At 38.2% G+C, this 144179-nt stretch overlaps 1 protein-coding gene across 4 annotated transcripts; it reads right to left on the reverse strand.

The window, feature by feature from the left end:
- Positions 1 to 25801: 25801 nt before the first annotated feature.
- Positions 25802 to 105227, reverse strand: LOC104587468 (kinesin-like protein KIN-7K, chloroplastic). 4 transcript variants are annotated; one of them, XM_010245093.3, is made up of 24 exons: positions 104951 to 105227; positions 104508 to 104834; positions 104321 to 104418; positions 100974 to 101063; positions 100760 to 100812; positions 99203 to 99268; positions 99051 to 99104; positions 72032 to 72091; positions 70382 to 70460; positions 69248 to 69315; positions 62170 to 62232; positions 61885 to 61989; positions 42352 to 42456; positions 41990 to 42097; positions 41768 to 41914; positions 38448 to 38630; positions 37714 to 37872; positions 37331 to 37564; positions 30531 to 30671; positions 30309 to 30434; positions 30170 to 30220; positions 29916 to 29963; positions 28504 to 28707; positions 25802 to 26534 (listed from the first exon to the last, which is right to left on the reverse strand). In XM_010245093.3, the coding sequence occupies exons 2-24, from the start codon at positions 104753 to 104755 to the stop codon at positions 25980 to 25982; spliced, it is 3045 nt and encodes a 1014-aa protein (XP_010243395.1). In that variant the 5' UTR covers positions 104756 to 104834; positions 104951 to 105227; the 3' UTR covers positions 25802 to 25979. The 4 variants fall into 4 exon arrangements, with proteins under 4 accessions (XP_010243395.1, XP_010243397.1, XP_010243398.1 ...); XM_010245095.3 differs by having other exon boundaries at positions 37331 to 37561; positions 104951 to 105172; XM_010245096.3 differs by lacking the exon at positions 62170 to 62232 and having other exon boundaries at positions 104951 to 105172.
- Positions 105228 to 144179: the final 38952 nt, after the last annotated feature.

Consider the following 144179-nt stretch of genomic DNA (forward strand, 5'->3'; position numbering starts at 1 on the left):
TCAGTAACAATATGTGTATATTATCCCACCTAGTTTGGCTTAGATGTTGTAAAAGTGACAAGGATATCACATTTGAAAATATAACTAATTAATTGAAGACATCACATCATTTACTTACTTTTAATTAGTTCATGTTTCATAAGGTATACTTACTATCATGTTTCAACTGCAAAATGTCGTTTTATCATTAGTTCACAGCTTTTTGCTTTATGATGTAGTTCATGCATCATAGTTGTCTACATTTAGGGGCGTTCATTTTTTGGATTTGGAGAGGGGAGAATGTTGGTCAATGGGATTTTTGTTCCCATTGACCAAGAATCTGACCAAGAATCCCATGTTCTTTTTTCAACCTTATGTGGGGACATGGAAAGTTTATTTTCTTGGGTATCACTTACCCAGGAAAGTGATACCCATCTCCTAGGTGGGTAAATAACTTTCCCACATATGGGAAAACTTGCCAACACTTAAATGGGACAAAAATGCCCCTTTTAATAATGGATTTCTATGGTTAAAATGGTCATTGCCTTATTTACCTGAGAAATAAAAGAACATGGGTAAATGCACTTACCTAAGTAAGTGTTTCTCAGGAAAAACTTACCTAGGTAATTGCATTTACCCAGATAAGTAACTTACCAAAAAGCGAACAGGGCCTTAAAACAACATTCCTCTCCACCAGCAAAATCCATGCTTGTGAAAAAAAGGTTTAACAACAAGATGAAATGTGTCCATCTATAGTTTTAAACTTGTTTAAAAATTTAGGGGGTGCTATAGAACATGAATATTCTTTCATTTATTTTTTAAAGCAAAAAATTGAAGCATGTTTTAGAACTATGTTTTGTCTTAAGAAACAAAAAAACAAGTCAGTGTTGTTTCAAAAAAAAACACCAATGTTTTTAAAACATCAAAATAATAGTTTTAAATTAAAAAACAAATTCTAGAGTACAGATATTCATCATAACAATCATTAGATGAAAAAATACCTCTAAATTTAAATCGGTTAAAAACAAGAAACATATATACGACTTAGAATACAGTCTTCTCTGTTTATTTTTTAAGAACCAATCTGTTTTCAAACCACAAAATTTTGATTTGGTTTTGCTACTCACAACAAGAAAAATGGTTCATATTGGATAACACCCCCTTCATCTGTAGTTCCGAGATGTTATTAATATTGTGTAGTTTTCTTTTTGTTTTTTTTGTTTTTTTTTTTTTTTAATTTCTTGTTTCAGTTCTGAATATAATACTTTGCAATGATAAGAGTGTTTCCCCAAACATTCCATTGAAATATTTTTGGTGGATGAAAGTTTGCTTTTAAATTATTTTAAACAGATAGATTGTTGCTAGCAATTTTCATATTATTTATGCTAAATCAAAATAATGAAGTTCTGAGGTTGGAAACTTGTATGGGCCCAAATCCATTCTGAAGTGTGAATAAAACTCAAAAAGCAAAAGTTGGGCCTAGTCCGATCTTAGGGGACAATGCAATGAGCATGTCCAAGCCGGTGTTCACTTGGGTTGGGCCGTTTTGAGGACTTCATTAGTCCATTTCCTACTTGGCATTAATCAGTGCTTCTAGTCCTAGATGAGATGATGTTCCATTTTGCTCGCATGAATTCAGATGATTACTGATTACTGATTGAATTAGCATATGGGCTAAGCTACGCACAGGTAGGGTGTCAATTGGACTGGATTTCGTCCAATGCGGTCCAGTCAAGTGTTAATCCATTACAAATGATCAGGTCCAACCTAATCCAATGAATATTTTGGATGGGTCCAGTTTGATGTTTAGACCATCCAATCTGTTCAGATTTATTTTAATTTAGATTAATTTTAACTCAAACCAGGTCCATTGACACCTATATTCCTATCTTTTTATTAATGGACCAGATATTGGTTCAATCCAACCCAATCCAATATAAATTCATTATGGATGGATCGGGTCCATACTATGAACCATTTAAGTATGGACTGGCCGAATTCAATATGTCTTGTTGGTCTGTCCAATATATGCAGGGGTATGGAGCATAGTCCTAAACTTTAAGACCATGGAGTTAGAAGTCAAAAAATTACAAGAATATAAAATATATATGCAGGGATAGCATGACCTGGTGGGGAAGGTCAGCCAAAACCCAAACTTGAACCAAACCCAACTTAGGTCAAAGAATCAGAACCTCATTCAACCCTAAAGTTGAAAATAACTGACCCTAACCCAACCCTATAGGGTCAGGTCAGCCCAGGTTTACTGTTTAATTTGACCCATTTTCATATCCCTAATTAATAGGCCTCTGGTTTCCCAAACTTGAACTACAGTGATTGTAGTTGACCTAATATGCAACCATAGGCTGTATTTAAGGTTCAAAGTATCAATACGCTGGTAGGGGCAAATCGGCCTGTATTGAAGCTCATTTCTCCTATTTTTTTAACCTGGTTCAGAGGGATCGGTTTAAGGCCTGTCTACCCCTTGAACCAGGTTAAACCCCAAAATACCTCCTGTAGGGGCATATTGTGAAGCCCACGATATGGCCTGATACGTATTAAAATTTTGAACCTTGGCTGTATTGCCATCCTTAATTACTCCTACTTGCACTCTAACGCTGTGTTTGGTTTGAACGAAAAAGTAGGGAAAGATAAGGAAATCTATACAAGTTTTGTAAAGGTTTTTTTACCTTTTCCTTCCTTTCCCAATCTTTTCCTTCAAACCAAATATAGCCTTTTAAGGGAAGCAAATCATAGTTCACATAGGCCACGACTACATGTCTGATCAATATACTTTTGTTCAAAGAAAACCCTTTTCTGAAGAGGATTAGGGAAAATATGAAAAGGTAATTTGAATGTTTTGAGAAAATTGATAAGTGGTGCATATTTGACCATTTTCTTGATGGAAGGAAATGTTTTGTTTTTTTGGGCGGGCGGGGGGTGGGTATTTTAAACTTTTCATAGTTCAGATAGTTAAATAAATAAAGTGACAAACCTCCATGGTTCAATGGGTTTTTGTAGTTTACCCAAAAAATTATGGGTTAAAAAAATCACAGGGAAATACTTAAAAAAAAAGGTATTTTGGGAAGCAGAACCAAAAAGAAACATGTCATGGGCTTGGAGGAACTCTAGAATCTATAGAGGTTCTAAAGCTAGGTATAGGTTGGAGAATAGGAAACAGGGAAAAAATAAACTTCTGGACAGATCAATGGACGGGAAGTAGCAAGAAATGGGATAAAGAGAACATAATAAAATTAATCCCCACTGATATTTGGAATAAAATTAAAGCAATTCCTATTCCCTCAAAGAAAAAAAAATTATGAATTAGTTTAGAAAGTGGACCCAAAAGGCATATTCACAATCAGATGAGCCTATGTTCTTAAAAAAAAATTATTTTAAGAACTTGTCTCTTTTTGGAAGTTAAAGTAATCCTATAAATACTGAATTTTTAACTGCAAAAAGAAGATACATCCTTCAAATAAGGAATGCCAAATGCATCCTAAAAAGGATTTAGAAACCGAAGATCCCCTTAAGATAATCCATTTTTTTTTCCTCATAACTAAAAAACTAACAACTAAAGAAAGACTACACAGATGGGGGTTGAGTCAAAACCCAGAGTGTCCCTTCTGCGAGAGGCAATAGGATGTGGAACATATTTTCTTGCAATGTGATGCTTTGAAGCAGATATGGAGGGAGGGAGTTCAAATCAGCGCCCCACAAGATTGCCTCCCACAACTTCTCACAACACATTCCTGCCATGTATTGGGAATATTTTATGATGATAGCATTATCATTTATGATATTATCATTGGGAGATGTTCTTAATACACGACGGGGTGTGCTGTGGGACTTTGTGGGGGGCTGATTTGATCTCGGAGGGAGGGGGGTCAAAAGGAATGCAATAATTAGAGAATAATGGACTGGTGGAAAACTAAGGATGATAAGCCTAGCAAAAACAAATTAAAATGAACATCTATTGTAACTCTTAAATGTGATCCTATGGCATATTTGGAAGAACCAGGAACTATATCTGTGAAAATAAATGCCTCCCTCCAAAAACCCTACTAGAAAAAGGCGAGAGCATAATGCAAAGTGTTATGTGCCTTAGGAGAACTCACCCCTAAAAGCTAGTTGTTACATGGAGGGAACCCAAGAACATATATACCCCACAACAGCATTCCATTCTACTGATGTGGGATACCTCATATTAGCATCCCATACTACCAATGTGGGACAAAATGGATCATAACATTCCACCATGCTATGCAGTCCCGACGCCCATGCAGTCTGGCTTTGCACTAGTCCACCTAGTCTTGACCGAACACTGCAATACTGACGTCACCACCTGCGTTGCACAATTGCAACTGAGAGGCATAGTGTAGGTTTTGATACCATTTGTTATGTGCCTTAGGAGAACTCACCCCTAAAAGCTAACTATTAGAGGGAGGGAGCCCAAGCACATATATACCCCACAACTGCATCCCATTCTATCGATGGGAGATACCTCACATTAGCATCCCATACTACCAATATGGGACAAATGGATCATAACACAGAGATTACATCTGACTCAATGTATACCACGGCAATCAATCAAACTAGACCTCAAGAAGATAATCCATTCCATCAGCGAACCGGAAGCCTTGGCAGGTCTTGAAGCTAGGGGTGTCAATTGGACTGGATTTGGTCCAATCCGATCCAGTCCAATGTGAATCCATTACAAATGGATCGGGTCCAATCCAATCCAATAGATATTTTGACCCATTTTGAACTGGTCCAATTCAATGTTTGGGCCGTTTAATCTATTCAAATTTGTTTCAATTTAAATTGATTTCCAGTCCATTGACACCTATATTCTTATCTTATATCAATGGACCAGACTTAATTCTACATAGATTTATTATGGATGGACCAGGTCAATCCAATCTAATAAATATTTTGAACCCAATTAATCCAATCTAATATTTCTTGTTGGTCCGTTCAATCCATTCAAATTGATTTAAACCAGTTCATTGACACCCTTACTTGAAGCTAAATTCAAGAATAGAAGAATCATTACTGAGGGAGATTCAAAAATCGTCGTTACGTACAAGCATGCTCTTCGAGAAGCAAACTTCGCAGCAAGTTGGCTTGCATTGGTCCGACCATGATAATTCGGTTTCAGCCCTGGCTTGGCCTGTTGGTCCTTCTCTTATATTTCTTTTGCTGATGCGTGGGGTGTAGCAACCCCGAGGGGTTTGTGATTGTGAGTCCTTTCCAATCTACCAAAAATAAAAAGGTAGAAGTAGGGAATCTTAAAAGGGGCCCACCCCGAGGGGTCTGTGAGTCCTTGCCAAATTCCAACCTACCAAAAAAAAAACAGAGGTAGAAGTAGGGAATCATAAAAGGGGCCCACCCAGGACTGGTTCAGTGGAAGACCTAGAAGGCTAGAGCACCAAATTTGAAGGCTAGATGAGTCTGGGACCCATTTTTCCAATATTGGAGTCCACCATCAGATGGGTCCTATTTGGAAATATCAGTTCATACAAATTCTGATGTTATTTATTTAAAAGGACGATGGGGAAAAAAGAAAAAAAACGTAACAAAAGTTTCTAAATTAAAAAAGTTGTTCTACACGTGATGCCCAAACTGATGATGGGTCATGGGTAGCAGTTTATGGGGGCCCATGGTCTGTGTACCAGCACCCAGGACGTTCCAAGTTTGGCTTCTCTGCAGTGCTGTAGCTTGATTACATTGGCCAATCAGATAATGACACGTATACCATATGGTCTACGTGGGTTACTCCAGCAACTACTGTTCCATGCACAATGCATCTCATTAGCTCATTAGCTCATTAGCTCAGGCACAGCAGCTACTGTAGCTTTTGCAAAAGCTGCGACAAGTGACAAAAGATCGTCCTCCGAATCATAAAAAGCAATCAAAAAGTTTCTCCACTACAAAAGAACAGATCCTCCTGAACTTTTCTATCCTTCACAAATCACAGATTCACAGTAGTTATCGTCGATAGATCACTTCAGTGGGTAGGACACCCACCAAAACCAAGAACAAGATCAACTAAATGTAGATTTGGTTATGATTAGGGGTGTTTACGGTTCAATTTGGTTTGGCTTGGAGAAGATTTCAGATCAAACCAATAAATTATGGTTTGTTCAGGTCAAAATGAAACCATTTTATTATGGAAACCAAATTAGACCAAACCAGTCGATCTGATTCCTAATATGATTTTGGGCCATTTTATTGGGTTTACCTAATTAGAAAGCCAAATAACATGTATACCTATATAAATAATAAATATAATTCAAATATCAAATTGAGATGTTAATAAGTACATTATTATTATATAAATATAAACCACATTTGCATCATGGTTTTCGAATCGCCATTGACCTGGATGATTGGACCATTCGGCCCAAAAATCATTCAGGCAACCAATTCTATTTTACCCCAAACCTGGTCCCTGGTCAAAAACCGTTGAATCGGTCAATGACCTATTGACCCGGGTGATCGAACCATCAATCCATTTAACAGTTTTGACCGTTTTTTATTTTAATTATTTTTTATTTCTTTAATTTTTTGTTACTAGAACAGGCTGTTCATTCGAATCGGACGTTCGAACTGTCAACCCAAAAACCGATGGCCAGAACGATTCCATTTCCAGGTCATTTTTTAAAACCATGATCAACACTTCTTAAATATATAACAGCTCCTCGAGCATCAAATTATAAGTTAAAAATTGAAACAAACAACTGTTAAATATGTATATTATATATATTACTAATAATTTAGTTTAATATGACTTGTGGTTTGCTCTGATTACAAAAATTTAAAAATCCAGATCAAACAAAAAAAATTACAGTTTGAGGAATTCTTAGATAAATAAGGCTATGTTTGGTTTAAAGGAAAAAGTAGGGAAAAGAAAGGAAAGGTAGGAAACCTACTTTTTCCTTTAAACCAAACATAACTTTAAGGCTAAACTACAAACCGTTAATTGTGATCGATACACATAATTAGGATAAACTATAGCTGATGTGATTTCCCATGTGGGTCTCGCCAATTGAACTGCCTTTCCTACACAGAGCACAACTGTACCGTATTGAATCTGATCATCACTGAAATAGTTCGGTACTCTCAGTCTCAGATGCATCTTTTCATTCCTATTCTGCCTAATTATCAGTAATTTTCGTTTCAGATTCATTTAACTGCTTAAATTTGGGTAGGAAGGAACAAAGATTGTCTGAAATGGATCATTCTAATTGCATTTAACATTACAAAGTAGACACATCAAGCCAGAATCTGGATAAGTCTAAGAGGTTTCTAAAGCTTCCATAGAAGAACGATCATGATATCATTGTCATTCAGTTCGTCGCTTACCTTCATTATTTTCTTAGCAGAGGAAACCAACGCCCATGGAAGTAAGACTGGTAAGAGATCATGAACATGAGAAAAACCAGAAGAGCTGCTACACCCCAAGGAGTGCCCCCAGCTCTGTGAAGTGACTCCTTCTCCGGCAACGGAATGAAAAACGGAACCCGCTTTCGCTCGCCGTCGGATAACCAGTGCACCACAAGTACGAATAATAGGGGAGAAACCATTAATGCCAGCTTCACTTGATCTATCAAGTTCTCGAGCATCAACTCGTAGTTGATGTACCAGGTGAGAGCCATGAATAAAAGCAGTACACCAAAAAAGAAACAGAGGTGGAGAGGAGGAAACTGATGATTGTAAGAAGAGTAGTAACCAGAAGACATAATTGTCTGAAAGGGCTGGAGAGGTAAGGGTGTTCAGAGGGGCTTATGAATTAATGAATGGGCTTGTCTTTAAAATAGAGGGGGGATATTGATTATATGTGGCAGGAATATTAGGTTTGCTTAATTGAATTTGTCAAGGGAAGAGGAAATAAAAGTAGAATTGTCAATGGGCCGGGTCTATTGATAGCACGGAAACATCTCAACTGATTATGTCGGTTCTGGTTTCATGATTTTTGTCTTAATTAATATTGGACCGATTTTGGTTCGAATCGATTATATAATTGATAATAATGTTTTAGAAAATGATCCGGAATTGGAATCGTTCAAAAATGATTGAACGGATCGATAGTTCAACCGCTCAAATCAATAGTTCATTGATCGATTCAACGGTTTTTTACCAAAGATCAGAATTGGAATAAAATGGAGCCGGTTACCTAAATGGTTCCTAGATCAAACGGTCCAACCATTAGGATCAACAGCGGTTCAAAAACTATGATTAATAAATATAAAGGTCTGCTGATTTTCTTGTGTTTTTTGTTATCTTTTATTATAAATGTCAAATATAATCAAAATTTATACAGTTATCCTAAAAAATAATTGGATCAGTTCTTGGTCTTATTTTATAAAATCAATTAATAATTAATTTGGTCCATTCCAAGCTTTAAATAAGAGAAGGGTTGTGAAGGTTCATTTGACGATCCGTTGGGATATTGCTGAGGACTAACAGTTTTTCATGGTTTGCTATTCAGATTCGACCAATGAGGTCATGCCACGTACGACCAATCACGGGCCAGGTCGTGGGGACGGAGAATCACAAAAGAAAGGAGATAGGGTTAGCAAGATTAGACATTCTTTTTTGATGTGCCATTGTGGTCCATGTCAGCACTTCAGAATTTTTTTTATATTCTTTAATCTTTATTTGGAAGGAGTACAAATATAAATATATAAAAAATAATATAAAATACAAGGTTTTGCATTCTATAAAATACAATGAATTAAGGACGTTTGGATGACTTCAGTGTTGATTGAGTCGATTAAGCCGCTCTGGATAAGTTATACCAGAAGTAGTTTTATCCAAAAGTCGATTTTTTAGCTCTTAAATATGGGTTTATTTGACTGTCTTTCTGCGTAGTCTTTCAGTTATTTACAAACTGAGAAGATTGATTTTGGATCTGTTTCTGTTTAGTGCACGGAAGAGCTAATCGTCAAATGATGGAATTCTGAAAAGACACGAGAAACCCATTTTGGGCTGACTTCGGGAAGCTTCAAATGAAGCTTTTTACATCTTTCACGTCACACGGAAAGGTCTTTGGGCTGCCTAGATCTTATGTAAAAGTTCAATGCATCTTTTGACTGTCAGAATTACAAGAAGATCTTCTCAAAAAGACTCACCAAACAGGCCCTATATATTTTTGTCTTGATGGGCTATTCACCCGACATGACTGAAGGGCTTTCTATGTGAGGCCTACCTTGTAATGCCAAAAGCTGTTTCGTGAAAACCCTCCGCATTAGTTAGCCATTTTCAACTTTACGCCATTAGTATTGATAATAATTCTAAATTGTGGGTAATACGATGAATATATAATATATAATATCAGTTGCCCATTTTATATACTTTTTAAAATATTTTTTTTTCTGTTTATTTACTTTTTATTTTTATTATTTTTTTTATTGAGTCATATGTTGATATCTTTAATTAACTTGAATGGTTTAAATTCTGACTCCCTTCCAAAGGGAAGGGAGGATCATTTTTAAAAGGAAAAGTTTATGCTGCCTGAAAGACATAATACCGAAAGGGCTTTGACCAATCCAACCCCCATGAATTTGATAAATAATCACCCTATTGATTACCATTTTCAAAATACCGGTTAATGTTGGATTTCATTCTCGTAGAATGGTCCTCACACCCACATCACAACATGTGATTGCACATTGGAAATATCTTTCATATTTATATGTTTTCCTTCATGAGGAGAGGTTCCAAGTGGCATGGTTGCAAATGCCGTGAGATGGGTGTGTATGAGGACTATTATGTGAGGAGGAAATCCGGATTCTTGATTGATTGATTACAGCTTATAAGTTTTTCTGATATCATAGTCCAACCCTTTTTTAAAAAATTGTTTTGATGATACCTTGTGTCAAAAACAGGATTGAGATTGAACAGTTTAGATTATTCAATCAGGGATGAGTAGTGTTGAAATATATCCCATAAAAGGGGTGGATCCTGATCAATATCTAGTGGTCTAGGATATATGAATGGCTTTTGCTTAGCCTCCTTTTTAAATTAGTTCTATTTTGAAAGTAAGTTTATAAAAAGTAGCGCTCAATTTGGCCATAGGCATTGAGTTTGGATCATGTCATGTGGGTAGCTGTGGATAAGATTCTTATGGGTAAGAGATCTGAATTGTTATGCATTTGATCTCTCTTTTGTATTTTTCATTACACCTGGGCTGTGTTTGGTTTGATAGAAAAAAAAAATAGAAAGTTGAGAAAAAATTCTTAAAAAATAAAATTACTATAAAAACTTTCAATTTTGATAGAAATTCCCTGTGAATTTTGCTTAAATAAATCCACCCAAAAATGATTGTGATTTCATGGATATTTTAAATACTAGCTAAGAAACTGAGTGCATATATATGTTTGAGCGAGAGGGCTTTTATGCAGCAGCGTTGTAAGTTAAAAGCCCCACATGAAAAGCCTTATTTGGTGAAAAACCTGGAATTGAAAGCCAAAAGTGTGTATATATGAACCGGGAAATTAGCTTTCCCATGAAATTATTTTTGGTGCATTATAGAAAGTAATTCACTCGATGTAGCTCAATCATTGCTGAATCCGTCCCAAACGGGCCCTGAGTGTTCTAATATCATATGGCCATGTGGTCGTGAATTATAACTTACAGTTGGTACGCCTGCTTTATTGAGATGATAACTTGGACGTACTCCTTATTTCCCCTTGAATAAAGACTAAAGAGTAGATGGGCTCCACAATGATCCAGAGGTATCTTTGCATGCACAAATGGGCCCCACAATTTCAATGAAATCAAGCCGATAAAAAGGGCAAATTACAAAGACCCTCTGTAGATCTGTTTGTGGGCCAGGCCGGGCTGGGCTTTTTATACGTATAAACAGTCTGTCCGAGTCTGGAAATTTGAAAACAGAAATTTTTTCTTTTTCTATTCAATACAAAGTGTTTTATTTATATTAAAAATCTCCAAAACTTAAAAATAATAAACATCTCACTATTGTTTAGAAAAAAAAGAAGAATAAAGAAAAAATATTGTATATATTTTTTATTAAATAAAATATATTTTTATTATTTAATATATAGTATTAAGTTGGGCTCGAGCCAAGCTTTTTTGAGGAAGCTTAAGCCCAGCTCAAAAACAATTCGGGCCTGGTGCTTTAGGTCCGAGCCCAAGTCTGTAGGCCTAAAATTATGACCAAGTCCAACTTATAACGGGCCAGTCCATCAGGCTATCCAGCCCATGAATCTAGTGGCAATTACCTCTGGACTTTCACTTAAGATAAAGGTCCACTTGATTATTTTACTTTGCAATAAGTACCCTTGGCCATTAAATTAAATGATGGAATGCATTAAATTACCAAAGTACCCATATGATATTTTCTCATCCTTTTCTCTTAAATCCAAATTGATCCAATAATACCTCCATTTTCTCTAAATGAGACCAGTTAAAATAACAATAATCATTTCACTAACATAGAAAAACAAGTTTCTTTATATTCTTATTCTATTTCACTGTTATGAATGTCTTTTTTTATCTTAAAATATAAAAATTATCCATTCATTTCTCCAATAAACAAAGAAAAGCCAAATAAAACCTTAAATTTATATCTATCAGTAAGAAGCCTCTACCATTTTATCTAAATACCGAATCCAGTCAAAAAATCTGTAAGGATCTATTAGAGTAACTTGAGATGACTTCAATATTATATTTAAAAAATTAATCCGATCATAAGTCGTTCAAATAAATAAAAAAGGGTAATTTAGGGATCTAAAAAATTTTAAAAAGCTGAATGGAAATCTTTTTCTAAGTTAACTGGCAAAACTCTAACAGATGGGGCATTTGTCGCATAGTGAAATTTTGGGACGACTAGGGTCTCTGTAAGTTACTAAAAAGTTTTGTTTTTTATTTTTGCTTCTAAGCATGGTTCAAAATATCGATACACTTCTATGTAACAATAGAAACGTATCGGTACTTAGATACATGCAGAAATACTTTTTTTTCTCAAAATTTAGTTTTGAGAAAGATATTTAAATAATTGAACTCTTTTGGTCCAAAGTTACGTCATTTTTAAGCCCATATTGTATTTTCAGTAACTGGGCCAGGACTGGCCTCATTTTCATGAACGGAACCATCAACCAATACCGATTTTCCTGACCCCCAATTCAAGAGATTTGATTTTTTTTTTTTTTTATGGATTTAATTGACGCTAATTAAGAGATTCGTTAAAAAATTTCCACTCAACTTTCTGTTCTTTTTTTCATTGTTTTCTGATAAACCAAATACAGCATATAGTTGCAGAGTAGAAAAATGGAGTTTTAACAAGGAAATGGTGAGGCCGAGGACGGTTTTGTTAGTTCCAGACTGCTACTTTTGTGGACTTTTCTGACTTTATCTTTAACCGTTTCATTTTTTTTCCTCCTTGGTGGAAAGCCGGTTGGTTTGGAGCTGGGAAAGGTTCTGCATTTTTCACGTGTGTGATGGGTTTGGATTATAAAAATTCAACCCGCAGTACATCTCCACCGTGTATTGTGAATATTTCTTGATGATGACATCACCATTTCTGATATATCATTGGGAGATGTTCCCAATACATGACAGGAATGTGTTGTGGGACATTGTGGGGCACCCCCTTGTGGGATGCAAATGTAAACTCCATCGTACAGGGGAGATGAATCCTGACCATGGATTGATACCAAATCTATGGACAGGATGCGGTTTATAGGGGAGGCTACTAATAGACTATGGAGGACTGTAATTCAGAATTATGTGTAGGACTGTAGTGTATTTAACCTAAAAAAACTCTCTCTCTCTCTCTCATACTTCTATTAATCTAACCTAACTAGAACATGAAATTAAGCTTATGTCTGAGGTTCACTTGTCCCATAACCATATTTAGCAGGTTTGGATCATTACGATGGAAAGATGTTTCAAAATGAGTCCAACTACATAGATTAATAGATATAGCTAGGCAAAAGTTGGGCTGGATTTGGATATTGTCATGTATGTATTTCCTGAGATCTGGCCCAAGTGTGCATATATGAACAGAAATAAATATTCTACCGCATAAATATCTTTATTCAGATTGAGCTTGGAATCTAATGCGATCAAATGAGAGTTTTTCCCATTCAGGTTTAGACCCGGATCAAACTGAATCTACTTACCTCCAACAGTTCACCACATGATTCAAAACTACCATCCAAACATACAGAGAATTTCAAATCAATTTAATTTAATTTCATTGAATTCTTTTTTTTACAAGATCCATTGAATCCTAAATGCTAATACCAAGGCCACGGACCTCATTATTAAAAATAACCTTGCCTTGGAGGTGCTCTATTTGCTTGAATTATATTGAATAGATATCCTTTGAAGTGATCTAATCATCTACATTCATATTGAAATCTCTATATGCTGCTCCATCAATGGTGTCATGGGACCACTAACAAAGGAAAAAGAGAACTTATCATCATAATCATCATCTCCATCACCCTAAGTCCTATCCTAACCAAATGGGGTCAGCTATATGAATCCTAATTTGTTGTGATCAGCTTCTTAATGTGAATTTATTATTAAATTATTGACACTTATAATTTCTTACTACTTTTACCCATGTTCTTTTTGACCTATCCATAGCCTTCTAACCCCTTGCTAAAAAAAACACTTCTATTTAAGGGTATAGTCTCTTTTAGATGTGACCAAACCATTTAAGTGCAACTCTAAAATTTCCCAAAATAGCGGACCCAAATATTCCCATAAAAATGTTAGGAGAAGAAAAATACAACGAGTCTCTTAGAAGTGATTCCCTTTGGTTTAAATTAAGGGGGCATTCTTTTTTTTTGGATTTTGAAGGGGGGAAAGTTGGTCAATGGGATTTGGTTCACATTGACCAAGAATTTCATGTTCTTTTCTCAGATTAATGTGGGACCAGGAAAAGTTTATTTTCCTAGGTAGATACCCATCTCTTAAGTAGGAAAATAATTTTCCCACCTGGGGGGAAAGATTCCAACACTTGAACGGGGCAAAAATACCCCATTTAATAATAGATTTTTATGGATAAAATGGTCCTTTCCTTTTTTACTTGGGAAATAAAAGAACATAGGTAAATACACTTACCTGGGTAAGTGTTTTTCAAGAAAAACTTACCCAAATAATTGCATTTACCTGGATAAGTAACTTACCAAAAAGCAAACAGGGCCTAAATGTTGATGATGCTAGCTGTGGGAACCCAGGTGACAGTGGAAGGGCCATATTGTTATAAATTCTTCCAATGCTCTTTGTTTGGCATTTTATAATTTCTGTGGCCATGCAACCTCTTTGCAAGCTTAGTTTTGTTTTATTTTTTTTATTGTCTTCTCTTATGCATCAACTATGGTATTGATGAAATATAAGTGGAGAGTGATAATGAGGATTTATTTCAAATCATGAAGGAAAAATCTCGCAGTAGCTTACTCTTAGAAAAAAAAAATCAAGCACATTCTAATTAGAAACATGACATTTGAGATATATGGCTCCTTGAGAGAAGGAAATAAATGTGCTGATCTCTTACCTAATGCTGGTATTGATGCTAGAATTCATAGTCTTTGAAACCAACTCCATGTCTCCAACATTCCAACTGGTCTTAACCAGCTGATTCCTGAGGATTATATAAATATTCCTATTCTATGTATAGACCGGAGTCTCTTTGTTTTGTTTTAATGCTTTATAATCAAGGTAGTCTTTCTTTTTGGATGGGTTTTGAGTGGTTTAGTTTGAGAGATTTTTATATATTCTGGGATATTTTTTTGGTATTTAACACAATATACTAACTTTTCAACATAGGTGGAAATAGCGGGACTCAAATCCGTGTCTTTGCTGGGACTATCTAGCTAATATGCCAACCAAGCCACCACTCAATTGGCTTTTATTCTGGGATTGGGGCAAGTTGAGCTATGTCTTCCCTTGTTATCTTAATTTTCCTTCTTGATAATGGTTAATCAAATATAAAGATGGCCAACCCTCCACCTGGAGTAAATTTTGGATTAAAAAAATATGACCAAACCAGTGGTATAGTTTCATTCATTTTATTACCTATTGTAGCTACTCCTAAGTTCCTTCAAATGACTTCATTTATGATGCTATACTTCCTGTTTTTTCCACTCGTCTATCCCAACATATGCATTTCTATAACATTTATTTTTTAGACATATTGTTTCTTGATTGCTTAGTGTACTCTACCACATAAAAAAAGAGTTGGCTTTACAATTATTTTATAGAATGTTCTTTTTAATCTAAGTGGTATATGTTTATGGCATAAATATTTTAGAAGCACCCTTCCATTTTGCCCATCTTTATCTAGTTTTATGGGCAACATCCTCCAATCCCAAGCATACACTAATTTGTACTCTGATTGTTATTATATTTACATATCATATATTCTGTTTGGTCCTAGTTATTCTAAAACCTCTTGTTTCTAAGGTGTTTGTCCATATATATTCCAAAAAAAAAAAGTCAAACTCAAACATAACCTTTTTTAACAACCAAAAGTTTACTCCAGGTGGAGGGACAGCCACCTACAAATTTTATTAACCATTATCAAAAGGAAAATTAAATATAACAAAGGATGACATAGTCAATTCTTAACCACTCACCTTAACCTCTCACCTTAACCACTCAAAACCCACCCAAAATAAACAAGTAAACCACATTACAATTCAACTAGTCAATTCACAAAAGAGGGATATTAATATAATCCTCAAGCATAAGCTTTCTAAATCAGTCAGAAGATTTGAAATGGTATCAAAAGCTACATGGTATCTAGCATCAATACTGCATCCCTAAGAAAATCAATGCATCTGTTTCCTTCTCTCAAGGTGTGAAAAACCACAATGCTACTAAGGATATGATTGATTCTTTTGTAGGAGTAAGCCAATACCTTTGATGATTTGAACAAGAACTTCATTATTACTCTCCACTTATATTTCAACAATTCCATGAGTGATGCATAAAAGAAGCCCATCAAGTGGCTGCAACACCATAGTAATTGTAGAAAGTAGAACAAAATTCCACTTTCACATGGATTCCTACGATTAGCACAATCAACATTTAGGGAGTGTTCTATTTTTGGATTTTGAGAGGGGGTAAGTTGGTCAGTAGGATTTTGGTTTCCATTGACCAAGAATCCCATGTTCTTTTTTCAGCTTCATATGGGGACCAGGGAAAGTTTATTTTCCTAGGTATCATTTACCCAGAAATGTGATACCCAGAAGATGGGTAAGTAACTTTCCCACATAGGGGGGAAGTTACCAACACTTGAATGGGGCAAAACTGCCCCTTTTAATAATGGATTTCTATGACTAAAATGGTCAGTGCCTTATTTAACTGGGAAATAAAAGAACATGGACAAATGCATTTACCCGGATAAGTGTTTCCTGGGAAAAACTTACCCAGATAATTGCATTTACCCAGATAAATAACTTACCGAAAAGCAAATAGGGCCTTAATTTAAATCCAAAGTGTGAAGGAAACTTCCATGAGACACATCTTATTTTCCTTCTCATGGTTTTAATTGGGATATTAAGCACTTGAAGCAGCACAAATTTGTTTGGGTATTCATTTTGGGGGACTTTTTATATAGCACTTAACTTGACAACCATTTTTTCACTATATTTATAAGAGCTTGAGATGACACACCCACTCCAATATTGAACATCCTGTTACATCTCTCCTTCCAAATTATCCACAAAATAATGGCTAATGCACTTGAGAATCATTTTCATTGGTTTTGTCTCCACCAACTTCTAACCCGATCAATAATGTGTTGAGAGGAGTTTATGGTCCACAACAATGGCATTTAGATACCATAGAGATACCCCTTCTCATTCATCAGTTAGAAGGCGCCATGAAGGAACCTCAACTCAAACACAGAAACTTTGGTGGGCAAGCCTCTTTCCAAATATAGTCATTCCTAGGGGTGAGCATTCGGTTAAAAATCGAACTGAATAAATTGAAATTTTAAAAACCGAAATAAACAAATAAAAACTGAATCAAAACCGAATTACAAAAAGACTGAAATAACCGAAACCAAATTTTTTGGATATTTCGGTTAAAAACTAAATTTAATTAATATATAAAATATTATATATTATAACCTATAATATATATATTATATTATAATATATTAATATATAAATATATAGTATATTATATATTACATACTATATAATGAATTTCATTTAATTTGATTTTTTTAATTAACCAAATTTCTAACTCTGAAAATCGAAATTAAAAACCGAAATTCTTAAAAGCCAAACTAACCGAACCAAATTACCCAAAACCAAAACCGAAATTTTCGATTAATTATTTCGGTTTTAACCCAATAATGCTTACTCCTAATCATTCCAATCTTTTAAAGCTTTATGGTCCTAACCACATCCCAAGCCGACGTAAGTGAGAACTTTCCATAATTCCAAATTAATCGATCTTCTCCACTGTCAATATAGCTTTTGGCGTCTTGGATCCTATTTTTAATAAATTCTGGAACTTTCTTCATCATCTCAAAGTTCCAGCTACCATCATGATTGACAACTTCACAGAGCTTGAATAAAATCAGCAATTCCAAGCATGACCTGATTCATTTTATGCCCTAGTTACTTTCCATGAGGGGTTCTATTTCATACAGATGGCTAGCCTCCATTTAGGAAAAATGGTAAATAAATTTCAATTTAAAATAAAATATATGTAAAGTGGCATTTCCCACTCTAATTAAAATGGTATTGTTTTTATCTCCAATTAGAAAGTTAGCTCATATCCTTTAGAAAAAGAAAACAAAATCTAATTTTAGTTTCCTAAAATAGAAACATGATATTCTACCAAAAAAACAAAATAGAAATCTAGTACAAAGGCTTTTTCAAGATATCACATTGATGTGGCTCCGATTCTTATAGGCAAAGTGGATTATTTACATGGTGTTTGGAAGTGTGGGCGTTTTTTGGGACTGATTTTCAAGAAAAAACGTCCATGCTTCTAAGACCCGTTTTTTACAAAAAAACGCTTCTGTCATGTAGGCAGGGAGCAACACTATGCTGTTTGGTAAGGTGATTTTCATCGTCGTTTTTCATGTATGTGCTGACAGGTAAGTACCACATAGGATACACATCAATCAACCGTTTGGCGTTTCATGCATCAGTGGGATCCCGATTTTCGAGGCATGCCCGATTTTTTAATAATCGGATGAACCAAACAATGAGATACATAGGCGTTTGTTGAAACGCCTACGTGGATCTGATGTGGCACCATTTTTTTGAAAAATGGCCACGGTTCCAAACATCCCCTTAATCATAAATCAATCAGGTTTGGTCTATGGGAGTGGACATAAGCAAGAGAAGCGACCAAAATTTGTCCATATAATGTCTGTACAGGGGTATTTTGGTCAATTTCATATGCATTAGGGCATCAACAATAATAAACCCTAATTAAATAGTATGAGTAGCAGATTCCTGTTAGTCCTGTAACGATTGATTAAAAATAGTGGAATTTTGCATAGACCCTCAATGACATAGGCTCAATATTTTCTTTGGAAATAAAAAATGTTATTAAAAGATAAAAAAAAAAGTGACATATACAAGGGAGAGATGAAGAATTAACCATGTAAAATTTGTGTGTTCTCTTATTGATTTTGTTATTAACTTATTATTTGTTCTTTTTCACAACACAAATAGAACATTCAACAAAGATAATTAAGATAACCTCAGAATTAATCATAATCTAGAAAATCTAATTACATGAGACGCCTCCCACTAGTTACGTGCAGCTATTTATTTATTTATTTTTTCAATTTCAACCTTTTTGTATAATTAAGGAACTTTTTGCTAAATTTATATATGGTGATTGACTTAATTTTATTTGAGGGTCCCATAGCACAAAATGTTTGTGTGGGACATCAAATGTTGTATGAAGATGAAGATATAAAAAGGGAAGGAGTGCTCTTTTTTTTTTTTTTCTTTTCTAATTCTTACATTTTTTTTCCTGTTAACCATTGTGATTTTTCCTCACCATATCCAACATTGTTAATAAGAAAAGTCAGGATGCAAGAAAAATAGAACTCAAGAAGGATGAAAGGAGAGGTTGAAAAAGAAATTAATAATTGATAAAAAAGATATATACTTCAGTGTTTTCTTGTCGAATATTTGTTGTTGTTTTTTTTAAGTCAAAACATCATATTTCATCCAATTATGAAACTTGTACGAATACAGAAATAGTGGTCACAGTATCAAGCAAGAAAGTACAGAAATATTGTATGAAAAACAGAGAAATGATAATAATACCAAGAAAGAATACAAGTATCTAGATAGAATAAAATATTCACAGTAGATAAAAGAAAAAAAAAAAAAAAAAACTTCTTCAACAGACAAAAAGGCGATGAGGCAGAATCAGACAAATGAAAAAACTTCTACTCGAATATTTCTTGAACTTTCTTTTTAAAACTTAATTGATAGAATTAACTAACTTAAGGATAAATTTGTTTGTTTGAAAATATAATGATATTTTATTATTTTGATAAATATGGGGCTTGAATGTCTGTACCTATTTTTAGCCCCTAAAAGTCAATATTTAATAAGTTCAGCGCTTAAAGAGCAAAATATTAAATAAGGCTGATCTTGAAGATAAAACTTTATGTCATCATGGCCTCTTACTATAAATTTTCCCTTCTAAGATTTACTTCTCATACTTCTGAGTAGTTATATGAAAAAACAGTTACCCAAATCCGTTACAACTCCGTTAGTGCCATAACCGCATAACGGCTATAATTCTGTAATACACTGCTAATAGATTGTTGTTACCGTCTGTAAGATATCTATATTAAAAGCGTTTTGGAATATTATCACAACGTGGGAAAAGAAGTTATGGGATTTATTAAATGCAATGGCTTGAGTTCATACGAGTTTGCTCTCTTCACTCTTATATCTTACTTATCCAATGGGGTCTCTTCTTGTTCATGGAGTTCAAAACCAGAGAAAAAGGGGGAGAATCGTCCACTTGGATGCCTGCTATGCTCTGTGTCACTTCAAATTAAGTTAAAAGTTCTCTTCATCTCATTACAGAGTTTCTATATAGCCAAGTTAATTCCAAGTGTTGAGATGAGTCAGTTCATTCTTAACTAAAAAATATTCTTTTCCTCGAGGTGTTATTACACAATTAATACATCATTAGCCAAAGAACTATATCTTCTAGACTTCCATCTCTGGAACAGCTTCTACTCAGTCACAAGTAGCTACAGCTAGTACATAAATTCAAAATAGAAGCAAAGTCACAAGTAGCTAGAGCACATATGATTTATATTTAATGGAGACAAATTAAATGTATTTTAATTAGTTTGTTTGTAAAAACTAATTATATTAAATCTATGCTTTATCAAGTTGCAGTGGCTTGTAAAAACTAATTAAGCAATATTGTTCATTCCTATCGATCGCTAGAGTAGTTTTAATTATTTTAATAAAAATTATTGTTCCTTTGTTCATTTGGTTCTAATTAATAAATCCGTTTCACCATATTTGGACAATTTTCTGAAAGCAGGAGAGTAGTGGGGAATTGTCCAAAATTAATTAACTGTATACGATTCGAAATGATAAACCCCCGAGGCTTTTCATGATCAAATTAATGCTTCTTTGAAACTCTCTACGACCCAAGTGAGATTTTGATCTGACTTACCCCAGTTGTCTGTTCTCTGTTCATCATCATACACATGCAATCCTAATTAACAAATCACACTACTCCTCATTCTCACACGTTTAACCAAACCCTGGCCACTACAAACCCTACTTCACGAGAATCGCTAGTTAAGCAAGACATAAAAATACAAAATGTTGGGTTCATGAATCGTATGGGGTGGTTGATAGATTTCTCATTTTCTCAACAATCTGAATAAAGAAGAAAAGAAAAAGGAAAGATGGGAACTTATTACTAGATTCTGACCGAAACAAACCTTACTTCTATAAATAGCTAGCTCTCACTGAGAACTGAGAAGACCTTCATTTTTTTTTTTTTTTCTTTTCCTCTTCTCTCAACCCACCACCCTGCTTTCTCCCTAGCTTAGTTGTTGTTGCATTTTGCTTTAATAATTCAATTCTTTTCCTCTTCTTTCTTTCTTTCTTGTTCATCACCATGCAGGAGGAGAAGGGGTCGCCCACCTCCTCCACGTCAAGCAACCACGAGGTGATTTCAGATAATTCAGAGAAGAAGAATGATCAGAATGGTGATCAAGTGTGTTGGAAGGAGCAAGAGCAAGAGCAAGGTGATGAAGAGGGGCCAGTGGTGAAGTGGCTAAAGTGTCCCTACTGCCCGAAAATGTTTCCGAATGCACAGGCTCTGGGGGGGCATCAGAACGCACATCGAGGGCTACGACATGAGGCGAAGAGGGGGAACCACGCCCTCTCGCGGAGCAGAAGGAGGATGTCCGCCCGCATTCGTGCCTCACTTAATTTCGACCCACAGACACAGAAGAGTGTTGTACGTGCTGCGTGTGGGTCAGCAACAGCAAGCCAGGAGGGTGCGCCCCAGCTCAAACCAGGATTCACTACGTATGGACCTCCAACAACTATGGTCCAACCAAGGTTCGGCTCTGAACCTGGATATGGGTCGGTACCAGCAGCAGGGATTAATGGACATGGTGCTCTATGCTACAGACCCTCTAACATTGAGTCTGGGCTCGCACATGGACATGGTTTCATGGCTGCTGCTGCGGCTGAGACTCAAAAGCTACCTGCTGCGCTGGGTAATGAGGCCATGCACGAGACTGCTGGGATAGGTCGGGGTTCTGGTGCTGCTTCTGATCATCAACCCCAGATATCTGGAGGGGGAAGTTATTATTATTATCATTCTTATAATCCAATGTTGCCGATTGGGGGGAGAAGCTACTATGATGATCCCCATCATCAGGTTCCCATTGTGGACAATGACCCTACTCCGTGTGAGTTGAATCTGCTAAGACCTCGGGAGGTTAGCCTAGCAATGTCTCAAAATGGTCGCCTCTTGGGGTCTTGGGACGAGGAAGCTGAAGCCAAGTCCAAAGGGTTGGACCTGAAATTGAGTCTCTGAAAACAATCTCTCTTTCTATCTCTTGTTTGCTCTTGTTTGGGTTCCTGTGGTTGTAACTGTGTTTTCTGTAATGTTTAAACATGCCAATAATATGACAGAGAATTTCTATATATGTGATATTGAAAGCTTCTTTTCAATTGATTTTTAACATATTCATGAAAGGACTAAATGCTTGGCCATGTTTAGTTACTGGTTCGATCTCCTTAATAATTGTATTTTGTTCATGATACTAGACTGACAAAGTTAGAACTGCAAGAAAATTAAGTTGCAGCATGAAATCAATACTTGATAATTTGATTAACCTTTGTGCATGCAGTCCAACTAAGACCTGTTAAGCTCTGGTAACATCTGGGCCCGGGTAATTGAGAAAATAGGGCCGATTTTTTAATTTTTTTTTTGGTGTTGTTAATTAGTTTTCAATTGGGAACTCCCATTAGCATGAAATTACTGCTTAAATTGCTATGTATATTTTGCAAGCTCCATGGCCTGAAAATAATATGCTTAAATTAATTGAGACCATGAAAATTGAAACGGTAAAATGGCAGAAAGGACTAAATTAAAAGTAGTAAAGGCCAAATTGGACTTATTCTATATTCAAAATAATGTCTATTGGAGAACAGTGATGTTCTTTATATATATAAGGTTAAAAAAGAACTTGAAGGTCTTGCCAAGAGGAATCATCATCATCTAAACCTTGTCTCAACCAAATGAGGTTGGTTACATCATTAATCCTGTTTTGCCATTCATATTAAATTATGGGTTTTTAAATTATTTTTAACTATTTTCATACAAGTCCTTTTTGTTCTGCACCTGATTCTTTTAATCCCTTCAACTTATAACAGATCATTTCTTTTGACGAGTGTTGTAGATGATCTTCTATGCATGTGACTAAACCATCTCAGTCTAATTTCTTTCAAATATTTATATATTAACTAAAACCTGACAATATGTACTCCAATACAATGTTTTAAGGTTACAACCTTGTTAGCCAATTAATGCCAACTGCATGCATTTTTTTTTGGCCGATTTGGTCAAACTACAAGTCATTCAAAAAATTATTAACTTCCTTAGCCATTAGCATTTAAGGATCTTGTTACCACCACCGACAAATTTCAAAATCTTAACAAAACATAACCAACTTCATAAAACTCAATTCTAATGACAAATACAGAGATATTGCATGAGACATGTCAAGAAAGCCATAGGCAAGGTTCTAAATATCGACACGGGCCAATATGCCTACTGTGTCAGTACATTTTTTTTAGTTTTTTTTTAAACTGGTTCAGAGGGGTCGGTTTAAGGCCTGGCTACCTTTTGAACCAGTGGCTGACCCAATACAACCCCTGGAGGGACGTATCGTTAAACCATCGGCATAATATATTGGCCAATACGGGTCGATACGTATCGATACTTTGAACCTTGGCCATAGGTAGTGAGTGTTCCATCTAGTTTCAGGCCTAAGTAAAGAAAGTGGATTAACAAAACGAAATAAACTTCATGCTTACTACTAGGTGATTAAAGCAACTGCTTAAATGACTGTTTGCTCTAAGGAAGGGAATTATGTTGATTATGCATAATAAGTTATTAGGTCTTGGGTGTTGATTTGTGTTTTAATTATATACTAATTCGGTTATTTTAGATTGTATTTTTGGTAATTTGTATTTTGTTATATATCATTCATTTAATTGTTCCTTTTTTGTTGTTATAATACATGACTTTTTTGATGATTGAGTAGATCGTGTTAATTATTAGACCTGAGTAGTGAAGACTTCTGCAAATCATTTCTATCCACTTGAAAGCCTGAGAGCTTGTACTCAATGTTTATGTGGAATTTGTAATATATTTTTTTTTTCCTTTTACCTTCTATAAGATCCTTGTATTTTTATTATATAAATGAGGCAAAACAGGTGCTTCTTGTGTCATAGGTTGTTTTGTCTCGGCTTCCATCGATCTTTTCTTTTAGTATTTTGTAACTTCTTGATGTTATAGTTTATGCTCATTTAGTTTCTTGTGTTTGTGTATATTATTCATTTGTAGACTTTTGTCAATGCTATATAATGTGGTTTATTTGATTTTTATGGTGTTAATTTGCTATATGTTAACATGTTGATGAAAATGTTCTTATGGTTCTATATATTTGAGTTTTTGGTATATATCTTCTCTTCTTAGGCTTGTTTTTATGGTTGTCTGAGTTTTGGTTATCTGATGATTTGAGTGAATTTGTGGGTTTCTACCATCATAGTTCAATTGCTTATGTATAGAAATTGCTAATTGTTTCATAGTTGTGTCTTTATTTGGTTCCATGTATAAAAAAAATGGAAGGACCTTTTTTTAATGTTCAATTTCATATAGAAGAACATGGAAAATAAATTATTTCTATTCCTCTTCATTTCTAGTAGGTCTTATTGTTATCCATGCCTTTGATATTCTTCATTTGGTCTAATTGTAATCTAATTTTTTCTTGAACTGTGCCAACCACCATGAAATATGGTTATTCTCACCTTTTTCACCATTACCGGCAGACAAGACTGCCCGCATAGGACAAATTTGTACTGTCGGTATTGTACCTTTTTTGGTATACTGGTGTACAACCGCCGGCATAAGCCGGCGGTCCCAGCGATTTTTGACACAACCCTTAAAAAATCGATTAACTTTTTGTGATATATACATAACCCCATGATTACATACTTGTTCTTCTATAATTCTATAAATGCATTAAGAGTTTGTTTCAATCTTCACCTTTCAAAAAGTCATTCTCAAGTTATAAAACAAGACATATTCTACCACCAAACTTCTCCCTTTGACATGTTTGGTAATTGCTAATATAAACCTACAATTTGAATTACTAGGCTTTTTTATACTTCATCTCAATCAAATTAAAATTTATTTCTTCATTTTCAGAAAACTAAGTTCTTAAAGAAAACTACACTTAATATGAAACCATTTCTAACTAAAGAACCATTAAAGGTGAATAAAGAAAATGGAATCAGAATCTCTTGTAAATAAGTTGTCTCTCTAGCTTCTAAACTCTATAAACAATAGAAGATTTCAAATGAACAATAGTTTTTAATTAAAGAAACTTTTTCAAGTTCAAATTCTGAGTTGCTTAAGCATTATGCAAATGATCTTACCATTCTCTAGGAAGGTCTTACAGATTTTTTTTTTCGTTTCTACTTTCCTTCCTAGTTTTTATTCATTTATTTTTGTTCTTTCTTCTTACTTTTGTTTGGAGATTTTACCACAATTCAATCGATTATTCCCAAAATACAATATTAATAATGTAAATCTGTAGGCAATGACTATGCACTTACTTTTTATCATTTTCAATATTATCGTCTTATATCAACAGCTATGAAGACTAATTGACCACCATAGGGATGTTGATGCAAGGCAAAACTTCAGATAAAGCAACAATATATGTGTGCCAAACTGCCAATCAGTACCCTGCGATGAATCAAAACATTATCAGGCTCACCATTTTCTCATGGAATTTCTCCGACAAATTTCTGGCATTGAAGCCAAACCATGAAGATGTTGCTCTAACGTGTCCAAAAGCAATTTTAAACAAAATATCTCCAGTAAAATTTCCTTCAAAAAATGAATTCAATTCGAGGAAGATGGTTTGTTAATTTGTAAGGTTCTCACTTTTCAGTGGCAGCCAAATTAGTGATTTCTTTATTTTAGATTTTTCGTTTGCTTTCTTTGATTTTCTTCGCAACCAAACACAGCTACTGTTCTGGTACCAAGTTCTATAGAAGGATGAGAGCGAAAGAATCACCTTAAAAATAGAGCCGCCCAACATTACAAAAATAGCTGGAGAGATGTATTAAAACGGAATAACCACAATTTGCAATCAGAGAAACTTTCTAGTTTTTCCCTTTTCTTTTTCTCTTTTTCTCTTTTTCTTCTTCACTTACACATGGTACTGAAACAATCTTTTATTTTAATCTTGTCGGAGCTGTTGAATCATTCAAAGATGTATGCTCATCATTCTCCACTCCATAGGATTTTTTCAGCTTTGCCACCATAACCCACATGTTTGCAAGTTCATTTTCGAGATAAGCTTCTCTTTGTTTGGACTCCTCTACCTTCTTCTGAAGCTCTGCCTCTTTTCGATCCTTTTCCATTAGAGCAGCTTCATATGACAATTCTCTCTCTCGACTCATGGCAAGTTCTCTCTTGATGTCAGCGGTTGATCCCCCTTGATCATGTCTCTTGATATGCACATTCCTTTTTCCATTTTGAGCCGCGCCAGTGGATTTCCGCTGGGCAGGGGAATTTTTCAGTGCAGTCAAGTCAGCAGTTAGTCTTTCATTATGGTTCATGAGCTTGGCAACTTCTTCTGTTAACGCCTTTAGCTCCACGGCTGCAGCAGATGCCAACCCTTTGGCATAGGAGCTCTCTTCTGCCAGCTTCTGGTTTCTGATTTCAAGTTGTTCCTTCGTTTCTGTTAATTCAGCCACTTTCTTCTTCAGTTCTTCAGCTTCGTTTGCCTAATTGAGAAAAGAGAAAGCACTAACAATGTTAACAGGAAATGCTGTTTCACCTGCAAACTAGATATCTTTAGTACAATATCTATCAACTTGATGCATCAAATAAAAAAAAAATAAGAAAAAAGAAAAATATCATAACAAAGGCACTTCCTTCTGCAACTCAAAAAGAAAAAAAGGTCATTATGTACCCCTCTCACTCTATACTAAATATCTCCCTAAGATGGATACCGCCTTTCAGTGATTTGGCTCAAAGTAAAACTAAGCTTATGCGCAGTAACAGGTAAAATTCACTATGGTATGGTGGTTGTGTATGTTAAGAGAGTAATGGGCTATGAAACAGTAAAATGCATAATCTTGTGTATTATGAAGGTTTAGGTGTGGTTAACTATCTTTGGTCTTTCAGTATCTTGAGTTGACATACCTTTGGTCTTTCAGTATCTTCAGAGTTACATGAATGGTTAACTAAAACTAATACAGCTCCAGGGTTCACGTCAATATCAAAATATAGTTCGAGTGCATTAAATTCTGTAGTTACATACTTCTAATCTAGAGGATTTTAATATGCTTTTTTATTTGGCTGAGTTGTGCAATGTCAGTTGTACAAAAACTATAAATGCAAAAGAGGGCAGATCACCTAGATGCAACATGATTTGAGATTGAAAATCAACATTTAAGTTTTTTCCTGGACTCCTCTTCCTTCACATTTTAGTGACTAAACATTATGTATACATGTAATGACCTGTAGTTCTGTAATCTTTGCAGTTATCTCCATTTGTTTCTAACCTCACACTCATCATCAATTGCAGGTTGGTACATTTTTTACATTTGGAATTCGCATAGTACTAACATCCTCGGTAATATAATAGGGTAGTGGGACATCTATCATATTAATTTTTCAACATCAATGCATACCATAGCATAGACATCAATGGCAGAAAAAGAAACGACAGTTAATATTTTTTAAGGGGCGAGGGGGGTAAGAACACAGTAGGACGAACTTTCAAGTTCCATTCCATGTGTGATAGATAAGGACCAACTGGTTTCCAATTGGAATAGCATATTTTCCTGACCTAAAATACAGAATTAGCTATTGAGTGTGTTTTACAACTGCAATAAAATATATTTTCATAACCAAAAATACAGAATTACCTTTTAAATATGATTATAGGAACTAACCATGATGGAGCATAATTTTCAAGGTGCCAAGGCAAAGCTAAGTGACAGGGTGGCACCTTGTTGCATAGCTGCCTAGGTGTTGCCTTGCCGATGAGTTTTTTAAAATTAAAAATATAAGTCCTAAGGTAGTTTCCTAGGTTTCATAGCTACTAGTAGTTATCTTTAACTAGCAATTGCCAAATAATCCTCATGAAAGAAGGAGTGGAAATAAAATATTAAAAAAAATCTTTGGAAAATAAAATGGAGAAGGGGTGGAGTCCTTAATTTTGTGCTTGAAAAAAGAAGAAAAGAAAATAGTGGAAAAAGTAGAAGATTGCCTTGGTTGTTCAGGTGTTTTTATTGGATAAAATCTTCAAGTTATTCCTTACCAAATGGTTCAGGTTTTGAAGTCTTGAAAAGGTTCAAGACAACGTCCACCAACTTGTGTGTTGATTGAACCAAAACAAACAAGAAAAATAATAAAAAGAAACTAGTAATACAAATTATAAAAAAAAAACATATATCATAAACCCACAAAATTAATAATTGAGTTTAATAATGCCTATTGTAATTTTTTAATATCATAAAATAAAAATATTATGTGACCCCTTGCAAAAAGGCATGTAAGCGTTTGGGCAAGGCAACCCTCCAAGGGCACCTTGTCACCTAGGCACTGCCTTGACAACTATGAGGTGGAGATTTGGTTACAAATCCAGATCATTATAACCTCTGTATGAAAATTGCATGGAAATGATATAGTTTGGCTTCAAATAGCTAAGACTAAAAACCAATAATCAGATTATATAACTAAAACCTGTGACTGTAGCAGCAAGTCTTCTTTAGCATCTCTCAAAACTGCATTTATTTTTTTTAGACCAAATTCTTCTTGGAAGCTTCTCCCTTCAGCATAATGTTGTGAATGTGCTGTCACTGGACTGGAATTCCTTGGCTCCAATGCTTCAGACAGCTGTTGTCTCAAGGAAGCAATTGTTTCCTGTAATCCTTCACACTCACAGATCTGAAAGAAAAGGATATGTGATAGCAAAATCAGTTAGTACTGCCAAGCTTTCTCATGACCAGGGATACATCTCCAAAGTATCATCAATATTTTAGGCAACAGTGATAAATTTTGCCAATTTTTTGAATATTTAGGAGATGTTGCCAAAATTAAATCTTCACGAGAGAAGTGACTTTAACTAAGAAAGAAACCCTTTGTCTATTTATTATTTGGAAATATTTGAAATTGTATTATAGGGACCATTACTTGGTGCAATGATAAAATCTTGGGCCGGAAAGCATAGGTGGTGACTCCCTAAGAGCTTAAGTGCTAGCCCTCTTACAAGGGCTGAGTTGGCAAATACAATTGCACCTTCAACAAATTAAAGAGGAAGGAGACTCCAAATTGATTATAGGGTGGCTTCAAACAGGCAGCTTAGGGATTTGGACCCGCAGGAAAACTATGAAGGAAATTAGATGTCTTTCAAGGGAATTGAGTGTTTCCACTAGTTGGGTGAGAAGATCTGCAAATAGTTTGGTGGATACTTTAGCCAAACAAAGCACAGGGGTAAACTCTTTTTGGGCTGAATTGTAAATTAGAAGTCTTTTGGGGGTCAGTTTCCTTACTCTTGGGAACTGGACCAATGTACTAATTCTTCTTATCTTAATTGATGAAAATTACCATTTCCAATAAAAAAAAATGCAGGTTCAAGACTGAGGGCGGCTACTTTATCTAAAAAAAGGACAAAGATTAGGAGTATATCTAGTCTACCCCACCCATGACCCAGATAGCTAGGACCAACATTGGGTAATGGCCTTTTCTATTCTAAACCAAAACGGACAATTTCCTTGATTCCCAGTGAAAGATAACACAAAGACTTGTAAAAAAGTTTGCATCCAAAATCAATTAGGCATTAATTTAACAATGGTTTGTTCATCTATTTTTATTTTTTGTGTTTCTTGCCAAATACTGTATTCTCCTCATATATTTTCTTGCCAAATACAGTATTTTCCTCAAATATTGTATTTCTTCTTCAATACCACTGATTATTACTGACTTACATTTCCAATTCCCTCTTCCCTGGCATGACATACCCATTGATAATGGAATTCTAATCCTTGGGAATGATTTTTCTTTTTCTTTTTTTTTTTTGAACCAAGAAAACTCTGGATGCGCTTTTTTTTTTTATCAGCAAGATCTAGATGCACTATTTCTAATGGTTTTAGTACCTTCTGATTAAGCTGCTCTTGAATTATCCTGTTATCTGCAACCTTCACCTGAAATAAACAGTGCAGTAAAGTTCTTCAAATGTCACAGATTCTTGAAAGAAGAATGACAAATACTCAAGGCTACAGAACATAGAACACACAACATAGATAGGGATAGAAAAATATGTAAAGAAGGAAAATTAATTTGTTCAACTTGTAGTTTGAATGTTTACAATGCCATATTCACAGTTTGATAGAATTCAAATCAAAGTCACCTCAAGTTCAAAGGACTTCTCATTCAATTGAGCCACCACTTCAGCAAAAGACTGCAGCATAAAATGATAACCAGCTGAACAATAAGTTCATTATCACATATAAACAGTCTACTTGACTTAGGAGTTCACTATCTTTTACCTGTGACAGCTCCAAGGTGTCCATCTTGTTTTGAGATGCCATGATGGAAACAGCTATCTGCTTTTCAAGGGAAGCTATTTGTTGGTTCTTCACCTTGATTTCATCATTTAGCTTTTGCATATCCACCTTAAATTCAAAAGACCATCAAATGTGCTTTCCATGCAAATCAACATGACAAAGCCATGCAGAAAGATAAAAATTAGAAAAAAATGAGGTTATTACATGGATCTGTTCCTTCTTAGGGTTGTTAGAAGCCTCTTCTGATAAGCGTTTTAAGGCACTTTGGTGAAGTGCCACCTCTCCAGACAAGATCTTTTGTTGTTCTCTTAATAGATCAATCTGGTCCATTGTTTTTATGCTGGTCTGACATCAAATAAGAAAAAAAATTAAATAAAATTTACAGAGTAGTAGGATAACATTCACATAAATCTTATGGCTAACTTGTAAGTTGTAACCTATAAGCACCACTAGCTTCAAAAGACAGCAACATTACAGGAACACACCAAAATAGTGCTGCAAATGAAATTCATTGGAAGGGGGAAATTTCAGTGATCTAGAAACTTGAGACCTAAACTGGCCTTAGAATTTTTGTACATAATCCATCACACTACTCAGCAAAACCTTGTAACACATATGAGTCAATGGCAACTATAAAAAATTATGAGAAAAGAACATGTGATTCAAAAAGAAATATAATTAGATTATCTGCCATCTACCAACACCAAATACAGAGTTTATTAAGTTTAAAGCATAATATCAAGTTGATTCAATGATTTTATTGCACAGGAAGGTCTCCTATGAAAACACTTTAGTACAATGGAGATAAGAGAATAGATGAAACCAGGGTTTCTTGGCAAAAAAGAAAGAAAAAAAAAAGAAAAGAAGAAAAATAGAAAAGAAATGTTTGATCCAAAGTGACTAATTCCAATTGTTTGTTAACGTAAATGAAATTATGAAGCCAACTAAAACACCCATAGAGAAACAAAAGTACATAGTTAGGGCATCCAACACCCTTTCTGCAATAGAACTTCAAAATCTAAGTAGCAATATACAAAATTACTATGAAATATTGCCAAACCAAAACGCATTTCTACCAGTATATGCACTGTAAAGAGACTGGGACGAATGGGCCCTAACAGCCTTTCATGTGCTATCCTTTATTTTATCTTTTATTTTATGTTGATGGGCCTCACTTAATGGGCCTGTTATTTGTTCTTATTTTATTTTCTTTATGTAACTACCAAGCTGGCCGTTCACTTAAGGGTATACTTGTCATCATCAATTTTTTAGAGATTAATAAAATAGGGTTAGAGGAGAAGGGTGATTAATTCGACTTCTTCTTCTCTTATCTCTTTTCTTCGCCATCTTCCTCTCTTATACAGTTATTCAGATCTGTTCTATTCCGCTAATCACTAAGTTTAATCTTGATATTAGAGGACTGATTTACATCTTGGTATCAGAGCAGGTTCAGTTCCTCTTCCTTCTTTTTTCTTTGTTCCTAAACACTCTAAAATCAAGAGAGTGTATGGAGAGATAGGTTCTCTATAGTATAGAGAATAACTTGCCTAGTTGGTAGAAGGGTTTGAAGAGTTTAGTTCTGGTCAGATTTTGCCAAGAAGTGATGCTGTTTTGCTGCTGCCCAAAACCCTAGCCAACTAGAGTTTTTCAAGGTTACCAAGAAAGGTGAAGCTTGGGTGTGGCGCTCTGTGCTTGGAAGGTGTCTTGTGACTGCTAAAGAAGGGCGGTTCAGGTTTGGAAGAGTTTGGGTTAGTCTGGTGGGTGCGGCAGAGTCTTCTCTCTTCCTCTCATTTGCTGGACGGAGCAAAACCCTAGTTTTTCAAGCACCCAAGTTCTGGTTTGACTTCAAGTAAGTTTACATAGTTAAAATTTTCTATTCTTTGATTTCCGTTTGATTAATGGAGGCATACAGAAGTGAGTTCAAGCAGGTGCCAGTTTTTGGACTTGCTTCAGTAGATTCCGTTTTGACTGGTGTTACCACAATTAAGCTAGATGAGACGAACTATCTTGCTTGGGCACAGTCTATAAAAATCTATGTTTGTAGTAGAGGAAAACTCGGGTATCTCACAGGCAGCAAGGTGAAACCCGAAGAGACAAACCCTAAATTTGAAAGATGGATGCAAGAGAACTATATTGTTATATGATGGTTAGTCAACTCTATGCAACCCCATATAAGCCAGCACTATCTCTGGATGTCTTCGGTTAAGGAGATATGGGACAGTGTAACTGAGACCTATTCACAGAAACTAAATGTAGCCAGAGCATACAAATTGAAAAGTGATGTGAAGAACCTGAGACAGGGGGAGAAGAATGTAGCAATCTACTACTCTATACTAAAATCCCTATGGTAGGAAATTGATGTTATGGAGACATTGGTATGGGAGAGTAAAAAAGATACTGAAATGCATAGAAAACTAGTGGAGAGAAATAGGGTGTTTGAGTTTCTCACTGGACTCAACCCTGAGTTTGATATTATCAGACAAAACATTTTGGCCAGGGATGAGGTTACTCTTTCACAGGCATATGCTATGATAAGTAGTGAGGAGAGTAGGCGGTAGGTGCAGTTGCAGAGTCCAACTACAGAACATTTTGCACATGCGGGAATGAAACCGAAGGGCCCTACTGAGAAAAGAGAGCAAACGTGGAATATTGCAAGAAACCACGACATACAAAGGACACCTGCTGGAAGCTTCATCCTGAACTTCTTCCTGATAGGTTTAAGAACAAACCCTAAGAAGGGCAGTCGGGTGGGAAAATCCAAGACTGCTAATGCTGCTACAATGCCTGAAGGGGGAAGTAAGGAAAGCAAAGAAAAATCAACTATTGAGCAATTGGCTACAATGAAGCTGGATTTTGAGAAGTATGGGAGGCTCCTAAATCACCTGGAAGCTACGGTTTCTTCAACTCACCCTTCCAACAGTACATCATCTTCATCGGCTTTTGCTCACTCAGGTACTCGTGCTTCTGCGAATCATGCTTCAGCTTCAGTTAATCATAAAATCCCTTGGATTATTGATTCTGGTGCATCAAACCATATGACAAGCCTATCTAACCTGTTTTGCTCATATCACCTCCTCTCTAGGAAAGAGAAAATATCCCTTGCCGATGGGTCCCTTGCCCCCATCTTTGGTAAAGGTGATATAAAGACCCTTGACACCCTGTTCTTATCTTCTGTTCTTCATGTCCCAAAGCATAACACAAATCTCTTATCTATTAGTAGCTTAACAAAGTCCATGAATTGCAGCATAACTTTCTTTCCCACTCATTGTGTTTTTCAAAACCTGCAGTTTCGGAGGATGATTGGGAGTGGCCATGAGGCGAACGGAATATACTTGCTGGACACACCAGATCAAGCTTTGGGACCACCTCATGGAGTTGCCTTAGAGTCAGTCGTGTCAGAGTCTGTTAACAAAATTTTATTATGTCATTTTCGGTTTGGTCACTTGTCCTTTTCTGCTTTGAGTCATCTGTTCCCAAATATGTTTAAAGGAGTGTCTTTATCGAGTCTTCATTATGAATCATGTGAGCTGGCAAAGCATTGTAGACATTCCTATTCAATTAGCAATAAAAGATCATTTTCTCCTTTCCATATTGTTCACTCTGATGTGTGGGGGCCATATCACATGCCAACCATGGGGGGTTACAGGTACTTTATCCTTTGATGTGTGGGGCCATTCACGTTACACTTGGATTTATCTCATGAAATCTAGGGATGAAGTACCAACTATTGTGAAAAATTTTCATGAACTCATCCTCACCCAGTTTAATACCCGTATCAAAATATTCCGCCCTGACAATACTAAGGATTATTTTGAGAGAACCCTCTCCACCTATCTTGAAACTTTTGGGGTTATTCATCAAAGTTCTTGTTCCTACACTCCACGACAAAACGGGGTGGCGGAAAGAAAGAACAGGCATGTGGTTGAGGTTGTCAGATCCCTCTTATTTGCATCCCATGTTCCTATAAAGTTTTGGGGAGATGTTGTTCTTACTACTACCTTTCTGATCAACCATATGCCCTCCCGGGTCCTTGGCTTTAAAACCCCTTTTAGTCTTCTCTTCCCGGATGAGGATCTCTTTTCTCTTCCTCTCCGTGTGTTTGGGTGTACTTGCTATATGCATATTCATAGTCACCAAAGGCACAAGTTTGAACCTAAGGCACATAAGTGCGTGTTTCTAGGATATGCTTCCACACAGAAGGGGTATTGCTGTTTTGATCCAGTTCGTGGCACCCGCTTTGTATCTAGGGATGTCACCTTTGCAGAGCTGACTCCCTTCTTTAGTATTCCTCCTGAGGGGGAGAAATTTGATGAGTACTTTGCTATGTCTCCAGCTGTTCCTCTTCCCATCCCATGTGAGTCCGATAATGGGGTGTCCACCTCTTCCACTGGGCCTACCCCTGATGTCCCTGCTCCCCCTCCTGCTTCTGTTCCTGCTCTCCAAAGGTGGTACCAAAAGCAGAGATTCAGACATGTGCAGGTTGTTTCCACTCCTTCAGAAGAGCATCTTGCCACTCCCATCATTCCTGAGGAAACAGGTCAGCCCTCTACTGACCCATCTCAGACTGTTCCAGACCTTGACCTTCCTATTGCTCTTCGCAAGAGCAAGCGAAAGTGTACAACCCATTGTATCTCCAAACACTTGTCTTACAGCCTTCTCTCCCCTTCCTACTACTCTTTTCTTGCCTCTGTTTCTTCCCATGTGATACCCAGGTCTGTACCGGAAGCTTTATCTCAAGCTGAATGGAGGGAAGCTATGATGACCGAACTTGATGCATTGCATAAGAATCATACCTAGGATATTGTGGACTTGCTGGAAGGGAAGGAACCAGTGGGTTGTAAATGGGTGTTTACTATTAAATATCACTCTGATGGCTCTGTTGAGAGGTTTAAGGCTCGGTTGGTTGCTAAGGGTTACACCCAAATGTATGGCAATGACTATCTTGAGACATTTGCTCCTATAGCTAAGATGACTTCAGTCAGGGTTTTACTTTCTCTAGCAGCTACTTTTGACTGGCCCCTACACCAATTCAATGTTAAAAATGCCTTTTTGAATGGAGAAATGCATGAAGAGGTCTATATGTCTCTACCTCCAGGAGTGTATGGGAAAGAAATGAAAGGCAAGGTGTGTAAACTACACAAATCTATTTACGGTCTTAAACAATCTCCTCGGGCTTGGTTTGAGAGATTTCGGGTTGCTCTCGTCTCTTTCGGCTATATTCAAACACAATCTGATCATACACTGTTCTTGAAGAGAAATGAGTCTCTGGTGACCTTCTTGATTGTTTATGATGATGATATTGTGGTCACTGGTAATGACATTGAAGAGGCCAGTAAACTAAAAGCATTTCTCAACTCTGAATTTGAAATCAAAGATTTGGGAGATCTTCGGTATTTCCTAGGCATTGAAGTTGCTCGATCTAAGGATGGTATATTCATATCTCAGCGCAAATATGTCCTTGATCTTCTTGCTGAAACTGGTAAACTTGGAGCTAAACCCATCTCCACTCCCATTGATCCTAATCATAAGCTTTCTGCCACAGATGGTGAACTTTTGTCTGATAAGGGAGTGTTTCAAAGACTGCTTGGGAAGCTATTATACCTTTGCATGACTCGGCCAGATATTTCCTATGTAGTCAATGTAATCAGTCAGTTTATGCATTCTCCCAGAGATACTCATCTAGCTGCTGCAGAAAGGGTTCTGTGCTACTTGAAAGGTACTCCAAGGAAAGGTATTCTATTTGCTAAGCATGGTCACATGAAGCTAGAAGCCTTTACTGATGCAGATTGGGCAGGATGTATTAATGACAGAAGGTCCACCTCTGGTTATTGTGCTCTGGTTGCTGGGAATATTGTGTCTTGGAGAAGTAAGAAACAATCAGTAGTTGCTAGATCCTCATCTGAAGCAGAATACAGGGCAATGGCTCATGGTGTGTCAGAATTACTATGGCTACGATCCAATGATGCTCTATTGTGACAACCAAGCTGCTATCAACATTGCACATAATACTACTCAACATGACAGAACTAAGCACATTGAGGTTGATAGGCATTTTCATAAGGGAAAGAGTCTCTTCAGGAGAAGTTTGTTTACCATTTATCACATCAGAAGAGCAACTGGCTGATATCTTGACCAAGGGAGTTCCTAGGGGGTAAATTGACACACTATATAAGCAAGCTGGGCATGATTGACATCTATGCTCAGCTTGAGGGGGAGTGTAAAGAGATTGGGCCGAATGGGCCCTAACAGCCTTTCGTGTGATATCCTTTATTTATCTTTTATTTTATGTTGATGGGCCTCACTTAATGGGCCTGTTATTTGTTCTTATTTTATTTTCTTTATGTAACTGCCAAGCTGGCCATTCACTTAAGGGTATACTTGTCATCATCAATTTTTTAGAGATTAATAAAATAGGGTTAGAGGAGAAGGGTGATTAATTCGACTTCTTCTTCTCTTACCACTTTTCTTCGCCATCTTCCTCTCTTATACAGTTATTCAGATCTGTTCTATTCTGCTAATCACTAAGTTTAATCTTGATATTAGAGAACTGATTTACATCTTGCACAAAATAAATAGATATTACAAATTGTGAAGATGATTTCCTCTTTTGATCATAACACTACAAAGCTATTCTTTGAGCTTTAATGTTTGAAAAAATTAAAAACATGTGAAGGTAAGAGTTCAAGGAGAATCGAAGAACAAAAGATAGGAAAGCATAGAGAGATCCAAAAATTAATATGAAAAGAAATTTTAGATTTGTATATTTCCAAGATTTCTAACTAAAGAAGTTTCTTGTCAATTTGTATATTTCCAAGATTTCCAACTAAAGAAGCTTCTTGTCAAGCCCAAGTAGCAATCCAAACTTGCATAGATTTCAATGAAAATCATTAACTTGGTAACAATTAAGTGAAGTTCCTTAACTGTTTGATGCAAATATGGTTCTATGCTATTGCCACATTAACCACTAGCTTTCTAAATGAAATTGATTTACTTAAAGGACATACCAGAAGTGTCTCTTGTCCAGAAAAAGTAACATTACAAACTTCTCTATCTTGTCCAGCCTCCAACAAAATATCAGCATGAGTACTTTCAGTAATTAAAGAATTAGAAATTCTATGTTCTGTGGGACAACTAATGCTTTCTGCCCGAGGAGTTGAAGGTGCAGTAATTGATTTCGTCCCACTTGATTTATCACCATCTGTGCTTGTCAATGTGGCGAAGCCATTATCTCGTTTCTGCTAATAGAATATTAATATTATATAAGCATCAAGTAAAGAATATTTCTGTAGCACCTGGAAAATGCCACATGCATAAATTGAAAATATTTATTTTTGTGACACTTCTAGGTTTCAGCATATCTCTTTAAATAAAAAAATTTATTCCATACCCGCAACTTGAACCAATTTAGCAGTCCATGCTTTCGGTTCTTTTTTCCCTCCTTAAAAGAATCATCCGTGGCTTCACCATTGGCTTCTGTAGAAACATACAAGTCGATGTTTTCATCATCCACGATCAAGTCTCTCCTTTTGTGGGGAAGATATGCAAGCTGTACAATTAGGTAATGCAATCAAATTAACTAGAACTAGAATAAGACCTAAACAAAATTTTACACGAGTTCTTTTCTTTCAATGTCATTCGGAAGAACCTAGGAGTAGCTCCAATAGGCAATAAAATGAGAGAAAGTATACAGACTAAAATGGTTTAGTCAAGTTCATAGAAGACCACCAACAGTAAATGAAAGAAAATTTGATCTGTTGCATGTTGAAGGGGCTAGAAGGGCTAGGGGTAGACCAAAAAGGACATGGGTCAAAGTAGTTAGAAATAATTTAAGTGCTCATAATTTAACAATGGATATGACATTTAACAGAATGGAATGGCTAAATAGGATTCATGCTTCCGACTCCATATAGTTGGGATAAGGTTTGGATGATGATGATGATGAATTCTTTTTCTTTCAGTCATTTAAAAGTGAAGTTATCTTCAAACTCAAGTGAACAGGCAAGGAGTGGGACAATATCTGTAACTATCCATCCAATAGAATGCCATATTATACACCATTTCTTACAGATTTATATCCAAATGAAAAGAATTATTAATTTGCATGAACTTCAGCCACTAAACCTCTTCTTCTCCAAAAGAATGTCTTCTCCTGGGACCAGGGCGTTGAGGGAACCTTGAAGATTGTGTAGCCTTTGTGGAAACTAAAATTAATTTTGTCAAACGCTGTATCCTACTTAAGAGAGCAGCTTTAGCTTCTTCTTCTTGCTCCAATCTTGATTGCAGCTTGACTTGATCATCTTCTAACTTTTACATCATGTCACAGAAAAGGAATTTGGTCAAATTATGCACATCATTATGGCAAATGGATTATAAAGAAATGTTACATAAAAAACTTAAATATATCTTGCATGAGTTTAGTGAAGAAATAATGCATATAGGTAAACTCTCAAAGAAGCTTTTCTTCTGTTCTTTTCTTTTAGTTGATAAGCTCTAGTAAAAGCATTGGCCAAGATAGATTTATTGATGAAGCACTTTTACTTATCATCCAGATATGAAGCCAACTTTTTAATTTTTTTCCATTAACTATATAAGATTAAAGGGCAACCTGGGTGACCAGGGATAAAATCTTGGAAACAGCACCTCTGCATGTGCAAGGTTAAGGCTGCATAAATCTGTCCCTCCCCAGACCCCACATTGGCAGGAGCCTCATGCACTGGGCTGCCCTTTAACTATATAAGATTAGATTAATCCTAAAACTTGAACAGTAACAATAGTGATGTCATGTAACAATTGCAGATGACCATTATGGTCCTTTTCACCAAATATGTATTTTTCTTTTTCTTTTTTTTTTTTTTTTTGGCAAAGAGGCCATTCATCACTGTTAATCTCCTACTTTTATTCCTTGAAGTTTAGGAATATTTCTTTGCATTATCTAGAGTAAGATGGATATTTGAGCACTTCTAGTTCTCCTACAATACAACAAAGTATACAATTATGTACAGATACTTGAGGTATTTTATCACACTAGGAAGAAAAGGATGTTCAAGCCTTCACCGAAAAAAAAAATAAAGCACTGGAGATCTTAATAGTTTATCGCAATCACAGAGACCAATTAGCTGCCTACTAGAGAGAAGTTTACAGAGTTCACATTGATGATGTAGTGGAGGGTAGTATTGTGAGAGCATTTGCATGACTAAACCAAAAAAAGGGACAATCAAACAACTATACGAAATTATTTCCTTCTACCAAAATAAATTACTAACCTGGTAATGTGATGCATCTAACCAAATTGAATTTGCAAATCTGTCATAACCTAGTTAAGACCCACAATCAATGAGCATAGACTTTCTTTTTGATAAATAACAGAAATGTTCGCCCAGAAAATCCTGATTACTAAAAAGTCAGTTGTGGCTAAATAGCCAAAGTCCCCATACCAGACCTTCCCTTACAGCCCCTGTTCTTGCTAAAATATCAGCCAATACATTGCCATAGGCACCCATTTGAATGAGTTATTCAAAATTCTTCTAGAGATGGTGCCTGTCTCACCAAGAGTCTATAACTCCATTGGATTTCCTCATTGGTCCTCATCCAAGAGATAACTGTTTTGCAGTCACCCTCCACCACTACATCAGTCCACCCATTCATAGTAATTACACCAAGGGCCTCATGGATGCCCAAGACATGTATAAGACTATACAGAGTTCTGTTAGCAAGATATTAACACAAAAGCAGTATATCCCTGTCAAAAAAATCTGCTGTATTCTAGGGTTCTAAAATCCTTATCTACTAATAGCCATGAACATATCTTCCCTTTGATTCTCCCCACACCACCTGCTCATCAGCATAGAGGTTCTGAAACATCTGATCATTTATCTCCCCCCAAACAAGACAATTCTCCTCCTTTTGCTTAACCCCCCAAACTGTCAGCTTTGCAGAAATTAAAAATAAATGGAAACTGGGACCTCTAGGGAGTTTGGTTGCCTAACCAGGCCTGAAAATCTGAGAAAAATATTACTATTGTGGTTTCTTATTAGTCCTAAGCCTGAAACCCCTGGGTTGCCAAGACTACACCCACCTAAATTAAATTTCAAGCTTCCCATATCAGGTGTTCTCCTTTGCTCATTCCTGACTTGGTGCCCCACTACAATTTGCCATCCTCTAAATTGTTCATCCATGGTAACTCCTTTAAAGTCATCATACCAGTGCCCAATGTGCTATCCTTACCATTATGAGATTTATCAGCAAGAAAACCACAAGTTTTTTAATCTTTAACAATTCTTGCAATCCTTAATCCTTATATATTATAAAGAGACACATGTATAGATAATAATCATGAAATTTGAAACTCCACAAAAAGCCTTCTTGGAAAGATGTAATGCTTGTGACTTACTCCAAAAAAAAAGGCCTTTTTGGTGCATTCTTTGCAAGGCAAATGATGAAATCTCCTACCACTTATTATTTCTTGCCCTTTTGCTTCTGATATATGGGACTGGTTTCTTTCTTTATTTGGTTGCAGGTGGATCCCTCCGCCAGATGGCCAAAGAAAAGGAGCAGGATTATGTGGAGGTGTGTGAGGGATGACATATGCTGGACTTTATGGGAAGAAAGGAATTCAAGGACATTTTCTGAAAAGGAAAGAAATAAAGAAGGTATTATTGAAGATATAACAGTTAGGGTGGCGCATTGGTTAAAATCTTTTCACCTGTTTGCTGATGCCTCTATGCGTATGCTGCTGAATAGTTGGATAGAGGTGGCAAACTCTGCTCCTACTCATTCATTTGTCTGACCTGTGTGGTCACCACCAGCCCTTGGGATTATAAAGTTAATTCCAGGTCCCTCAGGTGCAAGAGGTGTTTTAAGAGATGAGAATGGGAAGGTAATTGCATTGTTTTCAGGTCCCATTGGGGTTGGGGACTCTCTCAGAGCTGAGGTTTATGATGTATTGGAAGGCCTAAGGAAGATAAAGGAGCTGAATATACAAAAGCTAGTTGTTAAAGGGGACTCAAAGTTGTTCTTAAGCTGGTTACAGAAAGACAGTGGACTCTAGAAATTTGCCAATGAGAGGAGGGAGATTAAGTGGCTAACTAGGGGGTTGGAAATCCAGTTTCACTAGGTGAAGACAATTGCAAATGCCTTTGCAGATACCTTGGCAAAGCAGGGGGTGGGAAGGGATCAAATGTTTTGGGCTATATTGTAATTCATTTTCTTGTTCTCTTGGGGAGAGTTAAGACATTTTATCTCTCTCAGGAGTGCTGTAATTATCTTCTTCATTAATAAAATGAGTTTTTGTTATTGATAAAAAAATCAATAGAAATTGTCTAATAACAATAGAGAACTTTGTAATGTAAATTCAATTTTTTGGATGTGCACAATTCACAATGAGATCAAACCTTTAAGAAGTAATAGCAGAAATAAGAAAATCCCCCTCACAATTGGTGTACCTGCTGTCTAAGAAGCACAATATCATCATCCTTGACATCTTTCAATGGTGGTACAGTAATGATACCCCTTTTTAGTTGCTCCAACTCTTCCTTTAAACAACGAATCTCGTTTTGGTATTTCTTGATGAGTGATTTCTCATCAATTATCTGTAGTTGATAGGATTACCTCTGTCAGCTGTCAAGTACATGTATCCAATAAATGAGAAAAAGATTGAAACTCACCTTGTTTTGTGATGCTTGAATTTCAATGTGTTTTGCACGATGGGCAAACTTCAATGTGTTATGTGTTTCTTCTGAATTACTTGATGAAGGAGTAACAGTGCAAATAAGCTGCAGTTCAACCATAATCAGACAAAATAATAACATTGCTGACATATTTATCAAAAAATTAAATATACTACTGACACATTAATATAACCAGTTGGTTTTATTAAAATACATTTAAAGCTGCCTATTAAAAACTACAGTTGATGTTCTGGAGAAACCAATCTATCAAAAAGAAACTTGGATGGAATTAATCTGTTTAGCCATGATCCAACTTATATTACAGCTCATTTTCAACAGTTACATCAGGAGGGACTTACAGATACACGCCCATGACCACTTAAAGATGACTGAAGGAGCCTTGTAAGTTTAGAATCCCTATAAGGTATATGAGTGGCCTTTCCATCTGTTAATTTTGATATCACCTGCAATTCTATAAATCAAATATTAACAAGTTCCTGAAAAGGCTATCTAGGACTACAGAGACCAAAATAGTAAGTATGGATAAATACCATCTCATAAAACATAACTTCAGATAGGGATAACAATTGATAGCACATAAAAAGGTCAAAATAGCTCAACATATGATCCTTATTATGAGTTACAAAATGTAGGAACAAATAGAAATCTGCAATTAGGATTTACCAGGGAAGTGACAAATACTCCCGTGTTTGTCACAAATTATGCTACAACAACCATAATAATGGCACTTACATAGGAACTCACCAAAATGATTCCCATAGGACTCTTTGACTAACACAACTAACAAGGCATTGACTATTTAATGCAGTCACAACTTACAAGACACAGGACTACTAAATGCATTCTCAACTACTAAATAAACATAAATATGATATTAATGACAACTTTGACTCCAGCAATCTTCTAATGGCCACTGTTTGTTGAAATTGTGAAGTAGAAGAACAAGAAGAGAAGAGGAGAGGAGAGAAGAGAGTAGTGTATGGGCGGCAATGACTTCTCAGCCGGCCCTAGAAACTAATATATATTGACACTAAGATATTACAATAAAAGGAGTAGAATGTCCCTGATTAGCGATGGGACACCTAGACAGTACAAAAAATAAAACCAGTTTAGGCCCAATAACTAAAGGCCCATAACAAAATATAAAACTAAAACATAGAATGTTAAATAAGCCCACCAACATTTAATCACTCGACCCAACACTCCCCTCAAGCTAAGCATAGATGTCAGTCGTGTTTAGCCTGCCAAGTAAGCCAAGGAACTTCACTGAAGACAGGCCTTTTGTCAAAACATCAGCAATATGCATCTCTAAGGGTGTGTAAAGAATGAAAAGTTCACCTAAGACAATTCTCTCTCTCACAAAGTGTCGGTCAATCTCAATATGCTTAGTCCTATCATGTTGTACTGGGTTATTTGCAATGTTGATTGCAGTCTTGTTGTCACAGCATAGCTTGAGGGGACATCAACTCTCAATCCTAACTCACCTAGGAGAGTCCTAAGCCACAATAGTTCTGAAACACCATGTGATCTCGCAACCATATTTTGCTTTTTACTTCTCCAAGTAACCAAGTTCCCCCAATAAATGTGCAATATCCGGAAGTAGACTTCCTATCCCCAATCGATCCAACACAATTAGCATCAGTATATGCATCTATCTCAAGTTTATTGTGCCTCTTGAATAGGAATCCTTTCCCTGAACACATCTTCAAATACCTAAGGATCCTTTCAACTGCTTTCATGTGAGGAATCTTGGGAGAATGCATGAACTAATTGACAACATGTACTGCATAAGCTATATCAGGTCAGGTAAGAGATAGGTATATCAATTTTCCCACCAGCTTTTGGTACCTTTCTTCTTTTTTTGATCAATACTTTTGGTACCTTTCATTATCGGAGTAGTCCTCACCAACCAACTCCTAGAGACAATGGTTTTGCTCTATTGGTGCATTTGTCGGTCTACTTCCCATCATACCTATTTCCTTTAGAATATCAAGAACATACTTCCTTGTGACCTTGCAACTTCAATCCCAAGGAAGTAACTTAGATGGCCTCGATCTTTAATCTCAAATTTAGATAAGAACTCCTTAAATCTTTTTTATCTCTTCCAAATTATTCCCCATAATTACCATATCATCCACGTAGACAATGAGAGTAGTAAGCATATTACCATGTTTCCTTATGAACAAGGTATGATCTGCACCACTCTAAGTGTATCCCACTTTCTTCATGACCCCACAAAGCTTCTTAAAGCTTCTTAAACCAAACTCGAGGAGATTGCTTAAGCCCATATAATGCTTTCCTTAGCCTGCATACCTTCCTATGAAAGTCATAGCCAAGTGGAGGATTCATAAATACCTCCTCATATAGATCCCCATTTAGGAAGGCATTCTTCACATCCAACTGATGTAGCTCCTAAGAAAAAATTTGCAACTAATAACAATAGAACCCGAATTGTATTAAGCTTTAAAACTAGAGCAATAGTCTCCTTGTAGTCAATCCCCTCCTGAGTAAACCCTTTTGCCACCAGCCTGGACTTGTATCTTCCAATGGAGCCATCCTCCTTATGCTTCACAGTGAACACCCACTTACACCCTACAATGATCCTCCCTTCTAGTAGATCCACTAATTTCCCAGTCTTGGCTTTCATTAAGGCTTCCATTTCCTCATTCATTGCCTCTCTCCATCTTGGCTTAGACACAACCTCTTGACTACCTGGAAAGAACATGGACAAAAGAAAGACCACACACTAAGGAGTAGTAACGAGGAGATAAACAAAAATAAAAGACATATTTAGCAAAGGGATATCAAGTAATACAAGAACGGACTGGCTTACGAAGAGCAATGGGAACATCCAAGTTAGAAGTAGGAGTGATAGCATCAATGATTGGGTTACCTGCATCCACTGATATAGATTGATCTGGGTCCAGATGATTGTTGCCACAAGTTGGAGGATCTCACTTCCTTTTCTTGTAGACAATTCTCATATCTCTCTGTTGTCTATTAACAACATCAGTCCCTTCCTCAACATCTGGAGTAGTAACAAGTTTAGTAGGAGTCTCACTAGATTCACCTGGACAGGTAGAACTAGGAGGATCAGGAGGAGAAGATGGAAGACCCAAAGCTGAAAATGGCACAAAAAAGGAAGGAGATGAAGGATCCTCTTCCATCCTACTAGTCTCCCCCTCAAGAGGATTCTTGGAGGACAAAAAATAAGGCTGAAACTCGAAAAACACATTCTTGGTGACATACTTTCTCATGGTAACTAGATCATAGTACTTATAACCTTTTTGTGTGGGAGAGTACCCTAGGAAAACACCCCGTATGGCCCTAGGGTTCAACTTTGTCTTCTTAGGATCCTTGACATGGATGAAGGCACTCAACCAAAGACTCTAGAGGAAGAGGAATCTTGAAGGTTAGGACAAATGACAAAAAATTCCCATACCCAACACCCTAGATGGCATTCGATTTATTAGATATGATGCAATAAGGACTGCTTGAGACCAATAGTTCTTGGGAACCTTGTGCTAAAACAGTAGTGCTCAAGCTATCTCCAATAAGAGTCTATTCTTGCGCTCAACAACCCCGTTCTGTTAAGGGGTACTAGTACAAGATGATTAATGCAAGATACCCACATCCTCCATGAACAAATTTAAGGAGCTTTCAAAATACTTAGTAGCATTGTCTGAGCGAAACTGCTTAATCTTCTTGCCAAACTTAATCTTCTTGTCAAACAATTATCAAAAAAAATATTCTTGCCAAACTGAGTTTCAATCATTTTATAAAATATCATGGTTATCTGTGGAACTTCATCATTCCCTTGTAACAAGTAGATCCATGTGCATCATAAATAGTGATCAATAAAGCTGATAAAATAACAAAAGCCATCTATAGAAACAAGGGGTGAAGGGCCCTACACAATAGAATGGACTAAATCAAAAGGAGCTTGAATTTCACTACTGGAAATTGGATAAAGAGTTCTACACTGTTTTGACAACTGATACATTTCACAAACCAAACTCCGACTCGAAACACAATTAAACAACTCAAGAAACAAGACTTGCATCAAAGAAAAAGACAAATGACCTAGCCTAGCATGCCATAAATGTAACCTAGCTACTGACTCCTCATTATCCCGACCACTAAAAGTAGATGACTGTAAGGCTAAACTAATGTTTGCATCAAAATAATAAAGACCTCTAGACTCATGACTGCTCCCAATCGTTCTCTTCGTCAATCTATCCTGTAAAACACAATGAGTAGGAAAGAATGTTATGCAACAATTTAAGACAAGGAATACAGCTTGCCAACCAACTCGGAGTGGAGAATTTATTAATTGAGGGAGACTCTAAGGTGGATGTGGGTTGGTTGGTGAATTTAGATATTGTTAATTGGGATTATAGGGATCTCCTAAGAAGAGTTAATTAGCATACAAGAAACATGTCAGTTAGTTTTCAATGGGTTAGCAGGTCAGAAAATGTTTTGGCTTTATTCTCTTGCTAAACAAGGGGTTTCAAGAGTTTCTTTGTATTGGGCTACTTTGTAAACTGATTTCTGTTTAGCATGAGCTTTTTGCTTTCATCCTTAAAGAGGAGGTCACATCTCGTGCCTCTTCTTAGGTTGTTTGTATGCTCACTTTTTCTCTATTAGTAACAATTTCATTCATTTAGCAAAAAAAAAAAAAATTAAGCGTTTTGTAAGCTTAGAAACAGATAATAGGTTTAAAGCAAGATTGGGAACAATGCAAACAAATTTAAGGGAGAGATCCTTGCCTAGGTTAACCTCCTCCTTTCCAAAGATGGTGGAGAAGGAACCATAAGCTACTCTCATGTTATCTTGGTCAGACATCAAACGTTAAGAAGACAATAAAGAAGACATGTGTGTCATATGGTCAGTAGCACCGAAATCAATAATCCAAGAGTTAGATACTGTAGGACCAGTCACACTATGAGAAGAAACGGTACCTGATTTGGCAAGAGAGGTGGATGCAAGTGGATTGTTCCTCAACCAGCCATGGCTCGGCTAAGGATTTCTACCCCATCAGCTATGAAATTCAAAAAAGACCCTAATGTGTGGAAACTGGTGGTCTGTCCCGTTGGAGGAGGAGCAACTATGTATGTGTTCTTTTGGCTTTCAACACTGTTACTTATGACAACATTTCCACTTGTTGTTTGGCTCTTCTAAGGCTTCTTGTCCTTTCTTAATGCAGCTGGTTTCAAATGAAGGTAAAGAATCTAGCAAGTCTCTTTTAGATGTTTGTCTCCTCCACAATGAGAGCACTTGAGGTGCCTCCTGTCTGAACCCTTGCCCCCTTTTTGGCTTGAAGAAATCAAGGTTGAATGCTCAATGGACTGCACTTGGGTGTCTACTTGCATCTCTTTCCTTCTAACTTCTTCGTTTCTTACAAGATAGTAATCATATTGTAAATTTGGAAACTCATCCCTTCCCAAAATTTGAGATCTTATACTTTCATATATCGGATCCAAGCTAGCCAAGAACTTAAAAGCTCTACCTTATTCTATCTATTTATCATGTCTCTCCTTTCTCTTGCATTCTCCCAATCAAGTACCAGTAACAAGATGGTGGTCCAGTTCTTCCATAATCCTTCCAAGGTTGCAAAATAAGTTGCAATAGACATATCCCCTTGCCTCAATGCAACAATATCTTGTGTTAATCTATAAATTCATGCATTGATCTTCCGGTGTCCATAGGTTTTAGACACATTCTCCCAAATCTTAAAGGTTGTATGGAAGTGCAGAACAGTCCTTGCTACCCTTGGAGTCATTGAAGCAAGTAGCCAAGACATAACAATAGCATTCTCCTTGCACCAGGTTGAGTATTCAGCACCATCCTCTTTAGGTTCCTTCTTCTTTCCATCTACATAACCCATAAGCTCTGGGGAAGTAATGAAAAGTTTGGCTGAAACAAGCCATTCTCTGAAAATGTATTCATCCAACAACACACTGATGATTTTCAGACTATGCAGATTTGGATTTTCCAAGTTTGAGGACCTCCCACCAGTCCTACTATCCTTAGGAGACTTCCCTTGATATTGTGGACATGTTCTGCTCCTAAGCCCTACTATCCTAGGGCTTCTTCATAGTAGCCAAGAAAAGCAGAAAAGAAGGAATAGAAGAGAGAAGAAAAGAAGGAGAAACTAGATGTAATCAGTCAGGCCAATTGATGCTCCGATACCATGTTTGCTGAAATTGTGAAGTAGAAGAGCAAGAAGAGAAGAGAATAGAAGAGAAGAAGAGAGAAGAGAGAAGAGAGCAGTGTATGGGTAGCAATGACTTCTCATCCGGCCCTAGAAACTAATATATATATATATATATATTGACATTAAGATATTACAATAAAAAGACTAGAATACCCCTGATTATTGATGGGACACCTAGACAATACAAAAAATAAAACCAGTTTAGGCCTAATTACTAAGGCCCATAACAAAATATAAAACTAAAACATAGAATGCTAAATAAGCCCACCAACACTTAATCACTCGACCCAATAGGACCAATGATACAACTCAATCTGGCTTGGTTGCAGAACTGCTACAGCAAGGAAGAAGAAGAAGAAGAAGAAGAAGAAGAGAACAGGGTAATATGCTCTGTCAAGAGTTCCTCATCTGATTGTTTTTATAGTTTCCTTACAAGGGGTGCTCTACACTCCCTGTGCAGGTTAACCTGTAACTAACTCTATGCTGATGTGGACTTCCTGGAGTACACAGACTTGATAGGTGGTTTGTACCCTGCTTCCTCTGCTCTTTGAACTGGGCCTGCTGAGCAACTAAATGGGCCTGTGTTGGTGGCTCTGCTTCTGTGGGATTTTGGGTCATAACAACTCCTTCCCCCTTAAAAACAACCTTGTCCTCAAGGTTGAGAGATGGGTACTGTTCCTTTAACTGACTGCAGTCCTCCCATGAAGCATCTTCAGAGGGTAGGTGATGTAGGACTAGCTCAGTTCTAGTCCTCAGAGAATGTGAATGATGGCTATAATGGTTTCTTGAAGGAATAAGAGAAAAAATATGGAGAGAAAGAAGAGAGAAAATACCCGAAATCACTCTAGGGCATGGGAATCACTCACCATAGTTAGCATAAGCTGAAGAAAACTCAATAAACTCCATTGCCTGTGTAAAACGTCCATACATATTTATAGACTCTAAACTCATAATAATCCTAGGAGCCAAACTATTAGACTCATAATAGTCTTAGGAGTCAAACTATTAGACTCAATAATCCTAGTAGGACTCAAACTAAGTTGAAGACTCAATTACTCTAATCCTACTTATGCAATGACTCTGAAATTTTAAACATAAACAAACTAGAACTATACAAATTAAACCCTATCAATGTATCCCACATAAAATTGCAAAGTGACAAAAATACCCCTACTATCCAAAAATACAGAAATACATAAAATTTCATAAAATTCCAATTTTGATTCTTCAGCTCCTGCATCAGTAGGCCCTTCCAAGTAACTAAGGCCTGCTGAATGAATATCTTACCTCTCTTGACCCAACGGAACAAGATAGTTTGAGGTTCAACTTGTAGTTCTCCTCCCGGACACTGCTCAACTGGTCGGGGGGTCATTTGCTCACTTTCAAATCGCCCTATTTAGTCAGTTGGGAAGAGGTCTTCTCTCTTCCCGACTCCCGTCGACCTCACCTAGCTGCCCAGTTCGAAGCAAGAGATCAACTAGTCCGAAAGGAAGGGTGGGCGGTGGGCGGGCTTGGAGCGAGCGGAGTGAGGAGGCGCTAGGTCGTAAAGCCAAGGAAAGAGGAAGAAAGCCTAAAGCCATGAACTGGAATTGACAAAAGAGCTGTTCCGGTTCATTAGTCTCGTAAAGTAAAGGTCAAACATAACAGTTGTCTAAAAGCTGAAAACTGAAAGCCAAGGCAAGTCAGGAAGCTATTTAGTTAGTGCCAGTAGTCTAGTCAAAAGCAACAAGGCAGGAAAAGAAGCTAGCTCCTCCGTGCCAAAAGCGGAAAGCAAGCATGGAGAATGACGGCAAGGCAGCTAAAGAAAAGAAAGCAAAAGCAAGGGCGGTGGCTTAGGGAAGTTCCAGGCACCTATTTACGACCTCTGATTGTCCATCCGTTTGAGGGTGGTAACTTGTGGTGTATAGTAGTTCAACCCCTTGGGCTTGGAAATAGGCTTCTCAAAATTTACTCATAAAGAGTGGGTCTCTGCCTGTCAAGATGGTCTGAGGGGTCCTACGCAACTTGGCCACCTCTTGAATGGGTACCTTAGCTACCAGAGAAGCCGTATAAGGGTGCGGCAAGGCCACAAAGTGGCCATGCTTGCTCAATCTGTCAACAATCACTAGGACCACTGATTTTCTCCCAAACTTGGGCAACCCTGAAATAAAATCCATGGTGATGTCATCCCAAACTTGAGTGGGAATGGGTAGAGGTTGCAGCAATCCCGTTGGGTTCTGGGCGCTATATTTCTGTTGTTGGCACACCTGGCATTGCTGTACATATTCATAAATTTTTCTTTTCATGCCTTTCCAGTAGTAGTGTTGGCCCAACCTCCAATATGTTCATAAGGCCCCTGAGTGGCCTCCAATGACTAAATCATGAAATAACCGGAGTAGATCCTACAAATAAACCGATTTAGCAGATATAACCAAACGCCCTTTAAGGAAAGATGTAAATCAGTCCTCTAATATCAAGTTTAAACTTAGTGATTAGCAGAATAGAACAGGTCTGAATAACTGTATAAGAGAAGAAGATGGCGAAGACAAGAGATAAGAGAAGGAGTCGAATCATTCTCCATTCTCCTCAAACCCTATCTTATTAAGATCTAAAATTTAATGATGACAAGAATGCCCGTAAGTGGGCGGCCAGCTTGGCAATTACATAAAAAAAATAAACAAGAATAAATAACAGGCCCATTAAGTGTGGCCCATCAACATAAAATAAAAGATATTACAAGAGAGGCTGTTAGGGCCCATTCGGCCCAGTCTCTTTACACTCCCCCTCAAGCTGAGCATAGATGTCAATCATGCCCAGCTTGCTTATATAGTGTGTCAATTTCCCCCATGGAACTCCCTTGGTCAAGATATCAGCCAGTTGCTCTTCTGATGTGATGAATGGTAAACATTCTCCTGAAGAGACTCTTTCTCTTATAAATGCCTATCAACCTCAATGTGCTTAGCTCTGTCATGTTGAACAGGATTATGTGCAATGTTGATAGCAGCTTGGTTGTCACAATAGAGCATCATTGGTTTCTCGTAGTCCACCCCCAATTCCTCTAAAAAGGGATCGTAGCCAATAGTAATTCTGACAGACCATTAACCATTGCCCTGTATTCTGCTTCAGCTGAGGATCTAACAACTACTGATTGTTTCTTACTCCTCCAAGACACAATATTCCCAGCAACCAGAGCACAATAACCAGAGGTGGACCTTCTGTAATCAATACATCCTGCCCAATCTGCATCAGTAAAGGCTTCCAGCTTCATGTGACCATGCTTAGCAAACAGAAAACCTTTCCTTGAAGTACCTTTCAAGTAGCACAGAACCCTTTCTGCAGCAGCTAAATGAGTATCTCTGGGAGAATGCATAAACTGACTAATAACACTTACTGCATAGGAAATATCTGGCCGAGTCATGCAAAGGTATAACAACTTCCCAAGCAGTCTCTGAAACACTCCCTTATCAAACAAAGGCTCACCATCTGTGGCAGAAAGTTTATGATTAGGATCAATGGGAGTGGAGATGGGTTTAGCTCCAAGTTTACTAGTTTCAGCAAGAAGATCAAGGACATATTTGCGCTGAGATATGAAGATACCATCTTTAGATCGAGCAACTTCAATGTCCAAGAAATACCGAATATCTCCCAAGTCTTTGATTTCAAATTCAGAGTTGAAAAATCCTTTTAGTTTGCTGGCCTCTTCAATGTCATTACCCGTGACCACAATGTCATCAACATAAACAATCAAGAAGGTCACCAGAGAGTCATTTTTCTTCAAGAATAGTGTATGATCAGATTGTGTTTGAATGCAGCCAAAGGAGACAAGAGCAGCCCGAAATCTCTCAAACCAAGCCCGAGGAGATTGTTTGAGACCATAAATAGATTTGTGTAGTTTACACACTTTGCCTTTCATTTCTTTCCCATACACTCCTGGAGGTATAGACATATAGACCTCTTCATGCAGGTCTCCATTCAGGAAGGCGTTTTTAACATCAAACTGGTGTAGGGGCCAGTCAAAAGTAGCTGCTAGAGAAAGTAAAACCCTGACTGAGGTCATCTTAGCAACAGGAGCAAATGTCTCATGATAGTCAATGCCATACATTTGGGTGTAACCCTTAGCAACCAACCGAGCCTTAAACCTCTCAACAGAGCCATCAAAGTGATACTTAATGGTAAACACCCATTTACAACCCACTGGTTCCTTCCCTTCCGGCAAGTCCATAATATCCCAGGTATGGTTTTTATGCAATGCATCAAGTTCAGTCATCATAGCATCCCTCCATTCAGTTTGAGATAATGCTTCCGGTACAGACTTGGGTATCACATGGGAAGACACAGAGGCAAGAAAGGAGTAGTAGGAAGGGGAGAGAAGGCTGTAAGATAAGTGTTTGGAGATACAATGGGCTGTACACTTCCGCTTGCCCTTGCGAAGAGAAATAGGAAGGTCAAGGTATGGAACAGTCTGAGATGGGTCAGTAGAGGGCTGACCTGTTTCCCTAGGAAAGATGGGAGTGGCAAGATGCTATTCTGAAGGAGTGGAAACAACCTGCACATGTCTGAATCTCTGCCTTTGGGGTACTACCTTTGGAGAGCAAGAGCAGAAGGAGGAGGAGGAGCAGGGATATCAGAGGTAGGTCCAGTGGAAGAGGTGGACCCCCCATGATCTGACTCACAAGGGATGGGAAGAGGAACGGCTGGAGACACAGCAAAGGGCTCATCAGATTTCTCCCCCTCAGGAGGAATACTAAAGAAGGGAGTCAACTCGGCAAAGGTGACATCCCGAGATACAAAGCGGGTGCCACGAACTGGATCAAAACAGCAATACCCCTTCTGTGTTGAAGCATATCCCAGAAACACACACTTATGAGCCTTAGGTTCAAACTTGTGCCTTTGTTGACTATGAATATGCACATAGCAAGTACACCCAAACACACGGAGAGGAAGAGAAAAGAGATCCTCATCCGGGAAGAGAAGACTAAAAGGAGTTTTAAAGCCAAGGACCTGGGAGGGCATACGGTTGATCAGAAAGGTAGCAATAAGAACAGCATCTCCCCAAAACTTTACAAGAACATGCGATGCAAACAAGAGGGATCTAGCAACCTCAACCACATGCCTGTTCTTTCTTTCTGCCACCCCGTTTTGTTGTGGAGTGTAGGAACAAGAACTTTGATGAATAACCCGAAAAGTTTCAAGATAAGTGGAGAGGGTTCTCTCAAAATACTCCTTAGCATTGTTAGAGCAGAATATTTTGATACGGGTATTAAACTGGGTGAGGATGAGTTCATGAAAAATTTTCACAATAGTTGGTACTTCATCCCTGAATTTCTTGAGATAAATCCAAGTATAACATGAACAATCAACAATAAAAAGGATAAATCACCTGTAACCCCCCATGGTTGGCATGTGATATGGCCCCCACACATCAGAGTGAACAATATGGAAAGGAGAAAGTGATCTTTTATTGCTAATTGAATAGGAATGTCTACAATGCTTTGCCAGCTCACATGATTCACAATGAAGACTCGATAAAGACACTCCTTTAAACATATCTGGGAACAGATAACTCAAAGCAGAAAAAGACAAGTGACCAAACCGAAAATGACATAATAAAATTTTGTTAACAGACTTTGACACGACTGACTCTAAGGCAACTCCATGAGGTGGTTCCAAAGCTTGATCCGGTGTGTCCAGCAAGTATATTCCGTTCGCCTCATGGCCACTCCCAATCATCCTCTGAGACTGCAGGTCCGGAAAAACACAACGAGTGGGAAAGAAAGTTATGCTGCAATTCATGGACTTTGTTAAGCTACTAACAGATAAGAGGTTTGTGTTAAGCTTAGGGACATGAAGAACAGAAGATAAGTACAGGGTGTCAGAGGTCTTTATATCACCTTTACCAGAGATGGGGGCAAGGGACCCATCGGCAAGGGATATTTCCTCTTTCATAGAGAGAAGGTGATATGACCAAAAAAGGTTAGATAGATTGGTCATATGGTCTGATGCACCGGAATCGATAATCCAAGGGATTTTATGATAACCTGAAGCTGAAGCATGATTTGCAGAAGCACGAGTACCTGAGTGAGCAAAAGCCGATGAAGATGATGTACTGTTGGAAGGGTGAGCTGAAGAAACTGTAGCTTCCAGGTGATTTAGGAGCTTCCCATACTTCTCAAAACCCAGCTTCATTGCAGCCAACTGTTCAATGGTTGATTTCTCTTCACTCTCCTTACTTCCCCCTTCAAGTACTATAGCAGCATTAGCAGTCTTGGGTTTTCCCACCTGACTGTCCTTCTTAGGGTTATAATTGTTCTTAAACCTATCAGGGAGAACTCTAGGATGAAGCTTCCAACAGGTGTCCTTCGTATGTCGTGGTTTCTTGCAATATTCACACACCTGCTCTCTCTTCTCAGCAGGGCCCTTTGGTTTCATTCCCGCATGTGCAAAATGTTCTGTAGGTGTACTCTACAACTGAACCTTCCGCCTACTCTCCTCACTACTTATCATAGCATATGCCTGTGAAAGAGTAACATCATCCCTGGCCAAAATATTTTGTTTGATAATATCAAACTCAGGGTTGAGTCCAGTGAGAAATTCAAACACCCTATTTCTCTCCACCAGCTTTCTATACATTTCAGCATCCTTTTTACTCTCCCATACCACTATCTCCATAACATCAATTTCCTGCCATAAGGATTTTAGTATAGAGTAGTAGATTGCTACACTCTTCTCCCCCTATCTCAGGTTTTTCACATCACTTTTCAATTTGTACGCTCTGGCTACATTCAGTTTCTATGAATAGGTCTCAGTTACACTGTCCCATATCTCCTTAGCCGAAGACATCCAGAGATAGTGTTGGCTTATATGGGGTTGCATAGAGTTAACTAACCATCCTATAACAATGTAGTTCTCTTGCATCCATTTTTCAAATTCAGGGTTTGTCTCTTCGAGTTTCACCTTACTGCCTGTGAGATACCCGAGTTTTCCTCTACTACAAACATAGATTTTTATAGACTATGCCCAAGCAAGATAGTTCGTCCCATCTAGCTTAATTGTGGTAACACCAGTCAAAACGGAATCTACCGAGGCAGGTCCAGAAACCGGCACCTGCTTGAACTCACTTTCGTATGTCTCCATTAATCAAACGAAATCAAAGAACAAAAATTTTGACTATGTAAACTTACTTGAAGCCAAACCAGAACTTGGGTGCTTGAAAAACTAGGGTTTTAATCCGTCCAGCAAATGGGAGGAAGAAAGAAGATGTTGTCGCACCTACCAGACTAACCCGAACTCTTCCAAACCTGAACCGCCCTCCTTTAGCAGTTACAAGACACCTTCCAAGCACAGAGCGCCACACCCGAGCTTCACCTTTCCTGGTAACCTCGAAAATCTCTAGTCGGCTAGGGTACAACAGAACAGCAATACTTCATGGTGAAACCTAGCCAGAACTAAACTCTCCAAACCCTTCTACCAACTAGGCAAGTGATTCTCTATACTATAGAGAACCTATCTCTCCATACACTCTTGATTTTAGAGTGTACAGGAACGAAGGAAAAAAGGAAGAGGAACTAAACCTGCTCTGATACCAAGATGTAAATCAGTCCTCTAATATCAAGTTTAAACTTAGTGATTGGCAGAATAGAACAGGTCTGAATAATTGTATAAGAGAAGAAGATGGCGAAGAGAAGAGGTAAGAGAAGAAGGAGTCGAATCATTCTCCATTCTCCTCTAACCCTATTTTATTAAGATCTAAAATTTAATGATGACAAGAATGCCCTCAAGTGGGCGGCCAGCTTGGCAGTTACATAAAGAAAATAAACAAGAATAAATAACAGGCCCATTAAGTGTGGCCCATCAACATAAAATAAAAGATATTACAAGAGAGGCTATTAGGGCCCATTCGGCCCAGTCTCTTTACATGGAACAACCATGTAAAGAGTAGGCCTGATGCAAAGCTGGATTGTCTGAGCAAGCAGTCCTGATGTGGATCAGATCTGGATCCTGTTAGGCCCCTTTGCTTTCAAGTTCCCCAGGAGTGGGTACTATAATTGGGATAGGCCCATGATCCGAAACTCTTCAACCCACGATAAGGCATCAGCTACAACATTAGATGGGCCCAGCTTATATTAAATTTTGAAATCGTAACCAAGCAACTTGATAGCCCATTTCTGTTGTTCTGGGATTAGGATCCTCTGGTATAGCAGGTGCTTAATGCTATGATGGTTGGTTCTGGCTATAAAGGGTCAATCTAGCAAATAGGCTTGCCATTTGGTAACTGCCAATACAATGGCCATGAGCTCCTTTTCATATGTTGATTTCAGTTGGTCCTGTTTGGTCAAGGCCTTGCTAAAAATGCTAACAGTTGCCCTTGCTACAGGAGGACTACTCCAATTCCCCAGCCCGAGGCATCCGTTTCAATCACAAACTCTTTGATAAATCAGGCAAGGCCAGAGAGCAAGTTAGGTTGAGCCCAATTCATCATGCACTGGACTTTTTTTGGGTTGGTTTGAACCTTGCTACCAAAAATGATGTGGCCTAAGTAATGCACTTGTATTTGCCCAAACGAACACTTGGATAGCTTAGCATATAACTGGTTACGTCATAGTAACTTCACCGTGGCCTCCAGATGTTGCATGTGAAAGGCCCACGTCGAGCTATATACCAAGATACCATAAAAAATACGAGAATAAATCGCCGCAAGAATGGCTTGAATACATAATTCATTAGTCTTTGGAAGGTGGATGGTGCATTCGTGAGGCCAAACAGCATAACAACAAACACGTACTGTCCATCTGCAGCCCGAAATGTTGTTTTATGGATATCAGAGGGGTAGACCCGAATCTAGTGATATCCCGACCTCAGATCTAGCTTTGAGAAGTATATGGCCTGACCCAATTCATCGAACAATTCCTCTATAAGTGGTATAGGGAATTGGTCCTTGACTATGATCTGATTTAGTGCCCTGTAGTCAACGCAAAATCCCCAGGTACCGTCCTTTTTTCTTTACTAGTAGGATTGAGGAGTAAGTGTTGTTGTTGGGTTGAATAAAACCTCTGTTGAGAAGCTCGTTGACCATTCTCTCTATCTCCCCCTGTTGGTAATGGGGGTACCAGTAAGGCCTAACATTGGTTGGAGGGGCCCCCAGCTGTAATTCTATTCTATGGTCATGGGCACGAGCAGGTGGAAGGGTAGTGGGTTCTTGGAACACCTCGGCATATGATTGTAAGAGCTGATTTAGTTGGTTCTGTTGAACTAGGGTGTTTGATGTATTTGGGCCTGAGAGCAAGTTAGGCCCAGTTGTCATTGATCCCAGGTACATGAAGGTGGGGTAGCCCATTTAATTGCAACCGTTCATTAAATTTTTAAGTGTCTCCCCCTTAGCTTCCTATGGTTTTGTACCTCTAAGTCAAACCTTCCGGACTTCTATGTTGAAGTCCATGGTCAAGGTGGTCCAGTCACATAAAACCAGTGTTTTAAAAGGCGTGGGAGACATACGCCTGGAAGTGCTCCCAAAACGTCTTGAGGCATATGCCAGAGGCGCTGACACCTGGATGTGTAAGAGGCGTACGCCTCATGCACATCTTATATAAAAAGACAAAAAAAAAAGAAAAAAGAAAAAAAATGAGAGGAAAGGAAAAGAAAGAGAAGGGAAAGAAAAAGAAAGAGAAGAAAAAAACAGAAAAGGAAAGAAAATGGAAGAAAAGACAAGGGGAAAGAAAGTGGGAATGAGTGCCCCTGTAACTTAAGGGGTAGGGTTCTACAAATGCCACCACATTGAATTCAGCTCCCGTTGGCCACGTGGATAGGCAATGCCATTGTCAATCAGAACCGACACCCATCGGCCCTTCAATTGGCGCATGAACTCATGGTCTGTGGTGAACCCACTCCGACCAAGGCCTGAAGTGAAATGGAATACTAGTCAGCCCCTTGGTCGTCACCATTAGGCTCTCTTTCTTCTCCCCCTTCGGTTTGACCGGGTTCTTCATCCTCATCATCTAACTGGAGCAAGTAAAATTGTTGGGCCTTACAACGGTGGCCTAGAACAAATTGCTCATCGCGGTTGTAACAAAGCCCCTTCTCTTTGCAGGCTTTCTTCTCCTTCTAGGTAAGTTTCTTGTAGGGGATAACAGGGGGTCTAGGGGTAAAGGCCTTTACTCAGCTAGGCTCGGGCCCTAGGTGGAGGGGTCTTTAGAATAGGGCCCATGGGTCGGGGTATTTTCTTTAAACAGTGTAGCCTCTCTTCCTGTATCTTAGCCAGACCCACCACAGATAAGGTGGATGTGGGTTGCATGGCCTTGACCTCAACCCGAATGTCATCCCTCGGTCCTTCAATAAAGCTACCTACTAAGGCCTTCTTTGGCCATCCATGAACTCGATTGGCCAATTTCTCAAATTCAACTTGGTATTCTCTAACAGTTCTGATCTGTCTTAACTTGGCCAAAGCTCTGTCAAAGTGGGTTCACCACAGAGGGGCCAAATCGTATGCACGGTAGAGCCATGGCCAGAGGGGCTAAATTGTATGCACAAGGCTTCCACGAAGTCAATCTAGGCCAATTAGGGGTGGGATTTTCAGTACCATTGGTAGAAGACTGGCTTCACCATCAAGATGCATCGAAGCCATTAACACTCTTTGGGCAGTTGGTATCTCATGGAATTCAAAGTACCGTTCTACACAATAGAGACATGGTATGGGATCCTCACCTGAGATAACTAGGAACTCCACCTTGGTCGTTCTGACTCCCGGCCATCCACCTTGTTGAGCACTGCTGTCACTAGAAGCCTCCTGTTCACTGTTCCGGATTTCTGGAGCCGACATGTGCTCAATTTTAGAAGCCACCACCGACAACACTTCCTTAATGTCCTTTAACTTTCCGGTGACCTTATGAAGGTCGACCTCAAGGCGATCGACTCTCTCTTTCATCGCTGCTGATCTAGTTTGCAGCATCAGTGCGAGGCTCTGATACCAATTGATACAACTCAATCTGATTGCTTTGTATGCTCTGTCGAGAGTTCCTCATCTGATTGCTTTTATAGTTTCCTTACAAGGGGTGCTCTACACTCCCTGTGCAGGTTAACCTGTAATAACTCTATGCTGATGTGGACTTCCTGGAGTACACATACTTGATAGGTGGTTTGTACCCAGCTTCCTCTTCTCTTCGAACTAGGCCTGAAGTGTAGACCTGCTGAGCAACGAATGGGCCTGTGTTGGTGGCTCTGCTTCTGTGGGCTTTTGGGTCATCAAACCCAACCACTTAGAGGCCCAAATCACTAAGTAGCTCAAGGTCCACAAAGCTGGCCCAAAACTCTCTATTCTCTAAGCCTCCAAATTCAGGTCCAGAACTTGAATTGCATAAGCTGCCACTTCTTGTTCTAAATCCTGTCCACTTGTCCTATATTAATCACCATCAGTGTTGGACATTCACCAATTATATGTCCTTGTTGTTTGCAATAGGTGAGCAAGTTTCTCTCCTTGCAATGAGAGACATGTCCATACTCCTTACATTCATAGCACTGCACTTTGGATAAATCTCTCTTCTGTTTAGGCCTGTTTGCAAGGAAAACCATCTATAACCCAAAATCAAATTTTCCATTGATAGTAGATTGAGTAACCAAACAGGTTTCTTCTCTCAGTAATTCTCCCAAAATAAGAACATTTGCCCTTATAATCCCATAATCAAGCCTCAAATGCATTAAGAAATGCATAACCTTTCAATTGTCAAAATGCTCTTTCAAAGCCTTAATGCAACAGGCAGACAAAGACTCACCAAAATGTACCAACTCATATTCTGTCTAGAGGTTCACAAAACCAGCATAAAACTTTTGAATTCTCCTTTCTCCCTGACAATACAAAAATATCTCAGTCTCAATCTGGTATTAACGGGAAAGGTTGGACTGCTGATATACCTTCTCCAAGTACAAATGCATCTCCTTGGCCGTCTGAAAGCCACACATTAGGATCACAATGTCTGTAGTGATGGAACTAAGAATCTAAGAGACGACCTTTGCATTGTTAATCCTCCATGTATGCAATTTCTCAGTATCAGTCCCATTTGGCTTTTCAGTTGTACAATCCATATGTCCCTAGAGATCTTTCCCTTCAACATAGAACTAAAAATGGAACTTCCAGAGTGCGTAGTTAGTTCCATCAAACTTGACAAGCAAGATATCAGACTTCTCTATCTCAGAAGTTGAAAGAAAGAATGAAACTCACAAAGAGATTAGAGACCACCAATATATATGAGTTCCAGCAGTTCCAGAGCCGAGAAAATGCAGGAAACAGGTCTGTCGCACCAAAGAAAGGGATCAAAACCCTGCGAAAACCTGTCCCATCAATATTAAAATTTGTAGGAATGTCAAACAGGTCAGGATGACACAAGGTGTGAAGTTTCAGCCCTAACAAGATAGCCAATTGAGAGAAACAGAGAGATAACTAATCTGAACGATGTCTTTCTCAGAAAGAACAGTCCCCTTTGTCCTGATTGAAATGGCCACAAAAAAGGAACTTGTAGCAGGTCCAAATGCTCGATCCGAAATCCTTATTTGTAGTCTTGTTGACCAAGAATAAGAGCTGTGTTTACAGGAAGAGGAATCGAACCTGCTCTGGTACCATGTCAGGCAGTTCAAAAGACTTAGGTTTGAGTCAGGTGTGTACAACTCACATGCCCAGAATTGAAATTTATATTAAACTCAATAAAATAGTGAAAGGACAACTGTACCCTTTACAAAAAGATACATAATATACAATAGAGAAGAGAAAGATATGGTACAAAAAATGTACAACAAAAGGATAGTCCCATTGAGGAATCACTCTATATCTTTACAGTTTTATTTTTGTATGACTAGACCTAATATATATGCAATCGGTGTTGTTAATCAATATACGCATGCCCCAAGGAGTACTATCTTGCTTTAATTGATAGAACTCTTGTCTCTCTAAAGAAACATCTAGGAAAAAGAATTTTATATAGCAGCCATGAACATATAAAGTAGTAGTATACACTTTTGCAGATTGGGTAGAACACACTGATAACAAAAGGCCTACATCAATATTATTGTGCTTTCCTTGGTGGTAATTTAGTATCTTGATGTTGTTTGTTCCAGTGTAGAAGATGAATATTTGTCTATGACTCATGGTGTTTCTAAACCCTAAAGAATTGTAGCCGAAATCATTGCTTGAAGAATTGGATATTGATTTTGAGAAGCCATTGATGTTGTATTGTGATAAGCAAGAAGCTATCAACATTGCGCATAATCCAACACAGCATGATCAGATAAAACATATTGAAGTTGAGCAGCACTTTACTAGAGAAAAAAATTGCATTTAAAGAAATTCTCTTACCTCATGTTACCTCTGATATGCAGGTGGCTAATATCTTTACCAAGGGTGTTGTTAAAATTTAGGTAAGTTGGAAATGATTAACATATATACCCAACTTGAGGGGGAGTGTTGAGATTTTGTTTTTAATTCTTATTATGCGTAACAGTTTCTGTTTTTATATTATTAATGTTCACGTATAGTTGTTACCAAGCAAAAAAATGTTCATAATAAATAGGAAGCATGTGTAACTATGACTCGAGCTCAATAATCAAATTATCATATGCCATGTAAGGATTTTAATAATGTCCTGAGTTCCAAATATGAATACTTCTATCATCATAACAATGCTTGAGATCTCACAGTTCCTAGTGTCAGCAAGCTTTTATTGATGTATGATCCTTCTTTTCTCCGCACACCAGTAGTTTCAGCCCTGGAACTCTCAGAACCTGCCAGATCGATGAGGTTCTGCAAATATAAGTAAAATAAAGAAAAGATATAAGGAATCCATGATAATGTTTGCATGATAGATATCATTATAAAGTATAAACTAGGATCGTTAAACCACAGCTAAAGAAATATAGATCTAAGAGAAGTTTACAATTAGGCAATTTTACAAGGCACCAAGTAGGAGCCTCAGAAATATACCAATTGTGACAAGCTTACTGCTTCCCCTTCACTGTTTTCACCACACGGGCTACTCTCTATTGTCTGTTGACAAAGAAGTCAACTAAGAATCAAATTAAGAACAAACAGAGGGCTAGAAATGAAAATAAAACATAAAATTATTAATAAGACAACATTTCTTTTTTATCCAACATGAAGACAAAGACAACATTTTTTTTTATCAATAACAATAAACTTTAATAATGATGTGAAGCTTTGTGAAACTTTAATTACAAAAGGGGGAGGTAAAATGTCTTAACTCCCCACCAACAGAATACAATGGAAGAAAATTAAAAATTAGCCCAAAACAATGATTCCCTACTCACCCCTTGCTTGGCTAACCCATCTGCAAATGAGTTAGCAATCCTCTTCACCCAGCTGTATTGCACCTCAATGTCCCTACTCAGCCAATTGAATTTTTTCCTTTCATTGCTGTAGCTCCACAAACCAATGTTTTCTTCCTTTAGACATCTAATCACCACCTCCGAGTCACCTTCAAGGACCAAACGTCTAATGTTCAGTTCTCTTGCTCTTTGGATTCCTTCCAGAACTGCAAGAATCTCAACCTTAAGAGAGTCTCCTTCTCCAATTGGACCTGAAAACATGGCAGTAATAATCCCATCCTCATTCCTGAACACTCCCCCAATCACAGAAGGCCCTGGATTCCTTAAGCTACTACCATCAAAATTCAGTTTTATGATTCCAAAGGGAGGGGGCCAAGAGGGGCTAAGAGTCCTCTTACATTGGGTAGAGGTAGTTATCTCTTTCCAATTTCTTAACAAGTCAGTCACGGAATAAATTGAGAACAGCTCCATAGATTTCAGCCAGTGGGCTACCCTTAAGAGTACAAGATCTAATAAGTTTTCCAAGGTTCTTTCCTTGTCTGAAAAAAAAAAAATCATGAGTTTCTTTCTTCCCACAGGGACCAACACACTGCTGCCCTAATGCTTCTCCACATAATCTTCCCTCTCTTCTTAGTCCATCTGAAAAACAAAGGAGAGAACAAACTTTGCACGCTCACGGGGGGATTCCAAATACACCCAAAAAGGGAGAAAGCCCACTCTCAAACAGTTTTAGCAACCGAACAAGTAACCATAAGGTGGTAACCAGTTTCCCCATCAACTTTACAGAGAGCACACCTATTAGGAAGTAAACAAGAATTGGGTCTCTTTTTCTGAAGCATGTCATTTGTGTTAACTCTTTCCAGGAAAGTTTCCCAACAAAAACTACCAACCCAAGGAGGAATGGGCTTTCTCCAAATTTCTTTAACCGGGAAGGACAACCCAAGAGGAATAGGAGGCTGAATTAAGGTCTCAAAAAACGAAGCACAAGAGAAAGTACCCGAGGAGGAAGGGATCCAAATAAGGACAAGTATTGCCTAGAATTTTTCTGAAATTTCAGATTCATTAGCTAACACTCTGCTATGATCAACCCGTAGATGGTATCAAGTTTAAAAAGATGTCCTCATTTAATAAAAATCTGGCTTAACATTCTTAGCAAAACCTAGATAACAGGCATAGTTGTCAAGGCAGGCACCTGTCTGGGTGACTAGGCACCCACCTAGGTGACAAAAATGACAAGGCAGGTGCCTTGTTATAATATCATTTATGTTGCTGCATTAAAATTTTTCTGAAATCTCAGATTCATTAGCTAACATTCTGCTATGATCAACCCGTAGATGGTATCAAGTTTAAAAAGATGTCCTCATTTAATAAAAATCTGGCATAACATGCTTAGAAAAACCTAAATAATAGGCATAGTTGTCAAGGCAGGCACTTGTCTAGGTGACTAGGCGCTCACCTAGGCGACAAAAATGACAAAGGCAGGTGCATTGTTATAATATCATTCATGTTTCTGTATTTTATTAATATTTGTGAATACATTCTATTATAAGTATATCATTTATACTTGTTTTAATGTTTTACAATTGAAATTTAAAAGATCAAAAGGTTTTGAGGAGAGAAAAAGAAAGAAAGAAAGAAAGAATAGAAGTATAGAGAAGTTTATTTTTTTCTACTCTCTCTCTTCAACTAAATAAAACAGCAACTGCATCCTTTTTTTTCTATTTTATTTTCCATCTTCAGTTTTTATCATATAAAGTTAATAACCTTCTTTAGTTGCTAATTGATATGAAATTGCTCTATTAAATACTTATTATAGTAGTATTATTTTTGGAAATAATGAAATTAATATATTTAAAAGATTTTTATATTTTAGTTATGATGATTTGCCACATCTTTGGAGGAAATTTAATGTTTTTAATAAAGAGAATTGCTATCTTTTTAAATAATATGCATGATGAATGGAATATAAAACTAGGGAACTAGCCAAAAGCTAGTTCTTTATATTACAAAATTCTTATTGCCTAGGCACCCTAGTGTCACCCAAAATTGCCTAGAAGAAAAGAGCCTCAAGCTTAATCTGTAATAGGGATGCAAACAGATCAGATTGGATTCAAATCAGGGTATATTTGAATCTGATCCGATAAACTGTACGCCCGATCCGATCCAATCCGGAGATTCAATCTGATCTCACAAATATTGATTCGGATTTGAATCCGATAAGGACGTCGGATATCCAAATCTGATCCTATCCGATTTAAGTTTTAAAAAATTAATAAATTATTAAAAGAAAAAGAAAATATAATTAGTTTAAATAAATAAAAACAAAAAATAAAAGTATTTTTCAACTATTTTCATCATATATATACATGTTTTTTTTATAAAAAATAAATAATATAAAAAATTTACAAAAATGCAATATAAATAACATATTTATAAATAAATAAATGACATATATATATATATATATATATATTATCGGATCAGATCCTTTCGGATGGATAAGGGATGAACCAAATCCAATCTGATTATCCGATCCAAAAATTCGAATGAGGATATCCGAATTTGACAAAATAGGATCAGACTTTGGGTTGGATCCATTTGCACCCCTAATCTGTAATCATCATACAAGAACAAGACAACCAGCTGGGTTACTCCTGCCCCTCTCTAGTGAGAAAATGACCGCTTGTGCTCCAATCACAAAAATTACATCCCAAAAAAATCATTAAAAAAAATGGAATGAACATGTCTTTAGGATGATTCTTTGGTCCAAGAGATCAACTACATGAGAAAGGTTTCATTCTTTGAATAGGAAGTTATTTTATACCAGGACCGACAATGGAGAAAATAGAGAATAGGTTTCTGGAAGCTAGACGTTGGAGGAGAGCCTTGAAGGTTGAAACTAAGGAGTTCCTCTTCAAAGAAATAAGGATCAGGGGTGTCTAAGTCTGAAGATTAGGGAAGCAAAGAAGGCAATTGTGTTATTGAAAGGCAAGGATGTGATTGACTGGGTTGAGGACTTCTTTAGTAGAGCAAGTATCAAAGGGAAACAGCTAAGCTGGAAGGAGTATGGGACTGAAGATAGCAAGTACCAAAGGTTCCTACATTGCTCTTCTTGAATTTTTTGGAAAGGGCAGGAAGCAGCTGGTTTGCTTCCCTGAAGGAAGATAGGGGCAAGGCTGGAAGGAGGTAAGTGGATTACTAAAGTTTGGAGCACACCTAGCAAAAATAGAAAAGGAGGTTCTGAGAAAAGAACAGGCCATAAAAACTGCAGTTAGAGAGGAGCACTTGGAGCAAGATGTAATGACTTTGGCTAAGTGGAACCGTCAGAGTAGGGTGATAGAATATACTAAAAGGGAAGAATGGGAAAGCAAATATATTATCCAAGTCAAGAGGCAGGTTAACAATTGGAAAAGGATTGCACTAATTTGTCATTTGAAGTTAAAAGGATGCTTCATTATAACCCCTTTTGAGAGCTGTAAAGCAGACCTGGGTTTGGGTTCCAAGCAAGGGCAATCAAGCTGGCTCTCCATAACGATACAATCCCAAGTTTAGGAAGATTTCTTCAGTGGATATTTTTTGTCAGTCTTTAGGATGCCTAACAGGGAAGTTAAAAGGATAGAAAAAATTGATGAGGGATTTTATATGGGAGCCAAGGGAAGAGAAAAAATACCATTTGATTAGGTGGGATGTGGTGAGCCAAAGTAAGAAAGAAGGGGGTTTAGGATTAGGAAATGTAGTTAGCAAGAATGAAGCTCTACTAGGCAAATGGCTTTGGAGGTGACCTTTGGGAGAAAGGGAGAGATTATGGCAAGCAGTGGTGGATAGTATTCATGACTGATCTGAAACTGGTTAGGATGCTAGGGTACCTCGACGGGCTTTGCTCACAACACCTTGGAAGGCAATTTTTGGCACACTTCCTAAATTCCTCACATTTGTAAGACATGATGTCTACTTTGGATACTTTGTTCTTTTTTGGGAGGATGTTTTGGTGGGTACTCAACACCTAAAAGATCGCTTTCCCTCTTTCTATTCTATTCCCCTCTTTAAAAAGAAGTCTATTTCAAGGTTCCTTCCCCCTTGGTTCTCCCATTGGCTTTAAATTGGGACTTTGTTTTCGTAGAGGTTTAAGGGATGGAGAATCAGCCTGTGTCTCTAAGCTTTTACTTCTAGACTCTATGTGTGGATCCTCTTAAACTTGATAAAAGAATTTGGACTTTGACTTTGAATAGACCCTTCACGTGTGCCTCTTTTTTCAAGTCTCTTTGTTCTTCTTCCTCCTCTGGGGTGTTCCCTGTCAAAGAGATTTGGTCAAGGCCAATACCTCCTAAAATGTCTATCTTCTACTGGGAAGCTTATTATGGTAAGAATGTAAGATCAATGCTTTGGACAACCTGCAAAAGAAGAGACTTTATTTGTGTTTATCCCCAAACTAGTGTATTCTGTGTAAAGTAAAGAGTGAGGACTGTCACCACTTGCTGATATCTTGTGCCTTTGCTACTAATATTTGGAATTGGGTTTTCATGATGTTTGGGTGGAGGTGGAACTTGCCCTTTGAAGTAAATCTGCTTTTTGATCCAACTACTTTCCAGTGGCCTACAAAGAGAGGGAAACTAATGTGGAAGTGCATCAGAGCAGCTATCTTATGGACCATTTGATAGGAGAGGAATGCCAGAATTTTCCAAGGAAAGAAGCCTAGCTGAAGCAAAGGAGTGCATATTGACAAGAACAATTCTTTGGCTGAAAACTTCAGACCTTTTTATGAATTATTCCTTTGACAATCTTTGGAAAAGTTGGGCAGAGGTGGCATCCTCTGGAGGGAGTGGTAAAGCTGAATTTTGACGGGAGGAATCAAGGTAATATAGAGCCCTCAATCATAGGTGAGAGATAAGGATAGTAACATCTTATCCCTATTCTCTGGATCAGTGGGAGTTGGTGACTCTACAAGGGCTGAGATACTGGCTGCAGTACAAGGAATACAGGCTGCAAACCAACTTGGAGTGGAGCACTTGATAGCTGAGGAGGACTCCAAGGTGGTAGTAGATCGGTTGTCAGATCCGGATACGGTTTTCTGGGGCTACAGAGACCTTCTCAAGAAAGTTAAGTGGCTGACACGAAACATGTTAGTAAGCTTCCAATGGGTTAGCAGATCAGCAAATGCCATGGCTGACTCTTTGGCTAAACAAGGGGTTTCAAGGGTTGAATTTTTCTGGACTACTTTATAAGTATATTTCTGTTAAGAATGTGATTATATCCTCATTCCTAAGGGGAGGTAACATCTCATACCTCCTTTTAGGGTGACTGTACAACTTTTCTCATATTAATAAAATTACCACTCATTTATCAAAAAAAAAAAGTATGTTTAAAAGCTCTATCCACCAAAGATCCAAGATAAGACTCTCCCAACAGAAAACTTCAATCTCTTCTTCCTGAGAGTAAGGAGCTAATGCCAACTGGAACCAAATCTAGTAAAAGATCTGACTGAAAAGCAGCTTCTCTCCCATCTCCAAATTCTGCAACACTCAACCTAAGGTTCAGATTCCGCCCTTGAAGTTTTAGTGGAAGACTTACTACTTAATCTATATCCTAATATTGAAGGTTTTACCAAAAAGATGGATATTAAGATTAGCATTGGATAAAGCATAAGATCCTTTAGATCAATTAAGAAATCAGTTCCATTCATAATAGCATGCATCCAAACTTCATGAAAAGATATTACTGAGTATGTCAGCCTTGTTAAGATTAGCTCTAGAAGCTATGAGATTTTCAACACACATGAAAGCGGAAAGATTTAGTTGTCAAGGCAACACCTAGGCATCTAGTCGCTTTTTGGGGCTCGCCTTGCCCAAACACCAAGTGGTTTATATACCACTTGTACAAAGTTCTGTAATGTTTTCATGTTTTTTTATATTTCAGTGTATAATATTAATATAGGCATGATACACTGTGTCGTTCTATTATTTCTTTCACAAAATATTATCTTTTATTTTTAGTTGCTTATTTTATTAGGGTTCTGAGATATTCAAAAATTAAAGAACTGAAGAAGACTAACATAGTTTGAGTGATACAAAGTTTGAAGTCTTAGAACACCAACCAATCCCAGAAGGTATGTTCATCTCCTTCTTATTTTTCTTCTTCTTGAATGAAAACAGGGGCTCCACCCCTTCTTCCTTTTTCTGAAAAAAAAAACAAAACAGGGTCCTAGCACCTTCTCTTTCTTCTGGAACAAGAACAGGGGCTCTGCCCCTTCTCTTTTTTCTGGAACAAAAACAGGGGATCTGCCCCTTCTTCTTCTTCCTATTTCTGGAACTAAAGCAGGGCATATCCACCATTTTTTAGTCTTCTTTTTTGTGTTTTCATGTTCAAAAGGAAAGTGTAAGGGCTCCACCCCATATTTTCCATGCTACAGTCTTTTTACTTCTTTTCCTACAGTAGAAACAGGGGATCAGCCCCTTGTTTTTCTATCATTTTTTAGACACTAAGTGACACCTAGGCTGGTGCCTAGTTGATTAGGCAACTAAGCGCTCCCTTGTCGCCTAGGTTCACCTTGGTGCCTTTAAAACTATGGGGAAAATTGATTGCTGGGCAGGCCACAAGACCCTCTAGCCTGGGATTGGAATGATTTTATCACTCAGACAGTTCCTCCTATCATTCATGTGTATATACATGCTTGTATAAAAGTTTTGCAGAAAGTATGATAGTGACCGATGTTACAATACCAGTGTGAATATAGTATGGCTTCTGCTGCTGAATAAATTAAAATTCGTGGATCCCACATGTCTATGCTCTGTTGTCAATAATAAAAGTAAAATTTGATCATTAATAACCATAAGCAAATGCAAAAGTAAAGTAAGAGGCATGATAACAATATATCATTGATGATCTGTATATATATCATTGATGACCCAAGAAATCTCGAGTATACAAACTCTTGTCCAAGTTTAGCTTACAAACTTATTAGTTATACAAAATAACAAATAGAATATTCTATTTCAGTTTTTAACACTTGGACATTTATGAAAGACAAAATTGATAGTAAGTTAGTAACAAGAAGCTGAAATTCTAAATGTTAAAAAAGGCACACATGCATCATTGTCCATTAATGAGCCTCCCACTACACCAAATAGTATTTGGGTTCAGATCCAAATCTTATTAACACAAAAGATGTTTTAATATTCTTGAATTTGAAATACCTAGATATATAGATATATATATATATATATACATATATATGTATGTATATGTACATATACATATACATATACATATACATATACATATACATATACATATACATATACATATACATATACATATACATATACATATATATACATATACATAGAAACCCATTAGAAACATCCAACTATTTCCATTGAGTTCCAGCACCTTTTCCATAAGTTTTATGGTTTTACCATTTGTACAATTCTTAAAGCCCAGCCCTACCTCTTATATCAATAAGGCATTTAAAAGTACCACATGACCAACTCTGGAAAAGGTAAAAGAAAACGTCAACTCCACAATGAGAGATTCTTTGGTCTCAATGAAACACAGCACAAATCAGAAAATCAATCTTCATAAGCACAAAACCTGAAGAATGTACTGAAAACTCATAAAATAAATCATATAAAAGAAACATTAAAATGGACATAATCGTACATATTTTAGAAACCATTCATCCCCTCTTCCCCCTCCCTCTGATAAAGTTGAGATACTGTGCTTCACAATCTTAACAACCCCCATATACCTCCCCTTCAAAAAAATAGAAAAAAAAAAAAAAAAAAAAAGAGAAAGAATGGCATGCATACAATATAAATATAGTGAAGTATTCAAAAAATAAGCAAAATTTTTACCTTCGCCAGCTGCTATAAGTGACAGGGCATGTGCAGGGGATAATACAACTTCTTCCTTTATCCCTTCAACGTAGGTTCCCTGTAACCAGCACAGACAGATAACAAATAACACCTCCACAAAGCCTAAGGAACAACAGTTCATGAGTGGTATCCATCAATCAGATATAATTCCCTAAACCTTCCTTTATTGTATTATTGATTTCTAATTTTAAAATTTAAATGAATATGACCATTCTTCTTACCCAACCTTACAGTCATGCCATTTAATTCATGGAACATGGAATGAAATGATTTTTTTTATCCCTTTTGGATCAGCAACAAGTTCATAGTAAGTATCAGTAAGTAACAATATAAGGCAAGCCACTTGAGGTTTGAAAAGTGTTTGGGCAAGCCATGCCCAAACAATAGGCACCATAATTAAACATATTTTTCTGATCAGTAACGAGTTCATATTCATCAGTACAAACATCCCAGGGAGAGGTGTGAGGATCACCTCATCCAGAAATAGAAAAAGAAAAGGTACAAGTTACATTTGAGCCCAAGATAAGTGATCCCTATAAACCTCCTGTTTGAATAGAGAGTCAGCCAGTCCTTTGGCCGATCTCCTCTCCCATTGAAACACCACTGTTAAGTTTCTGGTGAGCCATTTAACCCACTTAAATTCATCTCTTAATTCCCAAATGAACAATGCAACTATAATGGCATGTTAGTGCCCCCTCCTCCCTTCAACAACCAAAAAATGCTCACTTCTGTTCACTTCCTACAATCAGATTGGCCGATACATCCATCTGAGCAAGGGGCATAATCTGTCTAGAACTTGGAAGCCATTCCTCTCTTATCTAATAGTTAACCCCCGCCGCTAGGTTTATCTATTCTCCAACCAATAACAATATGGGAGGCGGGAGCCACATGGAATAATGGCTAATGAGACCCTCATAGCCCATGGATATAAAGAAAATAAATCCTTGTAATAGTGATAGTTGCTCTGTTCACTTGGAGTACCAAGAACCCACAAACCTGAATATTCACAAATGATGATGGTTAATCCCTTTGGCATCTATCAAAAAAAATGGTTAATCCCTTTGGCTCTCCAGTAAACTGTGCAGACCTAATCCTCACCTCACCCCCCCCCCCCTTCCCTCCCATTAGCACCATTGCAATATTGCACTCAAATTTATTGGCCTGCTTCTTGGGGAACCTGGGCCTTCCATGTTGTGCTTTCTGCAAAGAATTGGCCGACTTATTTAAAATTTTGGTTCATACTCTGCCCTTATTTTCTTACTCAAAACTCAAACCTTATACACAAGAATTTCCTATTCTGAAGAGCTTTCCCTTTCAGAAGTTTGGGGAGTTAGGCTGTTGGACATCCAAATCACATGCAGTATGCCAGTCAGTACCTATTTTTGCATACGCTGCCTCATCCTTGTTACAGGTAAAATGTCTAGGTAGTGCGTAAGTTTTTTTCTTTTTTTTTTTTTTTTGATATGCAATGTCCAGGTAATGCATAAGTTCATAACAGAATTTGATAAATATAATTATTCTGAAAGGTATTAAAAATAAAAAAAAAAGCAATTGAGAACAAACGGGCTAGATGTATTTTGGGAAAAGTACTGAACCTCTAGTTTGAAATATAAAATGAAAGACTGGCACCTGAAGGTCCTCTCTTATTCTTAGGTTCTGCCCTGCTGGATTCAACAAGTCATTAACAACCTGAAACAAGGAAAAGGAAAGGTCAGAATGAGAGAATAATAGTACTGCAACAACACATTAACCAAGAATGAATAATGACTCAGGTTATAGCTTCAGAAATGATAGAACTGCTCATGCAGATGGATGTAACAGTACTTAATCAATCTGCAATAAGCAGAGATAATGCTTGGGAATACATGCATATATAAAAATGGAGGGGAAAAAAGAGTTCCAAATATACCACAAAGGAGGTCTGGAATAAGAAAAATAAACAGAAAAAAAAGTGATAAAAAAATTGCCCCAAGATAAGCATATTAAGAGAAAGAGACGGATTATATATATATATATATATAGAGAGAGAGAGAGAGAGAGAGATGGCTGGACCTTCTTTCTTTCTTTTTATTAAAAATCTCAATCATATGAACTTTCGGTGGAAGAATCTCTAGGTAGATCCAGGGTTGGGAGAATATATTGCAAATATTAAATATTTCTTAATATGACAGATGGAATATATTTTAGTTCTGCATACATCAGAATATCAATAGAACATCAGTACATTGTAAGAAAGTTTTTCAACAGAATAAAATAAAATAAACTTAGTGAGGCACCTAACTTATAGAAAGAAATATTTAAGTCAAAAAATATACTTTATCAAGGATTAATATTTCCTGAAAATCTTGGGAATAAAAATTCTTAAATATAACCCATCATTACCATCAATATTCACAAAAACAAATGCAAGAAAAATTATTAAGAAAAGTATAATGTTACAATATTTATTAACTTTACAAAGGTTTGCTAGACTGTCACTTTTTTCATAATTAAAGAGGTCAGTATTGTATTATATCAAAAAGTCAAAAACTTATATCAATGGGCTTTACATGATTTATGAGACTGAACTGTATAAATCATGTGGATCAAGTGTCTTATATACAAGGCTGGATCAGAAACAATTTGCTCTAGTTCTCTTCTAAAATTATCAGCATTCAGACCCTGGAAATCCTTCAAAATGAAACAGTGGATACCAACGATCACTTAATTTTTCCTATCAAAGTTGTAACCAAACAGCTATGCCTATTGAAAAAGCAATGAATCCCCATACCTCTACTAAGACTTTTATCTTAAAAAGATCATGGTAAACCTAAAATTAATGTATAAAATGGATTACTTTCCATGCCTTATCCCAACTATATGGGGTTGGCTACATGAATCCTGTTTTGTCAATCCATTCTATTTAAAGGATATCCACTGTTAAATTATTAGTGCTTAAGTCATTTCTTACTACTACCCATTTCTTTTTTATCTACCTCTAGCTCCTCTAGCCCCTTCCACTTGTAATAAAAACTTCTAGCTGGAACCGATGGTGACCTTCTATGCATGTGAGATGTGACCAAACAATCTTAGTCTACTCTCACTCATTTTACCACCTATTGGAGCTACTCCTAGGTTCCTACAGATGACTTCATTCCTGATCCTATCCTTTCTAGTTTTTCCACTCATCAATCTTAGCATTCACACTTTTGCCACACTCATTTTTTGGACATGTTTCTTGACTGCCCAACACTTTGCTCCATACAATATAGCTGGCCATACAACTGGTTTTTAGAATTTTCCTTTTAATCTAAGTGGTCTTTCGCCTATCACACAAAAGCTCAGATGCACCCCTCCATTTTCCCCAACCTGCTCTACATCCTCAATCTCTCCCTTGTTATGAATTATTGAACCAAGGTTCTGGAAATGGTCACATTGAGTTGAGTTATCTCTGGGTCCCCAATCCTAAGTGTATCCTAATTCACTCCTACTCTGTTTTGGTCCAACTTATTTTAAAACCCCTCTTGTTTCTAAGGCATTTGTCCATGAGCTTAATTTTGCATTTAATCCGTCATTAGTTTAATTAATTAAAACAATGTTACATTTAATCCATCATTAGTTTTATCAATTAAAACAAAAAGGAAAAAGATATCGGAGGTGGAGAGATTAATTTCTGATATTGAGGGAGACATTGAATTTAGTAGAAAAGCTCCCAAGGAATTTCCTATGATAACATAGGGTCAACTGAAAGTGTGATCAATGAAAATTATTAGTTGAAATGTGAGGGGTTTGGGGAGTGCAAGGAAAAGGAGGGCAATTAAGGACCACTTGAGGAGAGAGAAGCCTGATATAGTGATGTTGCAAGAAATCAAGCTAGCAGAATTAGATAGAAAATGGATGAAAAGTGTGTGGAGATCAAGAGTGTGCTGGACTTCGGCTCCATCTTGGGGAGCTTTAGGTGGAATGGTTACTTTATGGAGGGAGGATGTTGTGGAATCATCGGAGGAACTTATAGGAAGGTACTTTGTGTCCTTAAAGTTCAAAAATCTGGAAGATGGGTTTATTTGGATGTTAACTAAGATGCATGGGCTAAAAAGCTATAGAAAGAGGAATTAAATGTGGGAAGAGTTGTATGGAATGCAAGGATTATGGGATGGTCCCTGGTGTTTGAGGGGAGATTTTAATGTCATTAGATTCTACAATGAATCCAACAACTCTCATTGCCTTGTTAAAACTAGCAAGAGGAAATTTAACTAACATGTACGGGCTAAAAACCTATAGAAAGAGGAATGAAATGTGGGAAGAGTTGTATGGAATACAAGGATTATGGGATGGTCCCTGGTGTTTGAGGGGAGATTTTAATGTCATTAGATTCTACAATGAATCCAACAACTCTCATTGCCTTGTTAGAACTAGCAAGAGGAAATTTAATGAATTTGTTAAATCTTTTTGAGTTAAAGGAGATTCTGTTAGACAGTTTTGTATGCCCTTAGCTTCAATCAGAATGATGTACTTTATGAGTTTATTGTAAATGAATAAAGATACATATTTGATTCATGTTCCCTTGGTATGTTTCTGTGTAATACCCTTAAACTGGACACTTAATGAGACTCGTGTTAGTTTAGAATGTTCACAGCCAGTGGGTCGGTCTGGGGAGACCTATCCTGACAAGGCTGACACTGTGGTGCCACCAAGTCGGTTGGGGTGGCCTATCTCAGCTGCCAGGGTGAGACCCTAGGCACATACAGTGTAGGATTAATTGAATCTTTGAACTGGACCAGATTTCCAGTATTGCCCTGGACCTTGGAGATTGATGGGCAAAACTGGAAAGTTACACCCGACCCCTAGACTCGATTATGATACTGCACTAGGTGTCGGATTGGGCTATCTTTGATGTACCAATCAGTGAGATCCTTAGCGGGGGTCAAAACCTGGGTATGTTGGGACAATCCGAGAATTCATCTGAGTGGGTGATCATAGTGACAGGATCAGCCCCTTTGTCGGACAAAGGTAATGATCGGGGATGCACTCTCACTGATGGAAACCAAGACTGCCGGCAGCCGATTTCAACCGTTGAGATTTGTTTTGCAAAATATATTTTATATAAGATATAAAAGTATATATATGGTTTCTAAAATGTTTGCAAGAAGGTTTTAATTCCCGGGATCCATATAAGTGGAGAGTGCAACACTGTTCCTTGTAGCCGAGGGAGAGGTCCTCTCTTGTCGGGCAGTGTATAATCATTATGGGCTGAGAGGTTAAGTGTAAGACCATTGAGGATAACACCTGATGGGCTAATCTTGCATCTGCCCACAGTCCCTGGGTGTTACAAGGTGGCTTGGCCCAGGGACCACTTAGTGTAAGTGTTGGGCCCATAGAGCCCATTTGATGGGTTTCAGGGGGTACACTGTCTTCAGCAGTGCATTCGGCCAGGCCTTGTAACAAAGGCTGGGCTGAACCCATGTGGTTGATGTGTAGATCAATGCTTGGGTCCCACGCCATACAAGGAAGCCCAACTGGGCAGCAATTTGGAAGGTTTTTGAGTACATAACCTTAAATGGGCCTTAAGCCCATTTCGAACTGGGCTGATTTGATCAGTCATCTAAAGGGGGCGAATTCTGAAGTGGGTCAGCTAAAAGGATTGGGCTTAGACCCTATCCACTCAGAAAGTCCAAGATCTAAATAAGATTTAGATCTGGAAACCTCCTAATTAGATTAGGAGACAGCTGATCTGATCTGCAGATAAGATAAGGATTATCCCTTATCACTAAGGGACTTCTAACCCAAATATGATTTGGATTAGCAACTCCTAATCTGATTAGGAGCTGATCCCTTTAAGATTATAAAGGGGGAAGGGGGCGGCAGCCTTGAAGGACACACAACAAGATCAATAGCATTCTTCTCTTTGAAGAAAGAGAGATTGAGAGATTTCCTGCATACTGCGAATTCTCTCCTGCCGCCACCTTCCTGCCATTGCCATTCCTTCAGTTCGATCTCCAGTTCTTGGGAGCAATCAAGATTTGATCTTGATATCAATCTTTTGGGAAAAGATTGGTTGGAGCTGTACTCACAAGCCGTCCAGTTGATTCTTGCGAAGGGTCAAGTTCTTTTGAAGAACATTGTTGATTCTGCTCCATCCTTCACTGTGCCATCTTCAGTGGGAGCAGATTTTAGATCCTTCCTTGGGCGTGAACACCTCCATTGGGAGATAGTATTTCTCCGTATCAGGTATAATCCTCTCCCACTCCTTTTGGTTCAGATCTGGTTCAGTTTATGGTTCAAGATTGATCCTTGAAAATATGATTTTCTAAATAGGGAATACGATTCCCAGCTGAAAGGGAGAGATAAATTTTTGAAATTCGTCCCTTATTCCGCAATCTTTGGGCGTCCATAGGATGGATCTCTCATCCCTTCAGATTCCTCTATTGCAAGCCCATTACTCTTGGTCCAAATTTCAAGAAAAGCCTCTTTGTTCGAAACTGGATAGGCTCCTCTTCAATGTAGGGTGGGAGAAATCTACCGACGAATTGGTGGCTAGGGCTTTACCTAGAGTCACTCCATATCATTGCCCTATTTCTTTAGGCTAGGAACTACTAGGGAATGGACCATGACTAGGGGTGTAAACGGATCAAATTCAAATCGAATCAAGCAATATCTGAATTCGATTCAATATTCGACAAGTATTGAAAATCAATGTTTGAATTTGAACTTAATTAAATATTTGAATATCTGAGTTGATTCAAATTTGACCGATTAATTATTTTAGGTAATTAATAAATATTTTATTTATATATGTATATAAATATATAAATTATTTATATAATTCAAATGTTATATATATAAATTATATAAAATGTTTAAATAGTTTATATATTATATATAAGAATCAAATAATTGGTCGTTGGAAGAGAGGGCGCTATTGTTACACACCTACAGTTTGCAGACTTTTGAAGATTAATTAGTTTTATGATGTTTTTCTAAGTAGATGTTTATGTTAGTTGTTAGATAGGAGGTGGGGACCACATTAGTTATGTGAGTCCAAATTTTATTATGTTTTTTGAGTGTTATATATGTTGTTTTATGTTTTGTCGCACTATAAGGGCATAGCCGTCTTTGTATTGTTCTATTATTTTAGTATAAATAATAAGTGAAGGTGGGCGGCCACGGCCAGATTAATTGCTCTCTTTTCTTTCAACTTCTCTTCTTCTCTTCTTCTCCTTCTCTCTTCCTTCTCTCTTCAAGAAACTACTTTCTTTCATATTTTTTAATTCAGCAGATTTCTACTTGGTATCAGAGCATCGGCTAGGGTTTCTTAAAGCATTCTCATGCAGCCCTAGATCAGCCGATTGCATGAAGAAGTAAAGGGCTGATCGATCTGCTATAGATTGCCCAGTTCTTGGAGTTCTTGGTGGGATCTAGACATCAGGAAGGTGATCTACTGTTCGGCATCAAAATCAGGAAGAACTGGAGTACGGGGAAGAGTTCCAGAAAAGTTGGACTCTTTGTTTTTTATCTGATCTTGGGCGCCCAGGTATTGTTAGTTTTCTTTTGATTTTCTAAAGAGGGCGGTTTGGTTTCTGAAAGTTTCTAGGCCTCCCGGAGTGATCGATTCACTTTTCTCTCTATTGGGAGGCGTGGGGAGGAGAGAGATTTCCCTCCAGCTAGGGTTTTCTTCTTCCGGAAGGGTTGGTTTCTGTGCGTGTGGTATTAAATTATTTTTTGAAGGTCTCCAATCTATTTTTTTCTTACTGTTGAACTATTTGAAGTAAAATGGAGAGTTGGAATACCAAGATGAAATCTACCGGTACTGTGAGACTGGGTGGTAGTAGTGATATTTTTGGGTCTGGGATCATTACTATAGTAAAACTTAATGGCACAAATTATTTGGAGTGGGCACAATCAGCTAAGATGGCTATTGGTGCCTGTGGAAAATTAGGGTATCTCACTAGGGAGTAGAAGAAACCTGATACAGACTCTTCCTGATGGGTGCAAGAGAATTACATGATAATGTCTTGGCTGTGTAATTCTATGTTACCTCATATTGCAAAAAAATTCCTATGGGCTAATACTGCTAAGGAGATTTGTGATGGAGTGACTGAAACCTACTCTCAGAAGCAAAATGAAACCAGAGCCTATCAGTTAAGAAATCAGGTTATAAGTATGAAACAGGGAGAAAAACCTCTTGCGGTGTATTTCTCCATGCTGAAAACCCTATGGTAGGAAATAGATCACTTAGAAACTGTGGTATGGGAAAGTGTAAATGATGCAGCAACTTATCACAAACTGGTAGAGAGGAATAGGGTTTTTGAGTTCTTGGCAAGGCTGAACCCTGAATTTGACATTGCTAGGCAGCATATTCTTTCTAGGGAGGGTGTGACACTCTCTCAGGCCTATGCTTTTGTCTCTAGAGAGGAGAGTAGGAGGAATGTAATGCTGAGACAGCCTGGGATTGACCAGTCGGCTATGGTTGGTACAACAAAACCTAAGCCGAATGGAGACAGGGGGAGTAGTGAGACTAGAAGGGAAGATAAGAAAGACTTGGTGTGTGATTATTGCAAGAAGCCTAAGCATACCAGGGACACTTGTTGGAAGCTTCATCCAAATCTTATGCCTGCTCGGATAAGAAACAAGAAGGGAAATGCAAATATAGCCACTACAGGAGACTCTTCAGCCCCTCTCTCCCAAACTGATTGGGAATCCATTGCAGTAGCAGCAGTGAGAACAGAATTGGAGAGGTTTGGACAGCTTATGAGTAAGAAAGATTCACCCAGCCCTAGCATTCCAGATGGACAGCAGAATGCAGGAGCCAACTACACCACTTCCTTTGCACATACAGGTAGTCCATATGCAACTGCGAATCTTGCATCCACTTCAGGTAAGGAGGGACCTCTCTGGATTATAGACTCAGGAGCATCTGAGCATATGACTAATGCCCCTACCATTTTCAGTTCCTATCAGTTGTGCTCTGGTAGAGACAGAGTCTCTACAGCAGATGGTTCACATATGCCCATTGCTGGGAAGGGGACAGTTAGAGTGACCAATGATATAACTTTGTCCTCTGTTTTACATGTCCCTAGACTTCATACCAACCTACTGTCTGTTAGTTCTTTGACAAAAAATTTGAATTGTTCTGTGACCTTTCTTCCTGGTAATTGTGTTTTGCAGGATCTAGAGTAAAAGAAGATGATTGGGAGTGGTCGTGAGGTGAATGGAATCTACCTTCTGGATGAGATTCCGAGACATCAGGGCCATCATGTTAGTAGTAGCAGTAGTAGTTGGTCAGAGTCAGTAAACCAGATTATGCTTTGGTACAATCGCTTGGGACATCTTTCTTTTAATTCTTTGAAATGTCTTTTCCCAAAGTTGTTTGAGTCTGCTCAATTATCTACTTTGGAGTGTGAGAGTTGTCAGTTAGGAAAGCATTGTAGACAGTCTTTTAAACCAAGTAATAAAAGAAGTACTTTTGCTTTTAATATTGTTCACACTGATGTATGGGGGCCATATCAAATCCCTTCCATGGGAGGATTCTGTTACTTTCTCTTGTTTGTGGATGATTATACACAATATTCTTGGCTATATTTGATGAAATCACGTGATGAGGTTCCTAACTTAGTACGACAATTCCACCAGATGGTTCTCACACAATTTGGAGTGAGAACTAAGGTTTTTAGAGCAGATAATGCCAGAGAGTACTTTGAGAAGGATCTAACCACGTATCTCTTAGAACATGGTGTAGTTCATCAGAGCAGTTGTGCATATCCACCGCAACATAATGGAGTTGCTGAGAGGAAAAACAGACACATTGTGGAGGTGGCAAGGAGTCTTATGGTGCGCGCTTCAGTCCCTATGCAGTTCTTACAGCCGTACATGTGATTAACCGTGTTCCTTCACGGACTTTGGGGTTTAAGGTGCCATTTTGCCTCCTTTTTCCAGATGGAGAGAGATTTCATATACCTCTGAGGGTTTTTGGCTGTGTTTCTTTTGTTCACATTCTTGGCCCTCATCGCAAGAAATTTGATCCTAAGGCCAAGAAATGTGTTTTTCTTGGGTATGCTCAGAACCAAAAGGGGTATTGTTGTTATGACCCAGTGTCGATGAGCAGATTTGTAACTATGGATGTTACCTTTTTTGAATCCACATTCTTCTTCTCAAGTGGTTCTCCTCAGGGGGAGAGTTTTGGGGAGAACTCACAATCTATTCCTCTTCCTGTTTCTGTGGTGCCTCCATCGGTTCAGCCAGCACCTACACCATCGGTTCAGCCACCACTTGCACCATCAGTTCAGCCACCACCTACACCTCTAGTTTCATTACCTGAGCCACTACAAGCAACCTCACAGCAATATCAGCGCCGGCAGATGATGGTTGACTCCACACATCCTCGACCCACACCACTCTCTGTCAGTCCTTCTGAAACTCCAGATTCGGCAGATACAGTTCCAGGTATTCCTCTTGAGCCTGTTATGTTTTCTGATGATAATGTTTCTATCCCTACCACCACTATTGCAGCTGATCCCACTGACCTTGATCTTCCCATTGCACTTCGTAAGGGGAAAAGAAAGTGTACAGCCCACTGCATTTCACACCATCTTTCCTACAGTGCCTTATCACCCTCCTACCGTGCTTTTCTTTCTTCCCTGGATTCTGTGTCTATACCCAGGAATGTTACTGAGGCTCTCTCCAAACCTGAGTGGAAAACAGCCATGCAAGATGAGATGGATGCTTTGGTCAAAAATCAAACTTGGGAAATAGTTGATCTTCCCCCAGACAAGGAGAGAGTTGGATGTCGATGGGTATTCACAGTGAAGTATAAGGCCGATGGCAAGATAGAGAGGTAAAGGCAAGGTTGGTAGCAAAGGGGTATACTCAGACCTATGGTGTTGATTATCTGGAAACATTTGCACCAGTAGCTAAGATGAGTTTAGTTCGTATTCTTTTATCTCTAACAGCCACCTATTCATGGCCCTTGTTCAAGCTTGATGTCAAAAATGCTTTCCTCAATGGTGATATGAAAATGTCGGTAAAGGAAAGGTGTGCAGACTCAGAAAATCTCTGTATGGACTGAAACAGTCACCTAGGGTTTGGTTTGACAGGTTTAGAGGGGCACTCGTCCGTTTTGGATACACACAGACACAGTCTGATCACACCCTCTTTGTGAAGAGGAGAAATGCTTTGGTGTCAATTCTGATTGTGTATGTGGATGATATAGTGGTGACAGAAAATGATCTGGAGGAGATTGATGATTTCAAAAAATCATTGCAGCAAGAATTTGAGATCAAAGATCTTGGTGAGCTCAAATACTTCTTAGGGATTAGTTGAGAATCAGTCCTCTAATATTAGGTTTAAGATCAGTGATTAACAGTACAAATCAGATCTGAATGGAAGTGCAAGAGCTGTGTATGTAGAAGAGAAGAGGTAAGAGAAGAAGAAGTCGAATTAGTCTTCCTCCTCCTCTAACCCTAATTTTATTAAATTCTAAAACAAATTGATGATGACAAGTATACCCTTAAGTGGGCGGCCAGCTTGACAGTTACATAAAGGAAATAAAATAAGAACAAATAACAGGCCCATCAAGTGAGGCCCATCAACAAAAAATAAAAGATAAAGAAGGATATCACATAAGAAGCTGTTAGGGCCCATTCGGCCCAGTCTCTTTACACTCCCTCTCAAGCTGAGCATAGATGTCAATCATGCCCAGCTTGCTTATATAGTGTGTCAATTTCCCCTTGGGAACTCCCTTGGTCAAGACATCAGCCAGTTGCTCTTCTAATGTGATGAATGGTAAACAAACTTCTCCTGAAGAGACTCTTTCCCTTATGAAATGCCTATCAACCACAATGTGCTTAGTTCTGTCATGCTGAACTGGATTATGTGCAATGTTGATAGCAGCTTGGTTGTCACAATAGAGTATCATTGGTTGCTCGTAGTCCACCCCCAATTCCTCTAGAAGGGATCGTAGCCATAGTAATTCTGACACACCATGAGCCATTGCCCTGTATTCTGCTTCAGCCGAGGACCTAGCAACTACTGATTGTTTCTTACTCCTCCAAGACACAATATTCCCAGCAACCAGAGCACAATAACCAGAGGTGGACCTTCTGTCATCAATACATCCTGCCCAGTCTGCATCAGTAAAGGCTTCCAGCTTCATGTCACCATGCTTAGCAAATAGAATACCTTTCCCTGGAGTAACTTTCAAGTAGCACAGAACCCTTTCTGCAGCAACTAGATGAGTTGCTCTGGAAGAATGCATAAACTGATTGAGAACACTCACTGCATAGGAAATACCTGGCCGAGTCATACAAAGGTATAACAACTTCCCAAGCAGTCTCTGAAACACTCCCTTATCAGACAACGGTGCACCATCTGTGGCAGAAAGCTTATGATTAGGATCAATGGGAGTGGTGATGGGTTTAGCTCCAAGTTTACCAGTGTCAGCAAGAAGATCAAGGACATACTTGCGCTGAGATATGAATATACCATCCTTAGATCGAGCAACTTCAATGCCCAAGAAATACCGAAAATCTCCCAAATCTTTAATTTCAAATTCAAAGTGGAAAAATGCTTTTAGCTTACTGGCCTCTTCAATGTCATTACCCGTGACCACAATATCATCAACATAAACAATCAAGAAGGTCACCAAAGAGTCATTTCTCTTCAAGAAGAGTGTATGATCAGATTGTGTTTGAATGTAGCCAAAGGAGACAAGAGCAGCCCGAAATCTCTCAAACCAAGCCCAAGGAGATTGTTTGAGACCATAAAGGGATTTGTGTAGTTTACACACCTTGCCTTTCATCTCTTTCCCATACACTCCTGGAGGTAGAGACATATTAACCTCTTCATGCAAATCTCCATTCAAGAAAGCATTTTAAACATCAAACTGGTGAAGGGGCCAGTCATAGGTAGCTGCTAGAGAAAGCAAGACCCTAACTGAAGTCATCTTAGCCACAGGAGCAAAAGTCTCAAGATAGTCAATGCCATACATTTGGGTGTAACCCTTGGCAACCAACCTAGCCTTATACCTCTCAACCGAGCCATCAAAGTGATATTTAATGATAAACACCCATTTACACCCCACTGGTTCCTTCCCTTCCGGCAAGTCCACAACATCCCAGGTATGGTTCTTATGTAATGCTTCAAGTTCAGTCATCATAGCATCCTTCCATTCAGGTTGAGACAATGCTTCCGGTACAGACCTGGGTATCACATGGGAAGAGACAGAAGCAAGAAAGGAATAGTAGGAAGGAGAGAGAAGGCTGTAAGATAAATGTTTGGAGATGCAATGGGTTGTACACTTCCGCTTGCCCTTGTGAAGAGCAATAGGAAGGTCAAGGTCGGGGACGGTCGAAGGTGGGTCGATAGGGGGCTGACCTGTTTCCTCAGGAACCGTGGGAGTGGCCAGATGCTCTTCTGAAGGAGTGGAAACAACCTGCATATGTCTGTATCTCCGCCTTTGGTAACACCTTTGGAGCGTAGGAGCAGAAGCAAGAGGAGGATCAGGGGGGGGGGGGGGGGGGGGGTCCAGTGGAAGAGGTGGGCCACCCATGATCAGACTCACAAGGGATGGGAAGAGGAATAGCTGGAAACATAGCAAAGGGTTCATCAGATTTCTCCCCCTCAGTAGGAACACTAAAGAAAGGAGTCAACTCTGCAAAGGTGACATCTCGAGATACAAAGCGGGTGCCACGAACTAGATCAAAACAACAATAACCCTTTTGAGTAGAGGCATATCCCAGAAACACGCACTTATGAACTTTAGGTTCAAACTTATGCCTTTGGTGACTATGAATATGCACATAACAAGTACTCCCAAATACACGGAGAGGGAGAGAAAAGAGATCCTCATCCGGGAAGAGAAGACTAAAGGGGGTTTTAAAGCCAAGGACCCTGGAGGGCATACGGTTGATTAGGTAGGTAGCAATATGAACAGCATCTCCCCAAAACCTCACAGGAACATGGGATGCAAACAAAAGGGATCTAGCAACCTCAACCACATGTCCGTTCTTTCTCTCTGCCACCCCGTTTTGTTGTGGAGTGTAGGAACAAGAGCTTTGATGAATAACCCCAAAAGTTTCAAGGTAGGTGGAGAGGGTTTTCTCAAAATACTCCTTAGCATTGTCAGAGCGGAATATTTTGATACGGGTATTAAACTGGGTGAGGATGAGTTCATGAAAATTTTTCACAATGATTGGTACTTCATCCCGGGATTTCATGAGATAAACCCAAGTATAACGAGAATAATCATCAATAAAAAGGATAAAGTACCGGTAGCCCCTCATGGTTGGCATGATATGGCCCCCACACATCAAAATGAACAATATGGAAAGGAGAAAAGGATCTTTTATTATTGATTGAATAAGAATGTCTACAATGCTTTGCTAGCTCACATGACTCACAATGAAGACTAGATAAAGACACTCCTTTAAACATATCTGGGAACAAATGACTTAAAGCAGAAAAAGACAAATGACCAAACCGAAAATGACATAACAGAATTTTGTTAACAGACTCTGACACCACTGACTCTAAAGCAACTCCATGAGGTGATCCCAAGGCTTGATCTGGTATGTCCAGCAGGTATATTCTATTCGCCTCATGGCCACTCCCAATCGTCCTCTGAGACTGCAGGTCCTAAAAAACACAATAAGTTGGAAAGAAGGTTATGTTGCAGTTCATGGACTTTGTTAAGCTACTAATAGATAAAAGGTTTGTGTTAAACTTAGGAACATGGAGAACAGAAGATAAGAACAGGGTGTCAGAGGTCTTTATATCTCCTTTACCAGAGATGGGGGCAAGTGACCCATCGGCCAGGGATATTTTCTCTTTCCCAGAGAGGAGATGGTATGAACAAAAAAGGTTAGATAGGCTGGTCATATGGTCTGATGCACCGGAATCTATAATCCAAGGGAGTTTATAATTACCTGAAGTTGAAACATGATTTGCTGAGGCATATGTACCTGAGTGAGCAAAAGCCGATGAAGATGATGTACTGTTGGAAGGGTGAGTTGAAGACACCGTAGCTTCCAGGTGATTTAGGAGCCCCCCATACTTCTCAAAATCCAGTTTCATTGCAGCCAATTGCTCAATAGTTGATTTTTCTTCACTTTCCTTACTTCCCCCCTCAGGCACTGTAGCAGCATTAGCAGTCTTGGATTTTCCCACCTGATTGCCCTTCTTAGGGTTTTTATTGTTCTTAAACCTATCTGGAAGAAGTTCAGGATGAAGCTTCCAGCAGGTGTCCTTTGTATGACATGGTTTCTTGCAATATTCACACAACTGCTCTCTTTTCTCAGTAGGGCCCTTCGGTTTCATTCCCGCATGTGCAAAATGTTTTGTAGATGGACTCTGCAACTGCAACTGCACCTGCCGCCTACTCTCCTCACTACTGATCATAGCATATGCCTGTGAAAGAGTAACCTCCTCCCTGGCCAAAATGTTCTGTCTGATAATATCAAACTCAGGGTTGAGTCCAATGAGAAACGCAAACACCCTATTTCTCTCCACTAGCTTTCTATACATTTCAGCATCCTTTTTACTCTCCCATACCATTGTTTCCATAACATCAATTTCCTGCCATAGGGACTTTAGTATGGAGTAATAGATGCCACACTCTTCTCCCCCTGTCTCAGGTTCTTCACATCACTTTTCAATTTGTATGCTTTGGCTACATTCAGTTTCTGTGAATAGGTCTCAGTTGCACTGTCCCATATCTCCTTAGCCGAAGACATCCAGAGATAGTGTTGGCTTATATGAGGTTGCATAGAGTTGACTAACCATCCTATAACGGTATAGTTCTCTTGCATCCATCTTTCAAACTCAGGGTCTGCCTCTTCGGGTTTCACCTTGCTGCCTGTGAGATACCCAAGTTTTCCTCTACTACAAACATAGATTTTTATAGATTGTGCCCAAGCAAGATAGTTTGTCCCATCTAGCTTAATTGTGGTAACACCCGTCAAAACAGAATCTATTGGAGCAGGTCCAGAAGCTGGCACCTGCTTGAACTCACTTCCATATGCCTCCATTAATCAAACAGAAATCAAAAAACAGAAAATTTTGACTATGTGAACTTACTTGAAATCAAACCAAAACTTGGGTGCTTGAAAAACTAGGGTTTTGTTCCGTCCAGCAGATGGGCGGGAGAGAGAAGACACAGCCGCACCTACCAGAGTAACCCAAACTCTTCCAAACCTGAACCGCCCTCCTTTAGCAGTCACAAGACACCTTCCAAGCACAGAGCGCCACACCCAAGCTTCACTTTTCCTGATAACTCGAAAATCTCTAGTCGGCTAGGGTTTCGGGCAGCAGCAAGACAACATCACTTCTTGGCAACAACTGGCCAGATCTAAACTCTCCAAACCCTTCTACCAACCAGGCAAGTGATTCTCTATACTATAGAGAACCTATCTCTCCATACACTCCCTTGATTTTAGAGTGTACAGGAACAAAAGAAAAAGAAGAAAAAGAGGAACTGAACCCGCTCTGATACCAAGTTGAGAATCAGTCCTCTAATATTAGGTTTAAGATCAGTGATTAACAGTACAAATCAGATCTGAATGGAAGTGCAAGAGATGTGTATGTAGAAGAGAAGAGGTAAGAGAAGAAGAAGTCGAATTAGTCTTCTTCCTCCTCTAACCCTAATTTTATTAAATTCTAAAACAAATTGATGATGACAAGTATACCCTTAAGTGGGCGGCCAGCTTCGCAGTTACATAAAGGAAATAAAATAAGAACAAATAACAGGCCCATCAAGTGAGGCCCATCAACATAAAATAAAAGATAAAGAAGGATATCACATAAGAAGCTGTTAGGGCTCATTCGGCCCAGTCTCTTTATAGGATTGAAGTTGCAAGATCCAAGCATGGGATCTTCATTTCACAGAGAAAGTATGTACTTAACCTACTGCAAGAGACTGGGAAGCTGGGGACCAAACCAGCAGACACTCCTATTGATCAAATCACAGAATTAATGGTGTGGATGGTGAATTAGTAAAGGATGTGGGGAGATATCAAAAAATGGTGGGTCGACTGTTGTATCTGTGTATAACACGACCAGATATTTCTTATGCTGTCAGTGTTGTGAGTTAGTACATGCATGCACCTCGGGTTCAGCACTGGGAAGCTATTGAGAGAATACTTGCATATCTGAAAATACACCCTGGCAAAGGTATTCTTTTCTCAAATCATGAGAATCTGAAGCTAGAATCCTATACAGATGCAAACTGGGCAGGATGCTTAGATGACAGGAGGTCTACATCAGGAGTGTGCACCTTTGTAGGTGGAAACTTGATCTCCTGGAAGAGTAAGAAGCAAGCGGTTGTGGCAAGGTCAAGTGCAGAGGCTGAGTATAGATCCATGGCTCATGGTGTCTCAGAACTTCTTTGGGTTAGATCTCTTTTGAGTGAGATTGGGGTGAAAGCAGAAGAACCTATGATGTTATACTATGACAATCAGGCTGCAATCAATATTGCCCACAATCCAATTCAGCATGATAGGACAAAACACATTGAAGTTGATAGACACTTTATAAGAGAAAGGGTAACAACCGGAGAAGTTTGTTTGCCTTATGTCTCTTCAGAGTTGCAGTTGGCTGATGTTCTCACTAAAGGGGTGGCAAGGAACAAGCTTGAACATGATCTACGCAAGTTGGGAATGTGTGACATTTACTCCCAACTTGAGGGGGAGTGTTGAAGATTAATTAGTTTTATGATGTTTTTCTAAGTAGATGTTTATGTTAGTTGTTAGATAGGAGGTGAGAACCACAGTAGTTATGTGAGTCCAAATTTGAGTGTTATATATGTTGTTTTATGTTTTGCCGCCCTATAAGGGCATAGTTGTCTTTGTATTGTTCTATTATTTTAGTATAAATAATAAGTGAAGGGGGCGGCCAGATTAATTGCTCTCTTTTCTTTCAACTTCTCTTCTTGTCTTCTTCTCCTTCTCTCTTCCTTCTCTCTTCAAGAAACTACTTTCTTTCATATTTTTTAATTCAGCAGATTTCTACTCAGACGACACTATCCTCTTTTGTGAGACTGAAGACCCTCGGATAGCAAGGAATTTAAAAGGGGTGATAAAGCTGTTTGAGGTTGTGCCAAAGCTAAAAATCAATTTCCAAAAGAGTTGTGTAATGGGGCTGAATTTAGAGGAGAAATTGGGTGAGGTAGCTGAGGTGTTAGGTTGTCTGACATCTAGTTGACCTTTGAGATTCCTAGGGTTACCATTAGAAGCCAATCCTAGGGAGGGAAGCTTTTGGAATCTCATGGTGGAAAGGTGTGCTAAGAAGCTGGCAGCCTGGATGAGAAATTAAGTGACCCTAGAGGGTCGAATTACTTTAATTCAACCCACCTTAGTGAATCTCCCAATTTACATCCTTTTTGTATTTAGGATGCCGCAAAGGGAGGTAATGAAAGTAGAGAAACTGATGAAGGACTTTTTGTGGGAGCCTGGAGAGGGAAGGAAGGATCATTTGGTAAGAAGGGAATAAGTATGCAAAAAAAAGGAGCAAGGGGATCTGGGATTAGGTAACATAGGGAAGAAAAAACTCAACCCTTATGGGTAAATGGCTTTGGAGGAGGAAAGACTTTGGCAATTGGTACAAAGTTGTAGAGAGTATTCATGAGCAGAAGGCAATGGTTGGGATGTTGTCATTTCTCAGAGGGCTACATTGAACTCTCCTTGGAAGGCAATCTATGGCGTCCTTCCACAATTCTTAAACTTAATCAGATTTGATGTATGCATTGAGGATAGGGTTCTTTTTTGGGAGGACTTATGGATTGGAAATTCAACACTCAAGGACCTTTTTCCACCTTTGTATTCCCTCTCTCACTTTAAAAATGAAACAGTTCAAAGATTTGTCTCGTTCTCTTTGTCATCTGGTTTCAGTTGGTATTTGGGTTTCAGGAGAGATTTAAGAGATCCTGAGCTTGACCATACAGCATAGTTACTTTGTTTGCTTGATCCTATCTGTCTGGACCCTTCTAAATTGGATGCTCGTATTTGGTCCCCTAATCCTTCGGGCACATTCTCTTGCACCTCCTTTTTCTCTTCCTTATGCTCTGTCCCTAGCTCTCAGCCTTTCCCTTGTAAAGAGGTCTGGTCTAAACCTGTTCCCCCTAAAGTAGGATCCCTTTGTTGGGAGGCCTCACTTGAAAAACTAAACACTTTGGACAACATACAAAGAAGAAGACCTTGTCTCAGTATTTCCCCCAACTAGTGTGTCCTCTTCAAAGCAAGCAGAGAAAGTTGCTACCATTTACTAAGATCCTGTCCCTTTATTGTAGGTCTCTAGGAAAAGCTTTTCAGTCTCTTTGGATGCAGGTGGACAATGACAACACAAGTTAGCAATCTATTTGAGCCTACAACCTTCAGGTGGCCTAAGAAAAGAGGTAGTCTTGTGCAGGTGTGCTAGGGCTGCACTGGTTTGGACTGTTTGGGAAGAAAGAAATGCCAGGATTAATAGAGCCATTAATTGGGTAAGGCCTTGGAACTATTTTCTCCATTCTCCTTTGATGATTTATGGAGAAATTGGGAAGCAATTGCCAAACGTTCTAGTATGAGACCTAAACTGTCAACAGAATGGAAACCTCCTCAAGAGGGTATCATTAAGCTCAACTTTGATGGCAGCAGTTTAGGAAATCCGGGTCCTTCTGGTGTTGGGGGAGTGTTTACAAATACAGAGGGGCTAATTATTGCTTTATATTCTGGCCCTATAGGAGTAAGGGACTCAGTCAATGCAGAAATTCAAGCAGTGTTACAAGGAGCTGAATTTGCTAAGGAACTGAATTGTGAACAGTTGTTAATTGAAGGTGATTCCAAGTTGGTGATCCAGTGGTTAAAAAACCAGAAACAACAGCCTGGTCCTATAAAGAAGCTTTACAAAGATTCAAATGGCTAACTACAAGCATGTCAGTCCAATTCCAATGGGAAAGAAGATCAGAAAATGGGTTAGCAGATTCACTAGCTAACCAAGGCGTGCATAGGAATCAAATGTTTTGGGCTAAACTGTAATTCTTTGCTTTAATCTAAGGCTGCATCTTGTGCCTTAACTTGGGAACTTTCTCTGTGTATCTTTTATGCTCTTAATCTATTAATAAATTCACTCATTTCATCAAAAAAAATTTAAATAATCGGTCGAATTTGGATGGATATTTTATCGAATTGAATCAGGTCATATTTGAATTCAATTTAATTAGTTAAACAATATGAATAGGATAACTGAATTCGACCAATTATGATATTCGAATTACCCGAATTCAATTTAATTATGTCAAATCTCTAATTCGAACTCGAATTTTTGAATACCATTGACACCCCTAACCATGAACCTTTAGATTTGAGAATATGTGGTTAACTCATTTGGATTTTGTGCATAAGGTTGAGGAGTGGTGGAATGAAGCGCTAAGGGGGGTGAAGTGGCAAGGAGTTAGACTTCATAAAAATTTGAAGAGGCTTAGATCAAAAATAAAAAAGTGGAATGAAGACCCCTTGGGGAGGATAGAGGAACAAAAATCTTCCTTGTCCCAGATTAAGGAATTAGATGTTAAGGAATCTCAAAGGACTATGTCTTAGCAAGACAGAGAAAGAGATGAGAAGAGAACTCAAGGAATTGGAAGAAGTCCTTTTTAGAGAGGAAATTTCCTGGAGGCAAAAGTCAAGACATAAATGGATTAAGGAAGGGGATGGGAATACAAAATATTTCCATGCCTTGGCCAATGGGAGGAGGAGAAAAAACCAAGTTGCTAAGTTAGAACTAGATGGAGAAGAAATCACAAATCAAGATGAGATGGCCCAATTATTTGTGGACCATTTTAAGTCAATTCTCAAAAGACCCTTGAACAACAGGTTAAGGATGGAAGGAGTAGATTAACCAAGATTGACTGAGGAAAATTTAAACTAGCTTGAAAGGAATTTTGAGGAAGAAGAGATTAGATAGACAATCTTATCAATGGATAGATCTAAGGCTCTGGGTACAAATGGCTTTACCATGGATTTTTATCAGGATTGTTGGAATGTGGTAAAAGAAGATTTATTTAAGGTGTTTCTAAAATTTTAGAAACCTGGAAATTGAAGGAGACTCAAAAGTGATTATTTCTTGGATCACTTCTAGATGTAATGTGCCTTGGATCTATAGACATGCCTTAAGGGAGTTAGAAAGCCTAAAAGGGGACTTGAATGCTTCTTTTACTTGGATCAACAGGATAGCTAATGGGATGGCCAACACTTTAGCCAAGCAAGGAGTATATAGGCAACAGCTATTTTGGGCTCTATTGTAATTTTGTTATCGGGCTATTATTGTATCTTGTCTTCTTGGGTGAATGGTCACTCAAACTATTGTAACCTTTTCATCTATTAATATAATTAATCCTTTGCCGATCAAAAAAAAAAAAAAAAGATTTATATCAGGTGTTTAAGGAGTTTGCATATAAGCACACAGTCAGCCCTGGAGTCAATGCCACGCTCATAACATTAATAAGAAGGTAGATGCGGAACACCCTAAAGATTTTAGGCATATTAGTTTGGTGAGTAGTATCTGCAAAATATCAGCTAAGGTGTTGTCTTTGAGGACAAGAGAAGTCCTGCCCTCCCTTATTAGTCAGGCCCAAGGAGTCTTTGTGCAAGGGAGATAAATAACTGATCAGATTTTATTAGCCAATGAATATGTAAAGGAAATGAGAAGGTTTGGCCAACTGGGCTTTGTTTGTAAGTTGGACTAAGAAAAGGCTTATGATTTAGTGGACTAGAATTTCTTGTTAGAGATTGTTGTGAGAGTTGTTTATTTTGTTATTTTACAGTTGTTGGTAGCATGCTGTCAGCCAGTGTCTTTTATTTTCTTCTTATTTGTTTGTTAGTAGGGAGTGGTCAGGGGTATAATTGTATTTTTCTCTTAGTCTTTGTATTAAGTTAATACAAATGATAAGTTGGGCACCAGCCAGCTACAGTTTTTCCCAATCGAATCTCTCTCTCTCCCTTCTCTTCTCCTCTCCTCTCTCTTCTCTTCTCTCTCGTTTCTCTCTATCCAGGAAAAATTACATGGTATCAGAGCAAGGTTCTAAGCGATAAAGAATCTCTTTTCTTTCTCTCTTGATCTCTTGGACGTGTGGAGGACAAAGAAACCTAATTGGACTGATCAGGCCACTTGTTGCTGCTTTCTTTGGGGTCCCCCTTGGTCGTAACACCAAGGAAGCCCTAGTAGAAGAAGGGTGATGCTGTAAACACCTTTCTTCTCCTTGTTCGATGCAGTGAAAATTAGTTTCTGGGTTTGCACCTTCGAACAGGTGCTGGACAGGGATATGTATTCCTTTTTTTTTTCTCTGTGGCCAATGCAGTGAAGGCCTTGGGTTTTGGATTTACACCTTCGTACAGGTGTTAGACAGGAGTATGGTTTTTTTTATTACAGACAGGAGTATGTGATGTAGTTGAACTGTGACTGATTTCTGGGCTGTTCTAATGACCTGAACCTGAACTGAACTAATTACTGGGCTGTATTTCTAATGTTCTAATGGCCAAACCATTACTGAACTGATTACTGGTTGCTGTAGTGGAATTAGACTAATTGCTGGACTGGTTTCAGCAGTGTTTTTTTCTCATTCCAGAAGTAGAATTATTGGGGGTTTAGCATTCTGATTGTGTAGGATCAGGTCTGGTACACTTGTGATTCTGTTTTTTGTAGTATAGACCTTCTCCCTCAATGGCAAACTATGATCCAGCATCATCTGGGGTTACACCAACCCGTAGCACAGCTGGTATGGGTGGTGAAAACTTGATGTTTCCCACGCCAATTACCCCTCTAAATGGCCTAACTACCTGGAGAGGGCTAAAAGTGTGAAACTTTATGAAACAGCAAGGGGAAAAGCTGGTTACATTGTAAGAGTGAAAGAGCCCAGGTATGAAACAGCTGAACATGATAGGTGGGACCAAGAACAATATGGTGATGTCTTGGCTCCTTGCAGCCATGGAACCCGATGTGAAGAAGAACTTTATGTAGGCAGACACCACTAGTGAGATTTGGGAACAGGCCAAAACCACCTATTCTGAGCAAAGGCATTATGCCAAGATTTACCAGTTGCAAGCTGAATCCTCAACCTGTAAACAAGGGAACCATAATTTGTCCGCCTATTATTCAGCCCTTACTTCAGTGTGGAAGGAAATGGATTACTATCAGGCTATAGAATGGAAACATGATGATGATGCTAAGGCCTACAAGAAGCTAGTTTCTCAGCAGCATGTTTTTGCATTCTTGTTGGGACTCAACCCTACTTACGAACCCTTGAGAGTTCAGATCTTAGGAAGTAAAGAGTTGTCGTCGGTTCAAGAGGTGTATGCTCTTGTTCAATCTGAGGAAAGTAGGCGGAGTCTGATGGTTACAACCGAGGGGGAGCAACAGGTAGCATTGGTTGCAATGGGTAACAACAATATGGGCAAGAAAAGTGACTCCCAAGAAGGCTGATGATAAAGATAAGTTCTTTTGTACCCACTGTTGGCGCTCGAGACATGCTCGTGACACATGTTGGGAGATTCACGGGAAGCCCAAGTGGGTAGTGAAGAACCAAGAACAAGGTAAAGTGCAAGGTCAAAAGAAGCCGAATACAACACATAATGTAGCACATGTGGCAACCCAGGATACTCAGTTTGCTGGTACTACACGGGACCACTTGACTGGTTCTGACCACAAGGAAGATATCATGAATTCCTTCAGAGATCACTTGGAGTCATATGGTAGGGCTTTGCGACAGATGGATAGTTCAGTTACTGGTACTCCTACTTCATTTGCGTCTACATCAGGTAATGTGGCCTCTGCATTCCATGTCACCACTACCACTGACTCCACTTGAATCATCGACTCAGGGGCCTCCAACCACATGACTGGTAAGCCAAACTTGTTTCAGACTTATAACCTTTTGTCAGGAAGGGATAAAGTGAGGCTTGCAAATGGATCATTCTCCTCCATTGCAAGCCAAGGATCAATATCCCTTCCCCATGGTCTTAACCTGAATTGTGTACATGTCCCTCAACTTCCTATAAATTTGCTTTCAATCAGTAGTATTACAAACTCTTTAAATTGTAGTGTAACCTTTTTTCCTGGCTCATTCTCGACATTCGCGACATTCTAGTGGATGGTCTCTACATTCTCGACAACAAAGATGGTCTCTCGGTGTCGTCCTCGGAATCATATATTCAGTCAAATAAGAGTCAAATTTTTCTGTGGCATAGTCGGTTAGATTATGTTTCATTTGAAATAGTAAAGTCTTTGTTTCCGGTTTTATTTAAGTCATGTTCAGTGTCAGATTTCTAGTGTCAAACGTGTCAATTGAGCAAACAATGTAGAACAACTTTTCATTCAAATAATAAAAGATCCAATTTTCCTTTTCATATTGTGTATTCTAATGTATGGGGGCCTACTACTATAATCTCTGAGGGAGGATATAAGTACTTTATCACGTTGATCAATGACTTCTCCCGCTATACATGGGTATTTCCCATGCGTAGCAGAGATGATGTTCCAAAGATTGTGAAAGACTTCCAGAGGATGATGTTTATGCAGTTCCATGTTGAAATACAGATCTTTCAATCAGATAATGCAAAGAAATACTTTCATGGTGAGCTCAATGAGTTCTTTGCCTCCCATGGATCTATTCATAGGAGCTCTTGCGCAAGAACACCACAACAAAATGGTGTTGCAGAAAGAAAGAACAGACACCTCCTTGAGGTAGGTTGAGGGATGATGTTACACATGAATGTTCCAAAAAGGTTTTGGTTGGATGCTATACTTGCAGTTGCTTATGTCATCAACTGCATGTCCTCTAGAGTGCTGAACTACATGGCCCCTCATCAGTTGTTGTTCCCTCAATCTCCTTTATTTTCCATTCCCATGAGAGTATTTGGTTGGCGTGCCTTTGTCCATGATTTGTCTCCGTCTCATGGTAAGTTAGACCCTCGATCCATTCCTTGTATCTTTCTGAGGTATCTCTCCTCTCAAAAAGGGTACTGGTGCTTTGAACCCGTTAGTCATAACTCTTTTGTCTCTATGGATTGTCTTTTTTGAGTCTGAACCGTTCTTCCCCGCTTCTCCTCAGGAGGAGAGTAGTGTGGAAGAGGAGAAGCAAGCTCAGGTCCACCAAGTCTCTCTTCCTTCTATTCCGAACCTTGCCCCCTTTCGTGTCTTCCAACGTACACGCCGTAGAGATCAGCAATGTGACAGAGATGTGGAGCTACCAAACATTGAGCAACCGACACCGTCAGACTCACAGGAGGCAAGTCCAATCCCTGTTGCACCTATTGATACCCTTGCACCTATTGTGGATGACCTTGACATTCCTATTGCTCAAAGAAAGGGAGTCCGGCCATGCACAACCAAACACCTCATTACCCAGTATTTATCCTATAATCACATTTCCCCCTCATACCGAGCCTTCCTATCTACAGTTGATTGCATCCTTGTACCCAGAAATGTTGCAGAGGCCTAAAATACCCTGAATGGACAGATGCTATGAAGGAGAAGATTAATGCCCTCCATAAAAATCAAATTTGGGAATTGGTGAATCTTCCAAGGGGGAAAGACCCCGTGGGGTGTAAGTGGGTGCTTACAGTTAAACACAGAGCAGACGGGACAGTTGAAAGGTACAAAGCAAGATTAATAGCCAAGGAGTACACTCAAGTGTATAGGGTTGACTATGATGAGACATTTGCTCCAGTAGCTAAGATGAACTCAATTCGAGTTCTTCTATCATTAGCTGCTAATCTTGACTGGGAATTGCATCAACTGGACAGAAAGAATGCCTTTTTAAATGGTGACCAAGAGGAGGAGGTGTACATGGTTAAACCCCCTGGGTTCTGTGCCAAGGGAAGTGAAAATAGGTGTGCAAGCTGAGAAAGTTTCATATGGAAGTTCAGCAAGTAGGGTTCAAGCAATGTCAGTTTGATCACACTCTTTGTGAAGAGATGTCGAGAACAAGTTGTTGTATTTATAGTGTATGTGATGATATCATCATTACAGGAAATTGGAGTTCAGAAATACACAAGTTAAAACAATTCCTTGCATCTAAATTTGAAGTAAAAGATCTAGGTCCTCTAAAGTATTTTCTTGGAATTGAAGTTGTCCGCTCAAAAAAGGGCATCTTCATTTCTCAAGGGAAATACACCCTTGATCTGTTACAAGACACAGGCAAGTTAGGCGCAAGGCCAGCAGATACTCCTATGGATGTTGATCATAAATTGGGTGACTGTGACGGTGAACCTCTGAAAGATGTGAAGCAGTTCCAAAGGTTAGTGGGAAAGTTGATTTATTTGTCCATGACCCGTCCAGACATTGCCTTCAGTTGGAGTCCTGAGCCAATTCATGCACTCTCCTAAGAAACCACACATGGAGGCAACAGAGAGAGATACTTAGATACTTAAAAAAGTATCTGGTACAGGTCTACTATTCAGTAAACATAATTACCTAAAGGTGGAAGTCTTTGCAGATGCTGATTGGGCAGGTGTTGTGGATGATAGAAAGTCTAGTAGTCCACAAGTGAGTATTGCACATTTGTGGGAGGAAATCTAGTAACCTAGAAAAGCAAGAAGCAAAGTGTGGTAGAAAGGTCAAGTGACGAAGCGGAATATAGAGCTATGGCACATGGGGTGGCTGAAGTTCTTTGGCTAAAGAACCTTCTAGGGGAGCTTGGAGTTGTTGTTCATAATCCTATTTCTCTTTACTGTGACAACAAGGCAGCCATAAACATCGTCAGCAATCATGTCCTACATGAGAGGACCAAGCACATTGAAGTGGACAAACACTTCATAAGGGAAAAATAGGAAAAATGTGAAATTTGTATCCCTTATGTCAACTCCAAGGAACAACTTGCTGATATCCTCACAAAAGGACTTTCATACTCTCGGCACAATGAGTTATGTGACAAGCTGGGCATGATAGACATATTCAGCCCAACTTGAAGGGGAGTGTTGTGAGAGTTGTTTATTTTGTTATTTTACAGTTGTTGGTAGCATGTTGTCAGCCAGTGTCTTTTATTTTCTTCTTATTTGTTTGTTAGTAGGGAGTGGCCAGGGGCATAATTGTATTTTTCTCTTATTCTTTATATTAAGTTAATATAAATGATAAGTTGGGCACTGGCCAGCTACAGTTTTTTGATTCCCAATCGAATCTCTCTCTCCCTTCTCTTCTCCTCTCCTCTCTCTTCTCTTCTTTCTCGCTTCTCTCCATCCAAGAAAAATTACAGAGATACTGAGGAATTGTGGTTTTGGAGAAAGGTGGTGCAATTGAGTGAAGGGTTGTGTTAGTTCTTGTCAGTTTGCAATGTTGATCAATGGTGTGGTTAAGGACTTCTTTCCAATTTGTAGAGGCCCAAGGCAAGGTGACCCTCTATCACCCTCTGTTCACCCTTGTAGCTGATATTTTTAGCAGATTAATCACAAAGGCTGATAAGGAAGAGGTAATAAAGGGTTGGAGGATAGGTAGGAATAGAGTTCTGGTAACCTATCTCTAGTTTGTTGATGCCATTATAATTTTTTGTGAAGTGGGTGATTTGAGAAAGGTGAGGAACCTAAAAAGTTTGATAAAACACTTTGAGAGTATATCCAATTTGAAGATAAACCTGGACAAGAGTTGTGTGGTGGATATTAACATGGATGATAGAGCTATTGAATCTGTGGAAGAGTGCTTAGATTGTCCTAGGTTTTCCTGGCTTATGTCCTACCTAGGCCTTCCTCTAGGTGCTAATTGCTAACCCAAAGGAAAGTTGTTTTTGGACTCCAATTTTGGAAAAAGGCTGGCAACTTGGAAAAAGAATTATATCTCTCTATGGTATTAGAAATTAATATATGATAGGTGCCCATCATTTAGAAGACCATTATTGGACAGCAAATTTGAGAAATGCATGTTGCAGTTTAGTAAATTGGAGGCTACAAATATATCTCCTTCTACATCAGATGCAAGATGGAAAAAGTGTGTAAGTAGGTTTTCAGTCAAATCCTCTTATGATGGATTATCAAAAATCAGCTTATCTATTCTCAGGTTAAGGTGATTTGAGGGATCCCATCACTCCAAGGGGGGAAATATTTGCATGGTTGCTCTCTCCACAGAGAATTCTTACAATTGATCATTTGAAGCTAAGCTTTTTTTTTATTATTATTTGGATCAGCATTTGAATCTTAGATGTTCCATGATGACTATCCTTATTCATTGCAGCATAGATATTATTTGGGAATTCTTCTTCTCATTGTTCAGAAATTCATTTCTCAGTCTGGAAGAACCTCATGAGATTTTTGTGCTATGGCCATCTATCAGTAGAGTAAAAAGAAAGGCAAAGATTTGCTAGAGTGTTGTTCTGTTTTCCTTTTGCTGTGGTACTGGGAAGGAGAGAACTAGAATTTTTTTGAAGACAAGAACAATATTTTCAGATGTTTTCTCCATTATGTTTGATTGTCTGATTCTTAGAGTTTGAATAGTTTCTACATGTTTCTTGTTTTCTTTTGTTTTTGGAGCTATTATATTCAATGTTAACTCAAAACTTGATGTTTCTATCAGAATTTTCTTTTTATTTATTACCAAAACAAGAAACTACATTACTACAATTGATCAAAAAAAAACAACTATAAAGAAGAAATCCCCAAATGATTATTCACAATCATGTAAATCATAGTGCTAAGAAAATAAATTGATTAAAAGGAAAATAGCTTACCTCATTGTAAATCTCCAAATATGAGACACGAAGAAGAAATTCCCTATTTGGAGTCTAGGAAATAGATGAGTGTCAGATTAACCAGAATTTTTAATATACCAGATGGTTGTACCAACAATATAGAATTTGAATTAGTACCCAATTTATGATACCTCTTGAATGATACTAAATGCATCCTTCACAGCCAATGGTATGATTCCAGGAGACCTTTGATCACCCTGTCATTTGTGTGTTAATATTAAAAATGTGTAGGAGAAAACATATAAAAATATGTTGGTAATGAACAAATCAAAACCATATGCTTGGCTATTATAAAGTCTCAATGTAAAAAGAAACAAATTTCGTCACTAATATAAAAATGTGATAAACACAGTCTCAGATCCAGCACCGGCGCCCTTTTTTTGATGAATGACCGTAAATTTTATTAAATAGAAATAGAAAAGGTACAAACACCCTAAGAGGAGGCACAAGGTGTTGCCTCCCTCATATTGTATTCACAACAGATTGGTCCCTAAATATTGTATTGCCTCCCCTAAACAACACTTAAGGGCTGGTCCAAACATCCACCATGAAGTCTTCTTTGTTAGAATTAGCACTAAAAGGCATTATGATGCAGGGCCTAGGATAGAGAAAAGAGATGTGGAAAACATGTCCGGGGACCATTTAGTGGATCTGATTGGATAGATCATATATGTAAAGACATTGCCAGTTAGTACTTTGTTCACAACACTGACTGATCCTCACAAATATTTTGTGAATTGACTATTATTGAGGTTTGAGTCATTGACTAGAGATTTTACTTTCTGTCAACTTAGGAGATCTTTAGAAGACGATCAACTCAACTTTAACTCAACCATAACCACAACTATATGGAATTTTCTATGAACCACTTACTATTACACTGTCCAGTTTCCTCTCAGATCTGGGCAGGTGGTCTTCAGCTGAAAGGATGCTTCCTGGAGTTGATTGAACTGTTTCTTAGAAGCTGGGTGCTTGGGGAACTAAGCAGGCAAGGGAAGATTGTTTGGGGAATGTTTCCATTTGCTGTCTTTTGGCGCATTTGGAGGGAAAGAAATGCACATATTTTGAGAACAAGGCTTCAGTGGTGAAGTTGATTATTGGAGGGATTAACAGGTTGCTGTTTTTTGATAAAGATAAGCCATTCGCAGGTTGAAATACATTGTATAGGCTGTTGTTAGTCCCAATGCACAGGATCTCACTGTACATGGGTGATACTGTAAATTTCTGATACTTCTAATGAAATACTTTACTTTCTCAAAAACCAAAAGAGTCCTGTCAATCACCTAATAGGATCTATCCAATTTCACAAAAACATTTCTATTAGAGTCTAAATAAGAGGGAGGTGAAGAGGCACAAACTAGGGGTACAGGGAGAAGACAAAAGAGGAATGAAATCTGTTGTGTGATCATCTGTGGATTTTGGGGATGCTGGCTGGGAGTTGTGGTGCTGTTGCTGGCTGGGAATTGTGGTGCTGTTGCAGTCATCCCATGATTTGGCAGCACATGAACATGCATTTGTGTTTACACGTCATCAACATTTTAGCATAACCACCCATCCCTACTAGTTTGGGTTAACTATATATTGATACATCCAAGCATGCCTTTAGAGCAAGTGAAGAATTGTTTACCAAAAAAAAAAAGTGAATGAATGATTCAGAGAGAGAGGGAGGGGGACAGAATTTGTCTCACATGCATTGTATGAGTCTTGCCACTGCTGGTCACACCATATGCAAAAATTGTGCCTGTGATACAAAACAATAGTAAAGGACATTTAACATTGAAAATAAAGAGCATACTGACATAGTACAACAAAATGATTTTAACAAACAAGTGAGAGCAATATGACTTGTAAACAAAATTTATTACCAAATCTCTGCAAACAAAAAGTTTTAAGCATATTTACCATTGATGCCCTCCATGGCACCGCTAACAACATGTTGTGCCGCCACATCATAAATATGCCTAGTTGTGGTTGTAGGGCCAAATACTCTATCTAAAAGCATGAAGTCAAATAAGAAAATTAGATACCAAGTATAAATTCCAAATGATTATTAGTTTTTACAAATTCAAATTTGCAAGTATGACAGCATATTAATTCAGGAAGAAAATTTGAAAGAACTCCAATAAGCATCATTACAGATCACTAGAGACTAGAGAACAATTACCCCAACTGATACAGCCTAAGCATCACAACAGATCATCAAACGGCAAGGCCATCCAATCACACTAAAGAAATTACATAGATCATCAGAAAACAATAATCCCAACCAATCACAGCCCAACCATCACTACACATCATCATAGAATAATGCCAACCAATCACAATGAAAATTTTACACAAATTATTAGACAGAAATACTGCAAACTGAAAACAGTAAAAGTGTAACCCATCATTACAAATTATCAGAGAACAATAACAACCAATTGGTCACAGTAAAAGACCACTACAGATCAAAGAATCAAGCAAATAATCAATAGACCTACACCCATGCAAACTGAAGATGTACAACCATGCCAACCTAAGAAACATACACAATGCTGAAAGGTTAGAAGAGAATGGGATTAAGGGGAAATGAAAGGGGAAGAAGATCTGTGCTGCCATATAGCCCGATTGTTGTTCCTTGACCAGATGACCGCTACTTTAGAGTCCCCTTCAACAACAATGTCAATAGCATTCATCATATTTACCAACTTCAAGACTTTAAGAACTTCTAAGTGCTAGTACCTCTGCTCTTGTTGAATCCCTTCTTTCAATAAGGCCTCAAAATACTGCTAAACCAGGCCATTCTAATTTCTAAATACCCCTCCCAAACCTGAGGGGCCGGGATTACCAAGGTTACTTCCACTGTTGTTTTCCTAATTTAAGTGCTAATTAGAAAGTTCAGTAGAAAAGAAAAAAAAAAACAATAATCTGATTTGATAACAGTGAGAAAGGAGAGAAAGAGAGAAAGAGAGAGAAGAGAAGAAGAGAAAGAAAAGAAGAGATGGGGAGAAGCCAATAATGATCTGGGCACCCCACCCATTATCTTATATACTCATAAAAAATATTGATTACAAAGACTAAAATGCCCTTAATGGGGCGGCTAGTGTTCATAGCATAAAAACAGCTCCAAAAAAACAACATAAACTAATGGGCCTTGGGCCCAATTACACTAACTAATGATTATAAACAACAAAATCATAAGAAACTGCTGAATTTCAACAAGTTCCAATAAACAATGGATCATAAGTTAAGTGCAAATTGGGAAAATGCAAATACTAAAGTTCCTTATTGGACAGTTTAAATGGTTGGAGCACTGCTCCATAGAGGGATCTAAGTAAAGAATTGTAATTTTGGAGAGTCAACACAACAGGTAATTTGGTAAATCCACATGCTTTTGTTATGTAGAATTGTCATCAAGAATCCATGGAGTGGAAGATAATGTAACACTGATATTGATTAAACAAGAATCCATCAAGAATCCATGTAGAATTGTCATCAAGAATCTATGATGAATGTCTGAGATGGACACATCATCCATGTAGGAAAGATAATGTAACACTGATATTGATTAAACAACAATTTTAAATATTATATGAATATTGGCTTGGAGAATAAGTAAATTGTGAAAAAAAAAAACTATTATATTATAGAAAATCAGGTTTATTTCTAAGAATAATATGCTTAAGAGGGGAAGAACAACTAGTGGTGCTTCAAGGTTTATGGCTAGCAAGCAATTTGGGTTTTAGAGTCATTCGTACAAAAGGCAAGAACTCCTAGCCAGATTTTTGCACTTGATCGCTGACTGGATTCTTTTGCATCAAGAATTCAAAGATATGAGAAAGGAAGATCTTGAGGGGAATCTTTGGGTGTCTTTTTCATAGAAGACCTTTAACAGTACCTACAACAAGAAGTGATCTGTTGCAAGTTGATGGGGCTAGAAGGGGCAGAGGTAGACCAAAAAGAACATGGGTCAAAGTAGTAAGAGATTATTTTAGTGCTAATAATTTAACAATGGATAAGAAATTAAATAAAACAGAATGGCGAAATAGGATTCATGTAGCCAATCCTATATGGTTGGGATAAGGCTCGGATGTTGACTGGTTTAAATTTTGAAAGACTTTTTCTGTTGTATGCTCCTTGTTTCTGATGAAATCTTCTCACCCATCTGGTTGTAACCTTATTTGTGTTTAATATAATTCTCTTTTGTTATCAAAAAAAAAGATCGGTGGATGGTTAAAGGCAGAACATGAAGATACATGGCACCAGATTAGAGAAACAAGATACTGGGACAGGAGCAGTTTTTAATTCAATCTCTTGGAACTACTAACTCTCTAGCTCAACAAAGAGTAAGCAAACAGCATGAGAGCAGAAAGGTGGTGACTCTTTTTGTATTTTAAAGGAATATATGGCTTTTATAGCCTTGTGTACTTATTTTTCTAACATTAGTGAAACATTGCCAGTTGCCGATCAAAAAAATAAAATAAAATAAGTGGCTTGACTGATTTTCTGACAGCAACTAACCACCTAAACCCCCCTAATACCATCAGCAGATGTCCTGACTAAGCAAGTAAAACACCTAGTGATGCCTTAAATACATTATCCTATTTTTTGGTAAAAAAATATATATATATTATCTTTGGTAACAAGGTTGTTCAACATAGTACTGGTGTATTAGCTTGCCTGCAGTAATAACTCCATCCAGAAAATGGTCTTATGAATATCTAAGTCTTCCATATACGTTAGGCAACAAACAAGCACAGATGATCTTAAATTGGACAAATAAGGTAACATTGTCAAGCAGCTACACTGAAATTGGATAGTAGATCCAAAAAATGTGGCGCGTCTACTGCAAGTAGGTGCATGCCTTGGAGAGTTAAAAGGATAACAAAAGAAATTCATATTGGAAACTAATAATTGGATTAATCTTATCCTACGAAACAATTGTAGTTCTGAATTTTCCTTTTTCCTTCCAGTTAGGAGCCTCCTAGAAGTTTCTGAGGATGAATGGGCTTTTGATGTCCCATCAAGAGGCTTCAGAATTTTACTATTGCGTGGTATTGGAAAGGTTCAATCTTTATTTCTGATTGTCAATCCCTGTTTTCTTTTCTCCTTTTCTGTTTTCTTCGTATTATGTGTTCAAACTCCAAAAAAGTAAAAAAAAAAATGTAATATTGACTACTGAAACTTTAATTTTGAAGACTAAGAACGGAGCACCTATAATTCATACTCTTTTCAAAATTACCAAATTACAATTGGAGATAATGTACCATATGCATATGCGATCGAAGGATTGTGTTCATTCCGCACAATAGTTTCTCCATCAGCATACCATGCAACCTCCTCTCCTTGACGAATCTCCCTCGGGCTACAGCAAGCGTAAGTGGAGCAGAATTGAGCCGAAACTACTAAAATTTTATCAATGAACAAACGCACAGGCACAAAAGTGAAACTCACTTGAGAGGACGAAACCGGACCGTGACTGTAACATTCTCTTTGGATCTCTCAACATCCAGTGGCACACTCTCGGAGTAGAAATACTGCCGTTTACTTCGAGACGTTGAGGAAGCAGGAGAACTCTGACCTTCAAGCGAGGTCTCGAGAAACTGTCTGGAAGAAGAAGTAGTAGAAGAAGAAGGAGAATTGACAGCTTTATTTACACTCAAAGTCGATTTCTTGGATTTAGAGCCTTGCCTCGACGCCATGCAGCTCAAATTTTGCTCTGCACTAAAACCTGACGAATGCAAACTCTGTTCCACCTAATCAAAGAAGAATCATCATCACCTGCCATTGGAAAGCATGTTTTTGGTGAAATTCAGAGGTGCAGACATCATTAAAGATCAAAAAAATGCAGGAAAAAAAAGAACAGCCAATTAAACACAAAGACGTTGGCAGATTACCTCGGATAAATCAGTACGGCATTCTCCAGAAAACCGATAATTTTGACAAGAAATTGATCATTATAAAGAGAGAGAGCGAAGAACATAGTCAGTCAGTCAGTCAATCCAGCTTTTAGGGTTTTTAGTCTTTTCTTGCTTGCCTTGGAAGCGATGCCCCTCCATGAAAAGCAAACCCCATTTTCAATCCACTTCACATTCTCTGAGAGAGAGAGGAGAGAGATTAACAAGAAATCAGTCTGAAACGCTTATATTTTCTTTTTTTTTTTTCTTTTTCTCCTTTTTTTTAAATTCATTTTATAGTGAGAGCAGACGACGTAGGTAGAGTAGACTGTAGACGAGTGGAGAACACGGTCACATGAGTTGCGTGCAGCTAGAAGCAGAAGAGAAACGAGTGGCTCGGGCCTTTAGGTGGACCAGTGGGATGGAGACACGTGGATACACGTGACGCAACCATGATTCGTTTCGCTTTGAAGACAACGACTACCGGCTACCGACTGCAGAGGTTTTGTGGTTAAGTGGCGATTTTCTGTCTTCTTCTTGTTGCCTTTGTTCGATAGAATAGAAGAAGGAGCAGCTAAGCAAGCGATTCAGGTAGGGTGTCCTTAACAAACCGAAAAATACAAAAATCGAACCGAATCGAGAAAATCGAATCGTAAAATGCTATTAATCGAATTGATTGGTTCGATTTCGGATTGAAATTTTTGAAAAAGCGAAGGGTTGGTTCGATTTTTCGGTTAACCTAAAAAAAACGAGGTTAACCAAATCGACTGGTATATATATTTATATGTATATTTTATATATATTGTTAATATATATTACATGTTTTTTCTATATATTATATATAAATATATATTCGTTATATATATATATATATAAGTATATATTTATATTATATTTATAATAATCTATTTATAAATATATTATATATTTTTAAAAATATTTATAACATACTATATATCATTTATTATTTATAATATAATATTATACATATATTTATATAATATATATTATAAATATAAAAAACCAAAAAATTGAATAATCGAAGAATTGAACCGGTCAAAAACCAAAACCAACGGATTGATTAACCGGTGGTACCGATTTAGTTTTGGTTTGGAAAAATAGAAAAACCGGTACCACTAATTTGATTTGCAAAAAGTGTTCATAGTTCGATTAACTGAACCGTAAACACCCTTAGCTTCAAGCAGTCTATCTTCAATTTTTAGGTAGGCCTTTTTTTCCGGCTTTCCTCTTTTTTTCGAAAATAATAAAATGATTTGGACCCCAAACCCAGAAGGCCCAAAACTTGCCACTTGTATCATATTAAAACTTAAAGGGATCAGCTTGAAACTTATGGGTCCCACATATATTTAAATTGGGCCGGGTCAAACCGGGTTGGGTTGGGTTGGATCAATCCTAACCCAATCCAACTGGGTTGGGCCGAGGTAAATTCAGTGTTAGCATTTGTATATATAAAATTATATAATTATCAAAAAAATTGCCCTTAAACTTAAAATTATTAACAAAAGCATTAATATATGCATATTCTTATTAACAAAAACATTAATATATGCATATTTGTATTTAACTTTTATAACCAAAACCCATACATACAGTAAATACTTGCCTCTGATCTTCATAAAAATTCTTTTACTATATATAAATATATATATATTAGGTCATGGTGATCATTGCAACCAAATGGTGTGATTTTGATTTTTTAATATAAACAAAATGAGCCATGGACAAGGATTTGACCAACGAAGGGTATCCACAAAGGGTAGGCTTAGGGTTCTTTTCAAGCCCCCAGCCCACCTATCTTGTGATGTTACTTCCTTTATTTCTTTCCTCTTTCCTCCCATTCTAATGAAGTGCATTCTTTATCTTAATGACCATATTAGAAATAATCAGTTTTATGTAAACCCCTGTATCATAATTCATCAATCACCTAACTTAACTACTATATTATGAAATTTCCATTGAAAACATTGATTTTGCTTAATTAAGCATTAAATTGTTTTCAACAACCACCACGGCATTATTGTTGAGTGCTCCAATCAGTTTCTGGTCCAGAACAAGAAATATCACTTTCAGAAAACAATGTTTTCCCTGTTTAACGATCAGATTGGCAATAAATTCAGGAAAAGTGCTTTTGTCATGGGAGTTTTAAGAATGCTACGTCCACTAATTCCATTCCATTTTCAATAGTCAGATGTTGACAATGAATCTCAAATATTGGCAGATTTGAAACAGATGAGTGATGCTGATTTTTGTTGCTATCAAAAGGACAATTCCAAAATTTGTTTTTGCTTTTTCATTTTTTCAATTAATGTGCTATATATGAGTACTTGATTTGAAGAATTTACATTACATTGGATTCATTCAAAATTTAACAATTCCCTAACCCGAACCCATCAAGTCCAATTTGCACCCCTAACCACATAATATCTTTAAAAGAAAACCATTAAGGCTGTGTTTGGAAAGATGCAAATGGAGTATAAATCCCGGTTCAGGATAAATTTGCATTCTGGTTTAGCTTTGATTGTGTTTGGCAACAATGTATTTATGCATTGACAAATAACAGAAAACGTGTTTTTCAATGCATATTTACATCAATAATGAGATGTAAAAGTATATTAATAAAAAATAAGTAAATTTGTATTCAAGTGGGCTTTTGATAAAAAAAGACATATTTTATTAGAATTCGTATTTGCATCCGTTATAGCTAAAAATATGTTTGGTAATAAAATAAATTTGTCAATCTCAACTTTACAATTTTATATGAACCGTTTTACACTCTACATATTTACATTCACACTTATTTACGTTACTTTCAAACAGAGCCTAAAGGGTGACTCTACCGATGCAAAAATTTTAATTGGAACATCTTATGTTATATATGTCCTTTTTGGATGTAGCTTTCAAAGAACATCTTATCAAATCATAAAAAGATTTTTCTTGATATTTATGGCTTTCATAAGACTAGCGACAACTTGTCCAAATAGAATTGCTCGAAACCGAAAATTGAAAAAAGTTTTAATTGAAATCTCTTATGTCCTTTTGGGGGCTTAAGATTCTATTGAGTTGTGGCTTTCAAAAAAAAAGCATTTTATCAAACCACAAAAGATTTTTCTTCATTTTTATGGCTTTCATATCCGACCCCCACCCCACAAAATTCTGAAGTTGGTGATTGCATTGACAATTTTGCATAAATGGGTATGAGCACAAACACAAATTTTGCTCGCTTATGCTAAGAACTGTTTTTTTAAATAGAGTTTATTATGCTAAAAATTGACGTGGCTAATATTTTTCAACATAAGAGAAGATCATAAGCGCTAAGATGCAGACACATTCATGATAATCAACCCGACTTCCCATTCAGTTATTAAAGAGCTTACAACCTACTAAATGACTTAATTCACTAAAAGACAGAGCCCCAAATCATTAAATTTAACCACTTCAAGTGTTTGTTTCGAGCTCGATTTGAGCTAGAAATTTGAGTTCGAATTTGGCTCTAGTCAAAAGCTTATAAGTTTGAATTTGGCTTGGTTCGAGCTTGATTGTGAGCCAAACATTTGATAAAAATAAAAAATGTACATATAAAAATTTATTTTTTATTTGACATATAAAATAAGAAATAAAAATTAGTTATTATTATATATAATATTTTTATATTTTTTATTTTTTATTGTCTCAATTAAGCTCGCAAGCCTTACGCGGAGTTTTATTGGGCTCGAGCTTACCTCGATTAACAAACAAGCCTATATAATAAGCTCAAACTCAGCTTGAAGCTCGATTTAAACTGAATCGAACTGAGCTTGAATAATTCATGAAAAGCTCAGCTTGTGGCCACTGGCCACCCCTACCTCTTAATCATATTAGAATCCTTTCTATACATCTCCAAGTATTTATTTAAAAACTATGTAATATAGATTCCAAGGGCCTATCCGATTGCTAATAAGTTGATGTGGAAGTTGATTAAATTTTTCATGCCCTTTTTGCAAGAAAATGTAGGGCCAACTAAAAGTGATTTTTTCCTCCAATAAAATTTTGGTCCACTTTTCTAGGTAAGTTTTAAGTGGATAAATCACTTATCCATAGAGTAGGAAGATTGGCCAAATTATTGTGGAACTAAAATGCCCCAACTAGCATACAAAAGTTAAAGACTCTTCCAGGAAATTGTTGCATATACTAGTTAACATTAGGGGTGGATTCGAGCCGAGCCGAGCCAAATAGTACCAGGCTCGAGCTTAACTCAAGACTATTCTACAAGGCTCGAGCTCGGTTTGAGCCAGAACCTTGAGCTCGAGCTCGGCTCGAGTCAAAAGCTCATAAGCTCGAGCTCGATTTTGAGAAAAAAATATTTTATAAAAATAAAAATTATATATAAAAAATTTTTATTTTTGATATAATTCAGGTCTGCCTTAGAGTTCGGCCTGACTGAGTTCAGTTATGTAGAAGAAGAAAGAGTGATAAAGAAAGAGAGAAAGAGAGAAGAGAGAATTCTATTTCGAACTGAAAGAGTTAACTTGACTTCCCAGTCGGCCAGTAAGTATTTATACTATTTTTAAAACAGAACTGAAATGACCTATGTGCCCTTACTTAAATTAAGAGCACATGTTTCAACACAACATTACAGATCAGCAACATCAATCAAGGTATAAAGACAGAAATACCCTTACGCTAATACTCCCCTCAAGCTGGTGAGTATATATCATATACTCCTAGCTTGTTACATATGTAGTCCACTCTTCCTCGACTCAAGCCTTTGGTAAATAAGTCAGTCCACTGATTTCCTGTATTAACATGTGTAGTGTCTAGCTCTCCATTCAGCACCTTCTCCCTCACAAAGTGACAATCAACCTCAATGTGCTTGGTTCTTTCATTAAAACATTGGATTATAGGAGATATGAACTGCAGCCTGATTATCGCAATAGAGCTTCATTGGAGTGTTAATGTTGTACCCTACTTCCTGTAGAAGGTTCCTTAGCCACACTAATTCACAAGTGGTATGCGCCATAGTCCTATATTCTGCTTCTGCACTGCTTCTTGCCACAACCGTCTGCTTCTTACTTTTCCATGTCACTAGGTTACCTCCCAGAAACGTGCAATAGCCTGTAGTAGACCGCCTATCAGACATAGAACCGGCCCAATCAGCATCAGAATACCCTTCTATTTCAAGTTTTCCCCCACTCTTGTATATCAGACCGCGACCCGGGGCCCCTTTTAGATACTTCACAATTCTCAAAACTGCATTCCAATGAGGAATCAGAGGTTTTTGCATGAACTGGCTTACCACACTAACTGCAAATGAGATGTATGGTCTGGTAATGGTTAGGTAGTTCAGTTTGCCCACAAGTTGTCGGTATCTGCCAGGGTCTTCAAACACTTCACCCATATCACTGCTTAGCTTGGTATTTGTGTCCATGGGTGTTTCAGTTGGTTTGGCACCCAACAAGCATGTTTCTTCCAGCAAATCAAGCACATACTTCCTCTGACACAGGTTAATCCCATACTTGGATCTCGCTACCTCTATCCCCAAGAAGTATTTCAGTTTACCCAGATCCTTTGTCTGAAAGTGATCCTGCAGATAAGTCTTCAGCCTGTCAATACTAATGCTATCATTCCCAATAATAACAATATCATCTATATACACCACCAACAGTATTTTTCCTCCCGGAGAGTCATGACTAAATACAGAATGGTCAACTTTGCACTGTTTCATGCCAAACTTCTTTACCACCTCACTGAACCTACCAAACCATGCTCGAGGAGACTGTTTAAGCCCATATATAGCCTTCCTTAGTCTGCACACCTTACCATCCTCCCCATGAGCAACAAACCCTGGAGGTTGCTCCATGTAAACCTCCTCGAGTAAGTCACCATGCAAAAAGGCATTCTTGATATCAAGATGATATAGTGGCCACTCATACATGGCTGCAAGAGAGATCACAACACGAACTGACCCTATCTTAGCAACCGGTGAGAAGGTCTCTGTGTAGTCAATGCCATATGTTTGGGAGTACCCTTTTGCAACTAATCACGCTTTCAGGCGTTCAACACTACCATCAGGCAGATACTTAACCGTATAAACCCACTTACAACCAACAGCTTGCTTCCCAGGAGGAAGAGCAGTGAGGTTCCAAGTATGATTATGATGAAGGGCTGAGAGTTCTTCTTCCATGGCATGGCACCACCCTAGAGAGGCAAGGGCTTCCTGGACATCTTTAGGAACAATAACTGATGATAACAAGGTAACAAACTGGCGATGGGAAGCGGAAAGGTGAGTAAGAGAAACATAATTAGAAATGGGATGAAGGGTGCGTTTAGAATTGGGATGAAGGGTGCAAGTACGTTTACCTTTCCGCAAAGCAATGGGTAGATCAATCTCAGATGCTAAGTGGGGGTCTGGTGCCAGATCCGTCAATGGAGATGTAGCCGGAGGAGTAGTAGCTGGTGCACGTGGGCGATGTGTATACACATGACAGATAGGTGGGCGTTCAACAGGTGGTGGCACCGGAGGCAAGGATTTGGTCACAACTGGAACAAAGGGAGGAGGATCGACAACGGGAAGTGGAAGAGGAGGAGGTGATGAGGAGGAAGAAGCATCACCAGACCCTAAAAAGAATGGAGTAGACTCAAAGAAACTGACATCAGCACACACAAAGGACCGTCGAGAACCAGGATGGTAACACCTATACCCTTTATGGGTCCGAGAATAGCCAAGGAAGATGCACTTGAGAGAACGGGCCTCAAACTTGTCGTTCCCGAGACCCAGATTATGGACAAAACAGACACACCCAAAAACTCTCGGCGTAAGGGGAAACGGAGACAAAGTGGGAAATAAGACCTGAAACGGAGACTGACCATCAAGGATGAACGTGGGCATCCGATTAATCAGAAAACAAGAGGTAAGCACTACATCACTCCAAAAAGGTTTGCGAACATGCATGTGATGCATTAGGGATCTTGTTGTTTCAAGGAGATGGCGATTCTTTCTCTCAGCCACCCCATTTTATTGTGGGGTGTAGGTACACGAGGTCTGATGTATAATGCCGTGTTGGTCCAGGTATTCCTAAAATGATGAGGATAAATATTTGCAGCCATTATCAGAACGAAAAACTTTGATGTGGGTACCAAATTGGTTACGAATTTCAGCATAAAATTTTTGAAAAATGGTAAACAATTCACTTATTTCTTTCATTAAATAGAGCCACGTCATCCTTGAAAAATCATCCACAAAAATGACAAAATATATGTACCCATTATATGACATTACTTTATAATGACCCCAAACATCTGAATGAACTAAAGAAAAAGGACTCGACACACGGTTATCAACCCTAGAACTAAAGGGAACACGATGGTGTTTCCCAAACTGACACGACTCACAATCCAAAACAGAAATCTGACCCAAGGACGGAACTAAGGACTTCAAGACTTTGAGCGACGGATGACCAAATCGACAGTGCCACTGGAGAGGAGAAAGAGATGACTGGAGAGCTGTTGAAGTTCTACCACCACCACCGTCAAGATAATATAGTCCACCTGCTTCATGCCCTCCACCAATCTTCATCCCCATCTTGAGATCCTGAAAGACACACATAGAAGGATAAAAGGTAATGGAGCAATTAAGTGATTTGGTCAGCTTACTAACAAACATAAGGTTAAAAGGCAATTTAGGAACATACAGAACTGATGAGAGGGATACAGGATCTAGGTCAACATTACCAACACCACAAATTGAGGATGTGGAACCATTAGCAAGGATAACAGATTGTGATGTTGAGCAATTAGATAAGGAGGAAAACGCACATGGAGTTCCAGTCATGTGATCGGAGGCTCCAGAGTCAATGATCCAGGGATTGGGTGTAGATGTCAGACAAGCCATACCTGAGTGAGCAAAAGTTGCCGTGTTTTGCTATGATTGGATAAACCTCTTATATTCATCACGGAGAACACTCACCATCTCGTTCATGGGACCATCCGTGGATGTAGGAGGCAACTGGTCAGATGAATGATTCTCCTGTCTAAAGCTGGAACTTGAGTCACCGGTCACGGTATGATTGGCCCAGGTTGAGGGAGGACCATGTAAATCATAACAATAGTTGATGGTATGTCCATCCATACCACAATGAGTGCACTTCCTCGGGCCTGAGCTACGTCCTCTACCACGAGCTCCCCCTGAATCTCTGCTCCCAATACGACCACCACCATGATTATAAGTAGACCCACCATTGCCACTTCGGCCATATGCAGAACCACTACCAACACCACGGCCAGACTGAGCTCCCCGAGCTCCACCTCTACCACCACGGCCTCTTGATGCAGCAAAGGCAGATCTATCTGAGATATTAGAGTTCTTAGTAAATTCGATAGAAATCCTCCGAAGTCGAGCAAATACCTCTTCTAGGGACGGAAGAGCTGATCCCCCTAATATCTGAGCCTGTACTGGTTCATATTCAGACTTTATTCCCACCAAAAATCTAGTCACATCAAGCTGCTCTCTCTGTTGTTGCTGAATCTTGACACCAGAAGTAAGAGGATGATAGACATTCAACTCATTACGTATGTTCCTCATGTTGGCATAGTACTCCTCAAGACTCTGATTGCCCTGTTGCAGATTAAAGTACTCTTGATAAAGCTGATAAACTCTGGTTGTATTGTCTTGCCCCGAATACAATTTCTTCGCATGGTCCCACACATCTTTGGCAGTATCAAGGAACATGAAGTTCACACTAATCCTGGGTTCCATACTGTTCCACAACCATGTGATGATCTGAGCATCCTCTTGCTCCCAGTCTTCATACTCGTGAGAGTCAGAGGAGGGTTTCTCCTCTCTGATGTGTTTTACTTTCTTCTTTGCCTTCAGAAAGACTTCAACGGATTTAGCCCAAGGCACATAATTCTCTCCATTTAATTTAATGGAGGTCATTTGAACATTCAGGTAGTCTGCAGGCACCATCACACTAGGTTAATAATCATTATTGTCTCCCATTATGTTATCACCAATTTTGAACATGTGCTGAATTCTATTATCACTGAGATCTGCACACTCCACACCACTAGGTCACACTGATTGCAGCACTAATTGTTGCTGGAATGTGTGCTCTTTACACCACAAACCCTAAATCACACCTGTCACACTGATTTCAGCACTTGTTGTTGCTGAAAAGTGTGCTCACACCACAAACCCTACTCCAACAACTACCTGAAATCTCACCACTATATGATCATATCTCTTCCTTCAAAATGCACAAAGAAACCAGCATAAACCCTAGCCCTAACTGGTCGAAACCCTAGCAAATGGTCTGAAACACACCTTCTATTTAATCCATAACAGATATCATGCACTGAAGTCTCTTACCTTATCGCTGAAATAACACCCATGCGAGCAAGAGAGCAGTCCACACACAACAACCGCTTCACACACAACAGCCACACACAGTTCGACCCTCTATTCTTCCTCTACTAGGAGAGGGCGATCTCAGAAATCACAGCAACCGACCACATACGACCTGACTGGAGGCATAGAGACACCCAAGGGAAGAGGGCGATCACTCCTTTTCAGCCCTTTCCCTTATCTCCAATCGAACACAGAAAAAAAAAAAGAAAACCCTAGATAGGGTGCGCTGAGAATGAACCCTAGGCAAGCAGAAATCTAGGCAGATTTAACCTAGCTCTGATACCATGATATAATTCAGGTCCGCCTTAGAGTTTGGCCTGACTGAGTTCAGTTATGTAGAAGAAGAAAGAGTGATAAAGAAAGAGAGAAAGAGAGGAGAGAATTCTAGTTCGAACTGAAAGAATCAACTTGACTTCTCCCAGTTGGCTAGTAAGTATTTATACTATTATTAAAACATAACTAAAAAGACCTATGTGCCCTTACTAAAGTTAAGAGCACATGTTTCAACACAACATTACAGATCAGCAACATCAATCAAGGTATAAAGACAAAAATACCCCTAAGCTAACAATTTTAAATTTAAAAAATAAAGAATTATAATAATTAATAATTATAATATTTTTATTATATATATTAAATATCAAATATATATATATATATATATATATATATATATATATATATATATTCGAGCTCGGCTCGTTTAATAATCGAGCCACTGAATTGGGCTCAAGCAGCTCATAAAAAACTCGGCTCGTTGCCACCCCTGATTAACATGGCCCAACTCTCTCTCTCTCTCTATAGAGTCCATGGGCTTAACATAAAGAAAGATAACATGCAAAACTAGGGGGTAAAGCCATCTTAAGCCCCACAAATGTACCTTGCCCTATATCTTGATATAGTTGGAAATCCAAGCCCCACCTTTGTTCCTGTGAGGGATGGAGATCATCAAATTTGCCCCGTCTTGACCATTCCTAGCCATGTTTGCATTCATTCATTTTGGGTTGGCTTTCTCCTACTTATTTTGATAGGTAACTTGACCAAGTTATTTTTTATATTTATAAATTCTTTTGAAAATCTTAATATCTTTATTTCTTAAAACATTATACACACATACATACTTATAACCACCCCTAACTAGGGCAGCTTGGGGTGGAGCCCCAACAAGGGTTGGTCATATTGCCATCCCTATAAAAAAAGGCAAGCACTATAAACCAACTTCCAACAACTAGTATCATATTTGGATTACCAAAGAAAGTGACATCATATTTCTAGAACTCCATCTGATTAACAAATATGGTAGCAATCCAAATCTCTTTTTCAAATAGTAATTAAGCCCAACCTTGGAGAACCTATGGAGGATTGGAGGCACCTTAGAGATACATTAAGAAGGATTCTTCTTGTTATTCTAATTCAACATAGGTGTTAGAGCAACTATTAGGGTGGCCAATCCATTCAACGCCAAGTTGGTTAGGTATGGGTTTAACTTGTGAAAGACAAGTTATCTACATTGTGTGACAATGGGCCCTGTGTGCACATTGTCACTAACCCACCTAGTCTAGCATATAGCACCTATCCCTATGGGGGTTAAAACCACATTATCAACACAAAAAATACAAGGGAGAATGACAGTTCAGCCTAGGGTCAGAATTTTTAGGTCCAAAGTACAGTAGGGTGAGTGTCAGTTTGAAATTGATGTCAATTTATGGGTGGACATTGGTGTATAAAATAGGGATTTTTGACATTTTGAATGTTTATAGCTTTGTAGTGGAATTCAGAAATCTGCATTAGCCCTGTCCATACTTTTCCAAAAATAAAATGGTGAAGGTATTAGCAATTGCAAGGATTGAGACTGATGTTCTCATTGCAGTTCTAATAATTGAAAATTTAAGGAAATGTGTAAATAGTTATTAGATGGATGAGAACAATTAAGAGGGTCCTTAATTGCCATGACACAATTTATGAGAATGATCTTTGTCTAGCTAATAGGGTTGGGAAACTGATTCACTTGGTTTGGAAGGGTGGTTTTGAGTTTTCTGCATCCCTATCTCTTTTGTACTTTTTCTTGCCTCTTTCAATTTTGAAGTATTTTTTATACAACAAATGATACAAAGAAAGAAATAAAACAAAAGAAGGAATCAATTGAGTTAGATTCACTTCATAAAACAATACATTCATCTATTAAAAATAAAGCCAGTCAAGAATTATCAATACATCCGAAAATAAATAAATGAATAAATTTTTAGAAACCCAATATTTTAATAACCCAAGAAAAGAAGATTCCTAGATATATAATTTAAAGATTATGATTTAGTTTTTGCTGCGTTGGTGGTGGGTGATGCATACAAGAAACGGGTGCAGGTAAAACTAACTAATAAAATAAAGAGGAATAAAAAAAGTATGAGTGACACTTTATTTTCTTTTTAAAATAATAATAAAAGTAGGTTTAGTAGAGGTCCACCATGAAAAGGTTCTCTACCAACCACTGGTAGTAATGAGAGGATTCCTTGTGTCTTGGGCGACTGTTTGCCATTTTTGTTTTCTTTGCTTGGGTTGGAATCCTAAAAGGTGGAAACTTCCGAAAAGGCATTTCTCACTTTTCCTAGCTGTTTTCACGTGCCTTTTTTATTTTATTTAAAAGTATGTGGGGCCAAACAATGCTAGCCATCCGATCAGGTTTAGTTTTGGAACGTTTTGAAGTCATTATCAAGAGGAAAAAGAAGTAAATTAATCCTTGTATGGAGATGTTGGTTGGTCGTCAATGACAAAGACCCAAGTCTAAGTACTATTATAAACAGTATCCATACCACTCAAATAACATATTTATGGTTTTAACCAAAAATAATATTGATGGGGGCACAACTAATAAATGGCTTGGCTAGCTTCAGATGAGACCCATGTAACAAGAAGAAAAAGGCTGTTTAAAAAAAGATGCATCTGCGGATCAAATTCACAATGCAGCAATAGAATGCAAGGTGAATGCTAATCCATTATATGTAGAGTTGGTTTTAAGCAGTGTTTTCGAATCGTTGTTGATTCGGACGGTTGGATTGTTTGGATCAGAAATTGTTCAGATGACTGGTTTTGTTTTATCCTAAATCCGGTATTTGGTAAAAAACTGTTGAATTAGTCAACGAATCATTGGCTCAAATGATTTGACTATTGAACCGTTCGACTCGAAGAACGGTTTGCAATAAATTATCTCAGATTTGAGACCGAGAAATCTCAAATTTGCGTAGATGTCTCTCTCACGCAAGACTGTGAGAGATCTGAAATGTGTGAAACAGTGAGAGAGAGTGAGATCTGAGACTGAGAAATCTCATATCTACTTTCATCGTCAGTTTGCCACCATCGCCACTACTGTTGCAGTTGTAGTTCGCCATCGCCATTGATGTCATTGTAAGTCGTAGTGGCAACGTAAGACTTCTTCTTCTTCTTCTAAACTCTTTCATCTGACAGTTTTCTCAAATCTCTCTCATTCAAACCTTATTTTCTCTTATATGGTATGCATTTTACCCAAATATTTCAATCTAATAGATAAGATGTTCAAACTGTTCGAACCGTTTGACCCGGATGATTGAACCGCTGACCCAAAAATTGGTGGCCAGAATGGTTAGGTTTCTGGGTCAATTTTTAAAACCTTGGTTTTAAAACATTTATTGTATTCAATAATGTGAGTTTTTCACGTTGCGTGTTTAATTCACTAATCGATAAATATCATTAACAATGTTTTTAACCTGATGTTGATCTGGTTGGTTGAATCGTTTGAACCATCATTTAATCAATATTTTAGGTTTGGTTTTAGTAAAATTTGAAAATGGTCAAAATCATCGACTTAGTTAAAAACAGTTTGACCTGGGTGATTGGACCATTGACCTATTTGACCCGGTGATGGGTGATAGGTTGCTCACTAAATGTATATGCAAACTTAGGGAGGCCATAACTTTGCATTCCAAAGTTCGATTAAGGTGATCTTTTTTAGGTTACTTTTTGAGATCTATGCGCCCCAAGGCATCTTGCCCCGCTATTGTTTTTGCCCAAAAAAATCCCCTTTTTGGCCCTAAATCGTAATTTTTAATATATATATAATTATACATTACTTATTGATAAAATATATGCTTATATATACCTATAGACGCATATATATATTTGCATATTGCTGATGTGGCACGACATGACCCATTCAACCCAGATGGTTAAATAGGTAACCCACAACCTGAATGCAAAAACAGTTCAACCTCTTGATCATTTTTTAAAACGTTGGTCATCGGAGGTAATTGGGACTAGGGTTTTGGCTTATAGCTGATTTGTACTTGGTTGAAACTTGAAACCACGGGTAAGTGTCCCACAATCCACAATTATGGTGGAATCACCAAGGAGGCTCAAGAGAGCCATCCAACAGGAGTTGAACAATGGAAACTGTGTCAACCTTCCTTGAAAGCATAGACTTCTACTTCCAAAACGAGACTGGGTCTGCTCCTCACACTTGGTGCCTCACACGCACATCCTATCATGCATTGGGAATATCTCCCGTACTTATTAGTTATAATTCAATGAAGATGTTCCCAATGCACGATGGATGTGCCTGTGAGGCACCCATTTGTAAGAAGCAAATCCCATCACCTCCAAAACCTCCTTCAGATGCGATTTGAATGCTCTGCCCAAATTGAAATCTCTATTGTCTAGCTAAAGACCTTATCGACCGATCCAATTTGGGTCTTAAACAACCACAACCAATCTCAACCTGAAGGTCCCAAACACATAATGTAAAGATCCTATATAATTAGCTCGATCTGGTTTGGATATACTAGGTCTGCCCAACCCGTCTGTCGGGTCCCAGTTTTGTGCATCATTCTTGCTTTCTAATTACCCAAAAAAAGAAAAAAGGAATTCACATCTGTATTCCACAAGGGGGTGCCCCACAACGTCTCACAGTACATCTCTGCCATGTATTAAGAATATCTCCCGATGATAATACCAGAAATAATGATATCATCATTAGGAGATGTTCCCAATACACGGCGGAGATGTAATGTGACACGTTGTGAGGCTCTGATCTGAACTAAGAAAAAAAGACCAAAAAGAAAAAGGAGAGATATGACAAGGTCAAATGATTTCCAAGCCGACATTGTTGTGGTTAATGATCCTTTAAAATCAAAGTATAAAAATAATCAATAGAATCAAGGGATTGTTTGGAGAAATGATAAAAAGCAGAGTTCTTTTTATCTTCTTTTTACTTTATATGATGGCTTTGCACTTGTTTATCAAGCTTAATCATGTTGTGGGGCCCAATTCACAATAGACTTCATTAGAGGATTACTTACGTCCATTGCTTAGGAATTAGGGATTTTCAATTAGCAATTATTGCAATTTCACTGTAGACCATGGCCCATTATCATCTTTTCTCTCCATTTTAAAACCTTTTGTTAGACTGTTTTTGTCAGTTTTCTGCCTAGTGAGAATTGCTTATAAGGTGGGTAAGCCATGGACCGTCGGGGCCCATATAACAATTGGTTTGACCCACATTGTCAATCAATAAGGTTTTCCTTAAAAGGATTCCGGGGCTGGATCATATAAAAGTCTTGGGAGATTTCAGGCCCAGTTTTGGCCTTCAGATTTATTCAGTTGACAAGGAGGCGTGATTAGAATATGTACTGTATAAAATTTTGTATTTTGTATTATTTTGTATACATTTGTATTGTATAAATTTGTATTTGCATTCTTTTTAAATTGAGCCTTAAGTTATATTTGATTGAGGTATAAATGTGAATGATATAAAATTCTACCATCTATTTACATGTATTTATTTCCTGTGTAAAAGTGGACTAATGTAAAACTTCACACCTAGTTAACTTTTTCAGCTGTTTGTTTGAAATGTAAAGCTTCCACTTTTCCATCTTAAATTAATGTGAATGATACATTGATTTTGTCGATGTACATTTACATCGATTCTCACTTCAAAAATCTCCAATAGTCCAAAAAATTTTAAACTAATGGACTTTTGCACAAAGGATTTTTCAATTGATTGACTTTTATACGGTGGATTTTTCCACCCCATTCAAACACAGCCTTAAGGATTTGAGATTTAGTTGAAAAGCAATGAATCTACATCCATCGAACCAACTAAAAGCCCATAAAAAAAACCTATCCTCTGAACCATCGAGGGCAACCGCTCTGGTAATCTGGTTTTTTATTCATCTCAATGAGGCATGTGTATTACTTACAATTGCTTCTTAGGTGCTGTTTGGTGTCATAGGTGTTTCTAATAAAAATGTTGCTAATTACTTTTAGGTCCTATTCATTTTCACTTGCCTGGGTATATGAGTTTATCTGGGCAAGTGTTTCTCAAGTAAAACTTGCACCCATAAATTTTGGTTCTAATGTTTTTGTGCAATTACCCAAGTAAAGGGAGAGGCGGGAGGGAGGAAGCGTTATTTTAGCACGGGTAAGTGGTTTATCCGCCTTCTATGAAGATATCATGTAACTGATATTCCCTGGTATCTTCACTTACCGTGGGATTCAATATAACAATAAATGAATGTGAGGATTGTGATCAATTATCCAAAATACCAACAAAAGAATGGGGCCATAGAGGCTATTTGATAACAACTAAAATGGATGAAGAGAACTGAAAATATGTTTTTAAAGAGTTTGTGAGTTTCTTGATGGATTAAGGTGAAGTTGGACTGTTGGGTATATTATATTCTTTAATATTACTTATTTATTCTATCCACAGAAAAACAAAACAATAAATAATTCAGTTGAGCAACTTAGACGACCCTTTAGAACGATATATGGGTATTTTGACTTCAATGGTTGAAAAATTTGTTTAGTTGCATCCTTTTGAGAGGGTATTTGAAGAAATGTCAATTTAATGTTTCTTGCTTTGTCCTTTGAGCCAAAGTCTCAATGGCCTAGCTGATGTGACATCCATGCGGCACTGACATAGATGCAACAACACATCTCTCACCGAACAAATGATTCATGTATAAATGGATATTCATGTTTGAAGATAAAACCAAACAGAACCTTTAATGCTAAAGGGAATACTAATTATGATCTGGTGAGGGTTATTCCCTTTAAACCATCTGATCATGTATCAATTAAAAAACAGCTTAAATAGAACTCTGACAACCGTCCAGATATTTGCTTCAAAAACCACATCTTTGATGTGATTTTAAGATGATCTTCACCCAATCAATCTTCAAACTGGGGTATTGAATGGTGGGTACTGGTCATCCTAGACGGATGGCAAGGTATGGGGGCCCACAATGTTTATGGGTCCTTAAGTAGTCCGGCTTCTTGATGGTAGATGTGGTGAGGCCTGAAGAAGGGAAGATGAAAAGAAAGATTGTGGAAAAGCATATTTTAATTTTTAACAGCAAATCAAATAAAGCTTATTAAAAAGTCAAAATCTCTCATGCTTTTGAAAAGTGATTTTAACATCTCAAGCATTCTTCAACTCTCATCACCCACCAAAAGAAAAAGGAAAACAAAGATAAATCCAAGTAAGGAAACCAATGCAAGGCAGTATATATTTGTTTAGCAAACCAGGGTATTAAGTGCACTATATCTAAAGGAAACCAGTTTGCCGTGAAAAAAACGAGTTTTATTTCAATCATATTATCCTTCACAACAAAAACTGAGGCTGCAATTTGGGATTTGGAATGGGCCTGGACATGAAAACTTTGGCTTGACTTCAAGTTGAATTGGATACGTGTTGAGGTTTTGGGTAGCCCGAACCTAGACTGAGTTGGATCCAACTCAATCTAAGCCTGCATAATCTGAAGCTAGATTATTGGTAGGGAGTCGTTGAGCTAGATGCTTGTAAAATTGCAAAGCTATATGCGTACCATGCACACTTACGGTTTTACTGGTGTTATATTGATCAGAATAGGGGTCTAGACAGATTTCAACGGTTTGATTGGGCGGAATCGGAATTCCATTCCCATTCCCTCTCACTCTTAGGGAATGAAATCCCATTTCATTTGGATTATTGTCTCAATCAAACAGATTATGGGAGTAGACCATTCTGATTCGATTCCCAAAGATTTTGATTATGATTTCAATTCAAACTGTAAACCAAACAGACCCTAAGTAATCATTACAATTTAAATTAAGTCCTCACTTGTGATGAGGGCATATTTGGCCTCCAGTAAAATTGTGACACGTGGCATCTCGTGACAACTAGGCGACACCCAGGCAACAACTTACCAAGTTGGTCCCACTCGGGCACCGGCTTGGTGCGACCTGCACGCGGCCTGTGCACTGCTTGGCGCGGCCTGCGCGACCTGGCCGACCTGGATCAGCCTGGCACATGATCCGACCTGGCTGACCTAGCCGACTTGGATCAGCCCGGCACATGATCCGACCGACCCGACCTGGCAACCCATAAGACGCCCACCGATAACGGCATTCCCATGAGCTCGGTAGCTCACCAAGGAGCTCGCCAAGGAGCTCGGTAGCTCACCAAAGAGCTCGCCAAGGAGCTAGGCAGCTCTCCAAGGAGCTCGCCACCAAGGAGCCAGGCAGCTCGGCAGAGCTTGCCACAAGCAGCTCGGCATAGCCCAAGAAGCTCGACATAGCTCCCCCGGGCAGCTTGCCACTTGTAGGGTAGCTCGGTACTGAAGTGTAGTTTGGCGTATCACAGGAAGATCTCTTGCCTGACAACCTGGCCGCCTGACACAAGCGCCAGCCTGACAACCTCAAGGAGTTCACCACCGTACCCCGGTTTTGATGGGATGTGACGAGTATTACCGTTTGAAGGCTTTTCACCCACCTAACCCGCGAGGACACCACTATATAAAGACTCCGACCCCCAAAGCCAAAGAGAGGATGAAAAAGGATTGTAACCCCTGCTCTCTAGCTCTCTCATTTCTCTCCAAGCTCTCTGTAATCAGAATGCTAACTTAGGCATCGAAGAGTCCCCGTCGGGTAAACACCCCCGGGTCCTTTGATTCAGTTCTCGCAGGTCCCTCAGCTCTTGCCGCCTACAAAGGAGAGGAGATCACCTCATGCAGAGGGCAGTCGGGTTGCGCTGCACCAGGGAGCTCCACCATCCTCTGAGTTGCAGGCCGCCTAGGAGCAGGTCAAATGACGAGTCCACCAAGGTAGCTCACCATCAGGGAGCTCGGCATAGTTCTCCCCAGCTCGACATAGCTTGGGCAGCTCGGCATAGCTCTCCCCCGGGCAGTTCGCCATCAGGGAGCTCGTCACCAGGCAACTCTCCACCAGGGAGTTCGCCACCAAGTAACTCTCCACCAGGGAGCTCACCACCAGGGAGTTCGCCACCAAGTAGCTCTCCACCAGGGAGCTCGTCACCAGGGAGTTCGCCACCAAGTAGCTCTCCACCAGGGAGCTCGCCACCAGGCAGTTTTCCACCAGAGAGTTCACCACCAAGTAGCTCTCCACCAGGGAGCTCGCCACCAGGCAGTTCTCCACCAGGGAGTTCGCCACCAAGTAGCTCGTCACCAAGCAGTTTGCCACCAGGGAACTCCATCATCCTCTAAGTCACAGGCCACTTGGGAGCAGGTCACATGACAAGGTACTTAGCCAAAAAAAATTGATACATCACAAAAATTGGTACGTGACTAGAAACGGTTACATCAATTGGCGTCGTCTGTGGGAAAACGCTACAAAAAGCTAAGTTCTCATCCTACAAAAGCTTAGTTCTCATCTTACAAAAGCTAAGTCATCTTCCCCTAGAAAGCTAAGTCCTCACTTTTTAGAAATTGAAGCTCTCGCTTTATAGTTTACATTTTTTATGAACTTAAAGACTACGCAGGTAGCTAACAGACTAAGTTTGCTTTCAATTCAGTTAAAGCCTCATCAGTCCTCTTCGCAAGGTCCCCCCTACAAAGATGAGCTCTCCGTGGCTTCCGCGGGAGTTGGCGGCCAACAGACTACATGGGCACCTTTACTGGTCGAGCCTTCTAAGGCTCCCGTGTGATCTGGTGACCTAAAGTTAGTAGTGCTGCCCCTGAAGGTCGAGCTCCTAGTAGCTTCTTGTAGGAGTGGGTGACCGGCATTACGAAGCTGATGCAGCGCAATCATAGCTTTAAGGCACCCACCTTGCAGGTAGCGGCGCCTGGTCAGCCTGACACCTCACTGGAAGCTCGGCACCTGGTCAGCTCGGCACCTCGTAGGCAGCTCAGCACCTGGTCAGTTCAGCACCTCACAAGTAGCTCGGCACCTGGTCAGCTCGGTACCTCACAGGTAGCTCGGCACCTGGTCAGCCTGACACCTCACAAGCAAAGCCTACGGGCCACACTACTGCTTAAGACACAGTCGCCTCTTCGGCACAGGCAAAGTCAAAAAATAGTGGACTATGAGTTGCTCCCAAAGCCTACGGGCCACACTACTGCTTAAGACACAGTCGCCTCTTCGGCACAGGCAAAGTCAAAAAATAGTGGACTATGAGTTGCTCCCAAAGCCTACGGGCCACATTACTGCTTAAGACCCAGTCGCCTCTTCGGCCTGGGCAAAGTCAAGAAGAGTGGACTACGAGTCGCTCCCGAAGCCTACGGGCCACACTATTTCTAAATACCCAGTTGCTTCTTCAGCATGAGCAAAATCAGCAAAAGTGAACTATAAGTTGCCCCTAGAGCCTAAGGGCTACACTACTGAACTGGCGGAGACCTCCTCACCTTATAGGCAGCTCGCCACATATAGGCAGCTCCCAAAGCCTAAAGAATTGGATCAGCACTTACTAGCTCGTCGACTTACGGGCCAAAAGAAATCTACTCCCTTCGTTGAGTTACTCTAAGCTTGGGAGTGGGGGGCAAATGATGAGGGAAGATTTGGCCCTTCAATGAAATTGCGACACGTGGCACCTAGTGACAACTAGGTGACACCCAGACAACAACTTACCAAGTTGGTCCCACTCGGGCACCGGCCTGGCGTGACCTGCACGCGGCTTGCGTGTTGCCTGGCGCGCGACCTGCACGCGGCCTGCGCACTGCCTGGCATGCAGCCTGCACGTGGCCTGCGCACTGCCTGGCGCGGCCTGCGCGACCTGGTCGACCTGGATCAGCCTGGCACATGATCCGACCTGGCCGACCTAGCCGACCTTGATCAGCCCGGCACATGATCCGATCGACCCGACCTGGCTACCCATAAAACGCCCACCGATAACGGCATTCCCACGAGCTCAGTAGCTCACCAAGGAGCTCGGTAGCTCACCAAAGAGCTCGACAAGGAGCTAGGCAGCTCTCCAAGGAGCTCGCCACCAAGGAGCCAGGCAGCTCGGCAGAGCTTGCCACAAGCAACTCGGCATAGCCCAAGAAGCTCGACATAGCTCCCCTGGGCAGCTCGCCACTTGTAGGGTAGCTCGGTACGGAAGAGTAGTTTGGCGTATCGCAGGAAGATCTGCCTGCCTGACAACCTGGCTCAGACACCGACCTGACAACCTGGCCCAGGCGCCGACCTGGCCGCTTGACACAAGCGCCAACCTGACAACCTCGAGGAGTTCACCACCGTACCCCGGTTCTGACGGGATGTGACAAGTCTTACCGTTTGAAGGCTTTTCACCCACCTAACCCGCGAGGACACCACTATATAAGGACTCTGACCCCCAAAGCCAAAGAGAGGATGAAAAAGGATGGTAACCCCTGCTCTCTAGCTCTCTCATTTCTCTACAAGCTCTCTATAATCAAAATGTTAACTTAGGCATCGAAGAGTCCCCGCCGGGTAAACACCCCCGGGTCCTCTGATTCAGTTCTCGCAGGTCTCTCAGCTCCCGTCGCCTACAAAGGAGAGGAGATCACCTTATGCAGAGGGCAGTCGGGTTGCGTTGCACCTGAGAGCTCCACCATCCTCTGAGTTGCAGGCCGCCTAGGAGCAGGTCAAATGACGAGTCCACCAAGGTAGCTCACCATCAGGGAGCTCGGCATAGTTCTCCTCAGCTCGGCATAGATCTCCCCCGGGCAGTTCACCATCAGGGAGCTCGTCATTAGGCAGTTGTCCATCAAGGAGTTCGCCACCAAGTAGCTCTCCACCAGGGAGCTCGCCACTAGGCAGCTCTCCACCAGGGAGTTCACCACCAAGTAGCTCTCCACCAGGGAGTTCGCCACCAAGTAGCTCGTCACCAAGCAATTCGCCACCAGGGAGCTCCATCATCTTCTGAGTCACAGGCCACCTGGGAGCAGGTCACATGACGAGGTACTTAGCCAAAAAAAATTGATACATCACAAAAATTGGTACGTGACCAGAAACGGTTACATCAACTTGGTTAACAGTCAGATTTAGAATCAAAATCCCTCGGAATGGTCTATTCCCATAGCTTGTTTGGATCAGACAGAAATCAGTGTAGGAATTATAATCAACTGGAATGAGATTTTATTCCTAAGGGAGGGGGAGGAAATGGTCATTCCTCAAATGGGGGAATGCCATTCCACCAGAAATGGGAATTGGATTCCAATTCTACCCTACCAAACAGTTGAAATCTGAATGCCCATTCCGTTTCTGATTCCAGACCCCTATTCCTACTAACCAAAAGGGGCCCTAAGAGTGTTTCTTCAAAGAACTGGCACAAAAAGTGACTATGTTTTAGTGACTGTTCATTTGGTTTAGAGAAATAGAAAGTTGGCAGTCACTACAGGTTGCAAACAAATCTTCTTTCAGAAATTAGAACCTATCTAACTGGGCCTTAATGCAAGTTACCCAACCCAAAATGGATTTGTAGGGGGCACGCTTGGGCTTGGGATGGTTAGATACTATATTTGACAGGCCCGGCTTGGCCCTTACTTCAGTCTAGGCCACATGGCTCCGTTGGGCCCATCCTTCAGTCAGGACCCTGTGTGATAGGGTCAAATTGGTTTTGGATCGATGCGTCGGGTTGACCCAGATCGCTGACAGCCCTAGCCAAAGCCCAAATGGCCACAAAATGCTCTTCTTTTGGGATAATTTTTAGATTTAAGGCTGTATTTGGCTGCATATAAAACAAAGGCCTGGCTTGTTTACAATGCGATTTCATTTGCACCAGTGGCAAAAGTATGGGACTACAAATGGTTTGATTGCAAATTCTGATTTATTTTTATTTTGGTTTTTGCATTAATTTGTTTATTTTCATTGTAGATGAAGTACAATAACACTTCAAGCAAGGGAAAATCTAAAGCAAAAGTGAACCAGAATGTGCATTCTTCTCATTTACACAATGATTTTCCTAGAAAATGAATCATTTTCCTAATTTTGTACACGATCGAAATGGTTAAGAACTATGGGTGTCACCTGATTTGAATTGAGGGGTCCAACATGGCCAGGAAAATCGGAAGGAATGTCATTCCTATCATGTTTTTAGTTCGCTCCTACCATGACCACCTCTTGATGGTGTTTGGAAGCGTGGGTGCTTTTTGGGACCGATTTTCAAGAAAAAACGTCCATGCTCGCAGGACCCATTTTTCACAAAAAAATGCTTCTGCCACGTAGGCAGTGAGCAACACTATATTGTTTGGTAAGGTGATTTTCATCACTGTTTTTCATGTATGTGCTGACAGGTAAGCACAACATAGAATACACATCAGTCAACCGTTGGGGGAAACAGTTCACTGATGCATGTGGATCGATGAGGTCCCGATTTACAAGTCATGCCCAATTTTTCAATAAACGCCTGAACCAAACATTCATATATATGGGCGTTTTTTGAAATGACTATGTGGATCTGACGTGGCACCATTTTTTTGAAAAACGGCCATGATTCCAAACATCCCCTTGATTTTTATATCTAAATCCTAAATTTTAAATTCTAAACCCTAAACCCTAAACCTTCAAAACTTAGACTTTTAAACTCTAATATATATAAGGCCAAGTTTGAGAGTGCTTATTTGAAAAATAATTGCTTATAGAATAAGAATAAGTGCTCACGAGGATTTGGTGAAAAAGCTCTTATTTCAAATAGGGATAATATAGGTATTTCTAAAATGATGTGGTGGGCCAAGACAAGCCAGGAAGGAAATAAGCGCTTATTGAATAAGCACTTAAAAATATACCCAAAATTTGGGCTTCTCAAATAAGTGCTCAGAATAAGCACTTATTTTGTGCTTATTTTCCAATTGCCAACAAGTACATATTGATAGGGGTGCAAATGGATCGGATCATGATCCAATCCGATCTGAGATCTTATCCTATTTGGTTGAATTCGATCCACCCGAATTCAGATCTTCGGATTGGATCGCCCCCTATCCGATATGATATATATATATATATATATATATAATTATGTTATTTATTTATAAATGTATTATTTATATTGTATTTTTGCAAAATTGTTATATTATTTATTTTTTTATAAAAACATGTATATATATGATGAAAAAAATAAAAAATACTTGTATTTTTTTGTTTTTCTTTATTTAAATTGGTATATTTTAATAATTTATTAATTTTTAAAGAAAGCAATTCAGATCGGATCAAATCTGAATATCCGACTTTCCGATTAGATTTGAATTCAGATCCATGTCTACCAGATCCGATCTGATCGGATTGGTTCTTAACAATGTAAGATCCAATTCGGATATACCTTGGTTCGAATCCAATCCAATCCATTTGCATCCCTACATATTGATGTGGTCCCGACCCAAAATAAGTACTTAATTTGAGCACTCCCAAGTTTGACCTAAGTCTAAAATGCATTTATCAAATCCATCTCTTCCGATTAGGCAAGATCATATTCTCTCGTTTTTAAAAATTTTTGTTTTCCATTGTCATTTTATGTGATAAAAATTGGGGTGTAATCAAGTTGAGTCAAGTTTTGAGTGGCTCGAGCTAAAGCTTGACTTAAAAACTTAGAGATCGATCAAGTTTTGAGTTTCATACTTAGAATTTGACTTGAGTTGATACTCGTGAGCTATTCGAGCTTGACTAGGCTGTAGCCAATTATAAATAAATAGTTATTAAAAATTATAAATATTACGAAACATAATAAATAAAAATATATTAAAACTTGATTATAAATTAATTTATTTATATTATAAAAAAATAATATTTATTTATATTATAAATAAAAACTATGGAAAATAATATTTTATCAAAAGTTCGATTAGGCTTGTGAGCTACTTGAATCGAGTATTACAAAGCTTGAACTCGGCTCAACTAACTACTCAACTCAATAATCTTTGAGCTGAGTTTGAGTCTTTAGTGAGCCGAGCCCAAGTAACTCACAAATCGGCTTAGCTCACTTACACCCCTAGCTACGAACAGGGAAAAATGCCATTTTCTTGGAACGTGCAGCCAAATGAAGCCTAAGATAAGGAAAAACTTTGGCTGTTTATAAAAAAGGGCCCGGGCTGTTTTGGGTGCCTGCGACTGACATCTCATAATGAGTGTGGGTAAAATAGTATTTACACTCAATATTCTTTTAGTTGAAAAGACAAATAAGGACCTGAATTTGCTATGGTGTCATGTGTGAAGCTCCCAAAACACTCCAGCCAAAGTGACCTACTAAGATAATGAAACTTTTGGCAATTCACATACTCATAGGGGTGGCCATGAGCCGAGCTCTTCACGAGCTACTCGAGCTCAGCTCGTGAAAAGCTCGGCTTGGCTCGGTTCCTGAAAAGCTTGGCTCATGAGGCTCGTGAAAAGCTTCGAGCCGAGCTCGAGCCCAATAAAGCTCGGCTCGTGAGGCTTGCAAGTCGAGCTCGAATAGCTACATACATACATACATATAACAATAATAATAATAATAATAATAATAATAATAATAATAATAATAATAATAATAATAAATAGAAAATAATATATATTAAAAAATTATATATATAATAATAACTAATTATTATAATTCTTAATTTTTAAATATCAAATAAAAATATTTTATATATATAATTTTTTATTGTTATAAAAATTTTTTCTTAAGTCGAGCTCGAGCTCGAGCCTCGTACTACCTTGATGAGCCGAGCTCAAATAGCTAGCTATTCAGCTCGGCTCGGCTCGAATCCACCCCTACATACTCGAATGAATAATATATGGTTCATATCTGGACTGAGCGAGTAAATAGATAGTGTGCATTCCCTTGTCAAATGGACAATTCAAAATTCAAACATTCCACGGGATTTCTCCATGTTTTGTATATTTGTCAAGGGATGAAGTCCTCTAGCAAACTTTCCCTACTTGGTAGACGCAGCAATCGGGCTAGACCGGGTTCAGGTTGGGTTGAGTTTTGGGTTGGACCGGCAATGTCTAAACCCTAATCCTAAATATTCAAGATATATAGAGTTGACCAATGGGTCAAAGAGACAATGGCTCAACCACTTAGGCAATTGGTCTTTGATTAAGTCAATTGTTTTTTTTTTATAAAATTTATGAGTTTAACCATATGATTCGAACAGATCAAATAATTCAATTGTCCGAATCAACACCGGTATAAAAACATTAATGTGAAAAGATGTTAAAATCAGTGACCCAACCCAACCCAATCAGGCCAAAAAAGATTTCGAAGAAGTGCACTGCAGCCCATTGTAGAATTTTGAAATTACAGTCCCTCATAGTCTACTAGTAGCCTCCTCCCTATAAATTGCATCTTGCCCATGGATTTGCCATCAATCTACAATCAAGATTCATCCCGCCTGTACGGTTGAACTAAAAATTCTGAGGTGGGCTGAACAGTCATTCTCTAAAAAAATTTTGAATTGGGGCACGTCATGTCACCTTCTAATTCGGGTCACTAAATATGGATTTTTGCTTTTTTTTGGGTCAGGTCGGATTTGCAATTGGGTCGACTTTTTGCCAGGTCTGCATGGCCCCATACGAGGAATTAAAAATTTTAAATCTAAGGAATCTGATAAATATTTACGGAATTGATACACAACTCTTGTAGATTATGGAAGAATAATAAATCAATCAAAGACAAGAGAAAATAAAAACGCTATTTTGTGAGCCTAATTTATATGCGATGAATAGATGTAAAGCATGAACCATTAATTTATGGTTGCAAGGTGTGGGTCTTGTAAGGCTGTGTCTAAAGAATACGCTGAATTAGTGATTATTTTGGAGTGCTGTTTATCTGCTCAAAGTTTGGGTATTATTAAAAACCAGTTCGGATCAGTTAGGCACAATCTTATAAGCACGTTAAATGAGCACTTGGTTTTTTTTTAACACCTGTCCCTTAAAAATCCCTCAGCCCACCCTTTCAAAAGATTAAAACCCACTGTTGACAATTGTTAAAATACTTATCAAGTGCAAATTTAACGTGCTTACTTATATTGTGCCTACTAGATCCAGTTCCAATATTGAATGTGATTCTATTAGTATTGTAAATGCTTTAACTCAGACATCTTTTGCCTGCTCTCCTCTACTGTGGCCTTTCCTGCAGAACTTGTTTTGTTTGGTTGATTTGAATCCAAGGTTGCATTTGGTTGCAATACAATTTTATTTATATTAGTAAAATTGCAGGGGAGTGTAAATGAAAAAAATGTAAATTCTCATTTATTTCTGTTTTGGGTTTTACTTTATTCTGCTTCATGTCTTAATTTACTTCATTCATATTGCAATCAAACAAAATAAGCTAAAATTTGAAACAATAACAAATCAAATTTTACATTGAAATCATTTGCACTTCCAACTCAGTTTGAAAGGAGTATAAATGCAAATATATACAGTGTAAATATATACAAAATAATATAAAATATAAGGTTGTGCACTCTACGTATTTGCATTATACTCCTTCCAAACTGAGTCTCCATGATTTTGCATCATTGCAAATTTATTTGCATTGCAATCGAACACAACATAAGACTCAGTTTGGAAGGAATACAAATACAAATATATAGAGTGCAAAACCTTATATTTTGTATGTTTTTGCACCGTATATATTTGTATTCGTAATCCTTCCAAACTAAACTAACGTTCGTTTATTTTAATAGATCTGCAAATGGTGTGCAGCCCATGAACTGGCAGCAGAAGGAAGATCTGGTTTGTTTGAAGAGTGGAGTCCCCCTTTGTGACTGATTCCTTATCTGAAAGAGGGTGTAGAAGGCCTGGTTCTTGAGGTTTAGAAGCCTCCTTAGTTCTAGTGCTTTGCTTTTCTCTGTCTTGTGTTGTGTTTTTTTTTTCTCTTTCTGTCTCTGTTTGTTGGGTTTTTCCTAAAAAAAAGAACTGTATATTAACTTTACATTCAGTAAGTAGTTTAGTCATAAGTCAAGATCAACCAGCTGAAGTTCTTTTTGTAGGAAAAATCTTCACACGACAGCTTTTCTAATGGTGGGGTTGTTTTTTTGACTGATGAGCCAGTGAGCACTCTACGTTGTCGATCGCTCATTGGATGGAAAATAGAAAAGATTCACAATTTTTTTTATTTGAATTTTGGAGGGCTATGAGATTATCACTTTTCTTATGTTGTTGGAGTACAAGTATATTTAGGTCAAGTTAGATGGACGTATTCATTGTCTTCATCCGGAAACTATTTAATTACTACGTACTGAAACAAAATTACCAAATACTTCCAATAAAAAATAGACAAAATTTTTTTCACCCAAAGTTGGAGGACAGAAAATTGAAAATTGAGAGGCCAAAAGATATGCAATATGGTGACAAGAAGTACAGAAATGAAAAGGTATTATAACAAGTCAATATGTTGATCTCACAACATGTGGAAATTTGATTTGTTATGAACCATATTTTAATGAATAATTTCAATTTCAGCATTAGCCTTAGCATGCCATGGAAGTTATAGTGGAATTAGTCATTGTAATGGGTTTTAGAATAGACCAAGGTTTTGGAACATACAATTGGTCATTTGTAACTATTTTTTTAATTTATTAGGATATCTTGGTTGAAAGTACTGGTTTTTTTATTGTTGGGATGCATATAGAAGTATATGGAATAAGGTTTTTAAAACCGAATTGGACAATGAACCGGTCAAGGGTTCGATTCCCAGGTTGAATGGTTTGACAATTTGAATCGAACGAACGATCCGTTCTAACAAAAAAAAGCTAAAACTGTTGGATGGTTTGACCGCCCAGATCAACGGTTTTTGGTGAAATAGCGGCTCTGGAGTAAAACGGAACTGATCACCTAACTGGTTTCCATTTTTTTTGATCCAACTGTCCGGTTTTGAAGACCATGATATGGAATGAAGAATTCCACATTAGAAAAAAAAAAGAAATGTAAGAGACTCTTATACAAAGATTAATCCACAATTTAATGACTTAAAGTTTCTGAGTTAAAGGTAATGTTCAACTCTCGTGTATAAGTCTTATTTGCCGAATATTAGCTCCCTGATTTTGCCAACTCCTCTCATTGCATAACATTTATTACTACTAAATCTTTATATTTAAAAAAAAGGGGTACTTTTTCTTGTCATAGGTAGTCTCCAAGTTGTTCCCTTGAATTGTTTTCTATAGAGAACAACTTCTAATGTAGTTTGGTTTTATTTAATTGTGATTCCTTTTCCAGGTGTCAACCAAACCTTGAAATATCAACTTTGATCTGGAAAGAATCCTTTTTTTCATATATCCTTCTAAAAAGTTGAACACTGTTTTAAATTTAAAAGTAGCTCTTTCATAAAATTCAGATCCCCTCTGGAGATTTCTAATTAAGAGTACAAGATGAAGATATACCAGGTAAAAATAAGGTCTCCTAAGTGGTATAAGCACAATCTTTATTGCAAAGGAGGATAATCATGCTATGTTTGGCTTGATGGAAAATAAGATAGAAACAGAATGCCAAGTAAAATTCTTAACCTAAATTGTACAATTCCGTATGAACTTTTTGTCAACTTTCTATTTTTCTTGTTTTAATATTCCAGACCAAACAGTCTCAAAGTATTGGCTAAGGGGTGTCCCCGAATTCTCAACCCTTCATGTATCATTAATAGATTGTTGTTTGTCAGTCATTCATAGGTTAGACATCTTCCATAATGAGAATGAAACATTTGAAGACATTCAGTTGCAATTGTAGCCATTATCATTTGAAGTGCTTAGTAAATCTCTTCTATGTGTTTGTACTTTACAAGGAGAGGATTTATATTTGCAATTAATGAAGAGAATTGGGATTCTTTACTCTTTTTCTATAATAACAAAAGGTAAGAGAAGGTGGATTCAATGTACTTTTATTTTGTAGAAGAGTCCAGATGGGCAATCTATCATGAGTGAACATCATGTATAAGGTGTGGGTGCCATGTGGACATCATGTATACGAGACATTAGTTTATTCACTCATAATAGGTTGCCCATCCCGGTGTACATGATTTTGTCTTCAGCCCATGCAGTTGCCTTGTAGAAATCTAATCTTTTTCTTTGTATCTATCTATCTATCTATCTATTTATCTATCTATATATATGTGTGTATGTGTGTCTACACATTTGAATTATGATTTAGAATGCCCTCCATTGGATGGGTTCCGTAAGTACTTGTTAAGAACTTTCCTTTAGATTTTCTGTTTCTCTCTCATTTTTTAACAAACCAAATACTGCCTAATGGGCATTTTGTAGCCATACATCCAGCCTCTTGATAATTCAATGAACAAGTTGGCCCCCTTGTCATGAAATTTCAACTCTTTGTAAGGAGGTACAATCACATTACTTGTTCAGTTTTGTCATATGGAATCCTCAATGTTCCCTTGGAGGATTCAAACTGGCAAAATTGCTTTAACAATTGCCAGCTGAGTTTGGCTGCAGTACTGCTAAGACCTTATTAGGACAAAGGAACCCACCAACGACCCAAATCCCACCTTCTATCTCCATGATTCTCCACGGGAAAGTGTCTCTTCAACCTCGGGAGCTTGGATACTCAAATTTGAATGAGCCCATACAGAAACCCGGGCCCGATGTAGTGTAAATTCTCCAAATTGGATACTCAAATCCCGTTTGGGAATGCTTATTTTTAAGCATTTAAAAAGATGAATAAATGGTTATTCCAGAAAGTAAGGCCGTTTTGAAGAAGCCAAAAGCACCTTTTCAATTAGCGCTTATTTAGTTTCTGGCCCATTTTGGCCCGCCACATAATTTTTAAAATATCCATTCTACCCTGTTTTGAAAGATGCACTTTTTCGCCAAACACTCAAACGCTATAGATAAGCACTCCCAAAGGGGGGCTTAAATGCATATATAGATTATAGTAACCTGCAGGATGGACACATGAATGAACCCAAACAGATCCCAACTCGGGGATCTCTGTTACTTATCAGGGGTGCAAATGGATCGATTATGATCAATCCGATCTGGCATATATATGTATGTGTGTGTACCATGAAGTATGAACATAGAGACTGAATTGCACAACTGGTTGGGTCAAAGAAGAGAAGCTGCAGTAGCAAAGGCAGCATTGCGTAGGGTTGATCAATAATTGAAAGCTGAAACATAATTACTATCCTCGTGTAGTGACAAAAAACACCTCGTGTTTGTGTCCACCTTATACCTTACACAATCCCGATCTGTTGGTCAATGTAGTTTTGGAAGATCTGAAGTGAAGCTCGTTTGATCAGCATATTAACCCAATTATCAAACTGCAAAATTTGATCCGTTAAATGGCATTAATCACAGGTGTTGCAACTTGGTAACAGATGAGTGGCTGAAACCGAACTGAAGACTTTATAATTAAATGATAAAATATTTAAAATTATATAGTAAGAATTAAAATATCGATATAGGTATATATTAGTGTATATTGATATGGTCGATATTTTTTTTTATTATTATATGTATTAGAGGGTTCAGCCCGTACCAATACGAATATGATATATTCGATATCAATATTTCAATTCTTGAGATATAATAATTAATCAACCCAATTAAAACAATTTCAAAATAAATAAATCATTAAGTTCAACCACTTCAACTGTTATAAAACGACTCCGTAGTCAATAGATTAATAAATGAAGACACCACACAGAGATTGTCACCCACACAATTTATCAATCTATTTATTGGGGTCTACCATAACTTCTACGAGGATGAAATCAGATCAGATCCACCGGTGAATGGGTCCCATTCTCACCTTACCTGAAGATTACATATGCCAGACATCAGTACAATGGTAATGACTTTTGACCATACGTGCTATATGAGTTGTTCTAAAATTTATGGAGCTTTACCACCATTCAAGAATCAAATGCAGGCAGTAAAACCGTAATGGTATGTTTGGAAGGAGTAAAAATACAAACTTATAGAGTATAAAGCCTTATATTTTATATTATTTTGTATACATTTGCATTGTATATATTTGTATTTATACTTTTTCTAAATTGAGCCTAAAGTAAAATTAAGGTTTATCCAAGGTTTTTAAAATCCTACCAAGCAAGGAAGATCATTTCTGGGTCGAATTGTTCGACTAATCACTCCGAATGAATGGCTCATTCTGATAAAAAAAAGTAAAAGAAACAAAATACGGTAAAAAACCGCTATTCAAATCAACAGTTCAAAAATTCAACTGCCTAAATCAGCGATTTACTGACCAAATCAATGGTTTTTTATCAAAAAGAAATTTTAGGGTGAAAAAGAACCAGTAAGATGACCGATTCCTAGTTTTTCCTATCCGACCCTCCGGTCTAGTCTGATTTTGAAAATATTGAAACTTGAATTGATCACTGAGAGAAGGAAAGAAGAATAATTTTGATCAACCAATGAAGAATAAACACGTAGGAGGGGGGCATGACCATCCAGGCGAGAGCGCTCCCTTCTGATCAGAAGTCATTATCAAAATGAAAGATTCCTTAACTTAACACCTCACCTTGGGGTCTTGGGTTGATGATGAGTGAAGTGGGGTCCCTTGGCTCCGGCAATATCGGTGGTGGGAGGGTTCTGGAAGATGACATAACACATGGCTACAATTATAGCCTACCTTAATGGTGTGGACAAGGATGGTTTTACAAAAACTGTCAAACATAGAAACGCTTACATGAGAAAGTTAATATCTCTAAGATATCCAAAACTAGTTTCATTTGTGTACTTACTTGACTGAATTCACATTTCCCACCTCCAACTTTTGGGTGTTGAAATACCCTTTTTTTATTATTTTTTCTTTCTATCAGCAGGTGTCAATCAAGGGCCCTGCTATCCACACAATGTGCAAGAAAAGGTCAAGAACTGGTATAGGAAGGAATGGAGTGAAAAAGAAGATAAGAAACACAAGTTGTATAGGGAGAATGTACCACTTTGGGACCACTTGATTATAAGCCAAGGAACATTGGTTGGGAAGGCAAGTAGAGTGGCCCACCAAGCCCATGGACTTTACTCCTCTTTCTTCCATGTGTGGGGGCTACTTCTAACAAGTACTAATGAACAACAACATCAACAATAAAGTAATGTCATGTCACTCATGTTGGGTGCCGAGGAAAAAGATAAATTGAATCTAATTACTTAAGTTGGAGAAATGGCTTTATCACTTGGTAATCTTAGGTTAAAAATATCGTAATGTATCAGTGCGTATCGTATCGATTTTCAAGGTGATTGATGAATTGTTTCTTATAATTAGGTAATTTTAATGGTTTAAAATGCAAATATAGGCTGTATAAATTGTCACATCAACTATCAATGCACAAACGGATTTTTCGTATCGAGAATATCAATATTTTGAACCTTGATTGTTACTGCTTTAAAATAAAGGGTGAATTGTAGGACAGATGTTTGGTTCATGTGCCGTGTACCTCCAGCATGGGCACTAAGAAATAGTACTTCAAAGCTCAAATGATTCCTTGAGTATGGAAAATTATGAAGCTCACTTTAACAACCTAAATTCAAAGGTACAAAGTTCAGGGGTGCTCATCAACTATCAAAGATAACCTTATTCATCTTTCTCCAATTGATTGGTGCAAGAAAGTAGATTGATGGTTATGGTTTTAATTGCTTGGAGGGGAGGGGGGGGGAGATGAAGGATCCAATGTTATTGAGAACAAATATGTGGTTGGAGTCGATTATTTTTGTACTTTATTTTGTCATACTCAAGTTCACACAACCATCAATCCACCTTGTGACTCTACTGTTAGCTTTGGTTAAACTCTTCAAAATATATATAAGAAAAAAGTATGTATGTAAATGCTATGTCTCATGTCAACATCTTGAATAAAAGATGTGGACCATTTGGCAGTGATTGAAGTAATTGGGGGGGCCTTATTCATGTGAAGGTTGTTTAATCTGCACCTACAAATCAGATACTAGGGCCTAGTTGTGGCTTCAATGTCAAACTTTGGGAAACATATGAAGATGACTATTCACTTGATTCACATACTAAGAGTCCATTTCGTTGCAATGATCAAACACACTAATCAAGTACTAATTAGAGATACGGTAGTTCTGATAAACTTGCTTGTTGGGAATTATGAAAAGGACCCAATAAAATTCTCACTTCATTTTCATTGCAAAAAAAACCAGTCATGCACAATTATTTCTCATAGCTACCCACAATTGATTGGAACCATATTTGTTAGTTGAACATTCTAATATTAGCTTTTTTTCATTTATAAGAAATTGACAATTTCTCAACCAGAAGAGGTTAGGACTTTCTCTTCAAAAGGAAAATCAATCAGATATAAGGAAAGAAAGGGGAATATTAAAGCTGCATTTGGCATTCCTTATTTTAAGGACTTATTTCCTTTTTGCAGTTAAAAATGCCACTGTAAACACTGAGTTTTTACAGTGTTTAAAATAAGGAATGCCAAATGCAACGTAAGTCTAATTGCAAAGACTCATGGTGATAAGGATCCACTTTCATCCCTGAAGATATATTCTCTTATAACAATAGTAACCATTTAGGGAAAGATAAAATTTACTCCAGTATGAATATGGTTAATGAATAAGTGGTCATGATTCATGACTAGTATTTATGAGGAAACTAATTAATATTGATCAAGCTCAAAGAAAATCCAGAGAAAAAAACATATAAATCAGAAAACTATAAAAGGTAGCTTATTAGTTGGATTGCAAATCCACATGAACCATCACTGAGCTTTCCAAAATGGATTGGCCAGGTGATTGTGCTGGTAGCTGAGTTATTAATTCAAGGGGATTCAAAGCCTGACCCTATCAGTAATCAACTTATCTTAGCAAAGCATCCATCCCCTGTGGTTAGCTGTGCAGCTTTTAAAGATTGATACCCTTTATGCATCAGAAATCATACTCATTTATATGATTCTTATCAGTTTCAATTTGAAGAAACTGTAACCAGATTCATCTTTTTTTCTCATTCAATTCTATTGTGTTTCTTTTGCTGAGCTACAATACATAATTCTTTTCCCTTCTCTTTAATTCACACCTTTCTATATAAATGCCTCCTTTAATGGGAGTGCAAGTTAGGACTGGTTAGATCAGATTGAGGTATATAAACCCTAAACCAACATAAGTTGTTGAACCCCTAACAGTAATTAACCCTAATCTATACCAAAGTCATCCGGTTGGGTTAGGCTTGTGTTAGCCAAATTTCTTCACTTTCTTTTGCTTAAAAAATGTTCTTTATTACTTGAACTCATGATTTGCCGATTAAGGTTAAGACAAGGTTATTATGGTGTTTTAAAAGTACCATGCTTATGTTAACATCAAGGGATGTTTGGTTCCCAGTTGGAATTGGAATTAGAATCAGAATTGGAATTTGCTTATTTCCTTGTGTCTGTTTGGTTAGACGGGAATCAAAATCAGATGGGGGAACGCCATTTCATCAGGAATGTGAGTAGGAATTCTATTTTACCCAATCCAACCAAATAGCTTCCAATTCCAATTTCAGATCTCTGTTCTCTCGAACTAAATGAACCCTAAGACTGAGTTTGGAAGGAGTACAATGCAAATATGTAAAGTGCAAAACCTTATAATTTATATTATTTTGTATGTATTTACGCTGTACATATTTGCATTTATACTCTTTCCAAACTGAGCCTAAAAGTCCTTGCATTTAAATTTAAAACTATTGATACTTGTATATACATGCATGTCATCAGGGTTTACATGCTTGATTGTATAAATGTGGTGAAAAAGTAAATTATTAAGATTCAGTGGAGGTATTCCTTTTATTGTTAATTTAAGTCCTTTCTATTAGAATTCAGAAAGGGAAAAAAATGTAGAGAGAAATATAGAATTAATTGGACAATGTAAACTTAATTATTCATGAGCCTCGTTTCTCAAGCTGCTTTTTTTCTTAGTTTCTAGATTTTATATTATTTTTTCAATTTTCAGCTTTTCCTTAATTTACACCTAAGTAACAAATACACTAGGAAAAAAGTTTAACCATGAAGCTTAATTCACATAATCACATATATGATGGGATAATCTACCTTGACTGAGACTGATGAGCTGTCCAATTGGTTCATTCTTGGTAGAGGCAAATTCTTTATCAATAAGCTCTTCATCATATTTTGACGTTAGACTTCTCTTTGTTTAATGAGATAGTGATCTTAATCAGATTTAACAAATCTTGCAGTTACATGTATCTATCATCCCTTTCAGCAACTCAGCAAGCACATTTTGCTGACATTATGGTCAAAATTTATGATGGAATAGTTTTCAGATATTTCTTAGAAAAAGATTGTTTACACATCCTACCTTGCAATAACCAATTTAAAATTTTCTTTTTCTTTATTGTTATAAACTTGCAAGAAAACCCTTGGGAAAACTTTCAGTAATTGATTCAAACAACAATAGAGTTTTTGAAGTTTTCTCTCCCCCACCCCCACCCCCACCACACACACACCCACAAAAAAGGAAAGAAAAAAAATCAGATCAGTCACTGGGGCTAGCTTCTGATTTAGAAAAATGAACTATTTTCTATGGTACAGCTTGCATCTTGTTTTTACACCACTAAAAGACTGGTTGTTTAAGGTTTTATTCAATATCTATATATCTATCTATGAACCATGATGGAACCAATCAAATGGTTGTTTAATCTTGTCTCACTCAATACACTAATCAGATGGTTAATTAATTTTGTGGACAAATGGGGGGTGGTGCATAACCAACATGAGAGGCTCAAATATGAGACAAAGGACAAATCCCATCTCTTACTCAACACATTAATCAGAGAGGATTTCATGGATAAAATAGTGTGGGGTGCAACCGACATGAAAGGTCACAAGAGTATGACAATTAAAGGGACAAAAATCATCCACTCTAGCGTCAATTCAAATCCCCCTCTAAAATCTAAACACAAAAGAAAAGGGAGGGCCAAACTCCAAAGGCTATAATACACGACCAAAAGACTCCTCCCCTCTCAATCACATTGATAATGCAACATCTGAAAAGAGCACATCGCCTTTTTCTTTCTTTCTTTCTTCTTCTGCATTATCAAAGCCATTGTTATCTCACACTCACAGTCGAGATGCTTTAATTTCTGTGGTCCTTGCACTTAGTTCCGACAACATGAACAACCCATATGGCCCCAAGGAAAGCCCATCAATTATCAGAGCTTTAATGAGTTAAAAAAGAGCCGCCCATGTTGGCACCAAAGGTTGCATATATATATAGAGAGAGAGAGAGAACCATCACCTTCACGACTTCATGTTTTATGTCCATATATATATGTTGATGATTCTATGCATATCCCTTCCATATCGGTTTGGTGGACCCTAGCTTGATGTTGTCATCATCATTCATCATCCATGCATGGTTCTCTGAAATTTGAAATATCTCTTCTGTAGCTTTAAATTCGCCTATCTGTTAGATAGGAGCATGAGCCTAACTGTTCATGGAGAGAACAGGAGTTCCAGAGAGCTCTTTATGAATTATGATCTCCACAAAACACACATCTACATCTATCGACTGATGTTATCCACTCATTGGAACTCATGTTGCATCCACCAATGCGCATGGCCACACGACAGGAGTTCAGGAGACAGTGTCGTGTTCAGGACACCTAATTGGAGAGGGATGGGAACGATGAGAAAAAACGACCTTTCCCATTCGATGAGGAAAGATATCAAATAGCTAGATTGCAAATTTGGCATTGGCAGAAAGAGAGAGAGAGACCAAACACCGGCTTAGAGAATTAGGGTTTCCTACGATGGTGACGCTTTTGGTGTAGGTGAACAAAGACATTCAGGACTCAGGAGGAGTAGTATCTCAAAGTGGTTCAATCCAATTGAATTCAATTCAACCCCACCTGGTCCCCCCTCATCAGGCCTCACCCATCCCCACCCCTTTAATGGCAAAGAGGGGTTTGCTTGAATGAAGGGTTGCTGTTGTTAGGGTTGGGGAAGGGAGAGATTAGATAAAGGATAGAGGGTCGATGTTGTATGTGTGTGTGGGGGGGGGGGGGGGGGGGGGTCCATCTCAGTGCAACCACAAAGGTACTTGGCCTTTAATTAAAACCCAATTTACTTCAACAAATGAGCAGATGGCCAGATGGGTTCAGCCTAAGTCCTCTAATTAAGCTCATTTTAGATGAGAGCTGGGGACAGCGACTTGTCTTGGAATGGCAAGATGGGTAGAATTATGGGGATGTGCACAGTTAAGGCTGGGAATAATTGCAAAATGGGTCAAGCATGCACGAATAAAGCAGTCTGTGTGTTGCAGAGAGACTCCCATATATCATTAAATTACTATTTCAGCTTAACACTCATTTAAATCTCAAGATACCCAGAACACAACATCATCCAAATTGAACAAGAAAGGAGAGAGAGAGAGTAAAAGACCTAAAGTGAGGTAAGACTCTCTCCCTCTCTCCCTTCCACTCACACAAATACAAATATAGAACCACAATAACCACCTATCCTTACACATGAGAGATTCAAAGTATATGAACGGTTAAAAATAACACATAGAGGTTCAATCACTGAGCCAGTAGTAGTCCTTGAAAGCAGTGAAATAAGGAAAAAGAAGTTGACAGAGAAGTCCTCGTCCCTTCTGAATATGACGATTACGTCTTTTTCTTCTCCATAAATCGATTGATGTGAGCCCCCATATGGTATATATATGTACTCCCTAAAACTACACTGTTGTTGCTAGTGTTAAAATAAAGAAAAGAAAAAAAAAACAACTCAAATCAGTACACATATAGTGCAGAACACTCTTGTTCCAAATTAAGTTCAATAATTAGGTAAACCAAGATACGCATTCATGTTTTACCAAAGAAAAAAAAAGATATGCATTCATGTAGTAGACACATTAAATACAAGGAGACACAGTACTGGAGCCTAAATTAAACCCCAGCTGAATCAGTTCATAGGTACCCGATTGTGTATATTACTGGCCTAAATTCAAGCCCCCCTCCATTATCTGATGAGTTTAATCTGAGATCTTCTAATCCAGAGTCAACCAGATCATGATTGAATTAAATTAACTTTGTAAATGCTGGTAGATTCCAGATGGAGACTCTAAACCCTCTTATATATATATATAGATACAGCTTGTCCCTGTCCTCATGACACACTAGACTAGGACTTCTCTTATATAAGCCTATACTAGGGCTTTGAAGAAAGATAAAGACAAGACAAGAAGCCTACTGTTGATCATGGTACACGTTTTGAAATTGAAGAATTAGGAGTGAAGCTAAACTAATAACAATGGGAAATCAAGGGCAGAGAAGGGATAATGTGAGTGAATCATGCAAAATAAAAAGTATAGTGAGTTACATGTCAAAATGCTAGAACAAACAAAGAAGTAAGGAAAAAGAAGGAAGAGACTACGTACTTTGTTACCCAACAAGGGTTTAGAGATGATTTTTTTTTTCCATCTTCTCCAGCCCATTCGTGTAATCTGATTAACATTTCCAGGGACCACCTTGCAGAGTCCCTGCAGCAGATATAAAACAACCAACAGCTATAAAGAAACAGCACCAACTACTAGTACCTGGAGAGAGAGAGAGAGAGAGAGACTCACCAATGAAGTAGTTCGTCACTTCTCTCTCATCCTTGCAACTTACAACCTTGGTGTTGACTGATGGATACACGTACATGCAATAAGAGAGATGGAAAGA

This window comes from Nelumbo nucifera, chromosome 2 (genome assembly GCF_055504915.1).
Source record: "Nelumbo nucifera cultivar China Antique chromosome 2, China Antique-T2T, whole genome shotgun sequence".
Lineage (NCBI taxonomy): Eukaryota > Viridiplantae > Streptophyta > Magnoliopsida > Proteales > Nelumbonaceae > Nelumbo > Nelumbo nucifera.

Bases quoted from the DNA above. Each gene is read 5' to 3' on its own strand.
- LOC104587468 (XM_010245093.3), bottom strand. From the start codon at position 104,755: ATGGCGTCGAGGCAAGGCTCTAAATCCAAGAAATCGACTTTGAGTGTA. The intron at 100,813-100,973 runs GTAAATATGCTT...TTTGTATCACAG, and splicing joins TGCCATGGAGGGCATCAATG to GCACAATTTTTGCATATGGT. The intron at 30,221-30,308 runs GTAAAAGATAGT...TTTATGCTGCAG, and splicing joins ACACCTTGGAGCTGTCACAG to TCTTTTGCTGAAGTGGTGGC.